We start from the raw sequence: 144179 nt of genomic DNA, 5'->3' as shown, positions 1-144179 counted from the left end.
TAGGTGAGAGCCCTCCCGGACATCAGCGTGATGAGGTAGGCTATCTTGGAGTAATCCAAGGGGAAGGAGGAGGGCTGGAGCTCGAAGATGAGGGCACACTGAGCTAGAAACGCCTGACAGGTGCTTGGCTCCCCATTGAAGTTCCAGGGGAGGTAAGCGGGGCGCCCGAGAAGATGTAGTGACCGATGAGACGGTGCTGCTAACAGCTCAGTTACTGAGGGGCTGTGGGGTTACCACCGTGGTAGGCTGCCACCCAGACAATCTGCAGAATTGCTCCAGAAAATATCCAACTCCCCGTCATGGTGTTCAGCCAACGTTTGGACCCCTTTTAACAAAGCACACCTGTTAATTGAAATGCATTCCAGGTGACTACCTCATGAAGCTGGTTGAGAGAATGCCAAGAGTTTGCAAAGCTGTCATCAAGACAAAGGGTGGCTACATTGAAGAATCTCAAATATAAAATATATTTTGATTTGTTCAACACTTTTTTGGTTACTACATGATTCCATATGTGTTATTTTATAGTCTTGATGTCTTCACTATTATTCTACAATCTAAAAAATAGTAAAAATAAAGAAAATACCTTGGTATGTCCAAACTTTTGATTGGTACTGTATTGTATGTAACAGTGTGCTCCATGGGATACAGTATTTTATAGTAGGGTGGGACTGGGTTAGGACTTTCAGTTAATTATGTTTTCAAAATATTTTTTCCAATTCAACAGAAAAAACTTTGACAGCTCCCAGTTACCCATATGAATAGTGAGGCATTTTACAGTCTTGTTTGTGCCAATAGTTATGTAGTCCAATCTGGCATAGTAGCAACATTGTAGTGAAGAGATAGTCATAATACCAATAAATTGTGTTTCTTTCTTCTGAGAGAGATATACAGTACACACTACTTCTTTAAATAAGTGCTTGTTTTTATCTTGAATATCAAATTCAGATTAACCAGAAATATGTGAACGGCCTCCACCACAGTGGCTTCCTAGAAATCCGGCATCAACAACAATAACAACAGGGATGTGGTCGTCTTTTTTTTTACAGCCTATTACAAGGTCAGACAGTGTAAACTCATTACTACAGTACCCTACTGTATGCAATGTTTGCCATTCCTATTTAGACCATTTTCACTCTATAAAGAATTGACAGTACCACTAAATATTGGATAAACGTACCAATGCAGAATAACTACTAACTAGCAATTGCAGAATATGATCCGGGCATTACATGTATGTACACTACACACACAGGCGTTATAACTGTGCTGTAAACTAATCTATTATATTCCTCCATGTGACTGCCAACCTGAGGTTGTTTTTCCTCGCCTCTTCTGTAAGTGGTTTTGGAAGACCAGTAGGAGGCCCCCTTTGAACTGGTCTAAAAAATATCCCAATGCCCCAGGGCAGTGATTGGGGATATTTCTCTGTGTAGGGTGTCATCTTTCGGATGGGACGTTAAACGGGTGTCTTGACTTTCTGTGGTCACTAAAGATCCCGTGGCACTTATCGTAAGAGTAGTGATCTTGATCCAGGTGTCCTGGCTAAATTCCCAATCTGGCCCTCATACCATCACGGTCACCTAATCATACCCAATTTATAATTGGCTCATTCATCCCCCCTCCTCCCCCTGTAACGTTGTTGCTGTAAATGAGAATGTGTTTTCAGTCAACTTACCTGGTAAAATAAGGGTTATTAATAATAGTAATTCTCTCTATGCACACATCACTGTTGTTTATTTTCTTCCACATATCTTTTGCTTACTTTCACTGTAAAAGGAGGTCATTACAGGGACAGTTCTATTCACATATACACTGTACTACTCCTGCTGGTATGAGCAGGAGGCACTCCAGTCGGGCCAGCCAATGAAAGTACTTAGGGGTGTGCTCCTCGAAAAGAACATGCTGTCCTGACCTAAATTAACTCTGTTCAAACCTGGCTGCAGTGAAAGCCAACCGAAGTGGCTGTCAGAAGTGGTGTGCTTTTCTTAATGCGTGCCTGATTGGAGAAAGCGAGTGTCAATAACATACTTTTTCCACCCGTACTGTAGAACAGGATGTGCCCTGACTATGCGTGTTGTTTTTAAGTCGAGAGTCGGTGCAAACTCCAAAAGAGAGAATGGGGTGTAAAATCAGCTCAAGATGTGTAATTGTTTTGATACCACATGAGAAATGTGTATATTGCCATGGTTGTAAAGTATCCTAGACACACTAGTTTGGTTTGCACATTACAAATTAGGTTGGTTACCTTCTCTCTGCAGCGCGAGTTACGTTTAATCGAAGTACGATTATTTCTTTTTTTGCTAATTCTCTTGAGCATGTCTCGTGGAATCTATGGTGATTTCAATTCTAAAGAATCTCTTCACTCAATAAACAGTAACTGTCACGCGGGACTAGAGGTGTGTGTGCAGGAATCAGACGCAGAGAGAGAGTAACGGAGTAAAGTGCTTTACTATTGCACACCAAACTGATAAGCCCAATACAATACAGGGCACAGGACACTATACCAGACAACCCAAAACCACAATGTGTCCAGTATAGAAAATAAAATACACCACGACCTAATATGTACACACGTAACAAAAGACAATCCCGCACAAAACAAGGGCGAGTCAAACTACTACATATAGGGAAGCTAATTAAACCAAAATACACACAGGTGAAACTAATAAGACAAAACCAACAGACAAACGAAAAAGGGATCGGTAGCGGCTAGTAGGGTGGTGACGACGACCGCCGAGCACCGCCCGAACAGGCAGGGGAGCCAACTTCGGTGGAAGTTGTGACAGTAACATCATGCATTTTTTCAACTGTAGCATTATGCATAGATAAAAAAGTTGCAACTAGTCATTGCTCTCACATCCTGCTGCACAACAATAATTTCTGGGTGACTAGTCTATACGTGTGTTTTTACACATTATCAACCATATCTCATAACTAATACCTTTACTAGCCTACTGCCGAGGTTGGCACTGGCGCACTATAGCCTGAATGTATAGCATACTGTGACAATGTTGACATATGGAGGAAAATGAATCTGCACATAATACGCAATTATGAAAATAATAAATAAATAACTTTTTATTTAAACCAATATAGTTTTTTTTTTTATCAAATGACTGCTGGTTTCAGAGACACAATACAAAATATACAGGTATATTTTTAACCAGGCTCAGTTGTGCAACCTTTTCTATCCAAAAACATTTTTTTAAGTATTTACATAACAATGCTCAAAAAATGTCACTTTGGATATCAATTCAACCACAAAAACCTGAAGAAAAATACGTTACTATAATTTTTACAAGGACAAATACACAGGTACACTTCAAAGTTTTATACAGACACACTGTACATGCAGTATAGCTTTGTCTTTTATCTGTCTGTCCTCCTCAAAGATGATAATTATTTCCTTTGTGTGGTCTATATAGTGCCATGTCATGCTCAATATGAAGTCAACACACAATAAGAGGCAAATCGTTGATTCACATATTTATGTTTGAAAAGTGCCCAGGGGTTACAAAACACATCTGAGAGTGTAGGCTACTCTTGGGTCAAACTGGACCACATTATGAATAGGTTAAAGGAAACCAACTAATTTTAGGGTGGCATAATAATAATGATTAATACTTCAAAATGGGAACTATATTTTCAAACTTTAACCAATAATTTCTAACTATGCCATGAATAAGGCCTAATCATTTCTCCATAAAAATAAGACAAATGTTGAAACTTTGGCAGGATCTTTCCCTTTCGCAGTAGGAACACTTAATAAAAATAATAATAATATATTATTTGCATGTAAACTTGTATCTAGTTAGGTCATGTAACATACTGACAGTATGACCTTAGTGTAGCATTGGGTCAATTACATTCAAATTCAGTCAACTCAGGAAGTTAAAAAAAAAATCCAAATATTTTCTGTCATTGAAAAACATTGAGTAAAATTGGAATTGGAATGACTTTCAGTTTACTTCATCAATTGAAATAGAATTGACCTCTAATGACCAGCTTTTGAATAATAGGCCTTCAAACTATGTACTAGCACTGAACACTGAATAAAGCCACAAAATAGAAACAACTGATTCTTTGATGAGATACTCTCAAAAACAGTGACTTATAAATAATCTGCATTTTCTTTTTACCTTTATTTAACCAGGCAAGTCAGTTAAGAACAAATTATTATTTACAATGACGGCCTAGGAACAGTGGGTTAACTGCCTGTTCAGGGGCAGAATGACAGATTTGTACCTTGTCAACTCGGGGATTTGAACTTGAAACCTTTCGGTTACTAGTCCAAAGCTCTAACCACTAGGCTACCCTGCTGCGTCATTTATAACTATCAATTATTTCTGAACAAGGATATCATATGACCACTTTTACAAACAAACAATATTTTTTTGAGAACTGCACAGCAATTCTTCAAGACACTTATTTTATTAACATAATAATATTATGTTTTATGTGCTACATATGAAACATAGGTAGTTAAAATAAAACTGAGCAAAAAGGGAAAAACATCCCATTTTGCACACTGCTACATTTTCTGCTTTTGAGGAGATAGGATTAAATTGAGTGCCAAAACTTTAGTGTATATATTCAGTGCTTGCACAGCCTCCCTCCCTCCTAAAGGCAGGCCATTTTGTATCCTGTCTTCTCTTCTTTCCCTCTTATCTTCTTAAGGTCCTGAAGTACAGTATTCAATGAAAAAGGAGGACTTCTCAGCGCTGTGGGGAAAACAAATTCATATTAGCTCTGTTCACAGAAGGGGTTATGAGTACATAGCCTGAAGGTTATAACACATGCATAGTAAAGACAGTTTAGTTGTCCAGTATCATGCATTGTGTATTCTGCTGAAGCAAGAAAACAGTGCAAAAGTGTACATTAAATGTTAACATGTCACTCAAGTGACTTTTGCAGAAGCAAGAAATCTTGAAGAGCTCATTCTCTTGAAAACAACCCTTCCTCATGCAAAGCCTGCTGATGACGTGTTACTACTGTTCTGCACTTGAACTAGGCTTGCTTAAGTTAATATTAGACCAGATAGCTGGGGTGTTTAGCAAAGTGTGTCATCTACACTTTTTAACATCTCACTAAGGCTTCACAACTGAAATGCTAATGTTTATAATAAGGTTATTAGAACAACTGGGTTATGCTCCAGGACATTCTAATTCCACATGAACAAATATCATTATTCAAAGGTTATGTCATTAACACATCATTTCACACTCACCAGACAGTATACATTGGAAATGCATGATAATGAAGTTCTTACCTTGGTATTAGTGTTCATGTGTCCTGGAATCGTTTTTGCTGGGTGTCTGCTCTACTGACTTTGACACCACTTCATCCTCTTCACTGGAATGTGACTTTTTACCAGTACTTTGGGGTTCTGAAAAAAACACAATTTAAAGATATGTCAGTAAACAGTTTATTGCCAAAAGCTAATTTCCCGCCCTGTTGAATAGTTCAGAAATTAAGTTTATCATCAAGCGAAACAGCCAAGTGGTTATATAATTAGGCTATTCATTAGATCAGAGCAGAACTAACATTCAAAACACAAGACGAGGAAGAAATCAAAGTGTTAAATAGCTTGACACACAAAGCGTGTCTTCCTGGAAAGAAAGTGTCGACGGAATCTAGAGATGAGGGGTACAAAGTATAGGCTTTCTGCGACATTGTATCAGTGCAGTGAAGCAGAATTTTTATACAATTTCGCAGATTGTAACAATTTAATTCGACTGTGGCATATTGTGCGATGGAGACTGGCTGAATTGTTTTCGATTGGTTAACTCTAAAATCCTCAAGTCAATTTTCAAAACGGCATAATTTACCTGGATTTGCAGGTCTTTTCCTTGCCCGGTTGTGAGAGTGGTGACAATGCGTCTGCCTCTCGCTCTCAGTCTCCTCGGATAGCTCAGCCCCGTTCGTAAGACAGCTCGGTCGGACTCGGTAATCATGATTCCCGTTATGGTCCACATTTCCAGAGGACAATACTCGCTTGTGAGGCGGTCTGCTGTAAAAGTCAGGCAGGTCACTGCTTTTCATGGGTTCCCATTTATAATCTCCCTGGGAAAGGGGCTTGTCGTTTTGGAAATCATAATTCCATTTGTCAATAGAAGCCTTCTCCATCTCTTTCATTTGAACCAAACAATCCCTCCTAAAGTCGTCGTGGTCTACCGATCCGAAAAGATTTCTGCGAATCGGGGGCTTCGTGTGATTCGTCCGACGCGGATCCACCATTTCCAACGTCGGACTCCCATTCGAAAGACTAACATTTGACATGTTGTTGCACATATGAAAACGACCATAAATCGCGACAGTTTACCAGACAAAAACAAGTATTCCTTTTAAATAAGCGACCTGAAACACAAGTTAGAGACGCATGCATAACATCCGTAAAACATCCAACGTGATTCCCCCTCCAAGCAAAAAACAACCTGCCCGAATATTGAACGCTTAGTTCTGTTGGTTGTTTTCTGACGTTTGACTACGGAGCTAAATCGTCTGTGCTGTACCAAAGATGATGGATATACTGACAAGATACATGTTTCTCCGCCACAATGGGAGTCGTTGTCCACAAAGCGGCACGGCAGGCTGTCTAGCTCCCGCCTACCCTTTCTTTGGATTGGTGAATACATCTCATTATTGTAATACATTTTTAAATATTCAATGAGGGTTGTTGACGTCAACCGCCTGTACTGAATGGAGAGAGATGTTATGATTCGAGCCTCATTTCATTAATATGCATAGCCATCTGAAGACATCTCCAATATAAAGTGTTTTTCCTTAAAGTTGCTGGTATGTCACTGCTTTCTTATAAACTTGTATTCAATCAAATAAACCTCACTTAGAAAATAATCCATACATTTTTTGATGACCAAATTCGACATTTTTATTGTCCTCCATAAAAATCGCCTTGCTTGGTGGGCGAAACAAACGAAAAATGTCCCCTGCTGAAAGGAGACATGTTTTTTTTGCGTTTTTTGAGTTGGGCCTCTATTCCTCTCGCTGGTGGTTATGGAAATCACCAGCGGCGACCGCTGGGCCAATCATATCGAGTGGTTCCCCTGACAAATTTTATGCTATGTGACCCAAGGTTGGAGACCTTCTTCAGCAAAGATGGCTGACAAAAATACTTGGATGGAAGAAAATGCAAGTAATTATAACATCATAACGTGTCACCCAAAAAATGTACAGTTGAAAGGAATATGTTAGTTAATGTAGAGACAAACGATGATGCATATTTTTTGGTCATATAGTTAATTGACGATAATCGCTATTTAGCAAGATAGCGGACTAGCTAACATTAGCCAGCTAGCTAGATAGCTTTATGGGTGTTGTGACGTCATGAGTATGAAATTGAGGGTGGGTATAATTTGTGGAACGTTCCAACAGGAATCTGTTCCAAAAACTTCGGAAAGTACAAGGTTGCCAACAAACAACACATACAAATTAGCATGATCACTTCACCAGGCTAACTAACGTTAGCTGCCGAATAAGCATTAACTCACCACAAAGCTTATTCTTAATGTTTGTCCATAGGCTACCAGAGTGAGGACAGACATTTTTCAGAATAAAGGTGGTGAGTGAAAAACATAATTTACATTTACATTTAAGTCATTTAGCAGACGCTCTTATCCAGAGCGACTTACAAATTGGTGCGTTCACCTTAAGACATCCAGTGGAACAGCCACTTTACAATAGTGCATCTAAATCTTTTAAGGGGGGGGGTGAGAAGGATTACTTTATCCTATCCTAGGTATTCCTGAAAGAGGTGGGGTTTCAGGTGTCTCCGGAAGGTGGTGATTGACTCAGCTGTCCTGGCGTCGTGAGGGAGTTTGTTCCACCATTGGGGGGCCAGAGCAGCGAACAGTTTTGACTGGGCTGCGCGGGAACTGTACTTCCTCAGTGGTAGGGAGGCGAGCAGGCCAGAGGTGGATGAACGCAGTGCCCTTGTTTGGGTGTAGGGCCTGATCAGAGCCTGGAGGTACTGAGGTGCCGTTCCCCTCACAGCTCCGTAGGCAAGCACCATGGTCTTGTAGCGGATGCGAGCTTCAACTGGAAGCCAGTGGAGAGAGCGGAGGAGCGGGGTGACGTGAGAGAACTTGGGAAGGTTGAACACCAGACGGGCTGCGGCGTTCTGGATGAGTTGTAGGGGTTTAATGGCACAGGCAGGGAGCCCAGCCAACAGCGAGTTGCAGTAATCCAGACGGGAGATGACAAGTGCCTGGATTAGGACCTGCGCTGCTTCCTGTGTGAGGCAGGGTCGTACTCTGCGGATGTTGTAGAGCATGAACCTACAAGAACGGGCCACCGCCTTGATGTTAGTTGAGAACGACAGGGTGTTGTCCAGGATCACGCCAAGGTTTTTAGCGCTCTGGGAGGAGGACACAATGGAGTTGTCAACCGTGATGGCGAGATCATGGAACGGGCAGTCCTTCCCCGGGAGGAAGAGCAGCTCCGTCTTGCCGAGGTTCAGCTTGAGGTGGTGATCCGTCATCCACACTGATATGTCTGCCAGACATGCAGAGATGCGATTCGCCACCTGGTCATCAGAAGGGGGAAAGAAAATAATGACATAGCCCACTCTCTACCCGGTATCGTATTCTGCCGCTATACAACTTTGTATGCGTTGTTTGTTGGCAACCTTATTTACAATGTTTTTGAAACAGATTCCTGTTGGAATGTTCCACAAATTATACCCACCCTGAAATTGTAAATTGTGTTGTTTAAGAGCCTTTTTGGGAGCAGGTATGAAATTAATAGATGAACTGAGTTATGACAGTGAAAATTATTATGATAATGTTTGCACAAGATAAAAATCAACATTGATTATATTATAGAATAACTGAAAAGGATTATGATCATATGTTTGCACACCACAAAATGTCAGTATTAATTATTATCATCCATGACAGAATAGAATGATTAGGATGCATGTCCCTGATTTATTTTCTCTGAGTACATACCCCTCAAGTTCTTTGAACCTTCATGAGTGCAGACAGTTTCCACCATGGTGTGGAACATTAAATGAAACCTCGACCTGGAGGTGTGGTGTACGACTTCGGGGACTTCCTCCATGTGGTCAGCACTTCCAATGCAGGCAAGGTGGAGGTGGTAAAAATGAAAAAGGAAAACATCCTGGCATGGAAAGCTGGCCATTCCATCGTCAAACTGAAGAAGGCAGCAGCACCAAAGCTGGCAGAGATGGCTAAGATCCAGTTGAGGCGTGGATCCAGGGGCCTCTTCTACAAAGTCTCCCATGAAGAAAAGGACTTCACAGAGCTTGTCTTTATCATGAAGAAAGTCACTCTAGAGACACCCTCGACACTACGTACACAGGATAGAGGGATAGAAGAGTCCAAGAAGATGGACATAATCACCAAGCGGTGCTCTCTGATGCCAGCAAATCGAAGGCAGTTCTGGAATGCCTTGGCTGTGAACAGCATTGCTGTTGCTCAGCATTGCTGAGGATGAGGAGTGATATGGAAGAGCACTAAAGAAGTTTTACTTAAAAATGAAATGTAATTAATGAGCATTTTATTAATCGTAGCTAAATGTCATTTGGGTCCTCTTATGAATATGAACATGTAAATATGTTTAAAATGTATTCTTAAAGCTGTTATTCATTCATTCATTCATTCATTCAAAAGTGTCATTTGAACAAATACAATTTCTTTTTTATTAGCACTCATTGTCATTTTTCATAATTTGTGTTACCCGACATCATACTTCTATCATGTTCCATCATTATATATTACAAGATAGGTAATCATTTCATGTAATTCAAACAATTGCAGTGCTTCTTTTAACATGACATGGGCTACTTGTTAACTGTTATCTTCAACTCTGTTACACTGTCTGTAATTACACTGCTCTTGTATTAATAGCATAAATGAGAAGTATAGTAAACTAACAAATGAAAATGGCAGATACTGCTCTTTGCTTTGGTATTACCCTGCAATTTATAACATATCATGCCAAGGAAGAAGGCAGTAACTGCCGTTTAAGGGTCAAAGGTCATGTCAGAGGTCAGGGTCAACATGAATAAAACATGTACTCATAGTAAGGCAACAAATCATTACATCTCCAATGATCTCCCTATAATTCATTTGGCTGGACACTCAAAAAGCTTTGAAGTCATTTTTCTCAGTTCCACTATGAGCAGTTACTGCCTTTCTGCTTGGGAGGACAGTATAGTTTGTTAACAGGAAATTTGTGAAGTGGTTGAAAAACAAGTTTTAATGACTCCAACATAAGTGTATGTAAACTTCTGACCTCAACTGTATGTCTCTTTGAAATGTATGTAAATAGATTATACAAGTGGTTTGTCATTTTCCACACACAAATGTTTCTTAAAAAGTCTAGATGAGAATTAGTCAATTTCTCGTCAACCGTCGTGAAATATATTACCCTTAACCCTCAAACCTAGCCATAATCCTAACTACTTGTCCACTAACCCTCGACACAAATGATCAATTAATTAATTCACCTCACCCCCCAACTACATTGCAGAAAGGTATGCTTCACTTGAAGCCTGACCTAGAGTTAATGTGCTTTTGAGCATCATCAGCAGAACGGTTGAGGCTAGAAACAAAATGCAGGTATGGGATTGTTAAACAGACACTCCTGGTGAAAGCAAGCCTACACCTGACTATGTCAAATTAACTCTTGACAGTGAACACTTCGTCCCACAGACAATAAGGCCTTTCTTCGATATAAAAGCCTTACCTTCTAGCTAATCGTCCTTTCACACACCCATTGTGACCTTACAGGGATGCCCTGTGTTGAGGTTCAGCTTACTGTGGCAACAGCACATTCATCCTTAACATGGTACCAAGAGGCTGTATATTGAAGTTAAGCTTCCTGCTATTTCAGGAAGTGACTTAATGAGGTTGGGTTGTGTTTCAAAGGGTTAAATAGGTTAAATCTTCCCAAATTGTACATAGTTTAGATAGGGGGACCCTCATCACCCAGCATATGACATTTCTTTGACCCCTTTTTCTCCCCAATTTCATGGTATCTAATTGGTAGTAGTTACTGTCTTGTCTCATCGCTGCAACTCCCATACGGACTCAGGAGAGGCAAAGGTCAAGAGCCATGCGTCCTCCGAAACACAACCCAACCAAGCCGCACTGCTTCTTGACACAACACACATCCAACCCGGAAGCCAGCCGCACCAATGTGTCAGAGGAAACACTGTACACCTAGCGACCTGGTCAGCGTGCACTGCACCCCGCCACAGGAGTCATTAGTGCATGATGAGACAAGGATATCCCTGCCGGCCAAACCCTCGCTAACCCGGACGACACTGGGCCAAATGTGCACCGCCCCATGGGCCTCCTGGCTGCGGCAGAGCATGGGCTCAAACCCAGCATCTCTGGTGGCACAGCTAGGCACTGCAATACAGTGCCTTAGACCACTGCGCCATCATTTTTCCCTTCATTGGACACAATGGTCTTGCAGTTTTAGACACTAAAAGCCTTGTTAAAATTCAATCAGAAGAGGACATTGGTCAATTTTGGGGGGATTGTCTTGAAACTGTCTATGCAGGTTTGGGCTACTTCCGGTCTCAACTTGCAGACTTGTTTACGTGTTGCTGTGCGTTTTGTTGCCAACCTTGCTTTGCTACCTGACAACTTTACGGTTTTTACTTTTTAATTACCGTTTATATTTTGAGTTTTTCCCTCACTCAACTTTTTTTCATTCAACTTTTTCACTCCGGACGCTTTATCTGGACATGGGTCGTCAGGACCTCCAACAGCCGAAGCTAAGTAGTAACATTAACATGATGCCTTCTAATTGCAGTCACTGTACTCATAATATACAGGAGAACGATCGCCTTATGGCGAGGATAGCTGTGCTGCAAGCCCAGCTTCAGACGCAATCGTTAGGCAAGGGTAATTTCAGTGTAGGAAAGGATGAAACAGCGTCTGTGCCACCAATAGGTACAGATAGTAATGTTAGTATAAATCCCCTCGCACGGTCCCCGCAGCCGGACAACTTTCCCATTGCTTCTGGAGGGAAATGCTGTAGGAATGCTCAACCGGTGTCGCTCATTCAGCCGACAGAAACTTTCAACCGGTTTTCCTCATTAAGCAGCTAGTCGGAGTCAGAGGCCGAGCCTTCCCCTGTCTCTACTCCTCCCGTTACGGGGTCTGAGACTCCAAAGCTTCCCACCATTAGCTCTGACAAATTGAAAATCCTAGTCATTGGCGACTCCATTACCCGCAGTATTAGACTTAAAACGAATCATCCAGCGATCATACACTGTTTACCAAGGGGCATGGCTACCGATGTTAAGAATAATCTGAAGATGGTGCTGGCTAAAGCTAAAACTGGCGAGTGTAGAGAGTATAGAGATATTGTTATCCACGTCGGCACCAACGATGTTAGGATGAAACAGTCAGAGGTCACCAAGCGCAACATAGCTTCAAGTCAGCTAGAAGGATGTGTCGGCATAGAGTAATTGCCTCTGGCCCCCTCCCAGTTAGGGGGAGTGATGAGCTCTACAGCAGAGTCTCACAACTCAATCGCTGGTTGAAAACTGCTTTCTGCCCCTCCTAAAAGATAGAATTTGTAGATAATTGGCCCTCTTTCTGGGACTCACCCACAAACAGGACCAAGCCTGGCCTGCTGAGGAGTGATGGACTCCATCCTAGCTGGAGGGGTGCTCTCATCTTATCTACCAACATAGACAGGGCTCTAACTCCTCTAGCTCCACAATGAAATAGGGTGCAGGCCAGGCAGCAGGCTGTTAGCCAGCCTGCCAGCTTAGTGGAGTCTGCCACTAGCATAGTCAGTGTAGTCATCTCAGCTATCCCCATTGAGACCATGTCTGTGCCTCGACCTAGGTTGGGCAAAACTAAACATGGCGGTGTTCGCCTTAGCAATCTCACTAGGATAAAGACCTCCTCCATTCCTACCATTATTGAAAGAGATTGTGATACCTCACATCTCAGAATAGGGCAACTTAATGTTAGATCCCTTACTTCAAAGGCAGTTCAAGTATATTAACTAATCACTGATCATAATCTTGATGTGAATGGCCTGACTGAAACATGGCTTAAGATAATATTCTAATTTTTGGTGACTTTAATATTCACATGGAAAAGTCCACAGACCCACTACAAAAGGCTTTTGGAGCCATCATCGACTCAGTGGGTTTTGTCCAACATGTCTCTGGACCTACTCACTGTCACAGTCATACTCTTGACCTAGTTTTGTCCCATGGAATAAATGTTGTAGATCTTAATGTTTTTCCTCATAATCCTGGACTATCGAACCACCATTTTATTACGTTTTCAATTGCAACAAATAATCTGCTCAGAACCAAACCAAGGAGTATTAAAGTCGTGCTATAAATTCTCAGACAACACAAAGATTCCTTGATGCCCTACCAGACTCCCTCTGCCTACCCAAGGACATCAGAGGACACAAATCAGTTAACCACCTAACTGAGGTACTCAATTTAACCTTGCACAATACCCTAGATGCAGTTGCACCCCTAAAAACAAAAAACATTAAGAAACTAGCTCCCTGGTATACAGAAAATACCCGAGCTCTGAAGCAAGCTTCCAGAAAATTGGAACGGAAATGGCACCACACCAAACTGGAAGTCTTCTGACTAGCTTGGAAAGACAGTACTGTGCAGTATCGAAGAGCCCTCACTACTGCCTAGTCATCCTATTTTTAAGGAAAATAAGAACAATCCGAAATTTATTTTTGATACTGTCGCAAAGCTAACTAAAAAGTAGCATTCCCAAAGTGAGAATGGCTTTCACTTCAACAGTAATAAATTAATGAACTTCTTTGAGGAAAAGATCATGATCATTAGAAAGCAAATTACGGACACCTCTTTAAATCTGCATATTCCTCCAAAGCTCAGTTGTCCTGAGTCTGCACAACTCTGCCAGGACCTAGGATCAAGAGAGACACTCAAGTGTTTAGGTACTATATCTCTTGACACAATGATGAACATCATCATGGCCTCTAAACCTTCAAGCTGCATACTGGACCCTATTCCAACTAAACTACTGAAAGAGCTGCTTCCTGTGCTTGGCCCTCCTATGTTGAACATAATAAACGGCTCTCTATCTGTGTACCAAACTCACTAAAAGTGGCAGTAATAAAGCCTCTCTTGAAAAAGCCAAACCTTGACCCAGAAAATATAAAAAGCGGCCTATATCGAATCTTCCATTCCTCTCAAAAATGTTAGAAAAAGCTGTTGCACAGCAACTCACTGCCTTCCTGAAGACAAACAATGTATCCAAAATGCTTCAGTCTGGTTTTAGATCCCATCATAGAACTGAGACTGCACTTGTGAAGGTGGTCAATTACATTTTAAAGGCATCAGACCGAGGCTCTGCATCTGTCCTCGTGCTCATAGACCTTAGTGCTGCTTTTGATACCATCGATCACCACATTCTTTTGGAGAGATTGGAAACCCAAATTGGTCTACACGGACAAGTTCTGGCCTGGTTTAGATCTTATCTGTCGGAAAGATATCGGTTTGTCTCTGTGAATTGTTTGTCCTCTGACAAATCAACTGTAAATTTCGGTGTTCCACAAGGTTCCGTTTTAGGACCACTATTGCTTTCACTATGTATTTTACCTTTTGGGGATGTCATTCGAAAACATAATGTTAACTTTCACTGCTATGCAGATGACACACAGATGTACATTTCAATGGAACATGGTGAAGCCCCAAAATTGCCCTCGCTAGAAGCCTGTGTTTCAGACATAAGGAAGTGGATGGCTGCGAACTTTCTACTTTTAAACTTGGATCCCAAGAAACAAAGAGATCTTCTGTTGAATCTGACAATTAATCTTGATGGTTGTACAGTCGTCTCAAATAAAACTGTGAAGGACCTCGGCTTTACTCTGGACCCTGATCTCTCTTTTGACGAACATATCAAGACTGTTTCAAGGACAGATTTTTTCCATCTACGTAACATTGCATAAATTTGAAACTTTCTGTCCAAAAATGATGCAGAAAAATGTATCCATGCTTTTGTTTCTTCTAGGTTAGACTACTGTAATGCTACCCGGATAAAGCACTAAATAAACTTCAGTTAGTGCTAAATACAGCTGCTAGAATCTTGACTAGAACCAAAGAATGTGATCATATTACTCCAGTGCTAACCTCCCTACACTGGCTTTCTGTTAAGGCAAGGGCTGATTTCAAGGTTTTACTGCTAACCTACAAAGCATAACATGGGCTCCTACCTATATCTCTCATTGTGTCCTGCCGTACACACCTAGACGTACGCTACGGTCACAAGACGCAGGCCTCCTAATTGTCCCTAGAATTTCTAAGCAAACAGCTGGAGGCAGGGATTTCTCCTACAGAGCTCAATTTTTATGGAATGGTCTGCCTATCCATGTGAGAGACGCAGACTCTGTCTCAACCTTTAAGTCTTTACTGGAGACTCATCTCTTCAGTGGGTCATATGATTGTGTGTAGTCTGGCCCAGGAGTGTGAAGGTGAACAGAAAGGCTCTGAGCAACGAACCGCCCTTGCTGTCTCTGCCTGGCCGGTTCCCCTCTTTCCACTTTGATTCTCTGCCTCTAACCCTATTACAGGGGCTGAGTCATTGGCTTACTGGTGCTCTTTCATGCCGTCCCTAGGAGGGGTGTGTCACTTGACGTAATCTTCCTGTCTGGGTTGGCGTCCCCCCTTGGGTTGTGCCGTGGCGGAGATCTTGTGGGCTATACTTGGCCTTGTCTCAGGATGGTAAGTTGGTGGTTGAATATATCCCTCTAGTGGTGTGGGGGCTGTGCGTTGATAAAGTGGGTGGGGTTATATCCTTCCTGTTTGGCCCTGTCCGGGGGTATCATCGGATGGGGCCACAGTGTCTCCTGACCCCTCCTGTCTCAGCCTCCAGTATTTATGCTCCAGTAGTTTATGTGTCGGGGGGGGGCTAGGGTCAGTTTGTTATATCTGGAGTTCTTCTCCTGTCTTATCCGGTGTCCTGTGTAAATTTAAGTATGCTCTCTCTAATTCTCTCTTTCTTTCTGTCTCTCGGAGGACCTGAGCCCTAGGACCATGCCTCAGGACCACCTGGCATGATGACTACTTGCTGTCCCCAGTCCACCTGGCCGTGCTGCTGCTCCAGTTTCAACTGTTCTGCTTGCGGCTATGGAATCCTGACCTGTTCACCGGACGTGCTACCTGTCCCAGACCTACTGTTTTCAACTCTCTAGAGACAGCAGGAGCGGTAGAGATACTCTTAATGATCGTCTATGAAAAGCCAACTGACATTTACTCCTGAGGTGCTGACTTGCTGCACCCGAGGTGCTGACTTGCTGCACCCTCGACAACTACTGTGATTATTATTATTTGACCATGCTGGTCATTTATGAACATTTGAACATCTTGGCCACGTTCTGTTATAATGTCCACCCGGCACAGCCAGAAGGGGACTGGCCACCCCTCATAGCCTGGATCCTCTCTAGGTTTCTTCCTAGGTTTTTGCCTTTCTAGGGAGTTTTTCCTAGCCACCGTGCTTCTACATCTGCATTGCACTGTGTCACAACCGGCTGTGATTGGGAGTTCCATAGAGTGGCGCACAATTGGCCCAGCATCGTCCGGGTTAGGGTTTGGCCGGGGTAGGCCGTCATAGTATATAGGAATTGGTTTCTTAACTGACTTGCCTAGTTAAATAAAAAATACATATTTATGCATCAATACCCTCTCTGTGGAGGTGGGAGAGAGGAGGGAGATGTAGAGAGAGATGAGAAGAGGAGGAAGGAGGGGGAAGAAGGGAGAGAGAAAGGGAAAGGGGAGTGAAAGGAAAGGGAAAGGGGAGAGAGCAAGGGAGATGGTGAGGGAAGGAGAGGGGGGAGGGGAGATGGAGATAGGAGAGAGAAAGGGTGAGGGGGTGAAAAAAGGGGTGGTGAAGAGGAGGGAATAAAGAGAAGGTCAGCCCATTCAATACCATTGAATGCAATGCATTGACATAAGCATCTATTGATTTTATTTATTTATTTATTTATTTAACCTTTATTTAACCAGGTAGGCAAGTTGAGAACAAGTTCTCATTTACAATTGTGACCTGGCCAAGATAAAGCAAAGCAGTTCGACAGATACAACGACACAGAGTTACACATGGAGAAAAACAAACATACAGTCAATAATACAGTATAAACAAGGCTATATACGATGTGAGCAAATGAGGTGAGAAGGGAGGTAAAGGCAAAAAAAGGCCATGGTGGCAAAGTAAATACAATATAGCAAGTAAAACACTGGAATGGTAGATTTGCAATGGAAGAATGTGCAAAGTAGAAATAAAAATAATGGGGTGCAAAGGAGGAAAATAAATAAATAAATTAAATACAGTAGTGAAAGAGGTAGTTGTTTGGGCTAAATTATAGGTGGGCTATGTACAGGTGCAGTAATCTGTGAGCTGCTCTGACAGTGGGTGCTTAAAGCTAGTGAGGGAGATAAGTGTTTCCAGTTTCAGAGATTTTTGTAGTTCGTTCCAGTCATTGGCAGCAGAGAACTGGAAGGAGAGGCGGCCAAAGAAAGAATTGGTTTTGGGGGTGACTAGAGAGATATACCTGCTGGAGCGTGTGCTACAGGTGGGAGATGCTATGGTGACCAGCGAGCTGAGATAAGGGGGGACTTTACCTAGCAGGGTCTTGTAGATGACATGGAGCCAGTGGGTTTGGCGACGAGTATGAAGCGAGGGCCAGCCAACGAGAGCGTACAGGTCGCAATGGTGGGTAGTATATGGGGCTTTGGTGACAAAACGGATTGCACTGTGATAGACTGCATCCAATTTGTTGAGTAGGGTATTGGAGGCTATTTTGTAAATGACATCGCCAAAGTCGAAGATTGGTAGGATGGTCAGTTTTACAAGGGTATGTTTGGCAGCATGAGTGAAGGATGCTTTGTTGCGAAATAGGAAGCCAATTCTAGATTTAACTTTGGATTGGAGATGTTTGATATGGGTCTGGAAGGAGAGTTTACAGTCTAACCAGACATCTAAGTATTTGTAGTTGTCCACGTATTCTAAGTCAGAGCCGTCCAGAGTAGTGATGTTGGACAGGCGGGTAGGTGCAGGTAGCGATCGGTTGAATAGCATGCATTTAGTTTGACTTGTATTTAAGAGCAATTGGAGGCCACGGAAGGAAAGTTGTATGGCATTGAAGCTTGCCTGGAGGGTTGTTAACACAGTGTCCAAAGAAGGGCCAGAAGTATACAGAATGCGTAGAGGTGGATCAGAGACTCACCAGCATCAAGAGCGACCTCATTTATGTATACAGAGAAGAGAGTCGGTCCAAGAATTGAACCCTGTGGCACCCCCATAGAGACTGCCAGAGGTCCGGACAGCAGACCCTCCGATTTGACACACTGAACTCTATCAGAGAAGTAGTTGGTGAACCAGGCGAGGCAATCATTTGAGAAACCAAGGCTGTCGAGTCTGCCGATGAGGATGTGGTGATTGACAGAGTCGAAAGCCTTGGCCAGATCAATGAATACAGCTGCACAGTAATGTTTCTTATCGATGGCGGTTAAGATATCGTTTAGGACCTTGAGCGTGGCTGAGGTGCACCCATGACCAGCTCTGAAACCAGATTGCATAGCAGCGAAGGTATGGTGAGATTCGAAATGGTCGGTAATCTGTTTGTTGACTTGGCTTTTCAAGACCTTAGAAAGGCATGGTAGGATAGATATAGGTCTGTAGCAGTTTGGGTCAAGAGTGTCCCCCCCTTTGAAGAGGGGGATGACCACAGCTGCTTTCCAATCTTTGGGAATCTCAGACGATACGAAAGAGAGGTTGAACAGGCTAGTAATAGGGGTGGCAACAATTTCGGCAGATAATTTTAGAAAGAAAGGGTCCAGATTGTCTAGCCCGGCTGATTTGTAGGGGTCCAGATTTTGCAGCTCTTTCAGAACATCAGCTGAACGGATTTGGGAGAAGGAGAAATGGGGAAGGCTTGGGCGAGTTGCTGTTGGGGGTGCAGTGCTGTTGACCGGGGTAGGAGTAGCCAGGTGGAAAGCATGGCCAGCCGTAGAAAAATGCTTATTGAAATTCTCAATTATGGTGGATTTTATCAGTGGTGACAGTGTTTCCTATCTTCAGTGCAGTGGGCAGCTGGGAGGAGGTGTTCTTATTCTCCATGGACTTTACAGTGTCCCAGGAAGCAAATTTCTGCTTGAAAAAGCTAGCCTTGGCTTTTCTAACTGCCTGTGTATAATGGTATCTAGCTTCCCTGAACAGCTGCATATCACGGGGGCTGTTCGATGCTAATGCAGAACGCCATAGGATGTTTTTGTGTTGGTTAAGGGCAGTCAGGTCTGGGGAGAACCAAGGGCTATATCTGTTCCTGGTTCTAAATTTCTTGAATGGGGCATGTTTATTTAAGATGGTTAGGAAGGCATTTTTAAAGAATATCCAGGTATCCTCTACTGACGGGATGAGATCGATATCCTTCCAGGATACCCCGGCCAGGTCGATTAGAAAGGCCTGCTCACTGAAGTGTTTCAGGGAGAGTTTTACAGTGATGAGTGGAGGTTGTTTGACCGCTGACCCATTACGGATGCAGGCAATGAGGCAGTGATCGCTGAGATCTTGGTTGAAGACAGCAGAGGTGTATTTAGAGGGCAAGTTGGTTAGGATGATATCTATGAGGGTGCCTGTGTTTAAGGCTTTGGGGAGGTACCTGGTAGGTTCATTGATAATTTGTGTGAGATTGAGGGCATCAAGTTTAGATTGTAGGATGGCTGGGGTGTTAAGCATATTCCAGTTTAGGTCGCCTAGCAGCACGAGCTCTGAAGATAGATGGGGGGGCAATCAGTTCACATATGGTGTCCAGAGCACAGCTGGGGGCAGAGGGTGGTCTATAGCAGGCGGCAACGGTGAGAGACTTGTTTTTAGAGAGGTGGATTTTTAAAAGTAGAAGTTCAAATTGTTTGGGTACAGACCTGGATAGTAGGACAGAACTCTGCAGGCTATCTTTGCAGTAGATTGCAACACCGCCCCCTTTGGCAGTTCTATCTTGTCTGAAAATGTTGTAGTTTGGAATTAAAATGTCAGAATTTTTGGTGGTCTTCCTAAGCCAGGATTCAGACACAGCTAGAACATCCGGGTTGGCAGAGTGTGCTAAAGCAGTGAATAGAACAAACTTAGGGAGGAGGCTTCTAATGTTAACATGCATGAAACCAAGGCTATTACGGTTACAGCTGTCGTCGAAAGAGAGCGCCTGGGGAATAGGAGTAGAGCTAGGCACTGCAGGGCCTGGATTCACCTCTACATCACCAGAGGAACATAGGAGGAGTAGAATAAGGGTGCTGCTAAAAGCAATAAGAATTGGTCGTCTAGAACGTCTGGAACAGAGAGTAAAAGGAGGTTTCTGGGGGCGATAAAATAGCATCAAGGTATAATGTACAGACAAAGGTATGGTAGGATGTGAATACAGTGTAAGTAAACCTAGGTATTGAGTGATGAAGAGAGAGATATTGTCTCTAGAAACATCATTGAAACCAGGAGATGTCATTGCATGTGTGGGTGGTGGAACTAATAGGTTGGATAAGGTATAGTGAGCAGGACTAGAGGCTCTACAGTGAAATAAGCCAATAAATACTAACCAGAACAGCAATGGACAGGGCATATTGACATTAAGGAGAGGCATGCTTAGTCGAGTGATCAAAAGGGTCCGGTGAGTGGAGAGGTTGGTTGAGGGTCACGGCGATTTAGACAGCTAGCATCGGTAGCAAGCTAGCATAGGATGGAGGTCTGTTATTAGCCACCTCTTGCGTTCCGTCAGTACATTAGTGGGGTTCCGTGTGGTAGAGGGGATTAATCCAAATCACACAACAACAACAAAAATAAAAACAATAGATATAGTTATAGAGGCCCAAGAAGAAAACATAATAATAATATTAATAATAAAAATAAATAAATAAATTGTCCGATTGTCTATTCAGATAGCAGCCGATAAGACAGCTAACGGTTAATAGGCCGCAGATGGGCATTGAGGACGTTCGCGACGGAGGAGCCAGCCGGATAACTCCTTCGGGTAGATAACGTTGGCAGTCCAGTTGTGAAGGCCCGGTGGGGCTCCGCGTAGGCAGTAAAACGGGTCCGGATAGGTGACTGCAGCCCAGGAGTGATTGATGGAACTCAGGAGTGATTGACGGAGCTGGCTAGCTCCGGAATAATTGATGTTTGCTCCGGAATCGCCGAAAGCCGAAAGTCACACGGATAGCAGCTAGCTAGCTGTGAGATCCAGGTATGAATGTCCAGAGTTAGCGGTTGAAATCCAGGGACATGGAGAGAAAAATTGGTCCGGTATGTTCCGTTCCGAGCCGCGCTGCGCTGCGCCATACAAAACTGCCGATAGATTTTCGAGCTAAAGGATAGCTGATGACCACAAACCGTGGTTAGCTGAATACTAACGATTTGCCAGTAAAGAAGCTAACTAGCTTCTGAACTAGCTTCTGAACTAGCTTCTGGATTAGCTTCTGGGCTAGCTTCTGGCTAGCTCCTGGCTAGTTTCTGGCTAGCTTCTTGGAGGATTACAGATTTGAGGTAAATAATACTTTTTTATAAATATAAATTGGTGAGGCGGGTTGCAGGAGAGTGTTTTGAAGATGAGTTGATGGAAAATTTAAAAAAATGTAAGTGAAAAATTTGTAAATATATATTACGGGACACGACAAGACGAGGCCAAAAGACGTCTGAACTGCTATGCCATCATGGAAAAAGATGTTTCTCTTTTCCCATTGACTGCAATGTATTGACATAAGCATCAACCCTGTGACACTCCTATTGGTAATGGGCTGACCAGGAAGAGTAACTACTCTCACTCTCCCCAGACATTAACGAGTGTTTGAAAGGGACTCACCACTGTGTCACCTGGCGGAGTTGCATCAACACAGAGGGCTTTTTTCGCTGTCAGCGTGACACAAACTGTGTTACAGTCTACGAACTCACTGACACCAACACCTGCCAAGGTGGGTGTTCTGTACTGCCTGGGATGTGTGGATGATTTATCTTTACACATCTATCACCCTGTTAAATTTGACTGTCTTCAAGAACATTAATGTATATATCCAGGACGCAGTGGGAAACTGTATTGGTGAAACACTTCTACTACCAATACAATCACATGCAATTTATGAGAGTGGGTGACTGAATCAGCATGAGTGTGTTGTAAATCTACCCCACTACTGAAAATCAGACACCAATATGTGATTATATTGATACATACAGTACTAGTCAAAAGTTTGGACACACCTACTCATTCACAGGTGTTTTCTTTATTTGTACTATGTTCTACATTGTAGAATAATACTATGAAATAATACATATGGAATCATGTAGTAAACAAAAAAGTGTTAAAAAATTAAATATATTTTATATTTGAGATTCTTCAAAGTAGCCACTCTTTGCCTTGATGACAGCTTTGCACACTCTTGGCATTCTCTCAACCAGCTTCATGAGGTAGTCACCTGGAATACATTTCAATTAACAGGTGTGCTTTGTTAAAAGTTAATTTGTGGAATTTCTTTCCATCTTAATGCATTTGAGCCAATCAGTTGTGTTGTGACAAGGTACTAAAGGACACCAATAATAAGAAGATATTTGTTCATTTGTTCATTTATATCATTTGTTTTTCAACAGGACAATGACCCAAACACACCTCCAGGCTGTGTAAGGGCTATTTGACCAAGAAGGAGAGAAATGGAGGACTGCATCAGATGACCTGGCCTCCACAATCACCCGACCTCAACCCAATTGAGATGTTTTGGGATGAGTTGGACCGCAGAGTGAAGGAAAAGCAGCCAACAAGTGCCCAGCTGTAATGATGTACGCTGAGAGTCGGGAAGCAAGTTCAGGGAGTGAATACATGTAATAAATAAATGAACAAAACAAGAAACACAAACAATGACGACTGGGGAAGAAACCAAAGGGAGTGACATATATAGGGCAGGTTATCAAGGAGGTGATGGAGTCCAGGTGAGTGTCATTATGCGCTTAACGCAGGTGACAGGTGTGCGCCTTAACGAGCAGCCTGTTGACCTAGAGGCCGGAGAGGGGGCACACGTGACAGTACCCTCACCCGATGCACGGCTCCAGACGCAGGACGCCGACCAAGATGACAATCCCGGGGATCAGGAGCGGACCGGTCACCTCTGCTAAGGCGCGGGATCCTGTCAATCCGGCTGAAGTGCAGGAGCATGACAACCTAGAGCATCGGAGAGACAGCATACGTAACAGTACCCCCTCCCCGGTGCTTCGGCTCCAGCCGCAGGACACCAACCACAGGGACGATCCAGGGAATCCGGAGCGGACTGGTCAGAAACCTGACAAACTGGCTGAGGAGTGAGAGCCTGATGAGCTGGCTGAGACCTCCCCAGTTGCCTCGGCTGAGGCACGGGAACTTGTTCACCCAGCTTTGGCATGGGACCCTATTGAACCCGCTGAAGCATGGGAGCCTACAAATCGTCTGAGGCCTTCAAGGTAGCTCCGGCTCCGACATCACCTCCAACACAAAAACAAATTTAAAAAACCCTCTCTGCTTCCCTTTGTTGAGTCGTCATTATGTAACTATATATGCTGAGAGTCAGGAAGCAAGTTCAGGGAGTGAAGCCATTTAATAAGTAAATGAACAAAACAGGAAACACAAACAGTGCACGGACACGAAACTGGTGGTGGTGCTGGTGGACAGCATACTTTTAGGACAGTATGAGCTCTCCAGGCTGCATTCAGTTGCCTTCAAATTCGAGGCAGCCACATTTTTCAGTTGTTTGGGTACAATGTCTTCTATCGCTACCTCTATTGTCAGATATTGATGAGTGTGTCCTGCCAACTGGGGGTCACGGGTGTTCCTACCACTCTTCCAACACCCAAGGCAGCTTCCGCTGTACCTGCCCTCCCATGAGCTACACCCTCGCCCCCAACGGACATACTTGCCAAGGCCAGGGAAAAAATATCAGCATCCATTCCTTCTCTCCTTCATACATCCATTGTCCCTCATTCTCCCCCACTCTTAGAAAAAATGGTTATTCAGCTTTCCCAATAGGAGAACCCATTTTGGTTCCAGGTAGAACCCTTTTTGGTTCCATGTTCTAACTGGAACCAAAAAGGGTTATTCAAAGGGTTATCCTATGGAGACAGCCAAATAATGCTTTTAGGTTGTAGATAAACACACCCAGAAACGAGGTGCTATCTAAACATTATTGTTTAGATAAACACATTGGAAATAATGTATTTTGTGTTTTTGTGAATGTGTCCATTATGTGCAAGTATGTGCAAATGTGTTTAGATGTAATTTAATACCAAAAGGGTTTGAACGTGAGACGTCACTAGCAAACCCATTCCCTTGTTGAAGGGGACCCTATTTTACTTGGAAGTGAGATTCTGGTACAGGAGGGTTAGCTTTGCACTAGATGCTAAGCTAACAAAGGGAGCGCAGCCATTTTTTTCTTTGTTCACAGGGTTACACCCTGTGCATTGGGAAACGGAATTCCTGCCCTTTGCTTTAGCAAGCTCATTGAGGCCAACTCTCACAGTACGAATCCAGTATTGACGTAAGTCCCGTTTTTGCGGGAATCCAATGTGGTTTCAGCCCTCAGGGATAAGTGACCCCTGGTGGCAAGGAATCAACAATTATTTATAAAAAAATAAAATAACACATTTCATTGAGGCCCATCGTCATCTCACATTTGTAACAAGTGATTACTCTTCTGATATCCAGCCAGTCTCAACTGATTGGATATCGTTGTCTCATTCAATTTAACATGGAAGTTAAAATTGCCTTCCAAACCTTTTCAGGTGGTGAATGTATACTCACATTTTAACTACTGGTTACACTTATGATATCCAGCCAATCTCAACTGATTGGATTTCATTGTCACATTCAATTTAACCTCTTGAACCTCTGGGGGCAGTATTTCATTTTTGGATGAAAAACATTCCCGTTTTAAACAAGATATTTTGTCATGAAAAGATGCTCGACTATGCATATAATTGACAGCTTTGGAAAGAAAACACTCTGACGTTTGCAAAACTGCAAAGATATTGTCTGTGAGTGCCACAGAACTAATGCTACAGGCAAAACCAAGATGACATTTCATACAGGAAGTGAGCCAGATTTTTGAGGCGCTGTGTTCCAATGTCTCCTTATATGGCTGTGAATGCGCAAGGAATGAGCCTACACTTTATGTCGTTTCCCCAAGGTGTTTGCAGCTTTGTGACGTATTTGTAGGCATATCATTGGAAAATTGACCATAAGAGACTACATTTACCAGGTGTCCGCTCGGTGTCCTCCGTCGAAACTATTGCGTAATCTCCAGGTGCGTGCATTTTTCCATTTTGAACAGAGGAGAAACCAAACTGCCACGAGTGACTTATCATCGAATAGATATGTGACAAACCTTGAGGATTGATTCTAAACAACGTTTGCCATGTTTCTGTCGATATTATGGAGTTAATTTGGAAAAAAGTTTGCGTTGTAATGACTGAATTTTCGGGGGTTTTTCTTAGCCATTTCTCCTACACAAATAATATTTTTTGAAAAACTGAACATTTGCTATCTAACTGAGAGTCTCCTCATTGAAAACATCCGAAGTTCTTCAAAGGTAAATTATTTTATTTGAATGCTTTTCTTGTTTTTGTGAAAATGTTGCCTGCTGAATGCTAGGCTTAATGCTATGCTAGCTATCAATACTCTTACACAAATGCTTGTGTAGCTATGGTTGAAAAGCATTTTTTGAAAATCTGAGTGTTAACAAGAGGCTAAGCTTGTGAGCCAATATATTTTTTTCATTTCATTTGCGATTTTCATGAATAGTTAACGTTGCGTTATGGTAATGAGCTTGAGGCTATAATTACGCTCCCGGATAGAGGATTGCTCGTCGCAACAGGTCAACAAGGCAGTTCAATTGCCTTCCTAACCTTTTCAGGTGGATCATTGGATTAAGGTCCAATTTTTTTAAATTCCACATAACCTAGATACAGCAACATTGTATCAAGGTTAATTCAAGTTCAAATTCCCAGATAGCCTATAAAGGTATGATTAATCAATCAAATTTGCTTTTGCAAATTCATTCACGTCCAACTACCACATTACTGATCCAGTATTGATGCTTCATTAATGTCTAGAAATAGACTAAAATCATTTTGCAACTTCCAACGACTCAACCCAAACTTTGAAAAAAATATAGACATTTTTTAAAATAATTTGCAAGCTATCAGATGGGGTGGTCCCCAGTCCCCCACTAATTGGTGAACCATCACCCATAAAAGGGTTGATCGTAACCTCGGAAAAACAGCAGAAATTGTGACAAACACTCTCCAAAATCAACCATCAGGCCTGGTAAAGGTTCTCTCCAGTTTAGCCCTGATGTATCGCCATCAGAGATTGGCATCGGTCCAGTACCACAGTGCAAAGCTGAAGCGTGAGCAAAAACTGGTTATGAAGGGACAGGTGGAGAGAACCGGGCAACTAATGACAAAAGCCGAAAAGGAAAACATTCTGCTACCCGAGGAACTCCATTTGAAAATGGAAGAATTAAAAGTAATTGCAAAAACTTATCATGATGAACGAGCACAAACTCTTCAACTAAATCGTTTTCTACAGGAACAGCTCAATTTAGCCAAAACTAAATACGATGAAGTCCACGCCAAACTAGATATATCTGTCGAGTTATCTATAAAAAGGAGCACGCAACTTGATAACCTGCATGCAGTTTTGATAAACATTACATTTACATTTACATTTAAGTCATTTAGCAGACGCTCTTATCCAGAGCGACTTACAAATTGGTGCATTCACCTTATGACCTCCAGTGGAACAGTAGTGCATCTAAATCTTTTCAGGGGGGGGGGTGAGAGGGATTACTTTATCCTATCCTAGGTATTCCTTAAAGAGGTGGGGTTTCAGGTGTCTCCGGAAGGTGGTGATTGACTCCGCTGTCCTGGCGTCGTGAGGGAGTTTGTTCCACCATTGGGGGGCCAGAGCAGCGAACAGTTTTGACTGGGCTGAGCGGGAACTGTACTTCCTCAGTGGTAGGGGGGGAGCAGGCCAGAGGTGGATGAACGCAGTGCCCTTGTTTGGGTGTAGGGCCTGATCAGAGCCTGGAGGTACTGAGGTGCCGTTCCCCTCACAGCTCCGTAGGCAAGCACCATGGTCTTGTAGCGGATGCGAGCTTCAACTGGAAGCCAGTGGAGGGAGCGGAGGAGCGGGGTGACGTGAGAGAACTTGGGAAGGTTGAACACCAGACGGGCTGCGGCGTTCTGGATGAGTTGTAGGGGTTTAATGGCACAGGCAGGGAGCCCAGCCAACAGCGAGTTGCAGTAATCCAGACGGGAGATGACAAGTGCCTGGATTAGGACCTGCGCAAAGCAATAATGTTCTAGTCCAAATGCTGCAGATCAAAGACGATCAGTTAATGAACACAATGACTAAGTTGGATGACAGATCAGCAGAACTCATTGAAGTCGTTCACCCAATGAAGGATGAGAGGTGATGAAGATGGAAATATTGATTTCTAAGCAAGCAGAGGAAATCTCATCACTGAATCTCTTGCTCCGTACTCAAGACCTCTACCTGCAAACCATGACAGATAAGTATAAGGCCGAACGGAGCAAGTGTGACACTCACGTGTCTGAAATAAGTACTCTAAGCGCCCAAGTGGACTCTGCTATGCAGCAGAATATGCCTTGGATGGCTACCCGAACACTACGGGTTCTGACAGGCTTTACCTGTTGAAGCGAACGTCGAATAGACACGTAACGAGGTTAATTCGTCTGCAACAGCAACACGTGCAAAACGACTAGGCTAAACTTGCCACAGCTTTGAAAGTTCTGCGACTCGCAAACACATCAGCTCACTGGCTCTGTCAAACAAGCTCGGAATAAACACCCACAAGCTTACTATAATAGGTTTCCTTCAGCTGACTTTGGCCTACTCACTGAAACAGGAATGGAAGAGCTGTTACCATTCAAACAAATGTTTCTGTAGAACATGTATCCCAACTTCAGTACCTACTTGGGCCCTACAGCCCACGTTGGCTTGCCAATTTTACATCTCAGAGAGCTTGCAAGCACAGCTTTTGAGGCACCAAAAGTACACAATGCTAAGTGCCCTGACATTTCGGTTTTGAAGTTTGACCAGGAGCATTATCATGTATTTGAGCATTGAGAGATGACGCACACCAAAAGTTTCTACCACAAAACCATGAGACCAATGCCCACCTCGGTCAAAATAACTGTAAAGTATGTAGCCATCGAAACGACTACCGCTACAATCGACCTGATCCCTATATTCCTGCACCCAACCCACACAAAGTGTCAGAGCACAAGGTTAACAAAGGGTTCAAGGATGATCAAAACATAGGCTGATGTTCTCTTGAAGTTCTACTAAGTGAAGTACTAAAGTGAGAAAAATTTGAGAAAAGGGAAAAAGATAAGTCCCTAGGACTAGACTTGGAATTGCTGGACAACAGGTCTGCCAGATCTAACACCCTTAGCAGGGATGTTAACAATCAAATTACTCCCGCTCTCACTTGAGACCCTATCCAGGGCCTGCTTGATCAAGAAACAAGCCCACAGGCTTTGTCTATAGTCTCTGATACAAAGGTTGCGAAGAAAAATGTCAAAACTTTGCAAGAGCCAATTCCACTCAAAACCAAGTCAATCTGTTTTTACCATGAACACAAATTACACATCTCATAGTTGCGAACAACCACTCCACTTTGTGGGGAATATGATCACAAAATGCAATTCAACCTGGAAACAATCCTGGAGGAGTGCCCAACCTGTGATGTGCTAATTGATTTGGGCTCGACAATGTCGCTCATCTCTCAAACATTGTTCAATGATCTCAAAAGAGCTTTGAAGCCAGCTAAACGTTGATTAAAAACAGAACAATGCGACACTACACTTTGAGGTTTCACTCAGACTACCTCGCTTCTCACATTGAGACTCATGTTGAAACTAAACTTCCAGGACATGTCGCTTGTTCACCATGTGTATGTTACCAGCCTCGAATGTGAAACCCTACTACTCGGAACAGACTTGGATCGTTTACTCCTGCCGATGGATTGGAAAACCAACCAAGTACGGTCACATGTCACAGTGCTGTCTCCACTGACCACACTGTCTCCTCCTAACGCTAGCTGCAACGCAGTCATCCACGAGGGGTATCTGTTGACAGCACTCCTTGGGAAAAAGACGTTCCGATTGTTGCGAAGAAGGCTTCAGGGCGCCCAAGAAAGTCCAGCAAGCGCCAGGACCATCTCCTAAAGTTGATTCAGCTGCGGGATCGGGGTACCACCAATACAGAGCTTGCTCAGGAATGGCAGCAGGCAGGTGTGAGTGCATCTGCACGCACAGTGAGGTGAAGACTTTTGGAGGATGGCCTGGTGTCAAGAAGGGCAGAAAACAAGCCACTTCTCTCCATGAAAAACATCAGGGACAGACTGATATTCTGCAAAAGGTACAGGGATTGGACAGCTGAGGACTGGGGTAAAGTAATTTTCTCTGATGAATCCCCTTTCCGATTGTTTGGGGCTTCCGGAAAAAATCTTGTCCGGAGAAAACAATTTGAGCGCTACCATCAGTCCTGTATCATGCCAACAGTAAAGCATCCTGAGACCATTCATGTGTGGCGTTGCTTCTCAGCCAAGGGAGTGGGCTCACTCACAATTTTGCCTAAGAACACAGCCAAGAATAAAAAATGGTACACAATTTTGCCTAAGAACACAGCCAAGAATAAAAAATGGTACCAACACATCTCCCGAGAGCAACTTCTCCCAACCATCCAGGAACAGTTTGGTGACGAACAATGCCTTTTCCAGCATGATGGAGCACCTTGATATAAGGCAAAAGTGATAACTAAGTGGCTCAAGGAACAAGACATCGATATTTTGGGTCCATGGCCAGGAAACTCCCCAGACCTTAATCTCAAAGAGGCATGTGGACAAACAAAACCCCACAAATTCTGACAAAGTCCAAGCATTGATTATGCAAGAATTGGCTGCCTTCAGTGTCCCAAAAGTTAATTGACAGCATGCCAGAGCGGATTGCAAAGGTCTTGAAAAAGAAGGGTCAACACTGCAAATATTGACTCTTTGCATCAACTTCATGTAATTGTCAATAAAAGCCTTTAACACTTATGAAATGGTTGTAATTATACTTCAGTATTCCATAGTAACATCTGACAAAAATATCTAAAGACACTGAATCAGAAAACTTTGTGGAAATTAATATTTGTGTCATTCTCAAAACCTTTGGCCACGACTCTACTCTGATTATTTTCTGCTTTGTGGGTGACTGTCACGCCTTACAATGACACTAATGGCATCAGTCCTGCAACAGACCCGATGACTTCCACTGGTCAAACGACACAAAGCAGGGAATACTAGCCCAGACCCATGATGAGCCTCATCGAGGCTGGTGGGAGGGTCGAGCCTACGTGCAACACTGTATGAGGCCGCCAGAGCAGGAAATAAATCTAATTGTAAACTTCCCCATGAGAACAGAGAGGAGCGGACAGGCCCCTCGATGGGGATAACCTTAGAAGACATCTGAGATATCACAGAGGAGTACCACATTGGTTGTGAAAGAATTCCAGTCGACTTTCCACATCCAAAACAAATGGTATCAATAATCATTCCTTGCATGTGTAATCTCAACTACAATGTAACTAGTAAAATGCTCTAATCACGTGTTCCGGTAGGATAACATTTCAGAATAATTCGGTAGGATAACTGGTCCCCTTGAGGACCAGTACCAATGCCAGCAAAAGTCAGTCCAGCCACAAGCAGTAAGAAGGTTAGAGATGTAACAATTGAAATTGCTATTCAAATTGTGACAGAGGAGTTAGTAGTCACTCAGATAGCAACACGTGGAAGAAAATCTCCAAAACACTCTTCTGATGGTTAACACACATGCCACTAATAAATAGAACCCTCCATTCAGGAGCAAAGTTATTAGAAGTCATGAACCATGATCACACCGCGTATGACATGTTCAGTGCTTATAAAGTACTTCCGTTGTGAGGTTAGCTACTCCATCGATACCATAGCTATGAAATAGACTGCGTCATACCTATCACCACTACAATGGTGTAAGACACATTGACGTGTAGTAAAACTACTACAGGTCCCCTTAACATATGTCTTGAGGTTGACATCAATTCTTACTGACATCCAGGCATTGACATGGAAATTATCTGATGACGTCAGACCCATTCTGAACAGGTTGCAGCCGACCAGGAAACTTGGTTTTCTTTCGCTTGGCATGTGTGCTTGTGTAAGCATAAACATACATGTACAATGGAACATTTAACAAGGATTTCTGCTAGGATCACTTAAGGGTCTGAGCAAAATACCAGCCTTGGTAAAGTTGAAAATGTACTTCTGAGGCCTTAGACTCTAAAATACTGCACTTATCAGTTTCTCCCCAGAGGTCCATAGGCCATCCCTGTAGACTGTCCGAAGCTGGTGCCTTACTGCTGTAGACCTATAGTAGTTGTCAACTTAGGATAGTGCCCTAAGCAACACATCACTAAGTAGGAATGCCCTAGATTTGACATTAGACAACGCCATGATAGAGTAATTTAGCTAAGACCTTAGACGTATATAGAATACAGTCCAATTAGATGATTAAGGGTTGATAACTATATTTTGTTTACTTTTGTTTATGCTTTTGTTCATTTTTGTTTCATTGTTTTTGACACATATGAAGTGATAGAGCCATAAACAAGTTCCACATACAACCATCAGTTACTGCCACAACACTGCTCATTTGGGAAAGAAATGTAATTATGTATTTTGTGAGTGTGTGTGCGTTGTTAACATCTGCCTAAGTTACTACCTAGATATACCTGCCTGGACAACCAGACGAAAGGACCGCAATGGCGATCCCAAACCAGGACATCCCCTGGCCATTCTTGTGGTGGTCTGCAGCTTGCAGAAATCCTACCAGGTTAAACCTCCAGGGGGAGACTGCTACAATGATCTACAAACCTGGACATCCGATGGTCATTCTTATGGTGGATTGCAACTTGCAGGATCCTTCCAAGGTTGAATCCACCAGAGGGGGACTGTCATGAGGATCCATGGGGGACTCTCCTGTGAGGATCCATAAAATCAGGTTACAGTGGACCAGCTCTACAGAGCTATCTCTCTCCTGCAGAGGGGGAGAGGGATGGATGTGTGGGTGTTATGAAACCTCACATCGATCGTAAAACATAGGCAGCAGACGATTCCTTTTGGGGACTAGTTTGAATGATCAGAATGTCTTTGTGTCTTATGGAGAGACTTTTCTGCCAAAACTTCAACATCAAACAATGGACATTGAAACAATATTTCAAACATAAAAAAATAATAAGAATAATTTTGCACGCCCAATTTTTCAGTTTTTGATTTGTTAAAAAAGTTAGAAATATCCAATAAATGTCGTTCCACTTCAATTGTGTCCCACTTGTTGTTGATTCTTCACAAAAAAATACAGTTTTATATCTTTATGTTTGAAGCCTGAAATGTGGCAAAAGGTGGCAAAGTTCAAGGGGGCCGAACACTTTCGCAAGGCACTGTATATGATTCTGAATGTACAGTGCTACACCCCCACCATTCCTATTCCTGTCCCTTCTAAGTAGACTATATCCTTTATCCTATATCCTAAGTACTTAATAAATGCATTTCGGTCAAAGCCAAAATATGAATAATATTTATGTTGACCAAGTTAAAAACCACATGTATTTTGTTAGGATGGCTATATACATTAACCTGAGCTATATGCAACCCTTTCCTTGTCAAGTGGAGATCAATAGAGTATGTATTCGTTATAGTTGAAGTCGTCATGATACACTACAACACACAAACTCAGATTTGAACATTGAATTAAAATAGCCAGGGAGTTAATCTAGAGTCCCGATACAATTGCCCGTTGATGTAAAGTTTATCCATCACCATGGAGACTCATTGATTCAGGCAACGCTTTTCCTTCACGGTGAGATACATTTTTTTTCTCCTTTCATTGATCTCGGTGGGGAAGTGATCATTCTTTCCAAAATCAGTGTTTCTGAGTTCTCTGCCCCGGCTCTTCGTCATTTCCTTTTGCTTAAATTTGTCAAAACATGCAATAATAGCCCGTGGCCTATTTCCAGAGGCCTTACCCATGCTATGGACTCTGGAGAAAGTGACATTACGCACAACATCAGTGGGCAGTTTCAGTTGAGTTGACAAACTCCCGGACAGTGTCCTCACAGCCTGTTGTCATTCTCCAGTATCCCTGAAAATATTAGATTGTCCCGCATTGATCGACACTGTACATCAAGCAAGGTTTCTTTAAGTTGTTTGTTCTCCCTTTGCACCACCTCCACCTTTCCATGAATAGAGTCTACAGTACCTTTCAGCTCTGTGTTCTCTTTCCTTAGATCATCAATCTGACATTGGCTGCATTCTAGACTGGCACTCAATGCATTGATGTCCTCTCGTAATATATCCAAGATATCAAGTTTGGCAAGCCTTTCATTGATGGATTTTAACAAGTCAACATCCATATCAGTAAACCTCTCCCCACTCTACACGCGCCCTCTTGCTTGGGGATGGTTTGGTTCCATCGTTGATACCGCTTGGCCAACTTGGCTTTGGTTTGTTTTGTTGATTGGGTTTGTTGTCCTTAACATTGCTTTAATCCTCCGAAAGTAACTCTTGTCAATGAATTGTTCAATATCTTTAATGGATTCTGAATCATCCAGCGTATTTGCAGGCAGAGTAAAACAAAAAGAACAAACAGCGTTAAAACTGAGCTAGCATCTAGTCAGTATTTAGAGGGCTTGCAGTGGTCTCATGGGTCTTCTCAAGGACCCCCTGTGGATAGGCCAAGTATCCCCAGGGGTCCTAGTAACCCTGTTTGGGAACCACTGCTGTAATGTAAAGGAGTGAGTGACTAGAAAGAGAGGGAAAGACAAAGAGATTCAACTTGTCGTACATACATTTGGAAACTGTGCTCACAGTAACCAGAATACTTAGCACCCTAACCACCGCTTATTTGGTTTAGAAATGCAATATATATTTACACGTAGCTGTCTTTCTCTGTTGAATTCAATGGGTCCTATGGTGAAGTTGTCAAGAGTTCACAATGTCCTTTGTAGGGCTTCTCTGGTAGTGGAGTGGCTGTTAGAACATATATTTGGATCTACCAATGGTTGTCTGTGGGGATTCTCCTTCCCACCTTGTGTCTTTAGTCAAAGTTTTAGGAAATGTTTTACATGCACAGCTGCAGACTGTGAATGTTTCTGGTCTCCTTGGTGATCATCTTCACTCGTGTTGAGGTTGAGAGCTTCAGAGTTTCTAACCATTTCAACGTGTAGACCACCGTCTCATGTCTTTAGGTATCAATGGTTGATTATTCAAGGTTCAGCTCCCGACCACATTGCACACCAGTAGTAACCCGGCAATATACAGGTCTCACCATTTTCAGCCGTGTAGCCACTGCGCCACGCTGTCTGGTCTTGTAGTTTTAACTATTTGTAACAATTTGTAACATTCAGCTCGCACTGTACGTCGGCTGGTCTGTAGAGTTTAAATAATTTCATAATGTTCAGCTCACGCTGTCTGTCAGGCTGGTCTGTAGAGTTTAAAACCATTTTGTAACTTTCAGCTCACGCTGTCTGTCACGCCCTGGTCTAAGTATTTTGTGTTTTTCTTCATGTATTGGGTCAGGCCAGGGTGTGGCATGGAGTTTTTGTATTGTGGTGTGTTTTGTCTTGGGGTTTTGGTGTGTAGGTTAGTGGGATTGTAGCTTAGTGGGGTGTTCTAGGAAAGTCTATGGCTGTCTGAAGTGGTTCTCAATCAGAGGCAGGTGTTTATCGTTGTCTCTGATTGGGAACCATATTTAGGCAGCCATATTCTTTGGTTGTATTGTGGGTGATTGTCCTTAGTGTCTTGATATTGTGTTAGTTTGCACCAGTTTAGGCTGTTTCGGTTTTCATTACGTTTATTGTTTTGTAGAGTTTGTGTTTTGATTCGTGTTACGTTGTTTTATTAAACATGGATCGAAATCTACACGTTGCAGTTTGGTCCGACTCTCCTTCACCATTAGAAAACCGTTACACTGTCCATCAGGCTGGTCTGATATGTTAATTCTTAGTGAGTCCTTTTAAACGCTTGGGCCAAAGGGGGAGTTCCGTCATGCTGACACAAATTCTGAGCTCTCTGACTGTTCATAGCTTATATGAAAAACAATTATCTTAATTGAAAACTAAAATCACATTTCTATCTTTTCAAAAATACTCTCATACTTAATCATTTATTTTATACAACATTTAGATGTGAACTTGACAGATAGAGAATTGACAAAGTAATGCTGAGAATATAATTAGATACAATTTAAACCACCCATTAGTTGACGTACATAGGTTTTGAGTTGGTATTTTAAATGGATAATTTGATGAAGATGAGGTTTTAATAGTACTTAAACATGTATCAAAATTACCACGCTGCATTTTGGTCCGACTCTCCTTCGACGGAAGAAAACCGTAACTGAATCACCCACCACACCAGGACCAAGCAGCGTGGTGACAGGCAGTGGCAGCAGGAGCTACGAAGTTTAGAGTATACGACTTGGGAGGAAATAGACAGGTGGGCGGTCGACCCAGAGAGAGTGCCGGAGCCCGCCTGCGATTCGCTGGAGCAGTGCGAGGAGGGCTATAGGAGAATGGAGTTGAAGAGAAAAGCACGGCGGCGCAGAAGGAAGCCCGAGAGTCAGCCCCAAAAATGTCTTGGGGGGGGGGGGCTCAGGGAGAGTGTGGCAGAGTCAGGGTTCAGACCTGAGCCAACTCCCCCTGTTTATCGTGAGGAGCCAAGGAGGAGACCAGAACCAGAGCCGGTGTTGGAGGTGAGTGAAGCAGAGACTGTGAAGGAGTTAATGGGGAAAGTGGAGGAGAGAGTTATGAGGGAGTTGCTAGTTTGGTGCTTTAAGTACGATTTTCGCCCGACGGATCGTGTCGGGGATTTAATGGCACCTGGGTCAGCGCTCCATACTCGTCCTGAGGTGCGTGTTAGTCGGCTGGTGAAAATTGTGCCAGCCTCACGCACTAGGCCTCCTGTGTACCTACCTAGCCTTGCACGTCCTGTGCCAGTCCTGCTCTCAGGCTCTCCAGTACGCCTTCACGGTCCGGTCCATCCTGTGCCACCTTCACACACCAGTCCTCCGGTGGCAGCTCCCCGCACCAGGCTTCCTGTGCGTGTCCTCGGCCCAGTACCACCAGTGCCAGCACCACGCACCAGGCCTTCAGTGCGCCTCGCCTGTTCAGCGCTGCCAGAGCCTTTCTCCTCTCCAGTGCTGTCGAAGCCTCCCGCCTGTTCAGCGCTGTCGGAGCCTTTCTCCTCTCCTGCGCTGCCGGAGTCTCCCGCCTGTTCAGCGCAGCCAGAGCCTTCCTCCTCTCCAGCGCTGCCAGAGTCTTCTGCCTGTTCAGCGCAGCCAGAGCTGCCAGTCTGCATGGAGCAACCAGAGCCGCCAGTCAGCCAGGATCAGCCAGTCAGCCTGGATCTTCCAGTCTGCAAGGAGCCGCCAGAGCTGCCAGTCTGCAAGAAGCCGCCAGAGCTGTCAGTCTACATGGAGCAGCCAGAGCAGCCAGTCAGCATGGAGCAGCCAGATCCGTCAGTCTGCCAGGATCCGCCAGTCAGCCAGACTCTTCCAGATCTGCCAGTCAGCCAGGCTCTTCCAGATCTGCCAGTCAACCAGACTCTTCCAGATCCACCAGCCAGCCAGGACCTGCCGGATCCAACTACCTGCCTGAGCTTCCTCTCAGTGCTGAGCTTCCCCTCAGTGCTGAGCTTCCCCTCAGTGCTGAGCTTCCCCTCAGTCCCGAGCTGCCCCTCAGTCCAGTGGGGTTCTGGGTGAGGACTACTAGGCCAGGGTCGGCGGCAAGGGTGGACTATCCTAGGACGCGAGGGGGAGGAACTAAGACATTGATAGAGTGGGGTCCACGTCCCGAGCCGGAGTCGCCACCATGGACAGACGCCCACCCGGACCCTCCCTATTGTTTTGATGTGCGTCCGGGAGTGCGCACCTTAGGGGGGGGGGATTCTGTCATGCCCTGGTCGAAGTATAGTATGTTTGTCTTCATTTATTTGGTCAGGCCAGGGTGTGACATGGGTTTTTGTGGTGCGTTTTTGTCATGGGGTTTTGTGGGGTGTCTAGCATAGTCTATGGCTGCCTGAAGTGGTTCTCAATCAGAGGCAGGTGTTTATCGTTGTCTCTGATTGGGAACCATATTTAGGCAGCCATATTCTTTGAGTGTTTCGTGGTTGATTGTTCCTGTCTCTGTGTTAGTTTGCACCAGATTAGGCTGTTTAGGTTTTCGCGTTACGTTTCTTGTTTTGTATTGTTCGTGTTCTTTCTTTATTAAACATGTATCAAAATTACCACGCTGCATTTTGGTCCGATCCTTGCTACACCTCCTCGTCAGAGGAGGAGATAGAAGAAAACCGTAACACAGTGTGTTGGCAGCAGCCACTCAATGTTAGTGGTGGCTGTTTAACAGTCTGATGGCCTTGAGATAGAAGCTGTTTTTCAGTCTCTCGGTCCCTGCTTTGATGCACCTGTACTGACCTTGCCTTCTGGATGATAGCGGGGTGAACAGGCAGTGGCTCGGGTGGATGTTGTCCTTGATGATCTTTATGAACTTCCTGTGACATCGGGTGGTGTTAGTGTCCTGGAGGGCAGGTAGTTTGCCCCCGGTGTTGCGTTGTGCAGACCTCACTACCCTCTGGAGAGCCTTACGGTTGTGGGCGGAGCAGTTGCCATACCAGGCGGTGATACAGCCCGACAGGATGCTCTCGATTGTGCATCTGTATAAGTTTGTGAGTGTTTTTGGTGACAAGCCAAATTTCTTCAGCCTCCTGAGGTTGAAGAGGCGCTGCTGCGCCTTCATCACGACGCTGTCTGTGTGAGTGGACCAATTCAGTTTGTCCGTGATGTGTACGCCGAGGAAACTTACTACCCTCTCCACTACTGTCCCGTCTATGTGGATAGGGGGGTGCTCCCTCTGCTGTTTCCTGAAGTCCACAATCATCTCATTTGTTTTGTTGACATTGAGTGTGAGGTTATTTTCCTTACACCACACTTTTGTTTGATAAAATCCATTTTTATAGCCTAACACGAGACATTTTGTGAACCCAACACGTTTCTTCCTAGGTTTTGGCCTATCTAGGGAGTTTTTCCTAGCCACTCTGCTTCTACACCTGCATTGCTTGCTGTTTGGGGTTTTAGGCTGGGTTTCTGTACAGTACGTTGAGATATTAGCTGATGTACGAAGGGCTATATAAATAAATTTGATTTGATAGATGACTGAGGGTCTTCCAAATATTGAAAGTGTGTAACTAGTTACCCATGTTATTTTGTAAATGTATATATTTTTTTCTTCATGTTTTTTTCTCCTTTTTTTGGGGGGGGGGGGATGTTAGAATACCATTTTGTATATAGTTATTTGTTTCAAAATGTATACCTTCAACAATTTGGCCACTTGGGTAAATTTGGGCTACTTGTGCGGGACACCTGGGTGACTTCATGATAAATGTCATGTAGCACACTCATTTGGGAAGTTATCATTCTGAAACTTTGCACAAGTACTGTTGCCCTATTTTCAATTAAATTGTCCCCATCGTCCTATCTGCATGTTTGTTTTATCTTGTTCATTTTAAAGATGATGATACAACAATAAAAATAAAATGTTTTTTTAAAAATTGTATTATCTAAACCAGAGCTATTGTGTTATATTCTCCTAAATTCAATTCACACAACTTTAGAGTGTTTTCTTTCAAATGGTACCAAGAAAATGCATATCCTTGGTTCTGTGTACTGTCTTCAGGCGGAAATGGAAAAAAGTAGGGGGTAGCTCTAAGAGGTTGTTAATGAAGATGAAAAACAAACAAACAAACAAAAACAACAAACGGAATGTGAAAACCTATACAACCTATTTTTTTTTTTTTAATAAAAATAGTTTATTATCTTCAATACCATTCATTCTTTACAACTCATAATTTACATACATACACAAATAATGGTATTTTAAATAAACGAATTAAACTAAAACATAAACCACAAACAAAACCTCAGGGGAGCATCTTCCCTCCCCGTTACCCTACAAAATACCTCTCCCTATCTCCCCGTCCCTAATCTATCCTCTTACAAATCTAAATGACACCCAGCCCTAAACCCCCCTTCCACCTCTCCCGAGCAGCATGCTGCCCCCACTTCCTCTCCTCCCTCTTCATCCTCCCCCTCAAATCTCCTTCCACCCTCCTCACTATCCCTTCCACCCCCCCAATCTTTCCCTGTCTTCACCATGTTCTGCCTTGCTTCCCACAGCCCCCGTTTAAAGAGACTCATGAGAAGCCAGAGCAGAAACCTGTCCCTATCCGTCCCTCTCGCTCTCCCTACACCCCTCTCTAACCTGGCCCACGTCAATACAAAATCCCCCTTTACCAAACCTAACAACACCCGTGCCCTAGCCCATACTACTCCGGCAAAGGCACAGTCCCAAAAGACATGGCGCACAGTCTCCTCCCTGCCACAAGAGGATCTTAGACAGGTGGGGGATTGCACCAAATTATACCGGTACAAGATGGAACGTACCGGCAAACACTTATGAAGGCTCAACCAATTCAGGTCCTTGAGCCTGTTATCCAGACCCCGCGCCTGCACTCCCTCCCAGACCACTTCCGAGATGCCCACTACAGGCGCCGGACTCCCTGCCCTTCTGACCTCCTCGTACAGGTGCCTGTGATCTAAACCTACTCGGGCAACTTCAACCTCAGGGTGCGCACGCAGCCACTTGGCCGCATGACCAAAGTGCCACGGCAGCTGTTCCGCCCGAGGACCCGTGTTAGACCACACCATTATGCTTCTCGCCTGATACGAGAAAAACACCCGCAGGAGGTAACCGGACGGGTGTATCACTGGCTGAGCAAGCTCCGTTAACAAGAAGGAAACAAAAATTGAGTCCAGCTTGAGGGGGAAATGTGGTACCCCCTACCTCCCTCCCGATGGGACAGATCATGCGTGCCCTGGCGACCCACTCGCACCTGCCACTCCACATAAACTGAAACACAAGCCTCACTAGAGGCCTCCTCAGACAAGCCGGCAATGGGTAGATGTATGCCAAATACAAAAGAGACGGCAACACATCCACCTTTAGGACCAGGACTTTGCCCATAAAAGACAAATACCTAGCTTTCCACATTGCTAGCTTCCTCTGTACCACTGCGATACGCATGTTCCAGTTTAGCGTCGCTGAGCCGGAGGTCTCAAAATGGACCCGAGAATCCTCAGGGCCCCCTCACAGAGAGATAACCCCCCAGGCACATCCGTTCTACCGCGCCATCTTCCGAAAAACTTGACTGAAGACTTTGCATGGTTCAGAACTGCTCCCGACGCTCGGGTGAAATCCCCAAAGATGGCAAGGGACCTTGTCAGGCACGAGTCCTTGCACAACAGCAAGGAAGTGTCGTCGGCGTACTGCGTCATCTTAACACGCAGCCCACCACTTCCAGGGATCAGCAAACCTTCCACCCCTGTGTCTGCCCTAATGGCAGCCCCCAGAGGCTCCATGTACAGAACGAAGAGGAGAGCCGAGAGTGGGCACCCTGCCTGACCCCAGACGAGAGGTCAAAAACATCACCCAAGTGACTATTTACACTAACTCGGCACCCCGCTCCGACATATAATGTACGAATCCATCCTATAAACTTCTCCCCAAATCCTAATCGACCTAACACTCTGAATAAAAGGATCTATTCACGCGATCGAAGGCTTTCGCCTGATCTAGCGCTGCTACCATTAAAGGCAGACCTCTATCTTCAACCCAAGCGATGGAGTCCCTGATTAACTGTAGGTTCCATCGAATAGAGCGGCCCTCTACCCCGCACGTCTGATCCTCATGAACGACGTAGGGAAGGGCTGTGCGCAACCGGTCTGCTAAAACCTTTGCAAGTAGCTTGTAATCTACACACAGCATGGTCAACGGCCGCCAGTTGCCAAGGTCTGTTACTTCCCCCTTCTTATATAAAAGTGACAGCACACCAACAGCCATTGATCCCCGGGACCCCGTCTCAAGGATGGCCTTCAAGACTTCGAGGACCACTGGTCCAAGTATACCCCAAAACTTGAGATAAAACTCAGCCGGCAGCCCATCTATCCCAGGCACCTTCCCTTTTCCCATCCTCCTAAGAGCGCTCTCAACCTCTTCTAGTGAGATCTGGGCCTCCATCACTTCTCTAATGTCCTCCGGCAACCGCCTGGACAAGTGTTCTAAAAACACATTTCCCTGCTCTACATCTATTTCCCTTTCCTTAAATAAACCTTGGAAATGATCAGTTGTCACCCTGACCATATCCTCTGGTTCTCTAACTATACTACCATTTTCTTCCCTAACACCATGCATTACCTTCCTACTCTGTCTTGCCCTAACCAACTTAAAGAACATAGCAGAACAAGTCTCATTATGTTCTAGAAAGCCACTATGCGCTCGCTCAAGGAAAGCTCGAGCCTTCCGCTCCTGCAACTCCCTGAGCTGCGCCTTTAGGGTTGCGGATCTCTCCCAGTCAAACGACCCGCCGAGGTTGCCTGCCTCGTATTCGAGTTCAATTAACCTCTGGATACGATCCACCTCCCTCCTCTCCTCCCTTTTTTTCCTCTTGCAATACCCTATTATAAAAGCCCTAATCCTCACCTTAACTAATTCCCACCACTCTAACACCCCTCGCACATGGACCGGAGGCCCTCAAGCCTCCAAAAGAAACCATAAAACCCGTCAACAAAAGCCTGCTCCTCCAGCACATCCCGATCTAGCTTCCAGTACCCTCTACCAAAGAGGCAGACTGGCGACCCCACCTGCAGGAGCACCCGTCGTGATCCGAAAAGAAAACAGGCAACAGCCGCCCAGACAACTTACCCAAAGACCTGGGTACAAAAATATAGTTGAGCCTCCGCTCAACCCCCTGGAGTTACGCCATGTAGGACCGTCCATTTTCGGAGTAGTGTGCAGACCACCATCTACCAGACCATGGCAAGCCATTAGCCTGGCAATGGCGCCCGCACTGCTATCCCCCTCTTCCTAAATCTGTATTAAAATCCCCCTATCACTAATTTCCTATTTGTGACACACAGGGGCGTCAGACAGTCCACCATCTCCCTTCTGTCTGCCACCACCTGTGGCCCATACACCACCACTAATCTAAATTTACAATCCCTTATCGTGACATCCACCCCTATAACCCTCCCCTGCATTACCACGAAAGAATCCTCCACTTTTACCTCCCTGTGCCCACACAAAATCCCTACCCCGATGAGTGCACCCCCAACACCCCAAACCGACTCCCCCTTGTCCCACTCCCTCTTAAACCTAATAACATCCCCTCCATCCCTCAGGTGAACCTCCTGTAAAAACAAAAATCAAACCCCACACCCTCCAAATAACTAAAAACCGCCCTCCTCTTAACAAAATCCCTTAAACCCCTTACATTTAAACTAACAAAAGTAAAATTAGACTCCATGAAAAATAAATACATGTAATACACTCAAATTCTAAACCCAGACAGAAAAAAACATAAAACAGGAGACTCACCCGATGCTCCCCTGCTCCATATCTACCGGTGAGAACACCATCCGTAATCCCGACATCCCCCTCTTCCTCCATCACACCCTCCCAGGATGCAGGAATAGTGTTTGGCTCGGAGTGCCCTGCACCCTGGGTCTACCCCCACAATCCTCCCCCTCCCCAGTGTTGCAGCTGGTTTGGAAAAAAATTGGGAGGCTGAGTCCCCAAACAAAAAACTCCCCACCTCCTCTTGTACCCAGTCCTGAGTCTTGTTATGTGTGTCCCCACCCAACAGAAGTTGAGGGCCTGGGGAAACCAGCAGCAACCCAGAGGTTTCTCCCGCCCCCATCACTCTCTTGGCCATCCCTTCCCCCTCACTGTCGGCCAATCGCCCCCTCCTCTTCATACTCTTCTTTGGTGATGGCGGCAGTGAAGAGATACCACCCTCCCCCTGCCAGCTCCTCCACCATACCCCTCATCTCTTCCACCATGGCACTTTCCCCCAGTCCACTTTCTCTTCCACCGTCTCCTTCTCCACCACTCCTCCCTCGCTTTCTTCTCTCTCATGCTCCTCCACTCGGTTGCCTTCTTCCGCCGCTTTTTCTGGTTCTCCTACTCCCGTGCCTTCCGTTTCCTTCTCTCTTCCATCCGCCGCTTCTGGCTCCTCCTCCTTCCTTGTGGCCTTCCCCTCTGGACCTGATCTCTGGTCATGAGGCGTGCTTCCTTCCCCTCCTCTTCTTCCCCCATCCCCCGCTCCTGCTCCCCCCAGCCGCAGACGCATATGACCTCTGACGGGCCGGGCACCCCTCCACAGGTGTGCTGACGAGCCACACCCATGGCACGTCTTAGGCTTGTCACAATCCCTCGCCTCGTGATCCTCAGATGCACAAAATCTGCATTTTCTTGCACTGCATGAGGCGAAAATGTGACCATAGGCCATACAGCGTCTGCAAAATGGGGGCTGACGTGCATAATACAACGTCCCCCTGTCAGCCCCTAGGGAGAACATAGCAGGAGGATGGAGGTAGCCACCATGTCCCCTTGGGTCCTCTCTGAGGAGGGCCTGGAAGCCTCTCCTCCCATTCCAAAACCCAAGGGAGTCTTTGAGGTGCCTTGCTGAGGAGACGTTATCCATGTATCTCCCCAGAAAAGCCCTCACCTCTTCGTCCTTAACGTAAGGGTTGTAAATGTTTACAGTTACAACCCTAAAGTTATTCTTCGCCAGGCTTGTTATTTCGTAGTGGCACATCGGCCTCTCACCTCCCACTGCTCTTGCCCTTCTCAGGATATCATCGTGTTTTTCCTCTGTATATAGTGCAACGTCGTATGCTCCCTCCAACGAGTTGCCTTGGAAACAAAACACGTCCTTCACCGTCAGCTTTAGAATCCCCATCAATATTATCCTTCCAAAGGATTCCCGTCCTAAAGGCTCAAACTCCTTTTCCTTCCAAGCAAACCGAATCGTGTTGGCCAGCCCAATCCCAGGGACCGACCGTGTTGATGTATTTAGCACCATCTCCGCAAGGAGAATGGCGCTCGTTCTCTTCTCTTCCAAAACAATTGAAAAGAAAAAACCAAGTGACAATCACCCACGAAATACTCAAAGAATATGGCTGCCTAAATATGGTTCCCAATCAGAGACAACGATAATCACCTGACTCTGATTGAGAACCGCCTCAGGCAGCCATAGACTATGCTAGACACCCCACAAAACCCCATGACAAAAACGCACCACAAAAACCCATGTCACACCCTGGCCTGACCAAATAAATGAAGACAAACATACTATACTTCGACCAGGGCGTGACAGTTAGTTACTGTTAGAACACTATCTATTAGCTCATCAAAAAGAAAGTAGGTGTCACGGTTTTCTTCTATCTCCTCTGACGAAGAGGTGTAGCAAGGATCGGACCAAAATGCAGCGTGGTAATATTCATACATGTTTAATAACGAATAAACACGAACAATACAAAAACAAGAACCGTACCACGAAAACCGAAACAGCCTATACTGGTGCAAACTAACACAGTAACACAGAGACAAGAACAATCACCCACGAAACACTCAAAGAATATGGCTGCCTAAATATGGTTCCCAATCAGAGACAACGATAAACACCTACCTCTGATTGAGAACCACTTCAGGCAACCATAGACTTTTCTAGATAACCCTACTAATTCACAATCCCAATACCTACAAAAAACCCAAGACAAAACACACCACATAATAAACCCATGTCACACCCTGGCCTGACGAAAATAATAAAGAAAACACAAAATACTAAGACCAGGGCGTGACAGTAGGACCAAGGCACTCGTCATATAATTAATTAAAATGCGTTTATTTGTATGGCATGTTCAATGAACATTATTTATTTTATTTATTTGAACTTTGTTTAACTAGGCAAGTCAGTTAAGAACAAATTCTTAGAGTGCCTTGGTCCTCCTTTCTTTTTTGATGACCAATTTACCCGTATTACCCATATCTACTATAGTGTACCTTAGCAGTGTTTCACTTCCTCCTTTTTTAAAACGTTTTATTAGCTGCTCAGGACTTGGTCTAAGGAGGTTTATTCTTATACCTATGTCCATCCAATAATTAACTTTCCCCCCGTTCAATTGCCTTTTACCAGTGCTTCTCTACTCAAGGCCAGAGTCAACACAGAATGACCACTGAATGGAAATCAACAGACCCAAAATACTCTACCACACTCATGAAAATTCAAAAAACATGGTTTCTCTTTGTTGTTGCAGCTGTAGCACTTGTCCCACAACTTGTCTAGGGAATAAAGATAAATTGATCCCCTAGTACTACTAGCCCTTTGAAATAATCAATGTTTGATGTGGATGGGTTGTAACGAATCTCTTCTTCGTCTGAGGAAGAGTTAGAAGGATCGGACCAATATGCAAAGTGGTAAGTGTTCGTCATATTTTAATTGAAAAACTGAACACTACACAAAATAACAACGAAGAGAAAACGAAACAGTTCTACCAGGTGAACAGACACTAAACAGAAATTAAACACCCACAACCAAAATGGGGAAAACAGGCTACCTAAGTATGATTCTCAATAAGAGACAACGAACGACACCTGCCTCTGATTGAGAACCATACTAGGTCAAACACATAGAAATATAACAACATAGAAAAATAACATAGACTACCCACCCCAACTCACGCCCTGACCAACCTAACACAAAGACAAAAAAAGGGACTAAGGTCAGAATGTGACAGTACTCCCCCCCCCCCCCAAAGGTGAGGACTCTGGCCGCAAAACCTGAACCTATAGGGGAGGGTCTTGGTGGGCATCTGTCCGCGGTGGCGGCTATGGCGCGGGACGTGGACGCCAATCCACCATAGTCTTTGCCCGCTTAAGTGGCGCCTTTGGAGTGACCTCGGACTGGGGACCCTTGCAGCGGGCCCCGAATAGATTGGGACACTCCGGCAGCGTCGGACTGGCGGGAGACTCCGGCAGCGCCATAGTGAAGGGCGACTCCGGCAGCGCCGTAGTGAAGGGCTCAGGACAGCCGGGCGACTCCGGCAGCTCAGGACATACGGGCGAATTTGGCAGCTCAGGACTGGCGGGCGGCTCGGGCCTGGAGAGAGAACCTGGAGGGAGGAGACAGAGAGACAGCCTGGATCGTGGGGCTGGCACAGGACCCACCAGGCTGGGGAGACCTACAGGAGGCCTGGTGCGTAGAGGAGGCAACAGATGGACCGGGCTGTGGGGGAGCACTGGAGCTCTGGTGTGCAGCCTTGGCACCACTCCTCCAGGCTGGATGACCACTTTAGCCCAAACCATCCAAAGTGCAGGCACAGGTTGAACCGAGCTGTGGGTGAGCACTGGAGATCTGGTGCATACTACTCGCACCTCTCCCTTAGGCTCAATGCCCATATTTTCCCGGCACGGGCGGAAGGCAGGAATAGGACTCACTGCACCCTCCCAGGGCCCCGGGGACACAGCACGCAGAGTCGGCGCAGGATACCCTGGGCCGAAACGGCATACTGGAGACCAGACACGCTGAGCCGGCACAACACGCCCTGGCTGGATGCCCACTCTCGCATGGCACTTGCGGGGGGCTGGCCTATAGCGCTCTGGGCCATGAGCGTGTACTGGCGACACCGTGTGCTCCACCGCATAACACGGTGCCTGACCAGTACAACACTGTTTTCGGTATGCACGAGGAGTGGGCTCAGGTCTCCAACCTGATTCTGCCACACTCCCCGTGTTGGGGGGGGGGCTGCCTCTCGTGCCTGTCACGCTGCCGTGCTGCCTCCTCATATCGCCGCCCCTACAGCTCTCGCTGCCTCCAGTTCTTCCTTGAGGCATATTCCCCAGCCTGTGCCCAGGGTCCCTTGCTGTCCAAGAGTCCAGGAGTCCAGAACCCTCTGCTCCAGGTTACCACGCTGCTTTGGTCCTTTTTTGGTGTGTGTTTCTGTAACGAATCTCTTCTTCGTCTGAGGAAGAGTGAGAAGGATCGGGCCAATATGCAGCGTGGTAGGTGTTCGTCATATTTAAAAAACTGAACACTACACAAAATAACAACGAAGAGAAAACGAAACAGTTCTACCAGGTGAACAGACACTAAACAGAAATTAAACACCCACAACCAAAATGGGGAAAACAGGCTACCAAAGTATGATTCTCAATCAGAGACAACGAACGACACCTGCCACTGATTGAGAACCATACTAGGTCAAACACATATAAATATAACAACATAGAAAAAAGACATAGACTACCCACCCCAACTCACGCCCTGACCAACCTAACACAAAGATATGAAAAAGGAACTAAGGTCAGAATGTGACATGGGTGGCAGATGTCTGAGAGAAGTGGGATCAGACCTCTTATAATTTCAGGCAAAATGGACTTACCTCTCAGATAGCACATTTGGTTTTAAAGGTTTTAAAATTGTAAAAAAAATATTTAACTTGACAAATCAGTTAATAAGAAAAAAATCTTATTTACAATGATTGCCTACCCTAGCCAAGCCCTAACCCGGACGACGCTGGGCCAATTGTGCTCCACCTTATGTGACTCCCAATCACAGCCTGTTGTGATACAGCCCGGAATCAAACCAAGTCTGTAGTGATGCCTCTAGCACTGAGATGCAGTGCCTTAGACTGCTGCGCCACTCGGGAGCCCAAAATCTATCAGAAAGATAGTGGTTACTTGGAAGTTGTGGGTTCATATGCTTTTTGTTTCACATTGGTTGTGGAAACGAAGCCATAAAGTTTTACTCTGGTTCCCAGAATATTTTCTCGGGAGGTTTTATTAACAAGAACGGAAAGTATAGAACGGAATTATCGGTAAGATGATCTATTCTATTGACAAGATAGTCAAGTGACCACTCTAACAGTGGAAATATATGTCATGAAAGATGTAAGGCAGGCACTAGATCATGTGCGAAAATTGTAGCCAATGAGAGGGCAAATACACGTGTGAGCAATAGGCACAACTCCAATATGAATTTGTTTGTTCCAATGTTGCCAAAATGCTTATATCGGTCATCACTAGTTACCACAGCCACAAAGTTAGAATGCCAAAATGGCTATAGGCTATTTGATTTCATTTCAGTTTAGGATTAGGCATACGGTTAGCAGTGTGGTTAGGGTTTAAGGTTAGGTTTAATATCAGATTTTAAAAAGAAAAATTGCAGAAATAGGTAGGGTTTAGCCATAATTAATAACTAAACGACATCATAACCGCAATCGATAAGAGACATTACTGTGCAGCTGTCTTCATCGACCTGGCCAAGGTTTTCGACTCTGTCAATCACCACATTCTTATTGGCAGACTCGGCTGCCTTGGTTTCTCAAATGATTGCCTTCGCCTGGTTTACTAACTACTTCTCTGATAGAGTTCAGTGTGTCAAATCGGAGGGCCTCAATCCTCGGGCCTACTCTCTTCTTTGTATACATCAATGATGTTGCTCTTGCTACTGGTAATTCTCTGATACGACACCATTCTGTATACTTCTGGCCCCTCTTTGGACACTGTGTTAACTAACCTCCAGACGAGCTTCAATGCCATACAACTCTCCTTCCGTGGCCTCCAATTGCTCTTAAACGCAAGTAAAACTAAATGCATGCTATTCAACCGATCATTGCCCGCACCTGCTCGCCCGTCCAGCATCACTACTCTGGGCGGCTCAGACTTAGAATACGTGGACAACTACAAATACCTAGGTGTCTGGTTAGATTGTAAACTCTCCTTCCAGACTCACATTAAGCATCTCCAATCCAAAATTAAATCTAGAATTGGCTTCCTATATCGCAACAAAGCATCCTTCACTCAAGCTGCCAAACATACCCTCGTAAAACTGACCATCCTACTGATCCTCGACTTCGGTGATGTCATCTATAAAATAGCCTCCAACACTCTTCTCAACAAACTGGATGCAGTCTATCACAGTGCCATCTGTTTTGTCAACAAAGCCCCATACACTACCCACCATTGCGACCTGTACGCTCTCGTTGGTTGGCCCTCGCTTCATACTCGTTGCCAAACCCACTGGCTGCAGGTTATCTTCGAGTCTCTGCTAGGTAAAGCCCCGCCTTATCTCAGCTTACTGGTCACCATAGCAGCACCCACTCGTAGCACGCGCTCCAGCAGGTATAGCTCATTGGTCACCCCCAAAGCCAATTCCTCCTGTCATGACGTTGGCCTCTTTGAGTACAGCGAGCACTATCCCCCGCTCTCTGCTTCTACAACCAGACTGCTCTGGTTAGAGGTTGTAAATTCCCCAGAATACCCTGCCTCATGGCCACACAGTATTAGAGAGAGGGTAAACTTTCACAGAGGATAAAGGAAATCCTTCCACCTCACAGAACTTGAGGTACGAACAAATTTCATGTTCCAGAGAAAGTGTAAAAGATCGGTGAAGAATCCAGCTACGTACTGGTGCGTTTGTCACAACTTGGGAAACTCAAGAGAGATGGTGTCTCTACATTACCATAACGCTGTTTATATAATAGCCTCAGATATGAGGTTTACATCTAATTGTTGCATAAGATGAATGAGTGAGTATGATACTGTTTGTATAATGGTGTAATATGAAAAATACAATTCCCAATTGGATTTAAACTAAATCAGAGGACTGCCCCTGAGACCAGTTAGGGTCAGATATCCTGGGACAGCCCTTTTCTGCCATTCCGAATAACACCCAACTTTGAGAAATTAGTTCCGGAGTGGGTTGGTTCCTGCGAGTACCATAAAGTATAGGGTACTCGACTTTCTAACTAGCAACAAATATGTATTTTGTCTGTCTAAATGTGCAGGAGGAGACAGCCTAATAGGAGGGTATAAATACTTGTGCTGGTGGAAATATGTCTTTTTCTTTTCAGCTGTTTGACCCAGTGGGTGAATAAACATGGTTTGAGCATTGACTAGTTGTCTGTTAGTTTTTAACTCTGTTTGTCAGAACCTAACAGGGGTAATGTGTGTAGATGGGTGACAAAAACAATACATTTAATACATTTTCTATTGAGACTGTAACACAACAAAATGTGGAATATGTCAAGGGGAATGAATACTTTCTGAAGGCACTGTATCATGTCACTTTCTGGAGTCCAGAGCAAAATCATACTTCCTACTTGTAGCCTAGGTTACAGGATTGCTTGGAAAGCATATTCTGTCTGCACCATGCCATCACTTTGGAGGACAGTCTGCTTGCAGTGCTCGTTGACAGTCAGGTAGCCCTGTCGTTCTTCACAAATATCGTAATCATTTCACCAGAATCTTCATCCCATAATTCTGAAGGCAGTGCGATGTTACAGTGCATTGGGAAAGTAATCAGACTCCTAGACTTTTTCCACATTTATAGCTTTATTCTAAAATGTATTAAATAATTTTTTTCATCATCAATCTACACACAAAGCCCATAATGACGAAGCTGAAACAGTTTATTTTTATTTATTTTTGCAAATATATTAGAAATAAATAACTGAAATATCACATTTACATACCGTACCAGTCAAAAGTTTGGACACCTACTCATTCAAGGGCTTTTATTTGCACTATTAATAGTGTAGACATCAAAATAATGAAATAACACATGGAATCACGTTGTAACTAAAAAAGTGTTAAACAAATCAAAATATATATTAGATTCTTTAAAGTAGCCACCCTTTGCATTGATGACAGCAACTGTATGCACACTCTTGGCATTCTCTCAACCAGCTTCACCTGGAATGTTTTTCCAACAGTCTTGAAGGAGTTCCCACATATGCTGAGCACTTGTTGGCTGCTTTTCCTTCACTCTGCGGTCCAACTCATCCCAAATCATCTCAATTGGGTTGAGTTCGGGTGATTGTGGAGGCCAGGTCATCTGATGCAGCACTCCATCACTCGCTTGCACAGTGCTCCTTGGGATGTTTAAAGCTTGGGAAATATTTTTGTATCCAAATCCGGCTTTAAACTTCTTCATAACAGTATCTCAGACCTGCCTGGTGCGTTCCTTGTTCTTCATGATGCTCTCTGCGCTTTTAACGGACCTCTGAGACTATCACAGTGCAGGTGCATTTATACGGAGACTTGATTACACACAGGTGGATTGTATTTATCATCATTAGTCATTTAGGTCAACATTGGATCATTCAGAGATCCTCACTGAACTTCTGGAGAGAGTTTGCTGCACTGAAAGTAAAGGGGCTGAATAATTTTGCACGCCCAATTTTTCAGTTTTTGATTTGCTAAAAAAGTTTGAAATATCCAATAAATGTCGTTCCACTTCATGATTGTGTCCCACTTGTTGTTGATTCTTCACCAAAAAATACAGTTTTATATCTTTATGTTTGAAGCCTGAAATGTGGCAAAAGGTCGCAAAGTTCAAGGGGGCCGAATACTTTCGCAAGGCACTGTATGTACGTACGTACGTACAGTGGGGCAAAAAAGTATTTAGTCAGCCACCAATTGTGCAAGTTCTCCCACTTAAAAAGATGAGAGAGGCCTGAAATGTTCATCATAGGTACACTTCAACTATGACAGACAAAATTAGAAAAAAATCCAGAAAATCACATTGTAGGATTTTTAATGAATTTATTTGCAAATTATGGTGGAAAATAAGTAGCCTCTGTTGGAAGTGGCTACCCCCCACATTCATGTGGGGGAAGGACAATGAACGGCCCGGCACCTGGGAGGAACAGGCAAGTCGACCATGGATCCTGCACCGGAGGGCTCATACCAGGACACCCCGCTCCACGCCCGTTGGAGGTTCCTTTTTCACCATGTCCCACAGCACCACCTGGAGGAATGTGCGGTGCCTCGTCGTCCAGCACAGTGGCATGGAGACGGACCTGGACCAGATGGTGGTGGTCAAAGGAATTAAGTGCCCACCTTGTCAGGATTTGGCCAGGGTTGTTCCGGTTTTTGGTCACTAGATGCCCCCATTGTGCCTTTTGACCTTTTGTTTTCCCTTGATCCCCATTATTATTTGCACCTGTGCCTCGTTTCCCCTGATTGTTATTAAACCCTTTGTTTTCCTCAGTCCTTTGCTCTGTGTTTGTATGTTAGCACCCAGCCCTAGTATTCTGTTAACTCTTGTTGATCCCGGTGGACGCTCTTGTGGAATTCTGTTTTTTGTTCTTGTTTATTTATTTTTGAGTATCTTTTGAGGCTTTTTGTGCTCTACCTACCACCTTGTGGATTTACCTTTTTTGTCTTGGAGGATTACCTTTGTTCTTGTGGAATTCCTTTTGAGGTTGTGGAGTTACATGTGTTCCTGAAGGACTTCACTTTTTACTACATTAAATACACCGTCTCAAGTACTGCTCTGTCTGCCTCATCTTCTGGGTTCTGCCGACTATTCGTGGCTCAGTTGGTTAAGTGACTGTTTCTCACTCCGGGGACCCGGGTTCGTAACCGGGTCCTGACAGAAACACAGAGCCCAAAATGAACCCAGAGGCAGCCAGTTCCCAGGACCTTGTTGCCATGCTGTCCCACCACCAGGAGACTGTCCAACGCCACGAAGCCGCCCTGGTTCAGCAAGAGGCCTTAATGGCTAGACATTCTCATCTTCTGTCGGAGATGCTGACTTCTATAAAGCAGATATCTGATCGACTTACCTCGGCAACAGTTCCCGTCCCAGTACCTCAGATTCACGTACCCATGGCAGTTAACCCTCTGGCTGAACCTCGTCTTCCAGCTCACCATCTTGTGCGGATCAGACCTGGTGACGAGTGGAAGACCGCGTTCAACACGCCTACTGGTCACTATGAATACTTGGTGATGCCCTTCGGCCTGACCAACGCCCCAGCGGTGTTCCAAGCGCTCATAAACAATGTGCTTAGGGATATGCTTAACATATTTGTGTTTGTTTACTTGGATGACATCCTCATCTTTTCGAGCTCTCTTCAAGAACACACAAAGCATGTCAGACAAGTACTCAAACGCCTCCTAGACAGCCATCTGTACGTTAAGCCGGAAAAATGTGAATTCCATTCATCCCGAGTACAATTCCTGGGATTTGTAGTGGAACCCGGTCGAGTCCAAATGGACCCCAGGAAGGTAGGGGCGGTAGCGGATTGGCCCACCCCCAAATCCGTTAAGGAAGTTCAGCGTTTCCTGGGCTTCACAAACTTTTACCGCAAGTTCATCAAGAACTTCAGCTTGGTGGCAGCCCCTCTCTCAGCTTTAACCAAGGGTGGCAATGCAAGGTTTTTGTGGGGAAGAGAAGCTGAGACGGCCTTCCAAGTACTCAAGCAGCGCGTCCTCTCTGCTCCCATCCTGATACTACCGACTACGGATGAACCGTTTGTGGTGGAGGTAGACGCCTCAGAGGTTGGTGTTGGAGCTGTCCTGTCTCAGAGGGGTGAAGACAAGAAGCTTCATCCGTGCGCTTTCTTCTCACACCGGCTTACCTCGGCTGAGAGGAACTACGATGTGGGGGATCGTGAACTCCTAGTGGTTAAGATGGCATTGAAGGAATGGAGACACTGGCTCGAGGGGGCTTCTCACCCGTTTCAAGTGCTTACGGACCACAAAAATCTGGAGTATATCCAGCAGGCGAAGCGGTTGAACTCTAGACAAGCTAGATGGTCTCTTTTCTTCAATCGATTCCAGTTTATCCTCACCTATCGGCCCGGGTCGAAGAATCTCAAACCGGATGCCCTGTCCCGAGTCTACGCTCCTGCCATTCGAGATGACACGGACATGCCTGTCCTTCCTGCTGCTAAGATCGTGGCTCCGATTTCGTGGCAAGTTGAGGATACCGTGAGACAAGCTCAAGCTATCGAACCGGACCCGAAAGGGGGTCCTGCCAATCGGTTGTTTGTCCCCAAGGCAGTGAGGACTCAGGTCCTTCTGTGGGGGCACTCCTCTCGCCTCACCTGTCACCCGGGCGTAGGTCGCACCTTGGAGTTCATCCAGCGTAAGTTCTGGTGGCCTACCATAAGAGAAGACGTTGCCTCTTTCGTCAATGCCTGCCCCGTGTGCTGCCAGGGCAAATCTTCTCACCTCCGCCCTCAAGGACTCCTTCACCCTTTACCTATTCCCCACAGACCCTGGTCCCATATCTCGTTGGACTTTATTACTGGCCTTCCTCCATCCCATGGCAATACTACTATCCTAGTCATAATCGACAGGTTTTCAAAGGCGGCCAGGTTCGTCCCTCTGACTAAGTTACCTTCTGCCTAGGAGACGGCTGAGTTGGTAATTAATCATGTGTTCCGAGTCTTCGGCATTCCTCAAGATATGGTTTCTGACAGAGGTCCCCAGTTCGCCTCAAGGTTTTGGAAGGCCTTCTGCCAACTCATGGGTGCTTCTGCCAGTCTATCTTCAGGGTACCATCCGGAGTCCAACGGCCAAACAGAGAGGATGAATCAAGAGCTGGAAGCCACCCTCCGATGTATGACTCGTAACAACCCGTCCACATGGTCGTCCTTCATTGTTTGGGCCGAATACGCGCACAACACCTTGCGCTCCTCCTCCACTGGTATGTCCCCGCACGAGTGTCAGTTTGGCTATGCCCCTCCATTGTTCCCGGACCAGGAGGCAGAAGTCAGAGTGCCTTCAGCCTTGAAGTTCGTCAGACGCTGTCGGCTTATGTGGAGGAAGACCCGTCTTAATCTTATCGTTCCTCACAGAGGTACCAACAACAAGCCAACAGACGTCGCCGTCCCGGGCCTACCCTGCGCCCGGCCAGAGAGTCTGGCTCTCCACAAGAGACTTACCACTACGGGTGGAGTCTCGCAAGCTGTCCCAAAAATACATCGGTCCCTTTAAGGTTGCCAGGAGAGTTAACCCAGTTTCTTATCGCCTACACTTACCCAGATCCCTTAAGATTAATCCCACATTTCACATTTCCTTATTAAAACCTGTTGTTTTTTCTCCCCTTGTCCCGGCAGACAGACCTCCCCCTCCGCCTCGTGTCATTGGAGGCCAGCCGGCTTATACCGTCCATCGGATACTGGATTCCCGCCGGGTGCAGCGGTCCTGGCAGTATCTGGTGGACTGGGAAGGCTACGGTCCCGAGGAGCGCTCCTGGGTTCCTGCCAAAGACATACTGGACCCTGACCTCATTCGTCAGTTCAGGGCTCTCCACCCTGAGAGAGCTGGTAGGAACGTCAGGAGTCGTTCCTAGGGGGGGGATTCTGTCAGGATTTGGCCAGGGTTGTTCCGGTTTTTGGTCACTAGATGCCCCCATTGTGCCTTTTGACCTTTTGTTTTCCCTTGATCCCCATTATTATTTGCACCTGTGCCTCGTTTCCCCTGATTGTATTTAAACCCTTTGTTTTCCTCAGTCCTTTGCTCTGTGTTTGTATGTTAGCACCCAGCCCTAGTATTCTGTTAACTCTTGTTGATCCCGGTGGACGCTCTTGTGGAATTCTGTTTTTTGTTCTTGTTTATTTATTTTTGAGTATCTTTTGAGGCTTTTTGTGCTCTACCTACCACCTTGTGGATTTACCTTTTTTGTCTTGGAGTATTACCTTTGTTCTTGTGGAATTCCTTTTGAGGTTGTGGAGTTACATGTGTTCCTGAAGGACTTCACTTTTTACTACATTAAATACACCGTCTCAAGTACTGCTGTGTCTGCCTCATCTTCTGGGTTCTGCCGACTATTCGTGGCTCAGTTGGTTAAGTGACTGTTTCTCACTCCGGAGACCCGGGTTCGTAACCGGGTCCTGACACACCTGGAACGTGAATGTTGCCCGCTATGGGGGAGTGGAGTACTGGGAACCCTACCTATCCCAGTTTCAACTATCTGTGTGGCAAAATATATGGGCTGAAGAGAATATCTGTGCAGCTTGCCCTGGCCCAGGAGGGGCGTGGGTTACAGGCCCTACAGGCCTTGGCATCCAGACAAAGGATGCCCCCAGTTTGCCACGACTGCTCAAAATGAACTGGGCTACAATCCTTCCTCCGGGCCTTGACACCAGAGGGGCTCTAACAGCAGGTGTGCCTGGCTGCTCCTGCCACACTGTGTAAGGCCCTGTAAGAAGTTTAAAGAGTGGAAAACTTCTTGAGCCGGGTTAGCCCAAGGATGCGGCGGGTAGAAACGGAGGTGGAGACCAAGAGTGATTTCAGATGAGGTGGTCTGTCAAGCCAACATGGAACACCGACAGTGGACTCCATGATGGTCCACTTCTAGAGGTCAACACCAGCCTAAGATGATCTGTTTTCGTTGTGGCCAGAAATGCCACATCGCTCACCACTGTGAAGCCCCACCTCAGCCCTTGCCCGCCCCTGAGTCGACGGAAATGCTAGGGGGATGATGAAGTGAGGGGAACATCATCTGAGTCCCCTGAGCCTCTCGTTGAGCTGGAACATCAAGTTGGTCGTTTGGGCCAGATGCATGGCCTCTACCTTCCATGCAGCATCAGCGTTGAGGCCTGCCAGGCATTGAATGACACCGGTTCCACAATATCCCTTGTTTGGCGGAGATCCTTACCGCTGAGAGTTAGCAATGCCTTGTTGGCCAACATCCAAGATGACTGCATCCACTCCCACAAGGCCACCAGGGTGTCGTCGCCACAAGCACCCATCGAGTTTAAGATAGCGCGCCATCTAAGTAAATGAATGCAATAAGAATATATAAATATATGGATGAGCAATGACCGAAGGGCATAGGCAAGAGCTGTTGTGAAGGAAATTGTCAAGGAAGTGATTTTGTGTTTATACAAAAACGTACCGCACCCACCTAACGTCAACCAATCATGTCCCTGCGTAGCAAACGGATCTATACAGAGCCCTCCGCATTGTTACAACATTTGGAAGGTGCACGGCTCAGCAATTGCATCACACCCTCTGTACAATGTACATCCTCCGGATTGCATAAATCTGCTTTTTGGGGCATCATGCGTGCCGAATATAGAACGGCTTGGCGTCTAACTGGCCATTGTATGTCTTTTTTTAAATTTTTAGGTACACCCATCTACGACAGGGTCGGACCACCCATTCCCTCCAGAACAGCCTGAATTATTTGGGGCATGGATTCTACAAGGTTCCCCAAACCAGAACACTACCGGCCTGTCCTGTTGACACCTGGCAGGATGGGTGCATGGAATCATGCTGCTTACGCCAATCCTCACTATGGCATCAGCATGACGCAACAGGAACTGGGATTCGTCGGACCAGTTGATGTTTTTCCACTCATTTGTCCAGTGTTGGTGATCGCGTGCCCACTGGAGCTGCTTCTTCTTGTTTTTAGCTGACAGGAGCGGAACACGGTGTGGTCGTCTGCTGCAATAGCCCATCCGTGACAAGGATCGACGTTTTGTGCATTCCGACATGCCATTCTTCACACCACTGTTGTACCTCGCCTTTATTTGTCTGTTTGTGACCCTTCGTTAGCATGCATGATTTGTCTTTCTCCTTCAACCTCTTATCAACGAGCTGTTTTCACCCATGTTTTTGTTGCAAAATTTTCAGTAAAACCTAGACGCTGTTTTGCTTGAAAAGCCACTGGAAAGTTTATTTAGTAGCCTGCTACAGTATAGCCTGTATAATATTTTCACATTTTGGACAATCTGCGTCCCTTCATTGAACTGGGCTATTGTTTGCGTTCAAGACCAGGTCGTGTACATTGCTCTCAGTTTGGCATTGTCAGAGTAGCCATTAATTTTGGTCATTTGTGTGGTATTAAAACATATTATGCTCATGTTTTATATCATGTACATTTAATAGAATTGCATGAAATGCGTTTATAAAAGGCCAATCTGTTCTACTGTATGCCACTGTTACGCAAATGTGATTATAGATGCATGCAATGTTTTATTATAAATTGGTTCTTTTTTGTGTTTTTGTTCATTTTTTAAAAGCGACGTTGAGATTCTGTATAAAAAGCGCTATATAAAATACTTATTATTGGACAAGCACGCTCTCACTCAGAACATGATGTGCTAGCTGGCGTCATTGTGAAACTCATAGCATGGTCACAATCTGTAGTTTGTGCTTTACTTTTATGTACTAATGTGAAAAAAAACTAAAACAACATTTAAGGTGCTAATGTCATGGAAATTAGAAGGTTTAAATAGGTATTGATGTGATGGTGAAATATCATTATCGATTTCAAAGTTCCATCAAACTGATGATTTTGGTGGAACAAATGTTCCATCACAGCCTCATTCCTGGTTTTAGCTAATCAAACACCAGGATATAACACGGATGTCCCACCCACACTGGAGAGCAATACGAACAAACATGGCGGAACCCGCGTTGGAATCATGGATAAGGACTTTACAACATTATTGAATGAAATTGTTGCTGAGAAGTTCCTTGAAAAACATTGACCGTCACTGACAAATGTGTTACGAATTCAGGGAAACAGGTGCGCAAAGGGGAGAGTTGTGGCTAACTAACTAGCTACCTCAGCTAAACAGGCTGTCATTGAACTGGGCTGTTACCCATGTCCTGCTTTTGTCTGTATAAATTGATCGTTTTCTGTATTATCACAGAGACCGCAGTGAGGATGAAGCCTTCAGGAGCCTAATGAAGATCCTGTCAAAGCTATCAGATCCAGGCTGCAGGTAGATAGGTTGAAGAGCTGATCCTGCTGTTGACCGCAGTATGCTTCAGAGCCCAGAGCAATGGCTGTGTATAGTGTGCACTCAACCAGACCCTAATGAGGTGAGCTGCAGTCAATACTGAATCCAGTTGACACACAAAAGCATGCACACAAATGTTTTACATTGGATCTACATTTAGTTAATTTACCAGACACTTTAATCCAATTATGCACAGTCAAGGAAGAGCTAATAACATTACCAAGTGCATCCATGTTGGTAGTTTTGTTTTCGCATGAATTCAAGTGTAAACTTGTCAAAATTCTGGGGGTGTTCTATTTAGCAGTTTCCCTGTTATGAAGTGCCCCCCCCATCCCCCTGTCCAGTTGTACTGGGTGGGTACCATTTTATCCAGGTCCCTTGGTGCTGTTGACCTGTCAATCAGAATCCTAGACATGCTTCAGAAACTGAAGTCTGAGAACACTGACTATGTCTTTGAAGGTGATTTGTTTTTATTCTCCCTCCTATGGCTGAAGAGAATAAGCGTAATCTCATGATATTTGCAGTTGTGTGCTTATTTTCACTTGTGTGCTTATTTGTAAAATAATTGTAGCTTATTGTAACTGTTCAAATTTCATTTTTTTCATTTTTTTTCTTAAGCCTTCTTATGTGTCTGATGTGTCTGTTCGCTGCACTTTACCACAGTTAATTGGAAACCTTGCTGTTGATAACCAGTTCTGCCATAGAGGACATTTGGGTGCTCATCTTTCCAGATCTTCTCATGTAAGTACTTTGGCCCTACATCAGTTTCACTTCACAGTTGTCACAATTCACATTAGGAAAAAGGACTTAATCTTTATTGATCCTTTAGGCCTTCAAACTGGAATTTTTATGTTTTATGTATGAAAGCATAGTGTCAGCGAAACATCCCGGACTGGATCGAAGTTACTGTTGGCAGTTTGAAATTATTATAATAATTTATTTTACAATTGTATTCCTTTATTTTCCCCTAACCCTGCCACCCCTCCCCTAATTGGTGTATACTAATGGACAACAATACTTAGGATTCTACCTCCAGCTTTTACATACTATATACAATTTACAGACACAAAGTATTTTGCAGTCATCTTTTTGTTTGTTTTTAATCCCTTCATTCAGCTACCCTCAACCCATCCTATCTATCTCTGAAGACAATCCAGTTGGATTTCTATGTTGACTGTTTTTCCTTCATGGTGCTCCACACCTGTCTGGATGAACATAAGGTGGAGCAACTGGCTCAGCCAGGGAACACCCACCTGGCCCTGAAGGTCATGGAGCTGTGTAGGACTGTCAGAACTGAACTGGATGTAGGTACCCTCTCAGGGGTGTGGTTGGGTGTGGGAGATGGGCTGTGTGTGAGAGAGATGTACACACATTATATAAACATTATGGTAAAAAAAATGGACAGTGTTTTGATTGCAATTCAAGCCCTTCCTAAAGTCCTCAATGCTCGTTAAGAACATGTATGCAGGGATGAGCCATCAGAGATATATCCATCTAGTCAATTCAAGAATCTACCTACTCATACAAATCTTAGAAACTAGTATATCTACACCCGAAATCAGCAATTCTTGGTCCCAAATTTGTGATGGATGACATGAGTTTCCTCCTTACATTGAGTTTCAAGAAAAGCTTTACTGTACATAATCCAATCAATTAATTACATAAATATTGATGGAGTTGCAGGGTGACGTTGCTGGAGCTGATCTCTGTTGGGAGAGGAGGACTCTGAGGATGGTGGGATCGTATCTACCGTCCTGGCATCCTGCTTCCAGGAGCGCTGCAGGGCCGTGCTCACACTCTCCTCCGAATCAGACAAGGAGGAATCAATGATCCGATTGATTGGTTGTATAAATGACCTTTTCCATAGCCTGGGTACCTGACTCTTTCTGCTATTGCTGTTTCTGTGACATTGTATATTGCTGTTTTTGATTGTTTGGGTGGGTGATTGATTGGTGTTGTATTTTATAGGAGGCCTTGACCGTGACCAGCCTGTTAGATGTTCTCTGTGAGATGACCTCTCTTCACAAACAGTTCATGTTCCTGCAGAACCACCCTGACCTCAAGTCTACAGTTGGTAAATAAGTACATCATGATCTATTGGACTGGATGTTTACAAAACCTTTTACCAATGATGCTTAACCTCTGCGCACGGAGCCCGCTAGGCGGGCTGAAATTCCACAATATACGGTGATCTCTACATAAATAGTCATATTAAACATTAATGAAAATACAAGTGTCTCACATGTATCGAAAGCCTAGAATCTTGCTAATCCAACTGCGTTGTCAGATTTAAAAAAGGATTTACTGCGAAAGAATACGATGCGATTATCTGAGCATAGAGCCCCATAAAAAAAGAACATTTTAACCAGCACAGGCGTAACATAATCACAAACTGCGTTAAAATAAATAGTTTACCTTTGAGGATTTTCGTCTGTTTGCAATTCCAATGCACATTTTTACACAATGAATGATCTTCTGTTTGATAAAATCTGTTTTTATAGCCTAACACGAAACATTTTGTGAACCGCTTGTGTCGTGAATTCCGTCTCATTCCATTTTCGACGACACATTCCAGGTAAATAACCCACACAGAACGTGACTTTTCCAGTCATGTTTGGTTTCACTGCAATCAACTGGTTTCTTTGTAACAATCAAACCTGATGGGCCATTTCGCGGGACATATTGACTGAAAGAAACCGATTTGAAGACAAAGTCATGACATCATTGTGCACCAATGATTTGCCCGCTGTTTCGTTGATTCGTCTTTTAACCCAATGACCATTGATCGTCTTGAAATCTAGCTGGGTAGATAGCCAATGAGCTGAGGTAAACGGCAATACGCCATGTTTATGTGTTGCAAGACCAACCCATGTATTAAGTTCCAGCGTAAAGTGAGTCCTTCGCTATTGAAGTTTCATACCGGAAGGAGAAACACATATTACGCACTGCATTGTTTGGTAAACGCGCAGATTCATCTGTTTATGTATCAATCATTATGGCGACTAAGTCAGGGAAAGCTAAATCTAAGTCTAGATATACAGATGTACACACAATTTTAGAATAAATTGATTGGGAAGGTGAAACAGAGATTGTTGTAGGACGATTCATTTAGCGATTGTGGAGGAATATTTATTGCACGGGAGAGGACATCGTTTTGGACTGGTAAGTTCTTATCATGCTAATGCCCTTGTTTGAAATTAATATTATAAAATATTATTTGTAATTTTGTAAAAAAATTTAGAAGCATTATACACTGCTCAAAAAAATAAACGGAACACTAAAATAACACATCCTAGATCTGAATGAATGAAATATTCTTATTAAATACTTTTTTCTTTACATAATTGAATGTGCTGACAACAAAATCACACAAAAATGATCAATGGAAATCAAATTGATCAACCCATGGAGGTCTGGATTTGGAGTCACACTCAAAATTAAAGTGGAAAACCACACTACAGGCTGATCCAACTTTGATGTAATGTCCTTAAAACAAGTCAAAATGAGGCTCAGTAGTGTGTGTGGCCTCCACGTGCCTGTATGACCTCCCTACAACGCCTGGGCATGCTCCTGATGAGGTTGCGAAGGAGATCCCTCAGGAGACCATCCCAGACCTGAACTAAAGCATCCGCCAACTCCTGGACAGTCTGTGGTGCAACGTGGCATTGGTGGATGGAGCGAGACATGATGTCCCAGATGTGCTCAATTGGATTCAGGTCTGGGGAACGGGCGGGCCAGTCCATAGCATCAATGCCTTCCTCTTGCAGGAACTGCTGACACACTCCAGCCACATGAGGTCTAGCATTGTCTTGCATTAGGAGGAACCCAGGGCCAACCGCACCAGCATATGGGCTCACAAAGGGTCTGAGGATCTCATCTCGATACCTAATGGCAGTCAGGCTACCTCTGGCGAGCACATGGAGGGCTGTGCGGCCCCCCAAAGAAATGCCACCCCACACCATGACTCTGTCATGTCTGTCACATGTGCTCAGTGTGAACCTGCTTTCATCTGTGAAGAGCACAGGGCGCCAGTGGCGAATTTGCCAATCTTGGTGTTCTCTGGCAAATGCCAAACATCCTGGATGGTGTTGGGCTGTAAGCACAACCCCCACCTGTGGACGTCGGGCCCTCATACCACCCTCATGGAGTCTGTTTCTGACCGTTTGAGCAGACACATGCACATTTGTGGCCTGCTGGAGGTAATTTTGCAGGGCTCTGGCAGTGCTCCTCCTGCTCCGCCTTGCACAAAGGCGGAGGTAGCGGTCCTGCTGCTGGGTGGTTGCCCTCCTACGGCCTCCTCCACATCTCCTGATGTACTGGCCTGTCTCCTGGTAGCGTCTCCATGCTCTGGACACTATGCTGACAGACACAGCAAATCGTCTTGCCACAGCTCGCATTGATGTCCCATCCTGGATGAGCTGCACTATATGAGCCACTTGTGTGGGTTGTATAGACTCCGTCTCATGCTACCACTAGAGTGAAAGCACTGCCAGCATTTAAAAGTGACCAAAACATCAGCCAGGAAGCATAGGAACTGAGAAGTGGTCTGTGGTCACCACCTGGAGAACGACTCCTTTATTGGGGATGTCTTGCTAATTGCCTATAATGTCCACCTGTTGTGTATTCCATTTGCACAACAGCATGTGAAATGTATTGACAATCAATGTTGCTTCCTAAGTGGACAGTTTGATTTCACAGAAGTGTGATTGACTTGGAGTTACATTGTGTTGTTTAAGTGTTCCCTTTATTTTTTTGAGCAGTGTATAAACATGTAATGTCATGAAATGTGTGTGTCTGCCCCAACCCACATGAAATAGCATATTTGAGGCTGTTGAGGAGAGGGCAGGACCACATCAAGTGAAATGGAGACAGTAGATACAGCTGGTCTGTCATAATATAATAGAGACAGTAGATCTAGCAGGTCATAATAATACATTCAACCTTATGTTCCCTGTACTCTCTCTCTCTCTCTCTCTCTATATATATATATATATATATATATATATATATATATATATATATATAGGGGGTGGCAGGGTAGCCTAGTGGTTAGAGCATTGTATTCAATGCTCTAATCACTAGGCTACCCTGCCACCCCCCCTATATCTCTCTCTCTCTATATATATATATATATATATATATATATATATATATATATATATATATATATATATATATATAGAGAGAGAGTGTACAGGGAACATAAGGTTGAATGACCTGAAATGTTGCAAGTTCAAATCCCCGAGCTGACAAGGTAAAAAATCTGCCAGTCGTTCTGCCCCTGAACAGGCAGTTAACCCACTGTTCCTAGGCCGTCATTGAAAATAAGAATTTGTTCTTAACTGACTTGCCTAGTAAAATAAAGGTACATTTTTTAAAAATAAAATAAATATATATATGTTTATTATACCTGTTGATACAGGGATCATATGTGAAACTATTCTAACTGAACATTTTCTTTCACAGTGACACTGACTCCGAATGGGAGTCTTCTCCGGTGTCCTTTGTGAATTTAAGTATGCTCTCTCTAATTCTCTCTTTCTCTCTCTCGGAGGACCTGAGCCCTAGGACCATGCGTCAGGACTACCTGGCATGATGATTCCTTGCTGTCCCCAGGTCACCTGGCCTTGCCGTTGTTCCAGTTTCAACTGTTCTGCCTGCGGCTATGGAACCCTAAATTGTTAATTTTTACTCTTGAGGTGCTGTCCTGTTGCACCCTCTACAACCACGGTGATCTCCACCCGGCACAGCCAGAAGAGGACTGGCCACCCCTCATAGCCTGGTTCCTCCCTAGGTTTCTTCCTAGGTTTTGCCTTTCTAGGGAGTCTTTCCTAGCCACCGTGCTTCTACACTTGCATTGCTTGCTGTTTGGGGTTTTAGGCTGGGGCTATATAAATAGATTTGATTTGATAGAAGACTGAGGGTCTTCCACATATTTAAAGTGTGCAAATAGTTACCCATGTTATTTTGTAAATGTGTATATATATATATATATATATATATATATATATATATATATATTTTTTTTTTCATATATTTTTTAATCAATAATTATTATTTTTGTCAAAAAAAAAATCTACTTTTTTTTGGGGGGGGGTGTGTTAGAATACCATTTTGGTATTTTGTATATAGTTATTTGTTTCAAAATGTATACCTTCACCAATTTGGCCACTTGGGTACATTTGGGCTACTTGTGTGGGACACCTGGGTGACTTCATGATAAATGTCATGTAAGCACACTCATTTTGGAAGTTATCATTCTAAAACTTTGCACAAGTACTGTTGCCCTCTTATATTTTCCACTGAAATTGTCCCCATCAGGATGATGTTTGTTTTATCTTGTTGATTTTAAAGATGATGATATAAAAATCTCATTGTTTTATCTAAACCAGATCTATTGTGTTATATTCTCCTACATTCAATTCACATTTCCACAAACTTCAGTGTTTTCTTTCAAATGGTATCAAGAATATGCATATCCTTGGTTCTGTGTCTGAGCTACAGGCTGTTAGATTTGGGTATGTCTTCAGGCGGAAATTGCCAAAAAAAAGGGGGGGGGGCTGTAAGAGGTTTTAATCTTTTGACATTAGAGCCCTGATAAATAGCTGTGTGCTGTTATTTTTTTAAATAAAAACCACCAGCATGTTACACTGTATCAAATGTTCATGACAAAGAAGGTGGCCCACAGTTTAGAGTTTATACTTTCACTACAAATCCAGTGACATAATATAGTTCTACTGTGTTGGAACGGAACTGACACTTAAAGTACCAGCAGGCTCATGCCCTTCCCTTAACCTGTTGCTTCTACTCGGGACGCTTGCGTCCCAACTAGAGCTCTGGAAATGCAAATGCGCTACGCTAAATGCTAATAGTATTAGTTAAAACTCAAAAGTTCATTAAAATACACATGCAGGGTATCGAATTAAAGCTACACTCGTTGTGAATCCAGGCAACAAGTCAGATTTTTAAAATGCTTTTCGGCGAAAGCATGACAAGCTATTATCTGATAGCATGCAACACCCCAAAAGACCCACAGGGGACGTAAACAAAATAATTAGCATTTCGGCGTTACACAAACCGCACAATAAAATAGAAAACATTCATTACCTTTCACCATCTTCTTTGTTGGCACTCCTAGATGTCCCATAAACACTATTTGGGTCTTTATTTCGATTAAATCGGTCCATATAAAGCCTAGATATCGTTATATGTAGACTGTGTGATAAACGAAAAAAACATCGTTTCAAAACGTAACGTCATTTTTTTAAATTCAAAAAGTCGACGATAAACTTTCACAAAACACTTCGAAATACGTTTGTAATGCAACTTTAGGTATTAGTAAACGCTAATAAGCGATAAAATTCATCAGGAGGCGATGTAAAGATCATTAGCTGTCCGTCTGGAAAAATGTCCGGCTAGAAACTCAACGAAAATATCCGGTCCTAGACCGGAGGAGATACGGTGGCCTGCATGTGTTTGACCAAGAAAAAACTCGAAGGGAAATGACAAGACTCTAGACACCGTGTGGAAGCTGTAGGTACTGCAACCTCAGTCAATTAATTGTGGTTCACCTTTATCAATGGGATCAAGTAGCGCATGGATATATTTTCCCATTTTCAGTGATCAGTTTTTCCTGTGCTTTTCGATGTAAATGCCGTTCTGGTAAAGCCACAGCAGTGATTTAACCAGTTTTTTAAACGTCTGAGTGTTTTCTATCCACACAGACTAAGCAAATGCATATACTATGGCATGAGTAGCAGGGCGCTGAAATGTTGCGCGATTTTTAACAGAATGTTCAAAAAAGTAGAGGGTCGACTTAAGAGGTTAATAGCCATCTATCATCAGCAGAACTCTTATACTACACCTGAGGCAGGGGAATACCTCTCACCTCTTCTGTCGAATTGATCATTTTGCCTTTATGTTCCGTTGCCTTTTTCTGGTCACTGATTGTTATTTTGTCTTTTTTGTCCGACTTCTGATGTAGAAAGGGCTTTATAAGTAAATGTGATTGATATTCTGGTACTGTATCCCTTTGTATGTAAACTGTGTGTTCTCCTATTCACCTCTTTCTCCTCTTATAGATCTCCTGCAGCAGGTCCATGCACTGGGGAAGACCAGTAAGAACGTATTCACTGCAGATCAGCACTTCTCCTTGGATCAGGGTGGAGACTGCTCCTCCTCTCCCTCTGTCAGCTTCAAGGCACATCTCATCCGTCTCAAAGGAAACCTCTGTCACAGAAACACTACCAACCAGAACAAGGATACAGCAAGCATACAGCTGGCACAGATATCAAATTGTATTTGTCATATACACGTGTTTAGCAAATGTTTATTGTGGGTGTTGCGAAATGCTTGTGTTTCTAGTTCTAACAGTGCAATAATATCTAACAGTAACATCTAACAACTTCACAATACACACATCTAAAGCAATGGAATTAAGAATATATAAACATTGGGCAAGCGGCATAGACTTAGATACAGTAGAATAGGCTAGAATACAGTATATACATAAGAGATGGGTAATGCAAAATATGTAAACATTATTAAAGTGGCCTGTGATCCCAAGTCTTAGAGGCAGCAGCCTCTAAGTGTGCTATTGATTGCTATTTAACACTGATGGCCTTGAGCTCAAAGCTGTTTTTCAGTCTCTCGGTCCCACTTGTACTAACCTCACCTTCTGGATGATAAGCTGTGTGAACAGGCAGTGGCTCGCTCGGGGGTTTGTTGTCCTTGATGATCCTTTTGGCCTTCCTGTGACAGGTGCTGTAGGTGTCTTGGAGGGCAGGTAGTTTGCCCCCAGTGATGTGTTGGTTGCGGGCGGTGCAGTTGCTGTACCAGGCGGTGATGCAGCCCGACAGGATGCTCTCCATTGTAAAAGTTGGTTGAGGGTTTTAGGTGCCAAGCCAAATTTCATCAGCCTCCTGAGGCTGAAGAGGCTCTGTTGCGCCTTCACCACACTGTCTGTGTGGGTGGACCATTTCAGTTTGTCAGTGATATGTATGGCAAGGAACTTTAAGCTTTCCACCTTCTCCACTGTAGTCCCGTCGATGTGAATAAGGGTGGTGCTCCCTCTGCTGTTTCCTGAAGTTCACAATCAACTACTTTGTTTTGTTGACTTTGGGTGAGAGATTATTTTCTTGGCACCACACTCCGAGGGCACTCACCTCCTCCCTGTAGGCTGTCTCGTCATTGTTGGTAATCAGGCCTACTACTGTTGTGTCATCTGCAAACTTGATGATTGGTGGTCTATTGGGGCAGTAAGCAAATTGAAGTGGGTCTAGGGTGTCAGCTAAGGTAGAGGTGATATGATCCTTGACTAGTCTCTCAAAGCACTTCATGATGACAGTCATTTAGTTCAGTTGCCTTTGCTTTCTTGGGTAATAGTGCAGATAGTTGACAAAACATGGGTGTGGGGGTCGAATATTAAATAATTGACTCTCGTGTTGCAAGACCATTGATATACGACATTTCATCCAATGCTTTGAAACATTTTACTCAGCCGCCACAAGTTCTGTCTGTGAGCGTGTCCTTTCAGAGTAGGATTTGCAGACTCCTTTTGAACCCTTAAATCAGCCCTTAGAGTGTTTATCTCGGTGTCTAAAATAGGGATTTAATCCTTGGACGTGACAGATCTAGGGTCAAGAAGCATGTGTAAAAGGTCAGGAATGGAGAATGAAAATGTAAAATGACACTTCCTATTCTAATCGACTGGTCAAAAGTAGTTCACTAAACGGAGTAGGATGTCATTTGAGACACATGTTGAGTTAAATAGCACATACAGTAATCTCCTCATGCTGTATCTGTGCTTCCTGGGCCACACCGGAGAGACAAGTGCTTTTGAGTCCATCTTGGCACTGAGCCATATTGGCTTCCTCATGGTGGTTTTATTATTATTACGTTAATGGAAGAAAGAGAAACATTTCCTTACTCTTACCTAGCGGCAGCCATCACTGACTGTGATATAAAGCACATTAATAGGGATGGGGGAAACTGACATGTGTCCACCTGCAGTGGCTTAAAAACCTTGCTCCCACTTTACAAGGCCCATGAATGATAATAACCCTCTGCCGGCTCCCAGTTGGTAATTAATCATTTGATATGATAGTCTTTCATTAAGTATTTTTTTACATATAGGCTGATGTTGATAATATGATTTTGAGTGAACAAAAAGTACACACTTTTCTCTCTTGCTATGGCCGTTCTCTACCAATTCATTTGCAGAGTAACCACATGCATGTAAATTAACCTATATAATTAGATAGCAGGTGACAGGGACAAGTGTAACACATTGTGACAGCTTTAGACCAACCCGCAAACACACACAGCTATTTTCCGTGGTAGTAGGGATTTCCTAAGGATAGGGACCTCAACGTTGGCTGATAGGGACATAGATGTTGGTTGGTTATTGAGATTGTCCTATAGAAATCAAGGAAACACAATACTTAAACAGCTTCTTCTTGCATAAGGAACATTGCTATCTCAGCATTGTTTGAAATTTGGCTCTATCTATAGACTCAAGACAAACAGAATAATTAGTGACTAGTGTTTTTTACTGTGTTTTGGATGAGAATCTAGATTTTTTGGGATGGTGAGATTCTATTTCTGCATTGTAAATATGTTTATTTGATTATATTTAGTGATGCACCGATATGACACTTTTGGCCGATATCCGATAAGTCCTGATACCGATATTTAACATTTTGGCTGCCTTTTGAGCAACCTTGTACAACTTTAATAGTTAACACACACGCATAGACACAGTGGTCTAAGGCACTGCATCTCAGTGCAAGAGGTGTTACAGCCTGGATTCGAACCAGGGACTGTAGTATCACATCCGGCCATGATTGGGTGTCCTATAGGGCGACGCACAATTGGCCCAGCGTCGTCCAGGTTTGGCCGGGGTAGGCTGTCATTGTAAATAAGAATTTGTTCTTAACTGACTTGCCTAGTTAAATAAAGGTTACACACACACACACAATGACCAACACGTTTTTTTGTTGCCATTTACGTATGTCCCCATTACCAGTAAAACATAATCAAAACCGATTACTTTCTCTTAGTTGCTGTGCTGTTTCATTGTTCAGTCATTTCATTCTCAACCATGATTGCATCATACATGTCAAGCAGTGACGTTTCAGCTGTGTCTGTCTGTGGCCTCTTCCTTGGTGCACACTGTCACGGTGTCCGTTTCCATGTTGTCATCTTGTATGTAACATTTAACAAATTTAACGTTTCTTGTCTGCATAAAAGTAGCGGTCCTTGTACATAGCATCGAGCCTGGTGGCGACACAGTAAAGAGAGAATACCACTGAATTGCTTGTCCACAGCCTGTGTGGGCAGTTTTGTTGCCAGGGCAAAGTTTAATTCGCCAATGTGGGCCAGTAAAAGCATCCACCTCGTCGGGAAATGGGGCCATCTTCACTCCATAGAAACTAGTCTAACGTCACACACTAGCTGCTACTAACGTCACACACTAGCTGCTAGCTAACTGGTTAGCTTAGCGTTGACAAAGTCAGTATGGGCATGCGCACTCCACTGTTATGTGACAGAATCAGTGGCGTTAGAATTAGGAATTAGAATACAAACACTACTCTGAACAAAAATATAAACGAAACATGTAAGGTGTTTGTCCCAGGGAAGCCTAGTGGTTAGAGCGTTGGACTAGTAACCGAAAGGCTGCAAGTTCGAATCCCCGAGCTGACAAGGTACAAATCTGTTGTTCTGCCCCTGAACAGGCAGTTAACCCACTGTTCCTAGGCCGTCATTGAAAATAAGAATGTGTTCTTAACTGACTTGCCTAGTAAAATAAAGATAAAAAAAAAATAAAAATAATAAAATAAAATTCACAATCTAAAAAAATACACTGCTCAAAAAAATAAAGGGAACCCTTAAACAACACAATGTAACTCCAAGTCAATCATACTTATGTGAAATCAAACTGTCCACTTAGGAAGCAACACTGATTGACAATACATTTCACATGCTGTTGTGCAAATGGAATAGACAACAGGTGGAAATTACAGGCAATTAGCAAGACACCCCCAATAAAGGAGTGGTTCTGCAGGTGGTGACCACAGACCACTTCTCAGTTCCTATGCTTCCTGGCTGATGTTTTGGTCACTTTTGAATGCTGGCGGTGCTTTCACTCTAGTGGTAGCATGAGACGGAGTCTACAACCCACACAAGTGGCTCAGGTAGTGCAGCTCATCCAGGATGGAACATCAATGCGAGCTGTGGCAAGAAGGTTTGCTGTGTCTGTCAGCGTAGTGTCCAGAGCATGGAGGCGCTACCAGGAGACAGGCCAGTACATCAGGAGACGTGGAGGAAGCCGTAGGAGGGCAACAACCTCTGCCTTTGTGCAAGGAGGAGCAGGAGGACCACTGCCAGAGCCCTGCAAAATGACCTCCAGCAGGCCACAAATGTGCATGTGTCTGCTCAAACGGTCAGAAACAGACTCCATGAGGGTGGTATGAGGGCCCGACGTGCTTACAGCCCAACACTGTGCAGGACGTTTGGCATTTGCCAGAGAACACCAAGATTGGCAAATTCGCCACTGGCGCCCTGTGCTCTTCACAGATGAAAGCAGGTTCACACTGAGCACATGTGACAGACGTGACAGAGTCTGGAGACGCCATGGAGAACGTTCTGCTGCCTGCAACATCCTCCAGCATGACCGGTTTGGTGGTGGCTCAGTCATGGTATGGGGTGGGGTGGCATTTCTTTGGGGGGCCACACAGCCCTCCATGTGCTCGCCAGAGGTAGCCTGACTGACATTTAGATACCGAGATGAGATCCTCAGACCCCTTGTGAGACCATATGCTGGTGCGGTTGGCCCCGGGTTCCTCCTAATGCAAGACAATGCTAGACATCATGTGGCTGAAGTGTGTCAGCAGTTCCTGCAAGAAGAAGGCATTGATGCTATGGACTGAACCCACCCGTTCCCCAGACCTGAATCCAATTGAGCACATCTGGGACATCATGTCTCGCTCCATCCACCAACTGACGTGGCGTTGCACCACAGACTGTCCAGGAGTTGGCGGATGCTTTAGTCCAGGTCTGGGAGGAGATCCCTCAGGAGACCATCCGCCACCTCATCAGGAGCATGCCCAGGCGTTGTAGGGAGGCCATACAGGCATGTGGAGGCCACGCACACTACTGAGCCTCATTTTGACTTGTTTTAAGGACATTACATCAAAGTTGGATCAGCCTGTAGTGTGGTTTTCCACATTAATTTTGAGTGTGACTCCAAATCCAGACCTCCATGGGTTGATTAATTTGATTTCCATTGATAATTTTTGTGTGATTTTGTTGTCAGCACATTCAACTATGTAAAGAAAAAAGTATTTAATAAGAATATTTCATTCATTCAGATCTAGGATGTGTTATTTTAGTGTTCCCTTTATTTTTTTGAGCAGTGTAGATCCCAGAAATGTTCCATATCCACATAAAGCTTGTCTCAAATTTTGTGCACATTTGTTTACATCCCTGCCAGTTTTGTTGAGCAGGCGTTTCAATGCCATGAGAGGGTATCACATCTGCTGCAGGCGCAATTGAGTCAGTTGTTCTAATGGAGCTAGCTAGTGTGTTCAAGTTTCAAACATGTTCTCAAATGCCATTGAAATGGCAGCAGCGGTATGAATACCACTATATTCATGAGCATTCAATACGACTTCAGTATGAAATCCTTGACGACCCACTGTGCTGTCAGACTCCGTAAGCTCATGGGGCTGATGTCCGTTGTGAAGCTAATAGCTGTGACGCTATTATGGTGTAACTCCGGTAGGGCAACATCTGAAAAATTGTTTAAAAAATATGAATAAAAAGTGTACCGGTGCTCGACTGGTCGGTGAAAGCCAACATCACCCACGACAGAGATCGGTTGATTTGTCAAGGGCAATGAATTCCATTATCTTGGCATTAATGGATTTCGCCTTTAAGTTGTCTCGCTGAAATTTCCTTACTCTTTCAAATGACTGCTCGACTTGTTGACTGCTCGATCCACACAGCAGACATTGTGGGCTAGGTTAGGAATACTGTGTTGCACATGTAGTGCAAAATTTCATGTGGAGTCATGTTAGAGGAAATTATAGTTTAGATGATTAATTATGTATACATTATTGATTAGAACCATTTATTCTAATACTATTATGTTATGGTATGAAAAGTAAAAGTTATTGGTTAACCTGTTGCTTCTACTCGGGACGCTTGCGTCCCAACTAGAGCTCTGGAAATGCAAATGCGCTACGCTAAATGCTAATAGTATTAGTTAAAACTCAAAAGTTCATTAAAATACACATGCAGGGTATCGAATTAAAGCTACACTCGTTGTGAATCCAGGCAACAAGTCAGATTTTTAAAATGCTTTTCGGCGAAAGCATGACAAGCTATTATCTGATAGCATGCAACACCCCAAAAGACCCACAGGGGACGTAAACAAAATAATTAGCATTTCGGCGTTACACAAACCGCACAATAAAATAGAAAACATTCATTACCTTTCACCATCTTCTTTGTTGGCACTCCTAGATGTCCCATAAACACTATTTGGGTCTTTATTTCGATTAAATCGGTCCATATAAAGCCTAGATATCGTTATATGTAGACTGTGTGATAAACGAAAAAAACATAGTTTCAAAACGTAACGTCATTTTTTAAAATTCAAAAAGTCGACGATAAACTTTCACAAAACACTTCGAAATACGTTTGTAATGCAACTTTAGGTATTAGTAAACGTTAATAAGCGATAAAATTCATCAGGAGGCGATGTAAAGATCATTAGCTGTCCGTCTGGAAAAATGTCCGGCTAGAAACTCAACGAAAATATCCGGTCCTAGACCGGATTAGATACGGTGTCCTGTATGTGTTTGACCAAGAAAAAACTCGAAGGGAAATGACAAGACTCTAGACACCCTGTGGAAGCTGTAGGTACTGCAACCTCAGTCAATTAATTGTGGTTCACGTTTATCAATGGGTTCAAGTAGCGCATGGATATATTTTCCCCATTTTCAGTGATCAGTTTTTCCTGTGCTTTTCGATGTAAATGCCGTTCTGGTAAAGCCACAGCAGTGATTTAACCAGTTTTTTAAACGTCTGAGTGTTTTCTATCCACACAGACTAAGCAAATGCATATACTATATTCCTGGCATGAGTAGCAGGGCGCTGAAATGTTGCGTGATTTTTAACAGAATGTTCAAAAAAGTAGAGGGTTCGACTGAAGAGGTTAAGCTGTTACTGAAAATGTAAGCAGAACGAATTAATTGTCTGGGCCTCTTGGGAGGTTAACGGAGGAGCGAGGCTTTGGCTTGTCAGACAGATAAGAAATGTCTGGGAGACGTTCCAGGCCTAATGAACAATGGGCTCTTGTGAGAATCGGAGAGAGGGGGGATAAACTGATGATGTCATGTTCAGTTTATAACCTGTGGAAAAATGTGTATGCTTCAGTACTCTCTTGTAATAAACGCTGTTACTTTTGGCTTTTAAGACTGGTCTCATTCTACTTCATGCATAATTAATGAACTTACAATTCTTAATGAATTAGAAATTAGTGCGAATTGGTTTTGGCAATTAAAGCATAAAGGAATTTAGAATTCCGCTATCAATTTGGTCCTTCGATGTGCCGGATCTAAATATCTCTACCTGTTATCTGAAGGTAATACGCTGAAAATCGTGCACGGACTCGTTTTTGACTCGTTTTACTAAAGACCTGACCTCTGAATTGAGGTTAAAAAATTGAAACAGGCCTGCGTATTATCACAGAGGACAGAGAGAGTGACTAGATTCAAACGAACAGTGCTTTTCCCAGCCGGCAGCCAGGTAAAGTAGGCCTTTATTCTTGATTTTGGGGGATTTGAGTTCTTTGATTGATGTTCTAAATTTTTTTAGAATTCATCAATAAGGGGAGCTTTGCCATTCCCACAGGGTTTGTATGACCATCATACACTGGGTTTTGTATAACCGATATACACTGAAGCAGGTTCGAAAATAACCTGTGGTAATGTGCACTACCGTAAATAAACTAAACTTAATCATGAGGGGTAAAAACGCCCGAGATTAAGACGGGATATTAAATAGGTACTGGGGGATAGGACGGTGATCTTGTAAAAATACTAGGCGGGGAGACGGCAAGAATGCGCAAGATAACTGGATTGGTCATTTGAATAGTGGCAGTATTGATCACCGTTCCGATTCAACTAATACTACGGAAATATCCAAATAAGGAGGAGAGGGAAACTTAAATCTAAAGAAATTAGATAAAAGCCATATAGTTTAGACATGACAGTTCCATGCGAGAGGGAAGTTTAACAATTAGTGGCGTGAGATAACGATTATTAGCGTTCTTTAAAAGCCCTCTGACACAACCGGAAAATACTAGGGCTTTACAAACCCTGGGCTTATGGTTGTAAGGTTAGACCTAATGTTTGTTTTCAAAAGTCAAAGCTATTGGTAAGATTTCCATAAAAGAGCTAAACTTAATCATGAGAGATTAAGACAAAAAAGGAAGGATTGTTTAGCCGAATAAGGAGGAGAGGGTAACTTAAATCTAATGCGAGAGGGAAATATAACAATTAGTGGCGTGAGATAACGATTATTAGAGTTCTTTACTGACACAACCGGAAAATAAGATTTTAACTAGGGCCTTACAAACCCTGGGCTTATAGTTGTTAGGTTAGACCTACAAATCTGATTCAAAAGTCAAAACTATTGGTAAGATTTCCATAAAAGAGCTAAACTTAATCGTGAGAAACGCACCCGCCCGAGATTAAGACGGGATATTAAATAAGGTACTGGGAAATAGGACGGTAATCTTGTAAAAAAAATGATCATCGTTCCTATTGAACTAATACTACTGAAATATCCAAATAAAAATACACATAGCCAGACAGAAAAACTAAGCAATTGAGTAACGGTAAATTGTTAATTCGTAGAAAGCCACACATATAGAATTTAAAAATTATAATTGTAACAAAATTGGACATTTCGCCCGGGAGTGTAACACTCCACGAAAAAATCGTCAACAGGTTGTAATTTAACTGTGGGGAAGTCAGAGGCGACAATCGAGTAAAGAAAGGGAACTGAGGGAAAACTTTGGGCGTTTAAATTTGGGCTATTTTCTGTTGTCTAGATGTCGGAGTAACAAATACAGATAACTGTGAAAATGGGTATATTTGCGGAGAGTCTCAGTCAAATTCCATTGTGCTAGTAGGGAAGTGGTGAGCGCAACAGTCTCACCAACGGTAATCCACGATTCGGTTCCCGGCCGATGCGTTTAACTAAAATTGATTTTAGATCGTAATTGACCTATTTGCATGTTTTGCCTGAAAAATACGGTCGCCAGTGTTTGCAAAAGATATAACTGAACGGATATTATGTGTTCTAGATAAGAATTGATAAAAGAAGTCATTAAAAATAATGGCGAGACAATTTCGATGTAAAACGCTATTTCGCCCAAAATGATCTGGTGGAATAATGTATTGAGATGGGAGTCGTAGTTAAATAGATGTATCATAGAAGAGAGAGAGTTACCTAAAGTTAAATGGAGGGGATAACGGAGAGATACAATACAATTCCAGCCTGCCTGGACGTTATGGCTATTTATGAATCAATTGACATGAGGAGTTTAACACAAAAACATGGTACTTTTAATGTTAGGGTATAGTAAATTGAGAAGTTCGGTTGGGTTTACTCTGATGATTAGAATTTAAAACTGAACTCAATCTGAATAGGGAATATATATTTTACAAAGGCGGGCAGATTTGTGTCTATAGCCAAGCAACGGAATTGCTAGACACTCAAATGGGGCTATATAGTGTAACGCTTTGGACTATAAAATAGGTAAGAATAGTTTAATCGTAAAAAGTTGTGATTGTTTTTCCGAGTATTGATTTTTGGTTAAGGTAACGCCAGTGAATTTGAACAAAAAGTAACGTATTCTAAAAATGATCTGAATTCCGTCCTCATTGCGGGGAACAAATAAAATGTCTTATCTTAAAGGGACAGTGCACGGTAATCACAGTGGTTTGAGTGCATGACAGTGGAAAAAATATTGTGGGACGACAATTCGAAGATAGAAAAATAAGTTACATGATACATCAAAAGATTTAAAACGAACGATGTGAAGGGATCATCAGAATTATTGGGTGTCGTTGTAGGAGTGAAATTTTGGGTTAAGGGGATTTCCCTGTTCCCAGAGACAAGGCATTTTTGAGGCATGCACTCACTAAGGCTGGTCTGAGTTTGTAATTAGACAAGTGAATTACGTAATGGGAATAGAGTTGTAATTAAAATACTAAGTCAAAGACGAGACAGGTATTTAGAGCAAAATAGATTCTAAATGATAACAAAGAGACAATTATGATTTATGCCCATCGAAAAGCTTTTATAAAATTGGCGAATTTAGAGATGTTGGTTGGGGTGGTAAATTATAATTCAGGATTTGAACAGATGTGATAAATTAGGTTTGGTTAATCGAACAAGAATTATTTACAATCCATTTGAAGTCGCTACGAATTGGCAGGTTGAGCGCTTGATGATGACGTCACTAGCGAGACACTTTTGTCACCAGGGACTGGGGATAACGGAGCAAACTGTATGGCTGTTAGTGTGTGTATCGAGGCTTCGAGTAACCTTTCAGAAGTTGAGATAAAAGTTTTTTGTTTATTGGTTATGGTCAATTTTAGGGTTTGATTTAACTTAGTTGAACAGTGTGTTCTGGCGGGTTTAGGTAGAACTCATTGTTCCAGAACGGATGAGTAAATAAGTAAATTAACCTCTTATGTCGACCCTCTACTTTTTTGAACATTCTGTTAAAAATCGCGCAACATTTCAGCGCCCTGCTACTCATGCCAGGAATATAGTATATGCATTTGCTTAGTCTGTGTGGATAGAAAACACTCAGACGTTTATAAAACTGGTTAAATCACTGCTGTGGCTTTACCAGAACGGCATTTACATCGAAAAGCACAGGAAAAACTGATCACTGAAAATGGGAAAATATATCCATGCGCTACTTGAACCCATTGATAAAGGTGAACCACAATTCATTGACTGAGGTTGCAGTACCTACAGCTTCCACACGGTGTCTAGAGTCTTGTCATTTCCCTTCGAGTTTTTTCTTGGTCAAACACATGCAGGGCACCGTATCTCCTTAGGTCTAGGACCGGATATTTTCGTTGAGTTTCTAGCCGGACATTTTTCCAGACGGACAGCTAATGATCTTTACATCGCCTCCTGATGAATTTTATCGCTTATTAACGTTTACTAATACCTAAAGTTGCATTACAAACGTATTTCGAAGTGTTTTGTGTTTATCGTCGACTTTTTGAATTTTAAAAAATGACGTTACGTTTTGAAACAATGTTTTTTTCGTTTATCACACAGTCTACATATAACGATATCTAGGCTTTATATGGACCGATTTAATCGAAATAAAGACCCAAATAGTGTTTATGGGACATCTAGGAGTGCCAACAAAGAAGATGGTGAAAGGTAATGAATGTTTTCTATTTTATTGTGCGGTTTGTGTAACGCCGAAATGCTAATTATTTTGTTTACGTCCCCTGTGGGTCTTTTGGGGTGTTACATGCTATCAGATAATAGCTTCTCATGCTTTCGCCGAAAAGCATTTTAAAAATCTGACTTGTTGCCTGGATTCACAACGAGTGTAGCTTTAATTCGATACCCTGCATGTGTATTTTAATGAACTTTTGAGTTTTAACTAATACTATTAGCATTTAGCGTAGCGCATTTGCATTTCCAGAGCTCTAGTTGGGACGCAAGCGTCCCGAGTAGAAGCAAGAGGTTAAAGGAGCCATGAGAGAATGCGAATGCATATTTATTAAATATCGGGGATTAAATTACGGATTCCTTACACTGTGAAATGTACGACATTTGCGGCAGAGAGAAAAAGTAATGCATTGGATAATAATGTTATCGGGTTAATTGTATCTAAAGGTAGCATGGTCATTTAAGTAAACATATCCGTAGACGATGTTTAAAACTTATGATTATTGATTTGAGTCAAAGGGGAATTATCGTTAGGTTTTAGAGGCACGCTCAGACAGGTGACTATTTTTATTTTAAGGATAAAGGGATCTTTATGTCTAATATGGTATGGCCTTTTGACCTTATCATGACTGGCTTCTGAGGTCTGATCAGCCTCGGGGGAGAGTCATTTGTATAATGAATGGAGTCATATTGAGTTACTAGTTTTAAGGTAAATTCATTAGAAATGAAGCAGTTTTGGTTGAGGGCTTAGAATTACTATTTGAGCCACAAATGAGAAAGGGGTTCAGGATTCCGTCTTATAACATTAGCTGTGAAGTTTTTTGAATGGGCTATTAGGGAGTTGGTATTGTAACAGAGAGAAAGTCATATTCATCATTGAGAATAATTTGGGGAAGATAACATATTTTGAGCCAACAGGGCAGGGAAGAAATTGAGGTATTTTTGTTTGGTTTTAACACCCGTGTACAGGAGTGTCAAAAGACGGGGGACATTACCTGTGTAATGGGGGAGGGTGTCCGTATGGGGATTACATGATAACCAACTTGGGACAGTACTGGGATTGGAGAAGAGGATATCCTTATAGCATAGGGAATCCCACAAAGGTGGATAGGGTTTCCATGATATGGGGGAAACCTGGGAGCACTGTTGAACTTTGTAAAGGTGATGAAATCCTACTAACCATCAAAACTATTAAGCTCTCTGATGCAGGCACTTACACCCCCGGACTACAAAGGACCGGGACAGACACGGTGGGTGTGTTTTCTATTAAGGTACTGCCAAAACCAGAGGTCCCAGACGAACCAGGGCCAGACACACTCCTCTACCACCCCTGGACCGAACCTGCCACCACTGTGTTAAAAATCTCATTCAGGTAATTAATGTTAGACTATTCAGCTATTGATCAATTAGGCACGGAGACTGGTTTTGATGGTAGGGACAATTTGTGGCTGTCTTATACAGAATAGACTTGCTTAGGATATGCTTCTTGCTAGTCAGGGGGGCGCCTGCAAGATGTTCGGTGAACAATGTTGTACGTATATTCCTAATAATACCAGTCCAGATGGTAGTATATCTAAGGCCCTTAATGGGCTTGATGCACTATCTGCTAAGATGAGGACCATGGCGGGGGTGGAGGAGTCTGGCTGTTCAAATGAGTTGGGAGCCTGGTTAGGTAAGTACACTGGTATGGTGGTTACTGGATTTCTGACCCTAATTCTTGTATTATTTGTTATTGATGTGATGTGCTGCTTGAATCATACCGTGTTTTAAGAAGTCTGTTACAGATGTGGTGAAGGCTTCAGGCATGATGCCTTTGCTTGATGCTCCAGTTGGAGAGGCTGAGGTGAAGCATGCTTTCAGGGGAGGATAAGACTGACTGAGGATGACCCATGTATGTTTGTTCTCCCTGTCGTGAAGGGTGGCATGGTGCCCACCTGGTGCTGGATAAGAATAGCTTAGAGGACCAGATGGGTTATAAGAATGCTTTGTTCTGCTTTACTCTGTTTTCCAGGACCAAAGTTTTATTCCACACTTTGCAACACATTAAATCCATGTTATTGTCAGATAGAATACTGAGGGTCCCCAAGGAGAGGGCTTGTTAGTGTAGGAAGGATTTTTAATATGGTTAGCATTTATTAGATTATAAGTTTTTAAATAGTATTATATTTAACAGGAATATAGGACATCTATGATGATTTAGGATTATTGTTAGGATTAAGATAGATTGATTAAGGACTTTAGAGAAAAGCCGCTCATAGACATGTTCTTTCTAAAAGAAAATCCATGAGTTTAGAAAGACAAACAGTGAGGCATGTAGTTCAAATTTGGGAATGTGAAAAACAGCCACGGGCAGGCAGAAGAGCCCTCCCCCGCACTGCAGAGACCTTGAAGGTTGGAGAGCAGAGAAGTTTTAGAAGGGGGGCCAGGACGAGCAAAGATAACATAGTGTGTAGATAAGTTACTGAGTGGAGACAAAAGTGAGAATTGGACATGTGGAAAATGAAAGGGACACTCCTAAATTGATTTCAGACATAAGGATAATTCACTAAGTCATTGTATAAGAATAAGGCAAGGTTGTTACCTGGGCAGAGCCAGGTAACAAAAGGGGGATGGGTAAATAGTGTTCTAGAATAGGATGTGACCAACAGGATAATTAACTAATACATTTTTTTTTTTTAGCTAATTGGTTTGACGAATAAGAAACTGTTTTATTAACCAAACCTGTATGGCCAAGAGTTTATGCACTACAGGTGAACTACAGGTGAAGACACTCAATCCAGTCCCGTGGGCCACCGGGATTCATATCGCACTGCGGGAGGGTAAGATACATTTCACTATCGAACAAATAAACAGTGTTCGAGAGGAGAACTGGAGTTAACAGAATTCCGGGGGCCATCTCTCGAATGAAGTAACCCTCCCTGTCCTGTCACCCCTGTTTTTGTTCATAGAAGTGAAGATGTGTCTGGCTCTTGCTAAGTGATGTGTTCTCGGGGAAAGGGTGGGGTTTCACATGGAAGCTGTTCGTCTGAGCTGTCTTATCGTGGGTGACATATTCCTGATACAGCACGTCCTACTAGATATGCGGAGAGTGGTAATTTGACCCATGGTTTAGACGGTGAGGATTTTGTTCCAAAATAGAAGAGATATCAGTGCAGGTTCCCATATTGATCGTGGACACAGGTCATAGCTCACACTGAAAGGGATGGCTACGTAAACCCATACACTCAATTTGGGACCAGGTGGAGTATAGTAAGGGTTGGCGTTTTGGACTGTGTTCCCGAGCAGAGGAAGTATTGTATAAAGGTGCGAATTTACATTAAGGCGGTCAATACTCAGGACCTCGGGTTATGGTATGTGGGCTTCGACCAGTTTTCAACTGATACTATGGTACCGTTCCAGGTGGCAGAAGTTAGAGTCGATAAGGAGAATATGATTGGCCGAAGTTCAACCAACCCCTCTAACAACGGCTATTCCTAGTGTAATCATCCAGGGTAAAGGACCAGTACGAATAGTTCAGACCAAAGACCTTAAAGAAGTTATAGAGGTGGAGACTGGGTTTGGGGAGTCCAACTTATGGTTGGAATGGATTCAATATATGGCCAGATCAGTGGCTAAAGAAGAATGTTATGCCTGTGCGAACGCTAAACCCCAGTTAACAACTATCCCTTTCCCACTGAACGGAATTAATTCCCCTAAGGGAATGGCATGTATGGTAAAGCTGTTCATGAAAGCAGGAATGCCAGATAATGACAGTTGTATTGATTTGCACTATTTATATCCCCAGGAACCAAGTTAGTACAGAGAATATGACCACTGACGAGACCATGTCTGAATTGACAGGCTGGTTGAACTCTGGGGATTTCAATAAAATAAAATGGGCCAGTGTCGCCATCTGGTGGTTGTGCGGGGGAATGAGTTTGTGGCCAGTATTGCCGACTGATTGGACTGGTTAGGAATGCCTTTTACACTCATACAACACCAAGACATGAAGTTAGCCAAACGAGAGAGAAGAGATGCTCCATCTGGGTCTTTTGACGACAGAGTATATATTGATAACATTGGGGTTCCACGAGGTGTGCCGGATGAGTTCAAGGCAAGAAATCAGGTACTAACAGGATTAGAGTCAAGCATTTTCTGGTGATCTACTCTCAATAAGAATGTAGACTGGATTAATTATAGTTACCAGAAGTGTTATTAAAGGTTTTGTAGAACAGACTGAAGCAACCAGCTGGAAGACCTGACAGAATAGAATTGCATTAGATAAAAGGAGGAAGTGGGCGTGGTAGGTAATCAGGACCATGTCTTACATCCCAGGTAGCACAGCTCCGGACGAATCAGTGCCCGAAGCCTCAGCCGTTTTGACCACCCTGGCTCACGGGTTGGCAGAAAACTCTGGGGTGGATACTTCCCTGACTATTGGTTTGATAGTACATTTGGAAAATGGAAAAGTGTTATAATCACGGTGTTTTGGGCTGTATCCACCTGCATGACTGTTTTAATTTTATGCGGCTGTTGTCTAATTCCCTGTGTGCGAGGCCTTGTTTCCAGGACTCTGGAGAGATCAATGACACTACAGATGGTGCGTTATGGGCCGATTCCAGGTTCTGACCTGTGGAGGACTGAAGGCATGTCTACAGAGGAAGTGGACGAATCTGGATCTGTCATTTGTGGGGAATTTATGTTTGATGAGGCTAGTGTTGAGATGAAGGGGAATTAGATTGTAATTGGTTTCCATGATTAAACTGTTTTTTAATGAAGGTCGTGACGAAAATCCGGAAGGAAGAGTTATGATTCTGATGTAGGTTTAAAAACAGTTGGAGTTAAGGTTAGATTTGATTAATGAAATGTGAAGAGTTGGATAAACATTTATAATTGATTTGTTGATTATGTATCTATTCATATGATAATCTGATAAACCTCTAAAAAAGGTTAGTTAAGTTCGTTTATACTTTCATTTTTTATGATTAAATAAAACTAGATGTAGAATTGAATGTATAATATTTGATCAAAGGGAGGATTGTTAGAGGAAATTATAGTTTAGATGATTAATTATGTATACATTATTGATTAGAACCATTTATTCTAATACCATTATGTTATGGTATGAAAAGTAAAAGTTATTGGTTAAGCTGTTACTGAAAATGTAAGCAGAACGAATTAATTGTCTGGGCCTCTTGGGAGGTTAACTGAGACGCGAGGCTATTGCTTGTCAGACAGATAAGAAATGTCTGGGAGACGTTCCAGGCCTAATGAACAATGGAGAGAGGAGAGAGGGGGGATAAACTGATGATGTCATGTTTATAACCTGTGGAAAAATGTGTATGCTTCAGTACTCTCTTGTAATAAACGCTGTTACTTTTGGCTTTTAAGACTGGTCTCATTCTACTTCATGCATAATTAATGAACTTACAATTCATTAATGAATTAGAAATGAGTGCGAATTGGTTTTGGCAATTAAAGCATAAAGGAATTTAGAATACCTCTATCAAGTCATCACTTACCTACCTACGTTATACAAAGATGTTCTCATCTATTTGTGTTATATACACTCAGCAAATAAAAGGAACATCTCTTTTTCAGGACCTTGTCTTTCAAAGATAATTTAAAAACTCCAATTAACTTCACAGATCTTCCACTGTAAAAGGTTTATACACCGTTTCCTATGTTTGTTCAATGAACCATAAACAATTAATGAACATGCACCTGTGGAACGGTCGTTAAGAAATTAACAGCTTACAGGCAATTAAAAGATCGTAGTTATGAAAACTTAGGACACTAAAGAGGCCTTTCTACTAACTCTGGAAAAACAACAAAAGAAAGATGCCCAGGATCCCTGCTCATCTGCGTAAACTTGCTGCAAGGAGGCATGAGGACTGCAGCTGTGGCTAGGGCAATAAATTGCAATATCCGTACTGTGAGATGCCTAAGACAGCACTACCGGTGAGACAGGACGGACAGCTGATCGTCCTCGCAGTGGCAGACCACGTGTAACAACACCTGCACAGAATCGGTACATCTGAACATCTCACCTGCGGGACAGGCACAGGATGGCAACAACAGCCCGAGTTACACCAGGAACGCACAATCCCTCCATCAGTGCTCAGACTGTCCACAAAAAGCTGAGAGAGGTTGGACTGAGGGCTTGTAGGCCTGTTGTAAAGGCAGGTCCTCACCAGACATCACAGGCAACGACGTCGCCTATGGGCACAAATCCACCATCGCTGGATTAGACAGGACTGGCAAAAAGTGCTCTTCACTGACTAGTCACGGTTTTGTCTCACCAGGGGTGGTCGGTTTTGAGTTTATCTTCGAAGGAATGGGCGTTACACCGAGGCCTGTACTCTGGAGCATGATCGATTTGGAGGTGGAGGGTCCGTCATGGTCTGGGGCGGTGTCACAGCATCTTCAGACTGCGCTTGTTGTCATTGCAGGCTATATCAACGCTGTGTGTTACAGGGAAGACATCCTCCTCCCTCATCTGGTACACTTCCTGCAGGCTCATCCTGACATGACCCTCCAGCATGACAATATCACCAGCCATACTGCTCGTTCTGTGCGTGATTTCCTGCAAGACAGGAATGTCAGTGTTCTGCAATGGTCAGCGACGAGCCCGGATCTCAATCCCATTGAGCACGTCTCTGACCTGTTGGGTCGGAGGGTGAGGGCTAGAAATGTCCGGGAACTTGCAGGTGCCTTGGTGGAAGAGTGTGGTAACATCTCACAGCAAGAACTGGCAAATCTGGTGCAGTCCATGAGGAGGAAATGCACTGCAGTACTTAATGCAGCTTGTGGCCACATCAGATACTGACTGTTGCTTTTGATTTTGACCTGGATTATTCCACTTCTGTTAGTCGCATGTCTGTGGAACCTGTTCAGTTTGTCTCAGTTGTTGAATCTTATGTTCATACAAATATTTACACATGTTAATTTTGCTGAAAATTAACACAGTTGACAGTGAGAGGACGTTTCTTTTTTTGCTGAGTTTAGGCATGCGCGTCAGCTTTGACATCGGTTTTGCAAATCGTTGATAAACTAGACATCGGGCCGATACCGATGTTGGCATTTCTAGCTAATATCGGCCAATTCCGATATGTTCACCAATATATTGTGTATCCCTAATTCGATTTTTGTATTCTTCTTCCAGGTTAGGGAACTGGATGGTCTTCCTCTCATTATGGACAACTGCGTTATTGACAGCAACAATCCCTGTGTCCTTTTGATTTGTCTAGAATCTGATGTCCCTGTGGTGTTTAAATTTTACTAGTTGTAACTATCATGTTAAAGCCACTGTGGATGGATGTTAACCTAATGAGCGTTGTACTTTTATGTATCATCCTTTGTCTTCCTGTAAGTATTGTTGTTGCTGATACGTACATTTATCTACCATGTTTATAGTCATAAATCAATGTTGGTGGATGATAGATATATATTTTACTGTATACTATGTATTTATTTGGACACACAGTGATGCTAAAATGTGTACATTTTGTCTTTATCCTCCAACATTTAGGATTTGACAAATGTCATGAGGCGACAGTACAGAATGTCATCTTTTATTTGAGGGTATTGTTATAAATATTTGTTTTACCATTTTAGAAATGAAAGCATTTTACATTTACATTTACATTTAAGTCATTTAGCAGACGCTCTTATCCAGAGCGACTTACAAATTGGTGCGTTCACCTTAAGACATCCAGTGGAACAGCCACTTTACAATAGTGCATCTAAATCTTTTAAGGGGGGTGAGAAGGATTACTTTATCCTATCCTAGGTATTCCTGAAAGAGGTGGGGTTTCAGGTGTCTCCGGAAGGTGGTGATTGACTCCGCTGTCATGGCGTCGTGAGGGAGTTTGTTCCACCATTGGGGGGCCAGAGCAGCGAACAGTTTTGACTGGGCTGCGCGGGAACTGTACTTCCTCAGTGGTAGGGAGGCGAGCAGGCCAGAGGTGGATGAACGCAGTGCCCTTGTTTGGGTGTAGGGCCTGATCAGAGCCTGGAGGTACTGAGGTGCCGTTCCCCTCACAGCTCCGTAGACAAGCACCATGGTCTTGTAGCGGATGCGAGCTTCAAATGGAAGCCAGTGGAGAGAGCGGAGGAGCGGGGTGACGTGAGAGAACTTGGGAAGGTTGAACACCAGACGGGCTGCGGCGTTCTGGATGAGTTGTAGGGTTTAATGGCACAGGCAGGGAGCCCAGCCAACAGCGAGTTGCAGTAATCCAGACGGGAGATGACAAGTGCCTGGATTAGGACCTGCGCTGCTTCCTGTGTGAGGCAGGGTCGTACTCTGCGGATGTTGTAGAGCATGAACCTACAAGAACGGGCCACCGCCTTGATGTTAGTTGAGAACGACAGGGTGTTGTCCAGGATCACGCCAAGGTTCTTAGCGCTCTGGGAGGAGGACACAATGGAGTTGTCAACCGTGATGGCGAGATCATGGAACGGGCAGTCCTTCCCGGGAGGAAGAGCAGCTCCGTCTTGCCGAGGTTCAGCTTGAGGTGGTGATCCATCATCCACACTGATATGTCTGCCAGACATGCAGAGATGCGATTCGCCACCTGGTCATCAGAAGGGGGAAAGGAGAAGATTAATTGTGTGTCGTCTGCATAGCAATGATAGGAGAGACCATGTGAGGTTATGACAGAGCCAAGTGACTTGGTGTATAGCGAGAATAGGAGAGGGCCTAGAACAGAGCCCTGGGGACGCCAGTGGTGAGAGCGCGTGGTGAGGAGACAGATTCTCGCCACGCCACCTGGTAGGAGCGACCTGTCAGGTAGGACGCAATCCAAGCGTGGGCCGCGCCGGAGATGCCCAACTCGGAGAGGGTGGAGAGGAGGATCTGATGGTTCACAGTATCGAAGGCAGCCGATAGGTCTAGAAGGATGAGAGCAGAGGAGAGAGAGTTAGCTTTAGCAGTGCGGAGGGCCTCCGTGATACAGAGAAGAGCAGTCTCAGTTGAATGACTAGTCTTGAAACCTGACTGATTTGGATCAAGAAGGTCATTCTGAGAGAGATAGCGGGAGAGCTGGCCAAGGACGGCACGTTCAAGAGTTTTGGAGAGAAAAGAAAGAAGGGATACTGGTCTGTAGTTGTTGACATCGGAGGGATCGAGTGTAGGTTTTTTCAGAAGGGGTGCAACTCTCGCTCTCTTGAAGACAGAAGGGACGTAGCCAGCGGTCAGGGATGAGTTGATGAGCGAGGTGAGGTAAGGGAGAAGGTCTCCGGAAATGGTCTGGAGAAGAGAGGAGGGAATAGGGTCAAGCGGGCAGGTTGTTGGGCGGCCGGCCGTCACAAGACGCGAGATTTCATCTGGAGAGAGAGGGGAGAAAGAGGTCAGAGCACAGGGTAGGGCAGTGTGAGCAGAACCAGCGGTGTCGTTTGACTTAGCAAACGAGGATCGGATGTCGTCGACCTTCTTTTCAAAATGGTTGACGAAGTCATCTGCAGAGAGGGAGGAGGGGGAGGGGAGGAGGATTCAGGAGGGAGGAGAAGGTGGCAAAGAGCTTCCTAGGGTTAGAGGCAGATGCTTGGACTTTAGAGTGGTAGAAAGTGGCTTTAGCAGCAGAGACAGAAGAGGAAAATGTAGAGAGGAGGGAGTGGAAAGGATGCCAGGTCCGCAGGGAGGCGAGTTTTCCTCCATTTCCGCTCGGCTGCCCGGAGCCCTGTTCTGTGAGCTCGCAATGAGTCGTCGAGCCACGGAGCAGGAGGGGAGGACCGAGCCGGCCTGGAGGATAGGGGACATAGAGAATCAAGGGATGCAGAAAGGGAGGAGAGGAGGGTTGAGGAGGCAGAATCAGGAGATAGGTTGGAGAAGGTTTGAGCAGAGGGAAGAGATGATAGGATGGAAGAGGAGAGAGTAGCGGGGGAGAGAGAGCGAAGATTGGGACGGCGCGATACCATCCGAGTAGGGGCAGTGTGGGAAGTGTTGGATGAGAGCAAGAGGGAAAAGGATACAAGGTAGTGGTCGGAGACTTGGAGGGGAGTTGCAGTGAGGTTAGTGGAAGAACAGCATCTAGTAAAGATGAGGTCGAGCGTATTGCCTGCCTTGTGAGTAGAGGGGGAAGGTGAGAGGGTGAGGTCAAAAGAGGAGAGGAGTGGAAAGAAGGAGGCAGAGAGGAATGAGTCAAAGGTAGACGTGGGGAGGTTAAAGTCGCCCAGAACTGTGAGAGGTGAGCCATCCTCAGGAAAGGAGCTTATCAAGGCATCAAGCTCATTGATGAACTCTCCGAGGGAACCTGGAGGGCGATAAATGATAATTTATTTATTTAAATGATTAAAGATGATTAATAAATAAATAAATAAGATAAATGATTTATTAAATGATATTAAATTTATTTTATGTATCTAGCCCCTCTCTTTGAAGGTGTCATAAGTATTTGGACAAATGCACGTATGTCTATGTCTAATGTCTCTTCCATTTAAGAATGATGGAGGCCACTGTGTTCTTGGGGACCTTCAATGCTGCAGAAATGTTTGGTACCGTTTCCCAGATCTGTGCCTCGACACAGTCCTGTCTTGGAGATCAATGGACAATTCCTTCGACCTCATGGCTTGGTTTTTGCCCTGACATGCACTGTCAAATGTGGGACCTTTATATAGACAGGTGTGTGCCTTTCCAAATAATGTCCAATCAATTGAATTTACCACAAGTGGACTCCAAGTTGTAGAAACATCTCAAGGATGATCAATGGAAAGAGGATGCACCTGAACTCAATTTCGAGTCTCATAGCAAAGGATCCGAATACTTAATGTAAGTATCTTATTTCTGTTTTTATAAAGTTGCTAACATTTCCTGAAACCTGTTTTCGCTTTGTCATTATGTGTAGATTGCTGAGGAGTTTGTCTTTTTTTTAAATCCATTTTAGAATACGTTTTTAACGTAAACATTTTGGGAAAAGTCCACAGGTCCGAGTACTTTCTGAAGGCACTGTAGACCATGCATAGGCTATATGCATGGTCCAATATGTTAAATATAATTTTTACCCGTATGTAATTGGGCTCATTTCTGGAGATGCAAATTATATTTCAGATGGTGTCAGCATACATTTTTTAAAATACATTTTGGAGTAGAAGAAAATCCCAGAACTGAGCTTTTCAGTCCTTCTACATTAATTTGGATGCTTCCATGATTATGGATAGTCCTGAATAAATCCTGAATAATGTTGAGTGAGAAAGAGGAACAAAGAATCATACCCCCCCCAAAAAAAACTTGTTAATCACAAAAGGGGCCTCAAAATGTCAAACTACATTATTTACCATTTATTTTGGCCACAACATATTCTGAAACACAACCAAATCAAACTGCAAATGCTACCAACAAGTTTGAAGAGTCATAAGCTTGATGTAGTCATTGTGTGCTAGGAATGTAAGACCAAATACTACATTTTATGCACTAAGTGAATTTTTCCAAGTGCTTAATGTCACATTCAAACGGGGGGACTAGATGCATAAAGTGCATTCATTTCTAAATGTAAAACATATATGAAAATAACCTCGTATAAAGGTGACATTCTGTACTTTCACATCTGTAAAATATTTGCTCTCAAATCCAAAATGCTGGATATAGAGCCAAATTGTTTTTTTTAGCTTAACTGTCCAAATAGATGTAGGGGAGTGTCTACATTTGTATTTATTAGGGATCCCCATTAGCTGCTGCCAAGATGGCAGCTACTCTTCCCGGGGTCCAAACACACCAATGCACCCACATTTACGTATAAAACAAAAGATCAAACATTGAACTATGTTTGTATTGAATGAGTTAAAGATTAACCAGTACATCATTTAACATCCCTACACCACCACATCTACAACACAAAATGTTCAATACCACCATACAACAATATCACAATCTGCTCTTCTCTGTATCACGGAGGCGCTCCGCACTGCTAAAGCTAACTCTCTCTCCTCTGCTCTCATCCTTCTAGACCTATCGGCTGCCTTCGATACTGTGAACCATCAGATCCTCCTCTCCACCCTCTCCGAGTTGGGCATCTCCGGCGCGGCCCACGCTTGGATTGCGTCCTACCTGACAGGTCGCTCCTACCAGGTGGCGTGGCGAGAATCCGTCTCCACACCACGTGCTCTCACCACTGGTGTCCCCCAGGGCTCTGTTCTAGGCCCTCTCCTATTCTCGCTATACACCAAGTCACTTGGCTCTGTCATAACCTCACATGGTCTCTCCTATCATTGCTATGCAGACGACACACAATTAATCTTCTCCTTTCCCCCTTCTGATGACCAGGTGGCGAATCGCATCTCTGCATGTCTGGCAGACATATCAGTGTGGATGACGGATCACCACCTCAAGCTGAACCTCGGCAAGACGGAGCTGCTCTTCCTCCCGGGGAAGGACTGCCCGTTCCATGATCTCGCCATCACGGTTGACAACTCCATTGTGTCCTCCTCCCAGAGCGCTAAGAACCTTGGCGTGATCCTGGACAACACCCTGTCGTTCTCAACTAACATCAAGGCGGTGGCCCGTTCCTGTAGGTTCATGCTCTACAACATCCGCAGAGTACGACCCTGCCTCACAGGAAGCGGCGCAGGTCCTAATCCAGGCACTTGTCATCTCCCGTCTGGATTACTGCAACTCGCTGTTGGCTGGGCTCCCTGCCTGTGCCATTAAACCCCTACAACTCATCCAGAACGCCGCAGCCCGTCTGGTGTTCAACCTTCCCAAGTTCTCTCACGTCACCCCGCTCCTCCGCTCTCTCCACTGGCTTCCAGTTGAAGCTCGCATCCGCTACAAGACCATGGTGCTTGCCTACGGAGCTGTGAGGGGAACGGCACCTCAGTACCTCCAGGCTCTGATCAGGCCCTACACCCAAACAAGGGCACTGCGTTCATCCACCTCTGGCCTGCTCGCCTCCCTACCACTGAGGAAGTACAGTTCCCGCTCAGCCCAGTCAAAACTGTTCGCTGCTCTGGCCCCCCAATGGTGGAACAAACTCCCTCACGACGCCAGGACAGCGGAGTCAATCACCACCTTCCGGAGACACCTGAAACCCCACCTCTTTAAGGAATACCTAGGATAGGATAAAGTAATCCCTCTCACCCCCCTTAAAAGATTTAGATGCACTACTGTTCCACTGGATGTCATAAGGTGAATGCACCAATTTGTAAGTCGCTCTGGATAAGAGCGTCTGCTAAATGACTTAAATGTAAATGTGTGTTTATGTATGCATGTGTCTGTTCCTTTTGTGTCTCTTCACAGTCCATGTTGTTCTATAAGGTGTATATTTGCCTGCTTTTTAAATCTGATTTATACTGCTTTCATCAGTTACCTGATATGGAAAATAGTCATGGCTCTATGTATTACTGTGTGCCTCCCATAGTCTGTTCTGGACTTGGGGACTGTGAAGAGACCTCTAGTGGCATGACAAGTCACTGTGGTGAATTATTATACTATATGTTTCATGTATCCATCATGTTTATACTGTTGGTGGATGTTGGCACTGACACAACAGCTTAGTTTAAGTCCACCTCCGTCCACCCCCGGGGGCTAGCTGTCGGTCAGGGCACGGTGCCAGCTTGTCTTTTCACCAGGCAGTGAGCTATTAATCTGAGCCCCACTGTCCCCCTGACCCTCTCAGGAAGGAAGTTGTCATCGACAGTTACTGTTGAGCTCCCTCTGCTCTTCTCAGGTGGGTTACAGACAGACACACTGGGCAAAAACTATTTGAATCAATGTTGTTTTCAAGTTAATTCAACAAAAATTGTGATAACAATGAATCAATGTGGAAAACGGACTGAATTTGAAAAGTCAACAAATCAAATTACATTAAATGTTTTCTTGATTTCAAGTAAATTCCACTTAAATTGACAAATGAACCAAATGTAAACCAAAGCTAGACATTGAAATTATGTCTGTGCCCAGTGGGTAGCTTGCCTGGAGTGCCGGATGTGTGGTCTTTGCCGGTTTGAGATGATTCTATTGGTCCATTCAGCCAGGCAAGCTCAATCAAGCACAGGTAGTATTTGAACCCAGGTATGGGCCACAGCCACACAGCTACATGGCCTGGTCAAGGATGCTGACTGGGCATATGTGGAGAGGAAGAGAACTAGAGGGGGTGGGAGGCTTGGTTGCTTCCTTGTCATTCAAAATGGACACAGTACTCACTCATTGTACTGATAGTGTCCTTTACAGTGGGATGGTGGTAGCTAATTGAGAGTGGGTTAGTGTTACACCCCTTCAACCACAAATCAAAGTAAAGTATGTGTGAATGTGTAGGAGACAACCAGTATGGGTAGTTTTGGTGTAGAAAAAAAGCTTTTGAGAGTCGGGTTTCTACATTCCTCTTGTTCCTCTTCCATTGTAAAATAAAACTAACTCTTTGTGCCATAAATGTATATGTAATGCCATCCTTCACCGTTGTTTCTCCATCAGCCAGTGGGCCATCTTTGCTACCCGGAATATTCTAGACCACAACCTGGTGAATCAGGAGCTGGTGGTAGCTCTAGAATGTTGTGGGTTGGCCGATGACTCCGCCCTGAGGGCCATGGGCTTAAGAGTAAAGGAGAGAGATGGTATCATGCTGCTCAAACCCTGTTCAAAAGACCCTTGAAGGTTTTCACACAAATGATTTCAAACCAATTTGTTGGTGCTAACCAAACTGTACAGGGTTCCGTTCTAAGGGTGTTGCGAAGGGAATGGATTTTGATTGTCTTGCTACCAGCTTTGCACCATATCTGCTTTACCACCCTGTGTTGGCTCTTGGTGAGAATATCAATGATACAAAGGACTATTCCTGTACTTCTTGGTACTGCATGTTTCTTTACAAAAAAAAACGTTGATTGAATTACTTGTAGATACATATTCCAACCAACAACACCAGTCAACTTCCTTACGCATTTCAATAACCTGATCTGTGTTATGCGTCAGCTATGTTTGCTGTGTATGTGTACTTTGACTGGTGTGGGTCTTTGGCAGCCAGCTAGATGGGGCAGACAGAGTGTGATTGGCAGTGTGTAGACAGTGAGTGAGTGTAAGTGGTAGTATATGTGTTTGTGGACAGAGACCCAAGTAGTGTGAGTGGCAGTGTGAGTGAATCAGACCAGAAGTATTGGCTTGCAGAATGACCCCCCCACCCCCCCCACACACACACACACACACACACACACACACACACACACACACACACACACACACACACACACACACACACACACACACACACACACACACACACACACACACACACACACAGAATAAGCTGACCGGTCCTGACACCTCAACAATACATTGCTTTAGTCACCCGGCCCACTTGCTGCTCCGCCCTATTTACTCTGTCCCTTCTTTTTTAATGACAAAATGTATTGAAACAATCGGGTTGACTTTCCCCAATCCGCTGGGTATAGTGAGGGGAGCTTATGAGGTTCCGGTCCCCAGCATTTCAGATGGCTGACAAAACACGGCTTTTACTTCTGCTCCAGAGCGTCAGGCTGGCTGAATGAGGTGGCCGTCACAGCTGTCTAGTCAACAACTTCAGGGTCAGGAGCAAACAGCTGTCCAACAGCAGCAGGACTGAAAGGTGTCATCTAGATCAGTGTTTCACCACTCAAACCATAACTCTGTCCTCCTGTGCCTTCTGTACTGGTATTCTTCCAGAATTATATCCGTACTACTCAAGGTCTATATAACGGATGATTGTAACTTTAACTACTGAAAAAAACTTGTGACAAATGTTACAGTTTTTTTCAGAGAGAATGGGTCCGTCTTATGTAAATTGATGTATGCTTTTGTGTCAAAAGACAGTGGTACAGTAGTCTGGACAGGAAACCCAAGAAATCACTAAAAGATGCTCAGATTTTATTAGAAAAATTAATTGTCAATTTTTCTGTGGTGCACACAATCCTGCATTGCCTAAAAGCCGTGCAATCATTTATGAGACATATAGCAGACATCCAATCCAACACTCGATCTCTAACATCCATTTATTTTCTTAATACTTAACATTTTGCTGCTGCATTGCCTGATAATTCACCAAGTAAACCAGGAGCTACAGAGAATTATGGTCTTCATATCGAGAATAAAACAATCTGGGCTAATTACAGAACACATGGACTATGTACACTACAGCAACTTTAATAAATCAGAGACCAAATAATTCAGAATAATTTGTAGCTCTCAAATCTTTAAAAACAATGACAATGAATGAAAACAAAGTGCCATACGTAATGCATATAAAAAATATATATTTTTAGCTATATAAAGCCTAAATAAAACAATCGCTGAATACATAGAAGATTGATGCCCTGGCCCATGCCCTCTTTCTATAGATCTGTATTATATGGTTAGGCAAAATACTTATTCTCAGGACAGGTTGACTTTAACTCTGCTGGTACAGACGTTGTGAATGCAAGGGGAGAGCGACAGTGAAATTCCATATCTCTGGCATTGGTGGGGATGTGCAGTGTATCGTTTGCGAATACATTGCCCATGGAGCTCCATAACGCTTACACCACATCATCTCAGAATGTGAATATATAATATCCCCCCCCCCCTGAAATTACACCTAGGTTTCAATGTGTTTTTTCCTGGTTAAATAAAAATGAATAAAACACAACATAACAATAGGTAACGTGGACATAGCCATGTTGGAATAGAGACTGAAATAGGGACATGTTTTTCTTTGTATGGGCTTGAACGGGTTGCTTTGTTAGGCTCTTGGTAATATGATTCAGTGCAGCACTCACCAATTGACCTAGTAACATGTTCAAATCATGTCCAATGAATTGAGGAGGGATGGCGAGTGCAAAATAATAAGATGACTACTTTCACATGCTACTGACAATAGAAGTGCACAGATTTAAGAAAATTATAATAGCAGAAAAAGTGTACTCTACTGTTGTGGCTTAATGCCACACTAACTCTGGTAAATCAAAGACAAAAAAAATCTGTGGTGTAAAGTACTTAAGTAAAAATACTTTAAAGTACTACTTAAGTCGTTTTTGGGTGTATCTGTACTTAACTATTTATATTTTTGACTACTTTTACTTTACTACATTCCTAAAGAGTATGTACTTTTTACTCCAAACATTTTCCCTGACACCCAAAAGTACTCTTTAGATTTTGAATGCTTAGCAGGACAGAAAATGGTCCAATTCGCACACTTATCAAGAGAACATCCCCGGTCATCCCTACTGCCTCTGATCTGGCGGAATCACTAAACACAGATGCTTTGTTTTTAAATTATGTCTGAGTGTTGGGGTGTGACCCTGGCTATCTGTAACTACATTTACTCAAGTATACATTATTTAAAACCAAATACTTTTAGGCTTTCACTGAAGTAGTATTTTACTGGATGACTTTCACTTGAGTCATTTTCAAGGTAAGGTATCTTTACTTTTACTCGTATGAGAATTGAGTACTTTTTCAACCACTCCAAAAATGATATTAAACATTGCTAAACTCAGCAAAAAAAGAAACGTCCTCTCACTGTCAACTGCGTTTATTTTCAGCAAACTTGACATGTAAATATTTGTATGAACATAGCAAGATTCAATAAAAGACATAAACTGAACAAGTTCCACAAAATATGACTAACATAAATTGAATAATGTGTCCCTGAACAAAGGGGGGTGGGGTGTCAAAATCAAAAGTAACAGTCAGTATCTGGTGTGGCCACCAGCTGCATTAAGTACTGCATTGCATCTCCTCATGGACTGCACCAGATTTGCCAGTTCTTGCTGTGAGATGTTACCACACTCTTCCACCAAGGCAGCCTACTTCTCAAAGTACTTTCTATCAAAGTCATTTTAGTTCATTTAATCTTTGTTTTTCAAATGAAATAGGATGTCCAATGTGCAAAATGAAGTCATGAAGAATCTAACAATCCAAGTCCACTGTAGAGTACATCCTGAAGAGTTCTTCCCCATGTCCTAATATCCTTTTTTCCTTTCCTTGTATCCTCTCTCATGGCCTTGCCCTGTCCCTTGTCCCCTTTCCCAGCTCTCTCCGTCCCCCCTCCTCCATCCATCCATCCATCCATACATCCATCATTTGCAGGTGAACACCTCAGACCTTTCACTGCACATGTTACACTTCACAAAACAGCACCACTGGAACTTGCAGTTGCACTGCCACACGCGGGTGTACTGGTGGGTGTTGTGGCCTCTACCACAACACATCAGATTGCAGCCGTCGGTATGGGGTGACGTGTGGTTACACAGCCTCCCCCGCGTCCCTGTGCTCCCTGTCGCCGTGTCCTCTTCGCAGTAGTTAGGAGACCTCTCCAGGTAGACCAAATCTGTGTCCGTGGGTTTCTGGTACCCCCGCGACTCCTTCAGACGCAGGAAGGAGGGTTGACGGAGACGCGAGGCCTAGACCGGTTCGACTTGGACCGCCTCGCCATAGCGCTCTTTCAGGACGTAGCCGATCTCCCGGAACTTGGGTAGGGTGGTCCAGCAGGTCTTGGTTGTGCAGGAGCCCGACACGCCATGACACTTACACTCCAGCTTCATATGCTCCTCCAGGATCTGAGGGAGAGGAGAGAAGAGGGTTGGATACAGGGTTTGGAAAAGTTTGACATGATACATGCTTTGAGAAAGAGTTGGCATGTCCCAAATGTTGAATAGTTGTGTGTAGGTAGCTTAAAGTGTTTGAGAGTCATTAGTAGTCATTGATGGTTATTAACTAGTTCAACCATCCTGATCTCACAAGCTTACATTCTGTTTCTCTACACAAATTAGGTGATTACGTGAAGTGAAACAAACCCAGGATGGTGGATCAGGCTAGTTAGTCATATGCTGCCATTGTTCAAAAGCACACTCTTAAGTGTTACATCTTAACTACTTAATTCACAGTGATGTGAATTGGAGATTTGCAAGAAAAGGTTGAGGCCAGCCCACATATCCACAAATTGTATTTTCCAATTCATTCAACAATTCTACAATACTACAATTCTATTAACTAAGGGCATCCCCTGCAAGATAACCTAAAGTCCATATGGAGTACATATTTCAAATCCCCCAACTGGACAGTGATGCCAGGTTCAAGCCTCTATTCTCTTACTAACTTGACCTTCCTAAAGACCACAATGGACAGAATGAACAACCAGAACTCTCATGTAACCAGAACATGTATAACGTTGTACTGAGGTTTCATGTGCAATTTAAGTTTTGATGCCTCACAGATATATTCAGCGGACACATTTGACAGATTACAGTTTACCATTTAGGGTTGAGTTACAGTGCCTTGCGAAAGTATTCGGCCCCCTTGAACTTTGCGACCTTTTGCCACATTTCAGGCTTCAAACATAAAGATATAAAACTGTATTTTTTTGTGAATAATCAACAACAAGTGGGACACAATCATGAAGTGGAACGACATTTATTGGATATTTCAAACTTTTTTAGCAAATCAAAAACTGAAAAAATGGGCGTGCAAAATTATTCAGCCCCCTTAAGTTAATACTTTGTAGCGCCACCTTTTGCTGCGATTACAGCTGTAAGTCGCTTGGGGTATGTCTCTATCAGTTTTGCACATCGAGAGACTGAAATTTTTTCCCATTCCTCCTTGCAAAACAGCTCGAGCTCAGTGAGGTTGGATGGAGAGCATTTGTGAACAGCAGTTTTCAGTTCTTTCCACAGATTCTCGATTGGATTCAGGTCTGGACTTTGACTTGGCCATTCTAACACCTGGATATGTTTATTTTTGAACCATTCCATTGTAGATTTTGCTTTATGTTTTGGATCATTGTCTTGTTGGAAGACAAATCTCCGTCCCAGTCTCAGGTCTTTTGCAGACTCCATCAGGTTTTCTTCCAGAATGGTCCTGTATTTGGCTCCATCCATCTTCCCATCGATTTTAACAATCTTCCCTGTTCCTGCTGAAGAAAAGCAGGCCCAAACCATGATGCTGCCACCACCATGTTTGACAGTGGGGATGGTTTGTTCAGGGTGATGAGCTGTGTTGCTTTTACGCCAAACATAACGTTTTGCATTGTTGCCAAAAAGTTCAATTTTGGTTTCATCTGACCAGAGCACCTTCTTCCACATGTTTGGTGTGTCTCCCAGGTGGCTTGTGGCAAACTTTAAACAACACTTTTTATGGATATCTTTAAGAAATGGCTTTCTTCTTGCCACTCTTCCATAAAGGCCAGATTTGTGCAATATACGACTGATTGTTGTCCTATGGACAGAGTCTCCCACCTCAGCTGTAGATCTCTGCAGTTCATCCAGAGTGATTATGGGCCTCTTGGCTGCATCGCTGATCAGTCTTCTCCTTGTATGAGCTGAAAGTTTAGAGGGACGGCCAGGTCTTGGTAGATTTGCAGTGGTCTGATACTCTTTCCATTTCAATATTATCGCTTGCATAGTGCTCCTTGGGATGTTTAAAGCTTGGGAAATCTTTTTGTATCCAAATCCGGCTTTAAACTTCTTCACAACAGTATCTCGGACCTGCCTGGTGTGTTCCTTGTTCTTCATGATGCTCTCTGCGCTTTTAACGGACCTCTGAGACTATCACAGTGCAGGTGCATTTATACGGAGACTTGATTACACACAGGTGGATTGTATTTATCATCATTAGTCATTTAGGTCAACATTGGATCATTCAGAGATCCTCACTGAACTTCTGGAGAGAGTTTGCTGCACTGAAAGTAAAGGGGCTGAATAATTTTGCATGCCCAATTTTTCAGTTTTTGATTTGTTAAAAAAGTTTGAAATATCCAATAAATGTCGTTCCACTTCATGATTGTGTCCCACTTGTTGATTCTTCACAAAAAATACAGTTTTATATCTTTATGTTTGAAGCCTGAAATGTGGCAAAAGGTCGCAAAGTTCAAGGGGGCCGAATACTTTCGCAAGGCACTGTATATAGTTTTGACCAAATCGGAAATGTTTATGTAGCCCAATGTTCACCCAAAAATGATAGCAACTTCTAACACAAAGCAATATCTATCAGTGTTGCTTAGATACATTGTCTATAGGAATTGAAGTAAAACCTCTAACTGGGTGGCCAGTACTGTAGCCTACTTGCCTATCATGTACGAGTGTATCAGTGTATCAAGCCTGTTGCTCTTGATCTGCCCTGCTATCAAGTTAGGGGAATTGGCTCTTGATTAGGTTTGTTCAGTGTCTGCAGTGGTGCAGCAGCATGGTTTTGCGAACTGCCACTGAGAGAGGAAGAGAGAGAGACTTTGCAATAATATCCTGTATCCTGACTTAATGCTCTGTAATTCAATGAATGGGACTGCAGGGTTATGGCAGGCATCCATTTGGCAGCCGGTTTGCCTGGCCTTGCATTCCCTCCACTCACACACACACGGGCATGCTCACGCACACACCGACACATGGCAGGCACACACGCATGGCTCACACACACACATTCTGAAACCCTCTGTTTTAAACTAGTATAGCATAATTTAGCACAGCGATGCTGTCTCCGCTGAACTTATATTTATACTGAACAATATATAAATGCAGCAAGCAACAATTTCAAAGATTTTACTGAGTTAAGTTCATTTAAAGAAATCAGTCAATTGAAATAAATAGATTAAGCCGTAATCTATAGATTTTACATGACTGGGAATACAGATATGCATCTGTTGGTCACAGATACCTTCATGAAAAAGGTAGGGGTGTGGATCAGAAAACCAGTCAGTATCTGGCGTGGCATCTCCTTCGCATTGAGTTGATCAGGCTGTTGATTGTGTCGTGTGGATTGTTGTCCCACTCTTTAACCTCTCTTGGGTAGGGGGCAGTATTTTGACATCCGGATGAAAAGCATGCCCAAAGTAAACTGCCTGTTACTCGGGCCCAGAAGCTAGGATATGCATATAATTGGTAGATTTTGATAGAAAACACTAACGTTATTTTTAGAGCTCCCCATCCCGGATCCGGGATCGTGACTCCGGCTCAAGCTCATTACCATAACGCACAATGCGAAAAAATATTCCTAGAAATATTTAACCTCCACACATTAACAAGTCCAATAGCTCAAATGAAAGATAAACATCTTGTTAATCTACCCAGCGAGTCAGATGTCTAAAATGTTTTACGGCGAAAACATAGCACATATTTATATTAGATCACCACCGAAACAAAAGACAAGCGGCGGCCATTTTGTCCCAGAAAAAAATAAAATTTAAAAGTAGGATTAAAAAATAAATAATTCACTAACCTTTTGAAAATCTTCATCAGATGACAGTAATATTACATGTTACACAGTACATTTAATTTTTTTTCAATAATATGCCATTTATATCCATAAATCTCTGTTTACAATGACGACATTTCAAAAAATGCTACTCAAATGTCCGGAGAAATGATGATAGCTCCGACAGATAACGTCAGATAACAAGCAATAAACATGACTAAATATACATGTTCTACATATATTTACAAAGATACACTTCTTCTTAATGCAACCGCTGTATTACATTTATTTTTAACGTTACAGACATCGTTCACTGGGCTATACAATGAGACGGCGCTCAGATATTAGCAGTATGTCTCCTCTACGTTTGGAGTCCACAGAAACCCAAAATAACCACATAAATATTCCCTTACCTTTGATGTTCTTCCATCAGAAGACGTAGAAGGAGTCATACTTACCCAATACATCGTTTGGTTTCACGTTGTGTGTCCCTGTATTAGCATATGCTAACAGCTTCAGCTGCATCAAAAATGACTTCTGGTCCAGCACTCTTGCGCATCAAAACTTCCAATTTACATATTATATGTCGACTAAACTGGTCAAACGATGTGCAAAATCGAGCTTTATGATGTTTTTATCATGTAGAACAAAGATCAGCGCGAACAAACAAACCGACTTCAAATGCTGGATCATGGAAAAAGAACGTACTCCAAATCGGCCGCGCGCAATAGAGTGCATGTTTTTCAGAGGGACACGGGCAATTTCGCCCGCCAAACGTGTAGGGCTCGTGGGATTCTCACAATGAATGTGCCATTTGAAAGCAGGCATCGCGCTGAACAGATAGAGACTGTTCCTGGATCGGTAGCTGCCTGGGAAGGGTGGGGGCGATGACGTCAAAGTTGACCCAACTTTTCTGTTGTTCACAGAGTGTTTGGGAGAATGGCTGCCCTGAGAGTTCTGCTTTACATACAGACATAATTTAAACGGTTTTAGAAACTTTAGAGTGTTTTCTATTCGATAATAATTTTTACATGCATATATTAGCAATTTTGGGAAAAAATATTTTCAGTTTACTATGGGCACGCACTTTCTCCAACGGGGGCAGTATAGAGCCCTAGGCTTAAAGGTTAACCTCTCTAGGGTACGTGGGACGGTAGTGTCCCACCTGGCCAACATCCGGTGAAATTGCAGAGCGCAAAATTCAAAAATAATAAATTCAAATATTTAACATTCTTTAAAATATGTGTTCAAAATATGTGTCAAAATAAAGGTTAACTTCTTGTTAATCCAGCCGCTGTGTCAGATTTCAAAAAGGCTTTACGGTGAAAGCAACCCATGCGATTATCTGAGTACAGTGCCCCGCATACAAAACTATGAAAAATATATTTCAACCAGGCACAAAAGTCAGAAAAAGCGATATAATTAATGCCTTACCTTTGAAGTTCTTCTTCTGTTGACACTCCAAAATGTCCCGGAAACATCACAAATTATCCTTTTGTTCGATAATGTTCTTCTTTATGTCCCAAACATGTAAATTTATTTGGCGCGTTTGATTCAGAAATACACCGGTTTCAACTCGCCCAACATGTCTACAAAGTATCTAATAAGTTTCCTGTAAACCTGGTCCCGTTGCTAATCCAGTACCGTAAAACGTAAATAATTAATAACATTTAAGACGGAGCTCCTTGTCACGCGCACCAAAACAGTAGAGTCCACCTGGAGTGACACTTACAATGAATATCACTACTTCTTCATTTCTCAAAAGAAAAACATCGAACAATTTCTAAAGACTGTTGACATCTAGTGGAAGCCATAGGAACTGCAACCAGGTTCCTAATAAAAAGGGCATCCCATGGAAAATCCTTTGACCTCAATTGTATTTTCCTTGGATGGTTTGTCCTCGGGGTTTTGCCTGCCAAATCAGTTCTGTTATACTCACAGACATTATTTTAACAGTTTAATTAATGGCTCTGCAAAGTTGCTGGATATAGCTGGGAACTGGAACATGCTGTCAAACATCAATCAAGAGAAAACAAACGGGATTCATCCGTGAAGAGCACTCTTCTCTAGCGTGCCAGTGGCCATCGGAGGTGAGCATTTGCCCACTGAATTTGGTTATGACCGTGGTGAGGATGACGAGCACACAGATGAGCTTCCCTGAGACGGTTTCTGACAGTTTGTGCAGAAATTCTTTGGTTGTGCAAACCCACAGTTTTAACAGAGCTGTCCAGTTGGATGGTCTCAGATGATCCTGCAGGTGAAAAAGCTGGATGTGTAGGTCCTGGGCTGGCGTGGTTGGACGTACTGCCAAATTCTAAATTCTAAAACGACATAGGAGGCAGCTTATGGTAGAGAAATTAAAATGACTGGCAACAGCTCTGGTGGACATTCCTGCAGCCAGCATGCCAATTGCACCCTCCTTCAAAACTGTGGCATTGTGTTGTGTGACAAAACTGTACATTTTAGAGTGGCCTTTTAGCTCAGCTCATGAAACATTTATATTTTTGTTCAGTATACTTTTCTGATGGAGTTGTATTATATTCTATTGTCTTCTATTCTAGATCTCTACAGAAACAACTACATTTTTGTTAGGTGTGTTAAAACCCCAGACAACAAGACAAGCAGTGTCAGTCACTTTACCTTTCGTCCTGCCTCATTATTATGCAGGTTCATCAGACGTCGGGCGTTCTTCTTGATCTCTCGGGCATCTACGAAGCGTATGGAGAACTCCACGCCGTACTTGATGTTGGCCGAGCAGCCTCCCCACTTCCAGCCCTCCTCCTGGTCATGGTAGCCCTGCTTCTCCCAGTCGCAGCCACACTGGCTCAGGTTGCCCTGACTACACGCTGCTGTCACCGAATGTGCCACGCCAGCCGCCGTGATGGCATAGGTGAAAGCCGCCTCTCGGCTACCTGGAGAGAGAGAGAGGGGCAAAGAGAGGGGCAAAGAGTTACCTTGCACTAGTCCTAGGTAAGTTGTAGTGCATTACAGTACATAGTATGAGTTTGTTACAGTATAGTACAGTATTTATCATGCTGAAACATGAGGTGATGGCGGCGGATGAATGGCATGGATCTCGTCACGGTATGCATTGAAATGACCATCAGTAAAATACAATTGTGTTCGTTGTCTGTAGCTCATGCCTGCCCATACCAAATTCTCTAAAATTACATTGGAGGTGGCTCATGGTAGAGAATTTAACATTAGATTCTCTGGCAATAGCTCTGGTGGACATTCCAACAGTCAGCATACCAATTGCACGCTCCCTCTAAACTGGAGCCATCTGTGTCATTGTGCTGACTGACAAAACTGCACATTTTAGAGTGGCCTTTTATTGTCCCCAGCAAAAGTTGCATCTGTGTAATGATCATGTTTATTTAATCAGCTTGATATGACACACATGTCAGGTGGATGGATTATCTTGGCAAAAGAGAAATGCTCACTATCAGGGATGTAAACAAATTTGTGCACAACATTTCAGAGTAATAATATTTTTAGCGTGTGGAAAAATTCTGGGATCTTTTATTTCAGCTCATGGGACCAACAATTTACATGTTACGTTTCTGTTTTTATTCAGCGTAGATTATCCTATCTATAAGTGCACTTAATGTGTGCCAGTTGGTTTCTGTTTCAGCCAACACATGTCATTCTATAGCTCACAATGTAGTGTTATTGAGCTCACTACCTTCACTCTAGACAAGTTGTTTATGGATGTAGCATCACGTCTTGTAAATGATTTATAAGAAGTTAATAAACACACAAATCCACTTAAAGATGCTAGATAAATCTTAAGTGAACATTACTCATTGTTTTTGTAGCTGGTGGTGGTAACTTATGAGTTGTAGACCCACAACCACATGATACATTCTCACATCTGGTATACCATTGATCAATCTGTCAAACTACACCGTCAGAGCAACGATAAATACCCGTGAGAGCCTTTCAAATGGCAAGCTTTCCATTTCAGAACAAACACATTAACATTTACCTCATGGAAAGGAAATGAATTACTGTATATAACATTACTATTGCGTTGTCCTTGTAATAGGATATTTCCTGCCTCAATCAAGATACTATGTTGGCTTCCATTCTCCTCAACAACCTCAGTATTAATGCATGGCGTCTAGTGGAAGGCAATGGGGTGGCTTCTCTCCAACCTGACAAACTCACTCATAGATCCCATTAGCTCTGTGGCTCCCTGATCCATAACTTTAAACTAACTCAGAAGTATTCTCTCATCAGTCCGAACCAGAGAACCAGACCTTTCAGTAAATGTAGAATAGTGAATGTTTTCCTCGAGCTGCCAAACGTCATCCCCAGCATATAAATTTGTTTTCATTATAGAGTAATGCATGCTTGGTTCCATTGTTGTTGGTATTCTAACTGCTGTAGCTGACTTTGATTAGTGGTCAAGACAGGAACCTGGTCTCACTCAATAGTTATATGTTCTCTGTCCTTGCAGGTCAATCAAATTAAGTGATTGAAGAGGAACTTCTTGACAACCGGCTGGACATGCAGAGCCAACTGCACCAAGCCCCCCGCTTCTCCTTTACCCAAATCCAAACAGCTGATGTTCTGAAAGAGCTGTAAATCTGGATCCCTACAAGTCAGCTGGACCCTCGCTTCCTAAATGGGGGAGACACTTTAGACCCCAAACTGTTACAGCCCTATATCCATCCTGCACTGCCTTTCTAAAGTCTTCGAAAGCCAAGTGAGCAAACAGATCATCGACCATTTCGAATCCCACCTTACGTTCTCCGCTATGCAATCTGGTTTCCGAGTTGTTCTCGGGTGCACCTCAGCCACACCCACATTTTCACACAATAATTAATACAGACCTACTGTATTTAAGACAGTCAGTGTTGTAAGAATGAATGTAAAAAAGCCCAGAGGCAGGACAGACTTCTACATAACGAGGTCACATGTAGGACAGACTGTTGTAGGATTGAAACCCCTTCAGAACACTAGCAACACGGCTTCAAGTTTCAATTGTTCCCGTATTACTAATATTAAGGAGTCAAAGTACGGTATTCACTGTGGTTATCAAAGAAGGATGATGTTGAAAGAATAGTAGTCTCACTGTAAGATTTCACTGAAGTAGTTTCAGGTTAGAGCGTTGGACTAGTAACCGGAATGTTGCAAGTTCAAACCCCTGAGCTGACAAGGTATAAATCTGTCGTTCTGCCCCTGAACAGGCAGTTAACCCACTGTTCCTAGGCCATCATTGAAAATAAGAATTTGTTCTTAACTGACTTGCCTAGTTAAATAAAGGTAAAATAAAAATATAAAAAATGTAAAGCTTCACTCTTCACTATACGAGTTTGTGAACCTCCCATTGTTGCTTCTATTGCAGGAGTAGCACCACACTCACTACAACAACCAAACTGGCCATGAAGATAGCTATCGCTCCCACCTTCACCAAATCGTATGGCTCTGAACTACCATAACCTCTCCTGTGCCCTGGCCTGAACATAGCCATTGGGAAGAAAAAGGAAGTTCAACAGAAACAACTTTAATTGAATGTTAATTTTCCTGTAAGAGTGGCTGATCATATTTGTTATATATCCAGCTTATCCTCTGTGTCATGCACCTTGGAAAGCGTTGGTTGGACTGTGAGTTAGGCACTAGTCACTGACAGTAGACCTATACGTTTTCATCGGGGCACAGGAAAAGCCAGTGACTTCTCACTCTGCCCCCGAGGCACAATCAGATACTTAGCTTTCCACTATTTCTAGCCAATGCTTGGTCTGGTGGGCATTCTGATGCAATCACTGCATCATCATCATAAACCATTATATTCTTCTCAGTGTGGAGCAGCCACAATGTAGAGAATGTAGAGATGAAGTAGGACCCACACCATTGCGGGTCCTACTTCATCTATTTAACCTTTATTTAACTAGGGAAGTCGGTTGAACCGGCCTACCTTGGCCAAACCCTAACCCGGATGAAGCTGGGCCAATTGTGCGCCACCCTATGGGACTCCCAATCACGGCCGGTTGTGATACAACAGATGCAATGCCGTAGACCGCTGCACCACTCGGGAGCCCCAGGGTGATTTCCCAGACACAGATTAAGCCTAGTCCTGGACTAAAAAGCAAGTTTAATGGGCAATCTCCATCAAAAATAGTTTTTAGTCCAGGACTAGGGTTAATCTGCATCCGGGAAACTGTCCCTACAATTTTTCTTCGGCCCAGCACCCCCTAACAAGTGATGTGCGTTTGACTAGACTCGTTGCAGCCGGTAGACTGACCTACTCTCAGCTCTTGTCCAAATACGGTCCTCTCGCCCAGGGCGGAGCAGTTCCAGCGGCCATAGCGGAACTGGTACTGGCATTCATTGATGCCCAGCTGTGCACCCTCGCCGATGACGATGATGTCGTCCGGGCGGCTCTGGCAGAGGGTACGCTGCCTTGGGGCCAGTCCAGGGATCTTGTTGCAAATGATGTTAGCACCCAACGCTACCACCGAGGACAATGCCCTATGAGGGGGAAGAGGGAGATGGCTAAACATCAAGGCATAGAGTCGGCGGGGCAGAGTTGGCGTGGCACGGACTGTAGTATTGTAGCTACAGATTCTATAGGTCCACCCATGAGCTACAGTGTTCCCTCACATCAGTCAGGTTTTGGTTTGGCTAACAATCTAGACAATCCTAATACACACAGCTGAATTAAAACACACGGCTGGTTCGAGACAAGCTCACAGGTCACTGAGATTGTTTGTGACCTTATAGATCTGAGCCAAGCAACTTGACCCTCATACATGTTAAAGGTCCAATGTGTGTAAGATTTACTTCAAGTCATTGAATCAGGTTTTAAAATCCACAAAAGCAAACAATGGTTAGCCAATGAAGAACAGACAACAAACTAACTCTGGCTAATAGCCGTTTCAGCCCACATTTGAACCTCAACTAGGGCTGTTTTAGGTATTGGTCAGGTCTGTCTGTGCAAGTATGAGAAATATCTGCACTAATCATATGTTCTGTGAGGGCCCGGGTCTTTTAATGTAATAAGAAATAACTTGTACAGTTTTATGTCTACAGAACACAGGATGTCATCCAGCGACATGTTGCTCTTTCCCATATGTTGCTTTACAAATATAGTGTGTAAAGAACATGGTCATGTTGCAATGTGTGAATCCTACTGATTAGGTAATCTCGTCAATTTACTTATTGAACATTTATAAGTCATTTATAAGTCCATCAAAATATGTATTTAATGTCATTTGTCAGTTTGGGAAGTTGTAGCAGCTGTTATTGTGGACCTCTCCATTCACTAAGACTTTTAAGCTAGTTGGAAAATACATTTTGTCAGCAAAGTTTAAATGAAGCTCTTCAGACATGTTAAATATTCGTTAAACGTTTTTATTCTTGTTAAGAGGTTTTCTTATAGGTTTTGTTATTAATATTCTATTTTCAGTCACAAAACCAAACAGATATTGTTTGACACCAACAATGTCATGTAAAGGCCAATATCAATCCCAGTATTTTACAATAGGCTATTATATAAGTTCCAAAAGTTGATTTCAGTTGTTCATTTTATAGTGAAATTATAAACCACATATGCTCTATAATTTCCACATGCGTAAATGTCCCAATCAACAAATTAATTAAATTAGTGCATAAGCGATACATTTTTTTAGAGATCTTACAAATGCACACCATCACATGGCTGTACAAGCACCTGTTGAAGAGAAGGGTAATAAGCACGTGCCAACCTACAGGTAGCTACCGCTGGTGAGGATGAGGAAGATCTGGGGATAGTAGCGCACTGCGGGACGAGACAATGAGCATGGTGTCATTGAACACAACGGCCGCTGCTTGCTTGAGTGAGGGGGAAAATGAAATTAGTTAAATCATTCCTTTAGAAGATAAGTAGTCCTGGGAGTTCGTATCAAACAAATCTCTGTTCGCTTCTTTGGGTTAATCGCGTCTAGTTCTTGGGGTCAGTCCGCGGAGCATTGGTGCTATGCAGCTCCAAGCCCCCGGTAGTAGCGTTGGCTTCTGAAGAGGAGACTGGACGGGTCATCACTTGACGGCAGTGGTGTTAATGTGGTTGTCCTCCTAGACTGATGGGGTGGATTTTAGATTCCGGGGCAGCAGGTATGTGCCGCTGTTTTATCATTGGCAGAGGGAGACAGACAGTGCTATACCGCCCACCCCCCTGTTAAAACCAAACGGGACTTCCCTATTTAGCTCCCAACTAAAAAAAATTAAATCAATTAATCCATGTGACCAATACTGTCTCAAATGCTATGTGCTTTATAAATGTATATTGTTGTTATTATGGTGTTAGGTAGGCTAATATTTCAGGACATTCCGTCTTCAACAGGTCTCATTGAATTTCACACGTGTAAAACCACCAATTGATTGTGCAGGCATGCAGGACAGGTGTCCAGTTCATTTCAACCGATAAGAGACACCATAACATTGGTTGGTGTAGAAACACGTAGGACACACATGGGATGACACAATATAACAACTCAACCCCTAAATAACAACTATAGAAAGAATGTAGGCTACTTTGAGGATACAATGAATTATCTTGCTCTCTCAATGGTATTTAGATCTCGAGGATACCCTCATGTGGTTGAAAGTTAGAATGCATTGCCATCACTGTCAACTTCAAGGAGGTCAAATAGTTGTGATCTTGAACACAAACTGCAGAAAGAAGCTATTATTTATTTTCCTTAGTATTAATCTTGTCAGGAATCATTTACTAGTTCATGAAGACAAATGTATCTAAGCTGAGTGATTCTTCTCAAACAGGCCCATGTTGTTGCCACGTGTTAAACTTCCAAGAAATGAAAATAAAACCACCAAAAGCTCTCTAAAATATCAGATGAGAATGAGAAACAAAGACAGACATATTTGCAGTCTCCCCTTTAAAAGATGTTCCATGCACATAACAGCTTGTTTGCCTAGAAACTTAGTTTGAGTAAAAGCTCTCAATGGGTGGGGATGGTGCTGTTTAGTTTCAAACAACCTTCAAAGCATGGACCGTTTTACAAGGATACTTCTCTCATGGGATGATGGCCGAGGGCAAAGCCCATGCTGTCTCTCTCTTCTCTCTCCTTTTCAGATGTCTTGTCATGTTAGTGAAGTGTTGAAGACATTCTGACTGTTGTGCTCTTCATCTTGCTCTGCTAGCACAAACCGGACCAGCTGACCACTGAGCAGTCAAACAAGTATGAAAGGCACGCTTTGTTTTAATCAAAATAATATCCCGCATTCTTTAATCATATCAGATCAGAAAAACCACACCATGCTGAGACTGTGACAGACTCACCCTTTTTAAGAGGCAGGCAAGGCAACCCGCTACACCAGTGTTTCCCCAATCCTCCGGTACCCCAAAGAGCACACCTGATTCAACTTGTCAACTTATTATCAAGCTCTCAATGAGTTGAATCAGGTGATTTTGTCTGTGGCTAAAACACAAATGTGTGGTGTTGGGGGTACTCGAGGACCGGAGTTGAGAACCACGGCACTACACCCTTCATACTTGAACTTATTTGCCAACCTCTTGGTCACAACTGATATAACGCTACAGATCTGTGACCACAAAGACTCAGATTCACACAGTCTAAAACCTCTACCAAAGAACCTTAGAGTCAGATTGAATTCTATAGTTGATAACTCAATCCAGGCTTTAATATCTTTCATTCCAACAAAGCCTCTGTCAGTAAAACACAACTCGTGTCCTACTTCTGATTCCAGCAGACATCTCACAGCATAACATTGTTGGCTTTCTGTTCAGTGCCCGCACAAAACACAGCAGACAGTGTGCATCACAAATGGCACTGTCTGCTGTGTTTTGTGCCTATATAGGCAATAGGGTGCCATTTAGGACATATCCGTTGTTAGTGTATTTAACCACTGCATTTAAATCCAAGACAGCACTTAAACAGCACACTGGACAATGGTATCTGTTTCTTATCATATTTTTACATAGGGAGGGAAGGGATTAAAATCATTTTGGTTTGCAACCACCGGGAAAACTTCACAGCATAACAGACAGTTACAGTAAGTTGTCTTTATCGTTTCTCTCTGGGGATGGATTCACACAAGGATAGAGAACTTGTTTGGTGCAAGATGGCCTCTGTCCTCTCTTACAATTTGACCCAAGGACAGGGATAGTGACAGTCAGGTAGGATACCATTGGAGAAACTCAATTGCATCTCCTCGTCTTCTCAAAACGCATGGGAAGAGAAGGGACGTCACCTCTGGCTCTCTCATCCAATGGGTTTTGAGAAGGCGGCGAGGGGAGAGGATGTGAGGAGTATGCAATTGAGATTCTCCCAATGTCCCCGTTAGCCATGTATATTAATATTTTTGGCATGACAGATTTAGGAGCTACAGTGTAGCCACTTGTGACTAGGACAGTGGTTCCCAAACTTGGTTTCGGGACCCCATGTGGAGTCCCCCGAAATTGAAATGGGGTCCCCTGAGAAAATCTGTAATCTTACCAAACAAATTCACTTTCTCTTCAAATGGGTATATAATACAACCTTCTAATGTCAACTAAGAACCTCTTATACTGTAAGACTTTACTTTCATGTCGTTGTGTTTCTGGACAGCCGGCAGGACCTAACATTGAGTGAATATGAACAAACACAGCATTAAAATAGGGGATATCATTTTTCCAAGTTGGGACCGCTGGATATTCTAGTGCCAATTTTAGCTAATGTTCAATACAAGTTTGATAACCCCTGGACTAGGACTTCCTGCATGTGTCAAGTGGAAATCCACCCCCATCAAATTACTTTTACACATTTGTTTCTGATACCCCCAGGTGCCCTAAAGATAGAGAATCAAATAGCTAGATGGTCATGTTATTAATCATATGTTAAGATAGATATCATAGAACAATTGCTAAGACTTTTATGGGTTAAACGTTGTGTGCCATAAAGGGATTCTTTCTGGTACCACACCAAATATCACTTGACTTTCATCCTATTCACCCCAAATACTCTACAGTGTAGGAAAAGATGAGACCAACCAGCACATTTAAGTAATCTCAACTCATCCATACAGCCTAAAAGACCATATGAGGTCAGACAATTAAATTTAAAAAATGGTGACAATTACACAGAACTGGCTTAGCTGGTATCCTTTACAAAACAGCAGAGGCATTTGTCATCATCAGTAATATGCATGGACAAACACATGGCATCACTTATATGTAAAAGGAAAAAGCATAAACTAACAGTCAGGAATCTGAGGGGGTCTGCTCCAATGAGATTGTAAATTACACATACACAGTATGGGAGATGAAAAGTAAACTAACCCAGGGGGCCGTTGGTATGAGGGAGTGTTTACGACAAACCTAAGTGGCTGCTTTGTAATTAAATCTAATTTACACTATTTAGAAAACCTTAAACTAAGAGAAATTGTTGCAATGTTTAGGGGGTAAAAAAAAACAATGCAAATCCATGTTTTGGGCCATTATTGTCCTTGCAGCATCTTGAAGCTTTTTAAAAGCAGATGAACGGAATAGGAAACATTTTGTTTACAGTTTCTCAATTGCTAACAAGCATTGGTCAATACTGAAGCCACTTTTTCAAAACTCTTCAGTCTGCATTACCAACATGCATCTCAGCCAAAAAGTTAATCTCATCTCAAACTCACTCAAACGAATGAACACGATGGGAGACCGAGAGCTGGTTTCAAGCACAGGGTATAGCAGGTGTTTAATTGTAAAGGTTGATAACAGGAACTCCAATAGGCTAAGGTACAGGCAAGGAATAGGCAAAAGACCTAATTAGTGAGGCAGGCCAAAACTATCATACATGGGAGGATTACATTACGGGAAACCCAGCACTCAGACTAGAAGCATGTCACAAAACAAACAATACCTCACAATGATGAGGTGTAAAGAACTGAACTAAATATTGTGTGATAATGACATACAGGTGTGCGAACAGGTGATCAGAATTCAGGTGATTGGGATCTGGAGAGTGAGCTGCGTTAAGGGGATCTTTGTGTTTGAGAGTGTGATTTGGAAGCAGATGTTACACAAACCACCGAAACACTTCATACATATCTCAAGATAAGCTTGTTCGACCATAACACTGGCAACAATTCTCACTCAGAAAGCACACATTGTAACTTATAACACACCGATCTAAAAAACACTAACAGTGTCTTTTTTGGCTCTCCTTTATCTTTGCATACGGTAATATACTTGTAAAAAAAAAAAAATTGCAATTGCAATCAGATGTTTATGAAATTATTGTCACGAATCCCGCTTCCTGAGTCTGTGTTTGCCTGTGTTTTCTGTCCTGGAGTGTGTTTCCGGTGTCCTGGAACGCACCCTGTCTGGTTGCCGGGCGAATTAGCTTGTTGGGAGATCGATGTTCACCCGCACCTGTATTCCATCAGTAATCTGCACACCTGTCCTGATCATCACCTCTCCCCTTCAAATGCTCTGACCTGACATCCATTCCCTGCCGGATCGTTAGCCATGAACAGTATGTTGTGCCATAGTATCAGCCTCAAGTTGGATAGAATTTGTTTTGTTGTTTTTTACGTATTGCTTGCCTTAAACTTACCTCCGTTTGTTCTGTCTTGAGTTACTCACCCGGATCATTTACCCCATTCCCGCCTGGTCGTCGGAGGATTCCGCTACCCCATTGGATCCACCTATTTACTCCCATCAACTCACCACCGCTGCCCGCTACGCCACCTGGATAGATCTACCCATTCACATTCACTTGTAAATAAATACTCACCTTCTTCCTACTCTCCTTGTCCTGGTCTGCTTCTGGGTTCGATTTTGAAAGAACGTGACAATTATTAAATATTCTGCTTAGATTTTCTATATGTTTCTGCAGAAATGCGCAACATTTACCATCATTCTGTTTTGAATGTGTTTTTAACAGTTTTGGAAAGAGTGTGTTAGTATTTGAAAACGTGCTGCAAATATATAGTTTTGCAGGTGGTGGAGTATGAATGAAAAAAAGAGTTAATGGATTTTGGAGAATGTGGTCATTGAATGTATTTTGACAAATTTGTATTATGACAAATTATTCAGTTTGGTCCACATACACTTCTGGTTCGCTGACTGTGTGAAGAGTTTTAACAATATGACTTCATTTTTGACCAAAGAAACTGTAATATGCTGCACATAAATGTCTATGGAAATGATCCCTTTCCATACAAGCTATTGCTAGGATTTATGCATTTTAAATATCGCTTTGAGTTTCAAACCTGTTCCATATTTCTATTTGTATTTATTAAGGATACCCAGTAGCTGCTGCCAGGGCAGCAACTACTCTTCCTGGGGCCAAACACATTAAGGCACTTACATTACACATAAAACCAAAAATAAAACAGTACATCATTTAACATTATTACACCACTACATATCTACAATACAAAATGTATGATACATGTGCTAGCATTTGTGTGAGCTAGATACATTCTCAAACAATCTTGAGACAAGTAAGCAATTGTTACAGGGTTTTAACGTTCAGAAAAGACCCCTTTTGGCCAACATAAAATATTTATTTATATTAACATCGACACGTGTATTTCACTGGTAAGTCAACTATTTACTATACTGCTATTAGTTAATCAGAATGGAAAGGCTAAGCTTCCAAAATAATCCTTTGAATCTTAAAACATCATGCGGGATAAGCGTGCACTGTGCCAGACATTTATTAGTTCAAGACGGAGCAAGAAAATGGTGCCATGATTATGTAGGATGAAGTTAGTTTCCCCCAGAAACTGATCTAAGAAAATTATTTCTTCTCCCTTATGGTTTTTACCAATAGAGAGACAATACACTTAAGAATGGCTGAGCTCAGATATAGCCTAATCTTCCAGCTTTTGCATCTCCCTTACCTCTACCCCATACATATTGTCATTGTTTCCACTTATGTTTCAACTTTCATATTTTTATTAATGTAGTACCCATGAATTTCAGTATATTCCATGTTAAAATAGAATGATGCCAATGAAGTTCTGGATTGTTTCTGTGGGAAAGCAATGCTCTAAATGTCCACATGAGGTCTCTTCTCATCCATATTTGCAGCATAAAAAGTGCTGGAGATCATACTGTTCAACACCCTCCAAACCAGAGACTCTGCCTGGCAGTGGTTCCGCCATTTTGATTCCCACCTTGGCAAGAGAGTAAGCATCAATATTATTGATACACAACTAACCAGTTCATTGCTGAATTGGTGATTTTCCACTGGGCGTATTATTACTTCCTGAAAAGAGTGTTGGACGTTTAAACACATCTTTTCACCTTTTATGTAACTATCTGCAAATTGCAAACGTTTATTTGCACTGTCCCTTTTTGGGGCAAAATGTCAAAAGCAAAGACAGGAAAAGTAAAGGCCCTTATATCACAGCAGTACATTGTGAAGTTATAGTTATGTACTGATCATTGGTTCCCATTATAAACTGGTTGTTCCCAAAATAGTGGATTTGGGAACCAAACACATATCAGATTAAGTCTTTCTTGAATATACTGAGTGCCATTAGTCCACAGGGTTAGATTTTTTTGTTGAAACATACAATCTCTCACACACACACACACTGCTTAACAGGTTTGGCAGGTTCTAATGACTCAACCCACAAGGCAAAAGAGTCATGTCGCATTAGTGCTGACCTTGCTGATTGAGCTTGCTTATAATCACATGGGTCAACTCTGAGGTCAGCTGAACGGGTAATTTGTTTTAACTTTAACAACCATTTCTGCTTCTCAATGCACATGTTGAAGAAAACACTAGCAGACATGCTAATGTATGTAGCCTGATATTTGCAGTACTCGACTCAGCAGAGAAAGAGAGACTGGCTAAATCAAACAACTGGCTAAATCGTAAACAACAGGTGTAGACTAATAGTGAAATGCTTAGTTACAGGTCCTTCTCCAACAATGCAGAGTTTACTATGAAGATAAAAATAGTGACACAAGGAATAAATAAATACACAGTAAATACACAGTGAATAACAATAATGAGTAAAGTAACATGGCTATATACAGGGAATACCAGTACCGAGTCAATGTGCAGGGTAATGAGATAATTGAGGTAACTGTGTACATATAGGTAGGGGTAAAGTGACTAGGCAACAGGATAGATAATAGACAGTAGCAACAGCGTATGTGGTGAGTGTGTTTGTATGTGTGACATACCCACTTCCCAACAGTGTGTGTGGACCATGCTAATTCCTTAGTTATTTGGACACAAAGGAATTTGAAGCTCTCGACCCACTCCACTACAGCCCCATCAATGTGGATGGGGATGTGGTTGCCCCTCCGTTTCCTGAAGTCCACGATCAGCTCCTTGAGGGAGAGGTTGTTGTCCTTGCACCACACTGCCAGATCTCTGACCTCCTCCCTATAGGTTGCCTCATTGTTGTCAGTGATCAGTCCTACCACCGTCGTGTCATCAGCAAACTTGATGATGGTGTTAGAGTCGTGTGCGGCCACGCAGTCATGGGTGAACAGGGAGTACAGGATGGGACTAAGCACACACCCCTGAGGGACCCCGTGTTGATGGTCAGCGTGGCAGGTGTGTACATTCACCGCCTCGGGGGCGGCCTGTCAGAAAGTCCAGGATCAAGTTGCAGAGGCAGGTGTTAAGTCCCAGGGTCCTGAGCTTGGTGGTGATCTTGGAGGGGACTATGGTGTTGAATGCTGAGCTGGAGTAAATGAACAGCATTCTTCCATAGATATTTATTTTGTCCAGGTAGTTTGGGGCAGTGTAGAGTGCAATAGAGATTGCGTCATCTGTGGATATGTTGGGGTGGTAATTGGAGTTGGTTCAGGGTGTCTGGGATGATGGTGTTGATGTGAGTCATGACCAGCCTTTCTAAGCATTTCATGGCTATAGATGTGAGTGCTATGGGGTGATAGTAATGAGTGAAAGAGAAAGAGGGAAAAAGAGTGAGAGGGCAAAGAGAAAGAAAGATAAAGAGAGGCTAGTCATTTTGTGGCCCTTGTCATCAGTGCCCTGTTGGGACAACAGATGTGCGATGATGTCATGCAGAAAGGGATAGGGTGTGTGGAGGGGTGGAGCAAAAGAAGACAGCGGACTGGAGGAGCCTTGATCCAAGTGAGGGAGAGAAAAGGGAAGGGACGCGGGCAGAGAAAGCAGGGAGGGGGAGAGGGAACACTTTTTCAGCCAATGCTCCTGCAGCCCATTATTAAGTTATTTATTATAAAGAACACACTGTATATGATGAAAAATGCAGATGTATACATTTATAGTGCTTTATAATTCAGCAACATTATAGTAACAACCCTAGAGGGCAAATAACTGTAAACAATTGTATTATCTACAAAATCCTATGTGCATCTACAAAATCATCACTGTTTAAGCTCAAGGTATAGTTACTGTGTAAATATGCTGAACTTGTGCTACCCTATCTAGCAGCACAACACAAAGCAGTGCTTTCTAAACGAGTGGACACACACATGGTTGTAGCTTGTTTGTGCAGTTGTTGCAATGCTCAAATTTATCCTCCGATCCCCTGACTATCCTCAGTATAAGAAGTCAATTGTTCCCTGCGGTATGCTGTGACAATGATTGTTTGTGGTCATCCGAGGCAAGCTATACAGTAATTGTACTGTTCACTCACTGCTGCTCAGAGACCAGTGTGTGTGTGTGTGTGTGTGTGGCTCATTGCTGCTGCACTAGTGGGGTCACCTCAAGGTCATAATGCTCCAGTCAGTCACTCTATCAATTCCCTTGCCCTTTGCAATAACGATGATGCGATTATAAGATGAAGATAAACTTTTAGCTTTGCTTGCAGTTGTGGACTGACTCCCCTCCAGTCGAGTCCTCAGGTCCTACTCAGGGTACTTTTTGCTGGCTTGGCAGCAGGAGAAATTAATTAAGGCCAGGGGATATTTCTGAATAGGTTTCTGCATATACGCATCCATTCCTGGCATTGTAGTTTGTATGTGTCTGTGTGAGGGGTATTGTGTGAGAGTCCCAGAGAGCCTCAGAACCAGCGCAGGAAGGCAGATACTATGTCAACCTGTGGGACTCAGTCCAAGGAAAAGTGACGCAGTTCAGGGAGTGTTATTTTTTTCTGGCATGAAATTTAACTATGACTTTGACTTTTTCAGGTTGTGACTGTGACTCTTTTAACATAATATATCCTACAAGGCCCTCAAACTCAACTCTGGACCTCTAAGCCAGTTCCACTACGTTGATTTTCATTGTTCCCTTCTAATTTAACTGACTTATTTGACTGCCTTATCAGTGAAAGCTTAGACCTACTCTGTCATAGTCTGTCACATTTAGTACTAATGTTTTTTATTTTTATTATGGGTATATTTGACTTTCAGATGGTTTCTATACTTTGTGTTGGTAATTCGGAAAATGATGCAGGTCCATTTAATAACGATATATTCTATTTTATTCTACGTGAAATAGCAGAGGTTATTGGGAGGCCTCTAACAACCCTGTTCTTCTAAAGAAATAAGAGTGATTAGCAGTTTATTCTGTGTAGATTTCTGACATAAGGTTCATTTCCAAGAGTGACCTCTTCCTCACAATGTCAGTTCAACATGAACACACTGTGTAATAACTAAAGTTATTAAAGTGATTAGCAAATTATTCTGCATACATTTCTGAAACAAGGAGAATGAGGTTCACAATGTCAGTTAAACGTGAACACAGTGCATAATGTAATACTGCATAGCCAAAAGGCACAGAAGAAATCCACGACCTGGATACCAGATATTGTAACAGAGCAGAGCTATAAAACCTGATTACATAACCATGGATAATAGATGTTAAAAAAGTAGAACTACCCCCAGAGGCCTGAACAGGCCCTAGGGTGTGGCACCTCAGCAAGTCTTTGGTGAGGAGGAAAGGAGGGATAGAGAATGGAGGGGGGAAGTTCAGTTTGCAGTTTGTACTGCTTTGGTTCCGCCTCCTTGGCCGTCTTTGCCATCTCTTAACTCTCTCCTGTCCCAGAATGGTCTCCGTCTGAGAGCAATGGCCTGAAATAAAAGTGCGAGCTAGCTAGGGCCCTGGCTAGTCGGCCGCTCAGGCCCCAGAGAATGGCTCCTTTGTCTCAGCTGCCATTTACACTGTCTGGAGGCATGGAGAGAGAACTCAAAGAGAGTGTCTGATTGCAAATTAGCACAGGCCTTAGTGTGAAATGGAGCTACCCTCACCCTCCAGTTTATTCCCTTCCTCCTTCATTCAGTCCTTCCCTCTGTACCTCAGATACAGTTGGTGCTGGAGGAAATTGGGAGAAATAGTCTTGCGAAAGCTACAGGTTTTTGAGTCTTTGATAGAAGTTATTCAACTCAATTCGGGAAATTTGAGAAATCAAGATTTACTTTCGTATCGTGTGAATCTAAATCAGAGCATGTAATTTGTTGTTAAATTATTATCCACTAATTTATACAGTATAAATTAGTGGGCATGTACATACTTTTTTATAGTTTATTACGGGTTAATTGCAGATTATATCTTCTCATTTGCCTCATAGGCTTCCTGTGTGATCTTGCAAACATTGCTATTTGGAATGAATATGTGAATGACACAGTATTTTGCAATGCTGGAAAAGACTGTTTGATATCATTTATTCTTAATGCACGGATAAACAAGAGTCATGCATCATCGGAATCTACAAAAACACACACACACACACACTGGACACACAGTTTTAATTTCATTACATTTGTCGGAAGGGATCTATACTGTAGGATCACTGAGTGCAGTCCTCTTAAGCCATACCCATGATATTACTGTAATCTTACTGACATACGGAATGATACTACACTGAATAAAAATATAAACGCAACATGCAACAATTTCAAAGATTGAGTTACAGTTCACATAAGGAAATCAGTCAATTGAAATAAATTCATTAGGCCCTAATCTATGGATTTCACATCACTGGGAATACAGATATTCATAGGGTTGTGGATCAGAAAAACAGTCAGTATCTGGTGTGATCACCATTTGCCTCATGCAGCGTGACACGTCTTCGTCGCATAGAGTTGATCAGGCTGTAGATTTTGGCCTGTGGAAAGTGGTCCCACTCCTCTTCAATGGCTATGCGAAGTTGCTGGATACTGGCGGGAACTGGAACACGCTGTCGTACACATCGATCCAGAGCATCCCAAACATACTCAATGGGTGACATGTCTGGTGAGTATGTAGGCCATGGAAGATCTGGGACATTTTCAGGTTCCAGAAATTGTGTACAGATCCTTGCAACATGCATTATGTTGCAAGGATCTGTTCAGCATTATCATGCTGAAATATGAGTTGATGGTGGCGGATGAATGGCATGACAATGGGCCTCAGGATCTCGTCACGGTATCTCTATGCATTCAAATTGCGATCCATAAAATGCTATTTTGTTTGTTGTCCATAGTTTATGCCTGCCCATACCATAACCCCACTGCCACCATGATGCACTCTGTTCACAACTTTGACATCAGCAAACTGCTTGCCTACATCACCCCATACACGCTGTCTGCCATCTCCCTAGTACAGTTAAACCCGGGATTAATCCGTGAAGAGCACATTTCTCCAGCATGCCAATAGCTTCGAAAGTGAGCATTTGCCCACTGAAGTTGGTAACGACGCCGAATTGCAGTCAGGTCAAGACCTTGGTGAGGATGATGAGGATGCAGATGAGCTTCCCTGAAACGGTTTATGAGTTTGTGCAGAAATTCTTTGGTTGTTTCATCAGCTCTCCAGGTAGCTGCTCTCAGACGATGCCGCAGGTGAAGAAGGCGGATGTGGAGGTCCTGGCGTGGTTACGTGTGGTCTGCGGTTTTGAGGCCAGTTGGACGTATGCCAAATTCTTTAAAACGACATTGGAGGTGATTTATGGTACAGAAATTAACATTCAATTCTCTGGCAACAGATCTGCTGGACATTCCTTCAGTCAGCATGCCAATTGCACACTCCCTCAAAACTTGAGATATCTGTGGCATTGTGTTGTGTAATTATGTGATATTAAGACATTATTGTGAGATGCTAAATCATAATTATGAGATGCTATGTCATAATTAGAAGATAGATTGTCATTATTATGAGATGCTAAGTCATTATTATGAGATGCGTTTTAGGTGGTCTCTATCACATGAATTCAATGTGCACTTTGCATCAGGCCCTCCTCAACTTTCAAGCATAACCGTATGTATATCCTATAGTCAATCTCACACTGTGTGTGTGTTTGCATGTGTGCGTGCGAGCGAGTTTGTGGTGATATTGTTATATTAATGTATTGGAGAGTTTTGTTGATGTGAGTTAATGTCTGTTTGATGTGCCTGTTTGATGACATCTGGTTGACATCAGATTTAGGTTTCACTTCGGGCCTAAGAACAGCCCTTAGATGGGAGTTATCACACAATAATCCCTGGGTTCTCATGCCTTATTGCTTAATTATCTCATTATTATGACACACTATCTCGTTATTAGGATTTATTATGCCTTCAGACTTTTTTCACATTTTGTTGTGTTACATTCTGAATTTAAAATGGATTAAAATAAGATTTGTTTGTCAATGGCTTACACACAATACCCCATAATGTCATAGTGGAACTATGTTTTTTTTTTATGTTTACAAATTAATTAAAAATTTAAAGCTGAAATGTCTTGAGTCAATAAATATTCAACCCTTTTGTTATGGCAATCCTAAATAAGTTTATGAGTAAAAATGTGCTTAACAAGTCACATAATACTCACTTTGTGTGCAATAATAGTGTTTAACGTGATTTTTGAATGACTACCTCATCTCTGCAGCCCAGAAAAATACAATTATCTGCAAGGTCCCTCAGTCGAGCAGTGAATTTCAAACACAGATTCAACCACAAAGACCAGGGAGGTTTTCCAATGCCTTGCAAAGAAGGGAACCTATTGGTAAAAATATAAAAAGCAGACATAACATATCCCTTTAAACATGGTGAAGTTGTTAATTACACTTTGGATGGTGTATCAATACACCCAGTCACAAAGATACAGGTGTCCTTCCTATCTCCGTTGCTGGAGAGGAAGGAAACCGCTCAGGGATTTCACCATGAGGCCAATTTTAATTGGTGTGACAGGAAAATACTGAGGATGGATCAACAACATTGTAGTTACTCCACAATTACTAACCTAATTGACAGAGTGAAAATAAGGAAGCCTGTAGAGAATACAAATATTCCATAACATGCATCCTGTTTGCAACAAGGCACAGAAGTAAAACTGCAAAAAAAATGTGGCAAAGCAATTAACTGTTTGTCCTGAATACAAAGTGTTATGTTTGGGGCAAATCCAATACAACACATTACTGAGTACCCCTCTCCATATTTTCAAGCATAGTGGTGACTGCATCATGCTATTGGTATGCTTGTAATCATTACGGACTGGGGAGTTTTTCAGGATAAAAAAGAAACCGAGTGGAGCTAAGCACAGGCAAAATCCTGGAGGAAAACCTGGTTCAGTCTGCTTTCCACCAGACATTGGGAGATGAATTCACCTTTCAGCAGGACAATAACCTAAAACACAAGGCCAAATCTACACTGGATTTGCTTACCAAGAAGGCAGTGAATGTTCCTGAAAAGCCGAGTTACAGTTTTGACATAAATCTACTTGAAAATCTATGGCAAGACCTGAAAGTGGTTGTATAGCAATGATCAACAACCAATTTGACACTGCTTGAAGAATTTTGAAAAGGATCATGGGAAAATGTTGCACAATCCAGGTGTGGAAAACTCTTAGAGACTTACCCAATAACACTCACAGCTGTAATCGCTGCCAAAGGTGCTTTTACAAAGTATTGCCTCAGGCGTGTGAATACTTATGAAAATTCTACATGTGTAGAAAGTTTTTTCCTGAACTACGGGCCTATGGGAACCCTGTTATCCAACTTAAATAACGGTAGTCACAGTAGTCTATAGCCTGTAAACGAGCTATAGGCTAATTATGAGGAAAAGTGTCTTCTAGCCCGAGGCTAATTATGCGGAAAAGTGCCTTCTTGTCTTGCACAGTAATTTAAAGCAAAGCAGTTACAAATAATACTTTACAATACTTGCATCATACCACAAATTAGCTACCGCTCATCTAGAATTCCTACAAACATGTTGAACCCTCATATAACAGAATACAATAGCTAAATCATATCTGTTGACATGGAATCATATAGCCGAATCACAAGTCCAGGCATGAAATCACCTGACACTGCATGCCCGGAGGAAAAATATATATGCAACAGCACATGCTTTAATCCAGTGAACACAGGTAGATTAAACAGGTGCATTGTGCCTAGGCCTAGCCTACTCGTTTACTGGGTGCCTTTTTGGTGAAGGTATTTTTGGAAAATAGGCTAGGCCTACATGCCTGGAAATTATTATGAAATTGATAATCATATCAATTTCATAATAATTTCCAGGCATGTAGGCCTAGCCTATTTTCCAAAATTGACAGAACATTGACAGAACGTGTATTTGAGACCTAGACCTATGCCTCTCATTTGCATTTACTTGAAACTGCCTTGGTAAAATGACAAAATATGCTGACAGTAGGCTAGCCTAGCCTATATGAACACGAGTCTCAGGTCTATTCTAGTAGGTATACATTGGAAGTGAAGGACTCCATTTAACACTTGAATAGGCCGAACAAATTCTGATTGCGTTATTGAAAAGCAATGTTTTCCATGTTTTATTATGGAACAACTTCAGTGTGTTACCGCGTGTAATAAAAACGAGTGTAATAAAGAAATGAACAGGAGTAGCCAAAACGTGGTGCCTCAAGTTTTTTATATAGCTGGAAGATGTGATGAGTTCGCCGACTCTTTTAAAAATGTTCATTCAGAATATTATAGTGTTGCATGCATGCATGCATTCTATTAAAAAAAACGGATGTGTGTGCATGGCTGTTTGTTTGCAGTAGTCTAATGCTCCACACTATCGACACCTCTTATATTTTGTAAATGTGTAATTGTAGTAGGACTATGCTAGGTACAGTGGTTTTCATATCTGAGATAGTGCAGCGATAGGCAGGCAGCTGCGAATCACAGTTCACCTTAGCCGAACTTTGCAAATCTATTTCAGCAATGGCAGAAGGAACACAGTGAGTTTATCGGGTCTACTGATAGTCCGGCCCCACCGCCGATGTGGCGAGCGAGGAAATGTTGGTAGCCTATTCTGAATGAATATTTTTAAAAGAGTCGGCGAACTCATCACATCTTCTTTTGCTATTGATGCTTCTTTGCAGAAGATTATATAGGCCTACTTTGCTACAATGTTACAATGTATCTACTCAGAGCGCGGGTCACTACACAGCCTAGTCTTCTTTTCTCACACTCGCATCGTTGTTGCCGTGGTGCAGCGAGGACACAATACTTGCGGGGGGAGTGGAATTGGACTTGAGGGAGAGACAGACCAACACAGGGTGATGGTCGCTCAAGACTTGAACTTGAACTTCATCTTAAAATTGGCGTCCATGTCAAATCGACGTTCATCTTCTTTTTTCCATAAGAAATATACATTTTCTGTGATTCAATGACAAACTACAAGGAGATATGAGGAAAATACAGATGTTTGAAGACAAGCAACTAAACGTAAGTTAATGTGCTCCATAAAAACAAACTGCATTTTTTTGTAGGTAATGGCCGTTTCAAATCGTGTGCTGTCTGCCGGTGGACAGCATGTATTTTCAGTGCGGTGGATGACACGATTCAGCGACTGAGATGTTCGACAATCTCGTCTCGTCCGTAGGCAAGAGGGAATTAAGTTTTCACTGGTAATTATTTCAACCGCAAACTCAAATAGCCCCCAACAATGTTATGTTGTTCCTTACAATGACATCACAGAAAACAAACCAATATCAATGTATAATGCATTTCTATTTTGATTCAAGGGAGATGATAGGCTATAGCCTTAAATTCACAGTTGCAGTTAAAGAAAGAATGAGGTCAGTTTTAGTTCAAGGTTTATACAATATCCTTTCTCTTTGTTGTTCTTAACAGAGAGTTGAAAAACAATGCTTATAGCCTTACCATCTCCACTAATCCACAATGAAGACTTTAAAAGGTGCATTTGTGGCATTTGAACAAATCTGCAATTAATAAAATAAAATGTAAAAGCCTTTTTGAAATCTGACATGTTGGCTGGATTTACAAGAAGTGGAGGCTTTAATCGGCTATCTTGCATGCGTGATTTCATGAAAGTTTGATTTTTATAGTAATTTATTTGAATTTGCCGCTCTGCATTTTCTCTGGATTTTGGCCAGGTGGGACGATATCCTAGAGAAGTTCAACTATCCCCAATTCAATGGAATCGCAACCCTCTGCATGCACAGTGCATGTTTCCATCACATGTGCAGTGCAATCTTCCATCACATGTACAGCTGATTCTCAATATCTTGCACTAATGAGATGCTGTTGAGCCCACACTACTACACTGTCTGAGCCAAGGACTGCATGCTTTCTGGTAAGTTTTGATTACAGTACTTGGTAGGGTGATATATTTTACACGACATACATTATTTTTTGTTAACTAGTAAATAGTAGCCTACAGCAAAGTGTGTTTAAATCATTTCTAACTTGTTAACAATTTATGTTAGTTAATTTTTGCCACCATGTGTGTTTTTAGCTTGCATGAGCCTGCTAACTGAGGGGTGTTAATTCACTTGTTTCCATACATGTTTAATTTTAAAATATGTATCTTACAAAGGAGTTAACTATTTATCTGTACATGGAATTGTATTTTTGTTTTTTTACTCAGTTTTTTTATAATCTTTACAGGAAAATGCCACAGGAATTATCTGATGTGTGGAGACATTTCACTGCAGCTAATGTAGAAGGAAATGCTATGTACATTTGCAAATACTGTGCCAAATCATGTGAATGCAACAAAGATGCAGACTCATCTGGCCAAGTGCATAAAGTTCCCTCAGTGCTCACAACAAGCAACCTCTGACAAAAGTAAACTTCTATTTGAGGTGAAAATGACGAATCAGACACCTTATCGATAGCAACAGCTCATTGTCCTCCTGGAATCAGAAGTGTTTTTGACTCAATGAGGAATGCTGTCAGAGAATTGCAGATGAATGTCTTGCTCGATCTGTGTATGCAACTGGTTCACCTCTGAAGCTCACAGGCAATATGTATTGGAAAATATTTCTGAATGTTCTTTGCCCAGCATACACCCCTCCAATCAGACATGCTTTATCTACTAATTTGCTGGATGTAGAGTTCAACAGAGATTAAGTGAAGGTCAAGCAAATCATAGAGAAGGCAGACTGTATTGCAGTCATCTCTGATGGGTGGTTGAATGTTCGTGGGAAAGTAATAATTAACCACATCTCCAGCCCTCAATCAGTATTCTACAAGAGCACAGACACAAGGGACAACAGACACACCGGTCTCTACATTGCAATTGAGCTGAAGGCAGTCATCAATGACCTTGGACCATTTGCACTGGTGACAGACATTGCTGTAAACATGCTTGGCTGCTTGGTCTAAAGTTGAGGAGTCCTACCCTCACATCACACCCATTGGCGGTGCTGCTCATGCATTGAATCTGCTCCTCAAGGACATCATGACACTGAAAACAATGGAGACACTCTACAAGAGAGCCAAGGAAATGTTAGGTATGGTATGGTTAGGTATGTGAAAGGTCATCAAGTTACAGCAGCAATCTACCTCACCAAGCAAAGTGAGAAGAATAAGAGCACCACATTGAAGCTGCCCAGCAACACCCACTGGGGTAGTGTTGTCATCATGTTTGACACTCTCCTGGAGGGGAAGGAGTCTCTCCAAGAAAATGCCGATATGGACAGCCCCATCAAGAGGATCCTCCTGGATGATGTATTTTGGGAGAGAGTGGTAAGCAGCCTGAAACCTATAGCAATAGCCATTGCACAGATTGAGGGAGACAATGCCATCCTGTCGGAAGAAATCCGTACTGCCCTGCCCACTTCACTGTTGCTCCAAGCAGAGGAAACTGCAGTTCTGAAATACATCAAAGTGTGAAGACATCTGCCTGAAGCCCATACATGCCTCGGAGTACATGTTGGGCCCCAAGTATGCTGGCAAGAGCATCCTGTCTGGTGCAGAGATCAACGAGGTCTATGGTGTCATCACTACCGTGTCTCGCCGCCTTGGCCTGGAGGGCAAGGTTCTTGGCAGTCTGGCGAAGTACACTTCCAATCAAGGGTTTTGGGATGGAGATGCATTATGGTAGTCGTGCCAACACATCTCATCAGCCACCTGGTGGAAGGAACTTTGTGGATCTGAGTCTCTTTCCCCTGTTGCCTCAATCGTCCTCCAAATCCCACCAACATCAGACGCCTCAGAGCACAACTGGTCCTTGTTTGGGAACAGACCAAAGCACGCAACAGGCTGACCAATACAAGGGTTGAAAAATTGGTGGCCGTCCGGGCAAATTTTGGCCTTTTTGAGCCTGACAACTAGTCGTCCTCAACAAGCTTGGAAAGTGATAATGAAGTTGAGGCCTCAGAGTCTGATGTTCAAGAGGTGGACATTGAGGAGATTCAGGGAGAAGACATGGAAGTCTGAGAGGAAGACAACCAAAGCTTTAGATTATAGACTATCATTTTACAGAAGTATGTTGAAAACATTTTTGGGAGATGCGATGGATCATTGGGGATCATTCAATATTCCCCTTTGTTGTTCAGTGAAATCATCCCAAGTGAAGAGTGAACTAATTTAGTTACAGTTCAATTCGTAACTAAATTGTTTTTTTTATTTCTATTGGAAGGATGGAATCATTTGCAATTATGTCTACTTATGATAAGGTAAAAGGTTTGTTTCTGTCTCCATATGATATGGTAAATATATACAGTGCAAAAAACATCTATATTTAAATGGTATTAATATGAATTTGCATATGTTTCTGTTAATTCCCATATATTCCCGTTAATTCCCACAGAACGTTTCCACTTCTGAATATTCCCCAAAATGTGCAACCCTATTTGCAACATTAACAATGTCTACACTGTATTTCGGATCAATTTGATGTTATTTTAATGGATAAAAAAAATGTGCTTTTCTTTAAAAAACAAGGACATTTCTAAGTGAGCCCAAAATATATATATATATATTTAAGCAATATTCAGAAGTAATGCCCCTCCTTAATTTACATTAACAGCTTTAAATCAAACGTGTTCTAATTTATTAATTAAGGGACAGTATTAAGGGAACGTTTTTCTATCTGACAACACTTGGGAAATCAATCTGTCGCCTTCATTTCCATTTGTTTAATAGTTGTCTCTCACTGCTCTTGTCACGCCCTGACCTTAGAGCTTTTTATGTCTCTATTGTGGTTTCGTCAGGATGTGATTTGGGTGGGCATTCTATGTTTTTGTATTTCTTTGTTTTTGGCTGGGTATGGTTCTCAATCAGGGACAGCTCTCTGATTGGGAACCATACTTAGGTAGATTTTTCCCACAGGCTTTTTGTGGGTAGTTAATTTCTGTTTAGTGTTTTGCACCTTTCAGGACTGTTTCATTTATTCCCTTATTTTGTTATAGTGTTCAGGTTTAATAAAGAAAGTATGAACACTTACCATGCTGTGCTTTGGTCCGATGATTCCTCTTCTTCAGACGACAAATGCCGTTACAGCTCTCCTGCTTCTGAAAGATAACATTCAATTTGCTCCTCCTGACGTTCGGTTTGGGAAGCTTTTTTTTATTTTACACAATCGAAGTTAAAAGTGTCGGGGCCTGGACCTTGCTGGACGGGCCCAATAAGACTGTAGGTTTTCTTTACTGCACATCTGGCTGTTTTAGTGCTGCGTCTGCAACTGGAAGCTTCTTCTGTTGCCTGGCCTGGTGCTCTGGTACTCTGGTGCTGAACCCAGCCTGTCAATCGCACTGCAGCGACGTTTCCCAATATTCTGGGAGCCGCAGCAACAGATGACAGAACTTTGGCATTTGACTTCGGCCACATTCTCTCCTCTCCTCTGCTCTCTGGAAAGAGAAGCAGACGGGCCAAGTATGTAATGGATCAACATGACCCTATGGCTCAGGGAGATAGACATCTTTTAATGTGCTATATTAACAACTAGTATATTGCATGTTTAAAACACACTTGTGGCCATAAAAAGGAAAATCATAGTGCTTTCGGGAAAACGAGGCAACGAGGCAAACACAGGTGGCCGGAGACGATGGACACATCACGGAAAACTGAAATGGTCCATCCGCACAGATAGTGTGCTGAAGGCACAACAGCGCCTCTTCAACCTCAGGAGGCTGAAAAAATTTGGCTTGTCACCTAAAACCTTTACGAACTTTTTGTTACTGTAATTTAATTATGCCAATGTGTTTTCATTATAATTGAAAACGCTTAATCTATTTTATGAGAATTTGTAAGATTCTTGTTTGCATAAAATAGGAGACCAGCCATTTCAATAATAAGTAACAGAATTTATTATCGGAGCGCGCTCCCACTTTACCACGAGCAAACAGTTTATATACAATAACATGACGTCATTTCATTGCTTAACAGAATCCCCTCTCGACAGGGACAAAGTGAGGTTAATAGTTCATTCTAACTTACTAACACACTCACAGGTCACACAACATAACTGAATTAACTTTTGACCCCCCAACATTATCGATCACCACTTGGCTGACAGTTCTAATTAACAGAACCTAGGAATCCCAGAGCTCAGTTTCGTCGGTTCAACCATAGGTTAACTACCTTATGTTTATTTAATCCACAACCCATTTGTTTCTTCCTAGTTGGAATGGTGTTCATTAACTTTAATTACTCTTACTTACTACTTGTCCGTGTCTCACAATCCCTTCTTATGAACTCATATTGTTAATCAGATATAATAAAACAGAGTAAGTTTTACTTATTTACAGTTCCATTTAAAATGATTTGTTCAGTCATTTAATCATAATTTTCCCAACACTTTTACAGATGCACACTTGAGAGCATCCTGTTGGCCTGTATCACCACCTGGTACGGCAACTGCACCTCCCAAAACCGCAAGGGTCTCCAGAGGGTTGTGAGGTCTGCGCAACGCATCGCCGGGGGCAAACTAGCTGCCCCCAGGACACCTACAGCACCCAATGTCACAGGAACACCAAAAAGATGATCAAGGACAACAACCACCCGAGCCACTACCCCACAACCATCCAGAAGGCGAGGTCAGTGTAGGTGCATCAAAGCTGGAACTGAGAGACTGAAAAACAGCTTCTATCTCAAGGCCATCAGTCTGTTAAATAGCCATCACTGACACAGCAGCTGCTGCCTACATACAGACTTTAAATCATTGGCCACATAAAAAAATGGATCGCTAGTCACTTTAATAATGCCACTTTAATCATTCATCTCATATTGATATACTGTTATTTATACCATTTATTGCATTTTGCCTATGCCGTTCTGTCATTACTCATCAATATATTTATATGTATATATTTTTATTACATTCCTTTACTTAGATTTGTGTGTATTAGGTAGTTGTTGTGGAATTGTTAGATTTTTCTGCACTGTCGGAACTAGAAGCACAAGCATTTCGTTACACTCACAATAACATCTCCTAACCATGTGCATGTGATCAATAACATTTAATTTGATTTCTTTTTGGATTTGATTGGTCCCAGAAACCGATGGGTTTGGCCAGAGCCAGAACACCTGTGGGTAAAGCAGAACCCCTCATTTTGATGTCACCACAAACGACTTCAATGATGGCAGTCTCAGATTGAAGTATGTTGCAAACATAGGGTAGCATGCAATTCTCTTTTGTCACATGTGCAATGCAGTAACTTCTTTGTTGTAATATTGCAAACGAATTCCAGCTTTGACCTAATTACTCAGGCGTTCGGTGAGTTCAGGCAGCAGAGATAGAGATCCTTGACATGTTAGTTTCTTCCAGGGAGGGGGCGAAACACAGAAGGCCTGCCTCTGTCAACCAGTGTGACTGAGCTCTCTCTGCTCTCGCTCCGCTCTGTTCAGCTTTGGGTCGTATTTATAGTGGACACCGTAGCGAAAGGATTTGCAACTGAAAACGAAAACATGTGTTTCTTTTTGGACACGTATAGTCCCTCCCTGTTTGAGTCTGTTTTCTTCCGTTTGGTGCTTAGTGAATACGACCCTGCTCTCTGCCTCTCTCCGCTCTCTCTCTGCTCTGGGTGTTTCCTCCTCCCAGCATATAACAGGAAGCTCATGTTCAAGTTCATGTGAGGACAGGGAAAGGGCTTTTCTTTCCACTGAATCATTTGGGAGAGAAAGGCTGTGCTGCTTTGCACTGTATCAACCTTCTGCAATCTGGCATGTTTTTCTCTTCTCCCCTATACTGCTTTATTTTCTATTTTGGCTGAGTTTGCAAAGTTTTTCTCCCCATATTCTTGCCAAGATAACTTTTTTTATAGGATATAGTGAGTGAGAGCAGAGTTGAGTTCCTGAATTAAAAGCAGAGTTCATGGATCCTGTAAGCAAATTAAACAGATCTCTGTGGGGAGCACCGCATGTTCTTCTGGTCTGGTTCTCAATTCCAGAGAACTTTGACCCATAGTTACACACTGGAAAAAATAACACACTCTCTGTATGACTTTATGCATGTTTACAATATCTAGACCATGTGGTCAATCTTTAGAGAATGTCTTTGTGTATATAAGAAGACCTGTAAATAAGGAATGTGACATGGATGAAAATCTGGCATGTTAAAACACTATAGTACATGGAGGAGTGCATAAAATACTCTGACATTTTTTGTATTCTCTCCAATTCTCTCACAATAGAGGTGGCTGAGCTTTGGAAAGAGCGATGATGAGTGATACAGTGCTAGGAGTTTGTATAGTCAATTGTGGTATGGTTTAGATGTTTACAATTTTGATATTTTCCCTGCATTGTATTTCTCAGCACAACAGAGGCCTTTTATGGAGACAGACTAGACCACAAGGAAGACATACCCACTCCAGTGCAATGCAGGTATACCAATATACAACCATGTATGTACCATTGAAGGTGGCAAAACTGTCCACTCCCCCTGTACTGAAGCAACTTTATAGCTTCAGCATCAACTTCAGCTTCAGTGTTTCAAATAAAAAAACTCAGGGAATTTTATTCCTTTACTACTACAGAGTGTACAAAACATTAGGAACAACTCCCTAATTTTGAGTTGCACCCCCTTTTACCTTTAGAACAGCCTCAATTCGTCATGGCATGGACTCTACAAGGTGTCGAAAGCGTTCCACAGGGAAGCTGGCCAATGTTGACTCCAATGCTTCCCACAGTTGTGCCAAGTGGCTGGATGTTCTTTGGGTGGTGGACCTTTCTTGATACACACGAGAAACTGTTGAGCGTGAAAAACGCAGCAACGTTGCAGTTCTTGACACACTGAAACCAGTGTGCCTGGCACCTACTGCCATACCCTGTTCAAAGGCACTTAAATATTGTATCTTGCCCATTCACCTTCTGAATGGCACAGATACACAATCCATGTTTCAATTGTCACAAGGATTAAAAATCCTTCTTAAATCCCCCCTACTTTTTTAAATTTCCACCTGAAGACATACTGAAATCTAACTGCCTGTAGCTCAGGCCCAGAACCATGCATATTCTTGGTACCATTTGAAAGAAAACACTCTGAAGTTTGTGTAAATGTGAATTGAATGTAGGAGAATATAACACAATAGATCTGGTTTAGATAAAACAATGAAAAAACCATACGTTTTTTTCATTTTTATTGTTGTATCATCTTTAAAATGAACAAGACAAAACAAACATTCAGATAGGATGATGGGGACAATTTCAGTGAAAAATATAAGAGTGCAACAGTACTTGTGCAAAGTTTCCAAATGATAACTTCCAAAATGAGTGTGCTTACATGACATTTATCATGAAGTCACCCAGGTGTCCAACACAAGTAGCCCAAATGTACCCAAGTGGCCAAATTGGTGAAGTTATACATTTTGAATGAAATAACTATATACAAAATATCAAAATGGTATTCTAATACACCCCATCCAAAAAATTGAAAAAACATTAAAAAATATATATACATTTACAAAATAACACTTTCAATATTTGAAAGACCCTCAGTCCTCTACACAATATTGTGCTGCTGATGCCAGGTACCATAGCAGTCTCTTTCTGCTGTAAAGCAGAGGGTCACCAAGCATGTGGTGCAGGTGATGGGGGACTTCATTTAGCAAAGAACATAGCAACTCCTCCATGCTGTGCCCTTGTGGCCCTGAGGCACATCCATGCCTGCAGAAATAAATTTGGGCAGATTAACACCACTTGTGGAAGGAGCTGGATGAACCAGCTTCAGTGGGGGATGGACACCTTGGCTCTGGGGGGTTCCCATTCAGAGTCAGTGTCACTGTGAAAGAAAATGTTCAGTTAGAATAGTTTCACATATGAGCCCTGTATCAACAGGTATAATAAACAGATATATATAGAGTACAGGGAACATAAGGTTGAATATATTATTATAGACCTAGATCTACTGTCTCTTTTATATTATGACAGACCAGATAGATATACTGTCTTTATTTATATTACAACAGACCAGCTGTATCTACTGTCTCCATTTCACTTTGGCCATTGTTGTGGGCCTGCCCTCCTCAACAGCCTCAAATAGGCTATTTCATGTGGGGGTGGGGTGGGGCGGCAGACACACGCATCTCACATTTCATTACATTACATTTTTATATATTGCTACTAAAATGTTTTTAAAAAACACAAATAATATTTTATATTATTAATTTCAAACAACTGCATTAGCGTGAGAAGAACTTACTAGTCCAAAACAATGTCCGTTCAAAAAATATTCCTCCATTTGGGAATCGCTAAATGAATTGTCCTCCAACAATCTCTCTCACTTTCCCAATCAATTTCTTCTAAAATTGTGTGTACATCTGTATATCTAGACTTAGATTTAGCTTTCCCTGACTTAGTCGCCATACTGATTGATATATAAATGGCTGAATATGCGCTTTACCAAAACAACGCTGTGCGTAACATGCGTTGCTCCTTCCGGTATGAAACTTCAATGGCGAATGACCCTCTTTACGCCGAGTTTAAGTTTAGGTTGGTCTTCCAACACATGAACATTACATATTGCCGTTTACCTCAGCTCATTGGCTATCTACCCAGCTAGATTTCAAGATGATCAGTGGTCATTGGGTTAAAATACAGTCAACCAACGAAACAGTGGGCAAATCATTGGTGCACAATGATGTCATTACTTGTCTTCAAATCGGTTTCTTTCAGTCAATGCGTCCCGCGAAATGACCCATCAGGTTTGGTTGTGTTAAAAACAAACCAGTTGATTGCAATGAAACAAAACATGACTGGAAAAGTCACGTTTTGTGTGTGTATTTACCTCGGATGTGTCGTCAAATGGAATGAGACTGAATTCACGACACAAGCGGTTCACAAAATGTTTTGTGTTAGGCTATAAAAATGGATTTTATCAAACAAAAAACCTTTCATTGTGTAACAATGAGCATTGGGATTGCAAACAGAGGAAGATCGTCAAAGGTAAACAATTTATTTTATTGCAGTTTGATTTTGTCACGCCTGTGCTGGTTGAAATAGTTGTTTTTTATGGGGCTCTATCCTCAGATAATCGCATCGTATTCTTTCGCAGTAAATCATTTTTTAAATCTGACAACGCAGTTGGATTAGCAAGATTCTAGGCTTTCGAAACATGTAAGACACTTGTATTTTCATGAATGTTTAATATTACTATTTATGTAGCGATCACCGTATGTTGTCGAATTTCATCCCGGTTCGGTGCGCGGAGAGGTTAATCTGTCTCCTCCCCTTTATCTACACTGAATTTAACATCAATGAGTGATCAAAGCTTTCATCTTTCCATCTGGTCAGTCTATGTCATGGAAAGGGAAGGTGTTCCTAATGTTTTGTACACTCAGTGTATACTATAATTGCCACTATTGTTACCTTTAATCAAGCAGATTTTTTTTGTTAGTACTACTGTACACTCTGAACTGCCTTCAGCATTTATTAGAACTGCGACCAAACAGGCCACTCTGGTTTTAGAATGCCTTAAGTGCGTGAGAGTTAGGAGGGGACTTGAGCATGTTGGATTTAACCGAGACAAACTCAAGGCAGAACTGAGATGATGATGGTTGGTCGTAATATATTTTCTCTGTAGATGATTATTACAGCCTGACAATGTTCAATTCAAAACATTAATCAAAAACGTATGTCTTACCCATGAAATTGAAGTTGGTTTTCCGGGGAGTGGTTTTTGTCTTTCTCTGAATGTGTCATTGGCAACATGGGAAACAAAGCTTTAGGGATTCCAGTCATGAGCTGCATACTGGAATAACATTAAATGGGGTTTCAGTTGGGGCTAGTTGGATGACATCAAGGACAAGTCAGTGTCTTTTGAAAATGAAAGTGAGCATGCTCTGTAGTGGAAATGTCCTGTATTTACCAAATCATGAGAACAAACCACACACAAGTCAGAGTTATCATAAAGTCCATCTTTAATTATATGAGCTCCATCACAACCCTGTGACTCAGATCAATTCAGTGTCTATCAATGAATTCTCTGAGTCCTTACACATTGCAACTGAGATCCTTTATAGCACAGACACACATAGCCAGACAGCATTGGCTATTTTCCTAGACTATGTTCTTATCTCGCTCTCACGACCATTAAAACCAGTTAAGGATAGGCAGAATACTGCCCCCTTTGGAGGAATTGCATTCCCATAGTAAACTGGAAAAAAATCTGTCCAAAATTGCTAATATATGCATATAATAATTATTATTGGATAGAAAACACTCTAAAGCTTCTAAAACCATTTGAATTATGTCTAAGTATAGCAGAACTCACAGGGCAGGCAATCTCCCAAACTATTTTTGGGAGCCTCAAACTTGGGGCAACTTTGACGTCATCGCCCCCACCCTTCCCAACTAGCTATGGATCTGGAGACACTTTCTATGTCTTCCACTAGATGTCCTCATTCAGTACAGCGTTTAATTGTGCAAATCCCGCGTGTTTTGAGCCTTTGGTAGGCAAAAGACTGAGTGTCGCGAGAAAATTCAAGGTTACGAGAGCGCGCTTTTTGGAGACACGTTCCTTTGTTCCAGATCGCCTGCGAAGAAGCACGTTCGTCCGAGAGATTAGATAATTGTTTTGTACGTTTAGAACATCCTAAAGCTTGATTCCGCACTTAGTTTGACCAGTTTAGTCGACATATAATATGTAATTTTGAAGTTTTGATGCGCAACTGTTCGTGACCAGAATTAATTTTTGGTAGTATTTCAGCTGGAACTTGCAGCATATGCTAATACAAAGACACACAAATTGAAACCAAACGATGTTTTGAGTAAGTATGACTTCTTCCACTACATTATGATCGAAGACCATCAAAGGTAAGGGAATATTTATGTTGTCATTTTGTGTTTCTGTTGACTCCAACATAGCGGAGAAATATTGCTTATGTCTGAGCGCCGTCTCAGATTATTGAAAAATGAAGGATTTCTGTAACGTTAAAAAGAAATGTGACAAAGCGATTGCATTAAGAAGCAGTGTATCTTTCTAACTATATGTAGAACATGTATATTTAGTCAAAGTTTATGATGTGTATTGCTGTTATCTGGCGGAGTTATCTATAATTTCTCCGGACATTTTTTAGCATTTTCTGAACATGGCGTCAATGTAAACGGTGATTTATGGATATAAATGGCATATTATTGAAAAAAAAAACATAAATGTACTGTGTAACATGTCCTATTACTGTCATCTGATGAAGATTTTCAAAAGGTTAGTGAATTATTTTTCTTTTAATCCTGCGTTTGTGATTGCATCTTTTGTTCGACAAAATGGCTATATATTGGCTGTGTCTTTGGTGGTTTGACATAAATATGTGCTATGTTTTCGCCGTAAAACATTTTAGAAATCTGACTCGCTGGGTAGATGAACAAGGTGTTTATCTTTCATTTGAGCTATTGGACTTGTTAATGTGTGGAGGTTAAATATTTCTAAGAATATTTTTGCATTCTGTGCGCCATCTTTTGAGTTGAGCGTGGGGGGGTGCCCTTGGGGAACGTGGTAGCGTGAACAAGTTACAAAACTTATATCAACAGGCATATATCAAATACACCCCTCATGGACAAGATCACAGAGACACAGCGACTGGCACACAAACATTGTGGAGCCAATAAATAATTGGTTTAAAAGATATGTTTACATATGAAGACAATCTTGACCTCTCCCCTCTCTGCGGCCCAAGTGACTGAAACCTTGACAGAGAACAGAACTGCAACCGGCCAACAGTATTATCCAAAAATAGACATTCTGATGAGAAGTAACTCACAGCATATAATGAAAATAAAACATCTTATCTATGTTACCCAACTAATTCTAATTATTCCCCCACAGCTCCTGTGAAGGACAGTTATGGCATATTTTAGGAGAGGGACATTTTTTCAGGCAAAGGGGGCCAGGTATACTGGGGGAATACGACTGGTTAATACAACTTTTTTTCAGACTTTTGAGTCCTCCATAATTTATCTATTTATCTTGCTATTTATTTATCTTGCTATTTATCTCGCTCTCTTTCTCCCTCTTCTTTCTGTCTGAGAATCAGCCCTTATCACCGCTGCACCATCCTTTTTTCTCCTCCTCCCTTTCTCACTCTCTCAATTTAATTCAAAGGGGCTTTATTGGCATGGGAAACATATGTTTACATTGCCAAAGCAAGTAAAATAAACAAACAAAAGTGAGAAGTAACAAAAAACAACATCAACAAAAAAATGTACAGTAAACTTTGCACTCATTAAGGTTTCAAAAGGATAAAGAAGTTTAAAATGTTATATTATCAGCTTTGTACAATGTTTTAAGACATGTGTAAATATTTGTAGCACGAATAGTAGGGGAAGATAAGTAAACAGATGAATATGGGATGTATTTACAATGTCTACAACTTGATTGGAGACCACTTGTGGTAAATTCAATTGATTGGACATGATTTGGAATGTCACACACCTGTCTATATAAGGTCCCACAGTTGACAGTGCATGTCAGAGCAGAAACCAAGCCATGAGGTCGAAGGAATTGTCCGTTGATCTCCGAGACATGATTGTGTCGAGGCACAGATCTGGGGAAAGGTAGAAAAACATTTCTGCAGCATTGAAGGTCCCCAAGAACACAATGGTCTCCATCATTCTTAAATTGATGAAGTTTGAAACCACCAAGACTCTTCCTAGAGCTAGCCGCCCGGCCAAACTGAGCAATCGGAGGGTAAGGGCCTTGGTCAGGAAGGTGACCAAGAACCCAATGGTCACTCTGACAGAACTCTAGAGTTCCTTCCTCCAGAAAGACAACAATTTCTGCAGCACTCCACCATTCAGGCCTTTATGGTAGAGTGGCAAGACAGAAGCCACTCCTCAGTAAAAGGCACATGACAGCCTGCTTGGAGTTTGCCATTTTACGATCCCGTAACCAATTGTGCTATTGTCTATGTTTTTTTGCTTTATTTGTAACTTTGTAAATAATGTTTCTGCCACCATGTCTTATCACCGAAAATAGCTTCTATATATCAGGGCAACGATTACTCACCCCGTACTGGAGGAACTCTTTTTCTTCAACGAGTCGGACGGCACGGATTTACTTCAGACGCCCGACTAGATGCTCATCCCGTCATTCGCAGGAGAAAGAGACGGAGGTATCGGGGACGAAGGTCCGGGTGCCTTGTAAGGATCCAGTGCCGAGATGGTAATCTACCTTTACCATCGGTCCTATTAGCCAACGTCAATTGATAATAAAATTGACAAACTACGATCACGTATATCCTACCAACGGGACATTAAAAACTGTAATATCTTATGTTTCACAGAGTCATGGCTGTAGGACGACAAGAATAACATACAGCTGGCGGGGTTTAAGCTTTTTTCGGCAGGATAGAACAGCGGCCTCTGGTAAGACAAGAGTCTATGTATATAAACAGCTGGTGCACGAATCTAAGGAAGTCTCAAGGTTTTGCTCGCCTGAGGTAGAGTATCTCATGATAAGCTGTAGACCACACTATTTACCAAGAGTTTATCTGTATTTTTCGTAGCTGTCTATATACCACCACAAACCGATGCTGGCAGTAAGTTTGCAATCAATAAGGAAAGCGCTCATCCAGAGGCGGTGCTCCTAGTGGCCGGGGACTTTAATGGAGGGAAACTAAAATCCGTTTGACTTCAATTCTACCAGAATGTTAAATGTGCAACCAGAGGGGGAAATATTCTAGACCACCTTTACTCCACACACAGAGAAGCGTACAAAGCTCTCCGTCGCCCTCCATTTGGCAAATCTGACCATAATTATATCCTCCTGACTCCTGCTTACATGCATAAACTAAAGCAGGAAGCACCAGTGACTCGGTCGACAAGAAAGTGGTCAAATGAAGCAGACGCTAAGCTACAAGACTGTTTTGCTAGCACAGACTGGAATATGGTCCAGGATTCTTCCAATTGTATTGAGGAGTACACCACATCAGTCACTGGCTTCATCAGTAAGTGCATCGATGATGTCGTCCCCACAGTGACCGTATGTACATACCCCAACCAGAAGCCATGGATCAAATCAAATTGTATTGATCACATGCTTGTGCTTCTAGTTCTGACAGTGTAGTAGTAACATCTAACAAGTAATCTAACTAAGAATATAGATATATGGATGAGCGGTTGCCGAGCGTCATAGGCAAGATGCAATAGATGGTATAAGATGCAGTATATACATATGATATTTGTAATGTAAGATATGTAAACATTATTGAAGTGGCATTGTTTAACCTGTTGCGTCGAGCAATCCCGTATCCGGGAGCATAATTATAGCCTCAAGCTCATTACCATAATGCAACGTTAACTATTCATGAAAATCGCAAATGAAATGAAATAAATATATTGGCTCACAAGCTTAGCCTTTTGTTAACAACACTGTCATCTCAGATTTTCAAAATATGCTTTTCAACCATAGCTACACAAGCATTTGTGTAAGAGTTTTGATGGCTAGCATAGCATTAAGCCTAGCATTCAGCAGGCAACATTTTCACAAAAACCAGAAAAGCATTCAAATAAAATAATTTACCTTTGAAGAACTTCTGATGTTTTCAATGAGGAGACTCTCAGTTAGATAGCAAATGTTCAGTTTTTCCAAAAATATTATTTGTGTAGGAGAAATCGCTCCGTTTTGTTCATCATATTTGGCTAAGAAAACCCCCCGAAAATTCAGTCATTACAACGCCAAACTTTTTTCCAAATTAACTCCATAATATCGACAGAAACATGGCAAACGTTGTTTAGAATCAATCCTCAAGGTGTTTTTTACATATCTATTCGATGATAAGCCATTCGTGGCAGTTTGGTTTCTCCTCTGAACCAAATGGAAAAATGCACGCAGCTGGAGATTGCGCAATAATTGCAACGGAGGACACCAACAGGAGCACCTGGTAAATGTAGTCTCTTATGGCCAATCTTCCAATAATATACCTACAAATACGTCACAATGCTGCAGACACCTTGGGGAAACGACAGAAAGTGTAGGCTCATTCCTTGCGCATTCAGAGCCATATAAGGAGACATTGGAAAAAAGCGCATTCAAAATCTGGGGCATTTCCTGTTTGAAATGTCATCTTGGTTTCGCCTGTAGCATCAGTTCTGTGGCACTTACAGATAATATCTTTGCAGATTTGGAAACGTCAGTGTTTTCTTTCCAAATCTGTCAATTATATGCATAGTGGAGCTTCTTTTCGTGACAAAATATCTTGTTTAAAACGGGAACGTTTTTTATCCCAAAATTAAAAGAGCGCCCCCTTTATCGAAGAAGTTAAAGTGACTAGTGAGTGTCTATGTAGGCAGCACCCTCTCTGAGTTAGTGATTGCTGTTTAGCAGTCTGATGGCCTTGAGATAGAAGCTGTTTTTCAGTCTCTCAGTCCCAGCTTTGATACACCTGTACTGACCTCTCCTTCTGGATGGTAGCGGAGTGAACAGGCAGTGGCTCGGGTGGTTGTTGTCCTTGATTTTCTTTTTGGCCTTCCTGTGACATCGGGTGGTGTAAGTGTCCTGGAGGACAGGTAGTCTTCCCCCGGAGATGCATTGTGCAGACCGCACCACCCTCTGGAGAGCCTTGCAGTTGAGGACGGAACAGTTGCGGTACCAGGCAGTGATACAGCGCGACAGCATGCTCTCAATTGTGCATCTGTAAAAGTTTGTGGGTTTTAGGTGACAAGCCAAATTTCTTCAGCCTCCTGAGGTTGACGAGGTGCTGATGTGCCGCCTTCACCACACTGTCTGTGTGAGCAGACCATTTCAGTTTGTCTGTGATGTGTACGCTGAGGAACTTAAAACTTTCCACCTTCTCCACTATTGTCCCTTTGATGTGGATAAGGGGGTGCTCCCTCTGCTGTTTCCTGAAGTCCACGATCATCTCCTTTATTTTGTTGACATTGAGTGAGAGGTTGTTTTCCTGACACCACACTCCGAGTCTTGTCGTTGTTGGTATTCAAGCCCACTACTGTTGTGTCGTCTGCAAACTTGATGATTGAGTTGTAGGCGTGCATGGCCACGAAATCATGGGAGAACAGGGAGAACAGGAGGGGGCTGAGCACAGTGTTGAGGGTCAGCGAAGTGTAGGTGTTTTCTACCTTCACCACCTGGGGAGCGGCCCGTCAGGAAGTCCAGGACCCAATTGTACAGAGTGGGGTTGAGACCCAGGGCCTCCAGCTTAATGATGAGCTTGGGGGGGAGGGGGTACTATGGTGTTGAATGCTGAGCTGTAAATCAATGAACAGCATTCTTACATACAGTCGGGCAAAAAGGTATTTAGTCAGCCACCAATTGTGCAAAATCTCCCACTTAAAAAGATGAGAGGCCTGTAATTTTCATCATAGGTACACTTCAACTATGACAGACAAAATGAGGGGGAAAAATCCAGAAAATCACATTGTAGGATTTTTTTTATGAATTTATTTGCAAATTATGGTGGGAAATAAGTATTTTAAGTATCCGGCAGGGCCGTATCTTCCGGGAAGTCATCAAACGAACTCTCTCGGACATTCGGTTTCCGTTTTATAAAATAATCCAATTTTGGTCATTTTTCCACTGTCCCGGTAAATCCCACAAGAGGGCGAATGCAATCATATTGCAAATGTACAAACCATCACGAATCACGACGTGACCTCTCCTAAACAGAAAATATTTCGAACCCAAAACTTGGTGAGCATAGGTTTGGCATAATGGGCAGTTGGCCCCGAACAAGATGGCGTCTAAGGCCTCAACGGTTTTTGAGTTATGGCCATTTTTCTGGGATTAAAGGTCCAAAATGAAAATAGAGCAATAATTTTTCCGCTTCACGTCAAAAGTCAAGGAACCTCCGTTGTCAATAAAAAAAGAACCAGCCATTTATCTATAGTCATTTAAGAGAAATCGTACAATGTCAAATTGGTGATGTTCAAAAATATATATATTTTTTAAAACAGTTACAGATCCAGTTGCAGCGTGTTCATACGAATCTTTTTAGAGTGTGCTTCGGAGCTCTGCGAGATTTCTGTGATTTTCTGAAATAAAACACACTCACTAAACCCTCCGTAAATAAGTCAGTTCTTAACATAAAGACTTAACTCAAAATTCTACAATTGTCTACCCCAAGCAGGATATGTGTTCACTTTCAGCTTCGTGTGTAAACCAGAAGTGCCTTAAAATGGTGTCATAGGTTAAAAAGGTCAGATCTTTTCAAAACTTCATATGTGTGATTAGGCAACCCCCATGAACTGTAAGTCAGTCATTTCTCCCAACAGATGTCAAAGAAAAGCTCTCTCACACACACACAAACAGCAAGGATGGAGTGACAAAGTGCGGTGCTTAAAGACACACAGTGCCTGCAATGGCATTTCCATATTCTCTAGGCCGTGCCGAGTTCAAAAAGATGCCCTGCTTGACCATAGCTCGCTCTGAGTGCAGCGACCGTGAAAAAAGTAGGCCCAAAATGAAGCCTGGCCCTAAATGTAATTTGCTTTTGGGTGACAGTGAGAGAACCATTAGGGTGAGAAGCACAATTCGACATCAGGAACGTTCCTGAGGTCCTCCCGATCCGTGCAAGCCTAACCTTGACCGTGTGGCATTAACCCTTAACAGTAAATCAGGGGTTTTGATCTCACAGATTACAATGACTTCTTGCCCCATAGGAATACATTGCCTGTTCCTCCAAAGTCAACCTGAAGCCTATGTGGGTTATGAATGCCTTATGAACCTGTCTGACAGTCCATCATGACACTGAGGTCTACCTGTGTCGATTCTAAGCTTCCTGAAGCAACCGGAAGTGGTTAAAATCACCCTAAACGTGTTTTTCCATACCCAACCAGCAGTTTGTGATAAATAGTGCATTCAACCCTGTGTAAATAGGTAAGTCCTTAACGTAAACACTTAAAACTCAGGATTCTGTAAAGGCATACCCCAATGAGGATATGTATTTACTTATAGCTTCCTGTGCCAACCGGAAGTGCCATAATTGGTGTCACAGGGGCTGTTTCGAAGGGTTAAAAAAAGTCAGATCTTTCCAAAACTTCATGTGTGATTATTCAACCCCCATGAACTGTAAATCAGTCATTTCTCCCATAAAATTTCTAAGAAAAACTAAATCACACACAGCTTGAAAGGAGGGACATATTGGGGTGCGTAGAGACACAGTGCCTGCAATAGTTACCTTTTGTTCGAGCTAAAAAAGAACCGTCAGACCTAGAGTTCTGTAACTTTAGAAACCTGTTCTAGACCTTAGGTTGATAGTGCGTGGTGAGTTACTTGGCTCTAGAAGGTTCTCGGACCGAGAAACAGCCTCGTACATTTGCAATGACTTCAATTCATTTTGACCATTATGAAAATGACGACATTTAGAAAAGTCTCAGACACAAGACTAGGTGCATTGAAACCGGCTCGGCCCATAGAGACGGAACCCCAACATTTCTGTCCGATAGCTCATTCAAGGACCCCGTAGCAAGGCATGGAAAAAAGGGAATTTTCTGCACCAATTAGGGTCTTGCTCGAGCACCAAATGACCTATCAAGCCGGAACTTGGGATTCGGGGTCGCCTCAGCTAGACCTACACATAACATCAGAACTGGACCCGCAGCTAGAACGTGTTTTACTTTTTTATTATGGTTTGAACAGAAGGCGTTGTGAATTTTGGGCCAGCTCTGAAGTATGTGATAGTTGGCTTCTAAACGAGTTGGAAAAATTGGGTTTGGTGTCAGAATTAAATCTAATTGACTGATGGACGGTGACTTGCTGGTGACTATTGTCCATTTGCAATATGTTTAAACAGTGAGGTACCATCACCAAAGTGACATTCTAAAATCAACCCTAACGAGCGATGGAGAGGAACCAGAATCACTGCCCAGCCATCCCGAGTTCATCGGGCCAGTCAATTTCGCATTCCTGCAGGATTTGAGCATGACAAATTCGTGATGGTAAATACCCATTGAACTATATTGCAAATGCACGTGCATTTGCAATATGATTCAATAGTGAAAAAACATCACCAAATGGACATGATGAAATCAACACAACAAGTGATGGAAAGGAACAACTATCACTGCCCGGCCATCCTGTGTTCATCAGGCCAGTCAATTTTGCATTTCTGCAGTATTTTTGAGCATGTCAAATTCGTGATGGTAAATGGACATAACATCCTGATTTGGCATTTTCAAATCTTTCATATTGCATTTGGACGTTTCTTGTGGCATTTGGCCCCCAAAAAGTGACTTGACTTTGACTCTTGACTTCCTATGAAATTATATTGCAAATGGACAAAACATATGCCTTATGCACGTGTAAAAAATTAATAAAAATGATGATAATAAAAGTTTACAAAAGTATATTCATACAGTTCTTACACATGATTAATTGACAAAAAATCGAAAGAATTTCAAAAAACGGTCCAGAAAGCACTTTTACCTTTTATAACTAGGGGGCAGTATTTTCATTTTTGGATAAAAAAAACCTTCAGTTTTAAACTGGATATTTTGTCACGACAAGATGCTCGACTATGCATGTAATTGACAGCTTTGGATAGAAAACACTCTGACGTTTCCAAAACGGCAAAGATATTGTCTGT

The 144179-nt window shown here is 42.8% G+C and overlaps 1 protein-coding gene and 2 pseudogenes across 1 annotated transcript; 1 reads left to right on the top strand and 2 right to left on the bottom strand.

The window, feature by feature from the left end:
• Window positions 1-2429: 2429 nt before the first annotated feature.
• LOC115133262 (cyclin-dependent kinase inhibitor 1B-like) lies at window positions 2430-6578 on the bottom strand. The gene is made up of 3 exons (XM_029666313.2): window positions 5829-6578; window positions 5270-5386; window positions 2430-4721 (listed from the first exon to the last, which is right to left on the bottom strand). Exons 1-2 carry the CDS (start codon window positions 6289-6291, stop codon window positions 5277-5279), a joined length of 573 nt encoding a protein of 190 aa, XP_029522173.1. The 5' UTR covers window positions 6292-6578; the 3' UTR covers window positions 2430-4721; window positions 5270-5276.
• Window positions 6579-58209: 51631 nt separating this feature from the next.
• LOC115133830 (ataxin-10-like) lies at window positions 58210-92617 on the top strand (annotated as a pseudogene).
• A 3367-nt stretch (window positions 92618-95984) lies between these two features.
• LOC115133261 (protein Wnt-7b-like) lies at window positions 95985-107940 on the bottom strand (annotated as a pseudogene).
• Between the last annotated feature and the right edge of the window lie 36239 nt (window positions 107941-144179).

The sequence above is a fragment of the Oncorhynchus nerka genome, linkage group LG8 (assembly GCF_034236695.1).
Source record: "Oncorhynchus nerka isolate Pitt River linkage group LG8, Oner_Uvic_2.0, whole genome shotgun sequence".
Taxonomy (NCBI): Eukaryota; Metazoa; Chordata; class Actinopteri; order Salmoniformes; family Salmonidae; genus Oncorhynchus; species Oncorhynchus nerka.
Note: the sequence above shows the minus strand (reverse complement) of the source record. Positions and strands in the feature narration are given on the sequence as shown.

Bases quoted from the DNA above. Each gene is read 5' to 3' on its own strand.
- LOC115133262 (XM_029666313.2), bottom strand. From the start codon at position 6,291: ATGTGCAACAACATGTCAAATGTTAGTCTTTCGAATGGGAGTCCGACG. The intron at 5,387-5,828 runs GTAAATTATGCC...TGTTTTTTTCAG, and splicing joins GAAAAGACCTGCAAATCCAG to AACCCCAAAGTACTGGTAAA.